The following is a 135550-nucleotide window of genomic DNA, read 5'->3' as shown; positions in this document are numbered from 1 at the left end:
AGAAAAGAATAGTATAAGGATACAAACGTTATAATTAGTGAGACTGTAAGCCCACAACATAAGTTACCTACTTGTACTGGACATTGAAGTAAGAAACGAAATGAAACAAAAAACACTCAATAAACAACTAAAATCCTTATATTAACCTTTACTTTAAAACACTCAATAAACAACTAAAATCCTTATATTTACCTTTACTTTAAAAGAAGAATAACTATATTACATTAAGGAAAAGTTTACAAATAACCATATATATCACCGGTAATCAGAAAAAAAAATTGTTTAAGAATTGCCTATTACCAAAAGAAATCAAAAGAAGGATCTTGGTTCTCGAGAAAAAAAAACAAGATTTCAGATCCCTGGTTCAATTTCCTCCTGCTCCTTCTTCTTCATCACTCCAGAAATCAGACAGTGTACTTCTTTCCATTCTTTCTCTCCTCTCATCATTATGTTTACTATGTTTCTTTTATCCAATCTGAAATCCATTAATCTTTTGAAGTCTCTCCTCTCATTTGTCCATCTCTGGCAGATAAAAATGTGGACTGAAGCGTCCGGTACCCCACAAACAGTACAGTCTGACGATGCAGATTTGCCTATTCTATTTGTGAAGGTGCCAAAACGACCATGTCTGGTCAGAAACTACATCAGGAAGTAGTCTAGTTTCCTGGACTTACATTCCTACTACGGCATCGGATCGGGAATAAGTTCCTTCTTTCACCTTGCCTTTCCGCTACCAATCGCTCATTCTCTCTGCCACTACTCTACCGTTCTTTCTCTCATTTTCATCTATATTTCCATCCATCCTCCTCGCATACACCCTCGCTCGCTCTTTGTACAACAGAACGATCGGTATCACCGTTCCAATAACATACAGAGCCTCATTTGAAACCGTCCTGTATGCGCTAGATACCCTGAGGAGCATTCGCTTTTGCGCAGTCTTCATCAGCTTGGCGTATTTCGCAGTGTTCAGTGTGCTACACCACACGGGGGCAGCGTAGGTTACCACCGACTGGAAAACTCCATTTAGGCTCCTTCTTTTGGTACTACCTAAGCCTCCAATGCTTGGCGTCAGCCGTATCAACGTCTCCAGACTTCGTTTCGTCTTCTTTACCGTCTTTTGGCCGTTTACTCCGAACCTCAGTCCTTTCGACAACCAGACTTCGAGATACTTAACCGATTTAATCCGTGCAACCTCCATACCTTCCACTATAAAGCGAAGAGAGGATTTGTCCTGGCTGTCTTTAAAAACTACCACCTCAGTTTCCTGAGGTGCTAGGTGTAGATCATTCTCTCTGACCCATCTACTAATACGACGCTGGACTGTGTTAGCCGCATTAGCTATGTCCGTTTTATGACTTGCCTTCGCAATTAGTGCGAGATCGTCGGCATAAACTACAAGAGTGCATCCCCTTGGCATCTGTAGCCTCATCACCCCGTCGTACAGGACATTCCACAGGGTGGGACCTAGTACTGAAGCCTGCGAAACAGCTGGCGACAAACTGATGCTGGTATATTTTTCCCTTGTGGAGCTCTCGGTAATGTATCTGTCAATTACGTTGACCAGGTACTCACTAACGCCCAATTCTCTCAGCCTGGACATCATTTTTTCCCATGATGCCGTGCTAAAGGCATTCTTGACGTCAAGCAGAATGAGAGCCACCCATCTCTTTGTATTCTGCATGACTAAAGAGGTAACTTCTGTGATAGCATCTATAGCGGACCTTTTAGCCCTAAAACTATATTGGTGCTCGCTCAGCGCATACTTTTGTTCCAGCTCTTGCTCAAGGCGGCCTTTCACAAGTTGCTCGTATAATTTAGCTACCGAAATGAGAAGGCAAATTGGCCAAAAGCGCACCTCTTTCTCTTCACCTCTACCTTTCGGGATAAGGACAACCTTATCGTCTTTCAACTGTGTTGGAAACTGCTGTTGTTCAAGCGGTTTGTTTAGCAATAGGAAAACCTGCGGGTATCTTAGTGCGGCGAGTCTTACTGTCTCCGGCATGACTCCGTCTAATATTAGTAGTCTATCGTTTGCCCATTTTGTTATATTTTGTTCTAATATCAATGTATGTTAAATACCACGATGTCTCGAATTTATAAGCCAAGATATTCTTCTTCGTCTTGTGGCCCTTTTTCCTAAGTATTGCAGCTTACGGCCCTTCACGATGTTGACCAAATGCGCAGTTGTGTTCATCCTCCGCAGTACTTCTTCATTGGTGCAGTAAAACATTAAGACAATAGAAAATGTTGGTACAAATATAAATATAGAACAAAAGAAGAGGACAAATCTAGTGCCCAATCAACATATCAAGTATTAACAAAACACATGTATAACTGGTGAGTATATGTAAATATCTGGAACTTAAAATCAAGAAATTAATAACGGTTAAGGAATAAAAACCCGAATAAGAAGAATGACTCTGAAGAATGAATTTAACAAAAACTAGATAAGAACAGTGTAAGACAGATTGAATTGGAGGCAAGGGAAGAACGCCTTTGGTCAGCATTATTTATTCCTAAAAGTAAAGCATGTGTATATACAAGTATTCCTGCAAATCCTTGTTGGCTATGAAAAAACTACATTTAAGACCAAAAAAATATGCTTAAGAGATGCTGATTTTGTGAAAAAGAGAAATGAAAAAAGGCAAATTTCCTAACTTAAAGCCACATATTCTGAACATCTTTAAATTACTATATCCAGCAGAGTTACTACTTCACTACAAATAAATCAGAAATACAAGAAAAGAGGATAAAATGTATATTATAGGTCACAGTGTCACTCCTACCCTTAATATATTGGCAAAATTACTTCATCACGTCAATGTAAGTATTCGTCGTTGGGATCAATACTGCTAATATTTCAGTTATTTGATTTTGCTTTTTTGTTGTTACATAACGTGAATTGTAGAAAAGTAGCAGTATTATTTTTAAATTATGTAGAACAGATTCTGTTTATATATAATAAAACAGCTAGGTCCATAAATATTTTAACATAATGAAGACCTAACTTTTTGATTACCCTGACCTTTTCCTTAATTTACGACTACCCAAGTTTACAACATTGTACGAAATTATGTGTTACTTTTAGCTATCATGCAATCTCAAAATAAAATTCTCTCACGTTTACATCCATTCAAACTTACACCAAAAAAAGTGTTTAAGGACATTTTAAAAAATAATATTCTAAATTTTCTAGTAAAAGGTAAACTCTTAACACACCTCATTATACAGTGTGTACGTAAATAAGTGCTACAAACTTCAATAGATCATTCTGAATGAAAGAATAATGACAGTTTGCTATATAAACGTATGTCCGCAAATACTTCGTTTTCCGAGATATATTAATAAGATGTTGAAATGACGATTTATTTATATCTCAGAAAATGGTTGAGATGTGGAAATGAAATTTGGTGAGTTTTAAAAGGTAGTTATGGCGCATTTTTAACATATAATTAAGAATTTTATATGTATCATTGATGGTATCAATTTTGTTAAAGGAAAATGCGACGCCACTAAGATATTTCAAATTCATTCATTAATTCATTTTTGAATTCTTCGTTTAATATGTGATAAAAAACTCTCTTACCATGTTTTCATATGAAGCGCCATTTTTATGTAAAAAATATAAAACATTTTAAAGCATATTTTTCATTGCTTTAATACATTGTCTAGTAGGCTATTGTCAACATTTATCAGTTATTTTATTTAGCTACGGTCAACATTTATCTAATGTTAAATACGAAATATCAAATTAGCGGTCATTCAATTGATTGTATTGTTGATAATTATTTAATTTTTCTTTTATCGAAAGGAATCGAAAATTTTACAAATGCGGAATTGTCAGACATGGATTTTGTCTATGGTCGAAGTAATGGAAATGGTCGACCAGCTCGACGATTGTATGTTGAGTTCTATCCAGGACATAGGGTAACCTATCACACAATATTTATATATGCAATATTATTATATGCAATTTTTATTTTGACCACCGCATCCATCGGAGACCAATCTCACGGTTTTAATGCCCTTCAAATTTGTTTCATTAAGTCATAAAATAAAGCGGAAATTACCTCATTGGATCCTTTATGAAACTCATTTTCGGTCCATGTATACATAAAAGTTTTTCTTCGGTTTGCTTATTTTTTGACGATCCTTGTACAAAGCAAGTTTTATAAATATACAACTGTCGGCTATAGTTAGCGTTTTGATCCGGGCCCTTTGGCAGTACTTGATTTTTTTGACAGTCGAAGCTTATTGTAATTTAATCGTCTTTAGTCTCTCGTTTACGTTAAACCTTAATGTCAGATTAATACGCTGCTACATATTCTCCACATTGCTGTATGGTATGGAGAGCTGGACCCTTACAGAGACTAATTACTATTTAAATGGGAATAAGCCACAATTAAAGGTTAAAATACGTTTATTGACGTTTCAATTTCCACTTCGGAAATCGTTGGAAAAAAGTGGAAATTGAAACGTCAATAAACGTATTTTAACCTTTAATTGTGGCTTATTCCCATTTAAATAGTAATTAATTTAAAATGCCACAAGAAAATAGCTTCAGAACAATATTAAGAAACCTTATAGAGACATTAATGAAAAAATTAGAGGCCTTTGAGATGTGGATTTATCGACGAGTATTGCGGATAAGTTGGGTTGATCGAATAAGAAATGAAATAGTTTTACATCTAATGAAAAAGAGCACAGAAATAACAAAAACGATAAAAATTCAAAAGTTACAATATTTCGGTTATGTAATGAGACATCCAGAGAGGTATAACCTTCTACACCTCATAATACAGGGTAAGATAGCCAGAAGGAGAGGCCCAGGCCGCCGAAGAACATCCTGGCTCCGAAATCTCCGAGAATGGTATCAAGAGACCACCGCTAATTTATTTAGAGCCGCCGTAAAGAAAGTTATTATTGCCAATATGATCGCCAACGTTCGATAATCGGACAGGGTACTGGAAGAAGAAGAAGAACTCTCTCGTAGTAATGAATAAAAAGCTTATTAATTACAGCTGTTCCACTTGAATTGATAGCACTTGAAGGCAATCTGTCGAAACAGCTTTAGTGATAAGATTTTATAATAAATTTTGTGGAAGTTTTGAAAACAAAGTTTTCAGTGTTTTATTGATATATAAAATGAATTTCCATCAAGTAACGGTGGAATCCATCACTTGAATAAAAAGCCTTTGCTCTTAGTTTATGAACGCGTTTGTTGATAAATAGGCCTTTCTTTTTATGCGGATTATTTGTTTCTTTCTTTTTATGTGCATTCTTGACTATGAGTTCTGTGTTCAAGAGCCATGACCTCACCCTAGAAACAAAAATAAGGCTCCCTAAATGTTATGTGTACTCAGTGCTTCTGTACGGAGTAAAAACGTGGACATTGAAGGCGGAAACTCTATCAAAACTTCAGGCTTTTGAGCTATGGCCATACAGAAGAATCCTGAAGATACCATGGACAGACAAAGTTACCAATGAAGAAGTACTCCGGAGGATGAACATAACTGCGGATTTGGTCAACATCGTGAAGAGCCGTAAGCTGCAGTACTTGGGACATATAATGATAAATCAAGGCAAATACGAGCTACTTTAATGCATTTTGCAAGGTAAAATTGAAGGAAAAAGGGTTCAGGACGAAGAATAATATCCTGGCCTGCTAACCTGAGAGCATGGTATAGAAAGACCTCAACACAGCTATTTCGTATAGCAACCAACAAAGTCATCATAGTCAAAATGATCGCCAACGTTCGGAACGGACAGGCACCCTAAGAAGAAGAATTTGTTTCAACTTTGATTTGCTTCTCAATTGACAAACATGTAGAACATACATCCGTTAGTGGTGTTCCAAACTCCAAATTGAAACATTTGTTAAAAATATTTCGAAAATAATAATCTTTAACTTTAAGATTGTCTGTTACCTCGTTATTATACATCCTTTTATTTTTCTTATAGTCAACTCAGATAAAAGATATCGCCTAATAGTTGTTGCGGGTCTTGTTGTAACGAGTTCGTCACTTCAATATCATTTTTAAATTCAAATCCTCTTAATGATTTTCTTAATTCTTAAATTTTAAGTTAGTATTAAACAGCGACACCCAGCGTCCATGTTTGCAACTATAGTTTAGCTAGCTCAAAACCCGTGCCCATTGCGTACTTCTGCTTCGACGTTCGTGAAAGACACTTGAGTTCAAAGGTAGGGGACAGAGGTGGCTTAAAAGGTTTTTTTTGGAATTTTAAAGTTTTTTATGAAGAAGTAGCAGAAAGTTTTAGATTGGGGATTTTTTTAAGTGTCCTGGTTGGTTTATAGCCACTCTGAGCCGCCTACCTTTGGGAGTCAAGCAGAAGTCAGGGGAAAAATTCTGTATTTTGTTTTTTTTTTGGATTTTGGTTTTAAAAAAGAAAGAAATATAAGTTTGGATTTACACAATTGTCCGTCACCCATAGCTGTTCCTTTAGAGGTCCAGACCTCTCTGAAACTATTCCCGGACAACTTCAGGGAACCAGTCGGAACGATCTCCCCCATTTAGAGTGTGGAACACTATTTATTTGTATTAAGTCTTATTCACCACTTTTAATCATTTTTTGTGTAACATTTTTTTTAGTATATTTAACTTCTACTATTTCATTTAATAATAAGAACCATCATTTTTTTTTAATAATTTACTGAATAACATTTAAGGACTAATTGTCAATTACAGGTAGAGGTTTTTAAGTCCTCCCTTTCAACTCTGTTGTACGGTTTTATGTGTACACATTTAATCAAATAGTTATTAATTGTTATTGTATTATTATATATTTAAACCTTTGGACATCTATCCGTTCAGGATAATGTCCTCATAACTTTAGCCGAATATTTAATTGAAAGCCGAAGTACAGGGTTACCTCTCTAGTAGGCCAGTAAATTACCTTTTTAGGACAAATCATTAAAATTTTCTTATATTTTATTATTTATAAATTCAGATCATCTAGGATCAGTTGTGTATAACCGGGGTATTTTTTTTTGTATATAAGTAACTAGGTTGACTGTACATAATTGGTGGTGGGTAGCTATAAAAAAAAATTATACTGTATATATTTGGATAGGTATTAAAATTTGTGGTGAAAACTAAACATTTTAATTAATACCTGTTTCCCTTTTTTTGCAGCAAATAGCTTTACAAGATACCTTGGAAGGTATATGTTAATACTTTCCTGGCGCCCAATCATATCTTAGAGCAACTTCTATAATTTACCACTTTCATTTATATTATTTTGATTGAGTGTCAAGTAGTCACTCTTCGGCACCTTCTGCTAGCCAGCTTTAGTTTATTTGTTTTGTTACATTACTCCACACACTTTTATTACATTGACATCCTAAACCTCGCAGTACTCTCATTTTTTGTTACATTGTGTAGGGAGCTTCTACACATTTGATTTTTTTAATAAAATTCATCACCGACTCTTTTCTACGTTGAAACTTAAAGCTGATTCGGCCCCCTCCTCTTTTTTTCGATGGTACTATTTAACTCTTAAGCGATAAATTTAATAAATACGTACTAATTCTTCTAATAAAATCTTAATAACACTTAAAGGCGTTGCAATTTCGTCAAAGGCTGAAGCATGTAATACGTTGTAATCGGTCAAAACGGAGATTGCCGGTGTTGCCATTCGCGGATCGATCGAGATTGCTGTTTTTGCTACTAACCCTATTTTTTGACGTTAAATGTGCACAAGATATTGAGGGTTTTGCTACACAATATTTTGTGAAGTTGTAGAGTTGAACACAAAGATATAGATGGCAGCAATAACTCAATTTGAGGAAAATATGAAGATTGCTGGTTTTGCTTCTGTACCCCTCATAAGTTTTCTGCACGGTCTTATAGAGATATTCATTCAGAACCAGCTTTTTTATGTTTTCTAGCAGGTTCTTCGGAATGACCCCAATAGTAGAGAGAATAATAGGTACTTATTGTTTTGGTACTTTCAATTCTCCATTGTTTTTTTATTTGAATTTCTAGATCTCTGTACTTGGCAATATTTTCATTTAACACGTACATTATTGTTGTTAGGTATCGGTACATTACTTAGTATTATCCAGATTTATCCATAAGGCTCACGCTTCCTCTAAGTGGAAAATTATATTATTAATTATTATAAAATTAATAATAAAAAAAATAAAAATAAAATAATTTAAGTATTTAATTTTGATTAATTATTAATTAATTTTAAAAATTCAATAATTAATTATAAAAAAATAGTATTATTATTAATATTATTATCTAGAAATTTAGCCGATCGCCCCCTTCTCTTAACTATGCTGGATCCGCCGCTGCCTCTAAGGGATCATTTTGAGCATTTATTGTAATTTTGCGCCTATTTAAAAGTTTATTAGTATTACTTCATAATTATTGTTCTGGTTTAATGGTATTGTATTAGATAGTTCTTGATAATATATTGAAGAAATGAAAAAAAAAGTAATATGTTTTATTTTTTGCATAAAAAAGACACACCATATAAAAATAATGTAAGAGATTTTTTGTCACAAATTGAACAAGGAATTTAATTATTTTTAATTTGAAATATCTTAGTAAAGTACCATGTCAATGCCTCAATGCTGAATATAAAATTCTTAATTGTATGTCAAATAACCCTCAAATTTATTTGCATCCTCTCAACCGATTTTAGAGCAATAACTAAATCGCCATTTTGTAAGAAAATTATTTAACACCCCGTATGTCGGAAAACGAATCATTTGCGGACATACGTTTATATAGCTGTCATTATTTTTTCTTGTAAAATTACCCCCGAAGTTTGTCGCTCTTATTTACTAACACTCTGTCTAATATTAGGAACAATTAATAATAATGTTATGAAAAGGATACAATTCCGTAATACTAATATATAAATCAATATATGTTTGATTGGGTATATAATAGCTATATATTTAGATATAATTAAGTCTTAGGAAACTGTATGGCCAGCTTCAATATTCGTAGTAACTGTAACAGTTTCAGTTTATTACATTATTTTAATTGCGCCTACTAAATAATAACTATGTATTAGATTTAAAATGTTCATAAGCATATTTCATGTCAACGTTATAAAAGTAATATGTTCTCATTACTCTCCGTCTCGTTCACGTAATGGAATCAGTCACACGCTGATTAAATAAATTGCATACCTGTTTTGGCGTAATTAATGATACAGGTAGAATTTTAGCAGTTCCACTTGCTAATATTTATTTAAGGTTATGAGTAATCGATGTTAATAATCGGTAAATTTAGTATAACCTCCTACCAGATGTAAACAACTTTTATGAATATTGTTGTTTACAAACGGGGAACTATATTATAATGCTGCGCTAGTCTAAAAATAATCTGAGTATGAACTGTTTTTATGATCTAAGTGCAGAGTAATTACAAGGAATGTTTAGAAAAGTAACATTTGAATTTTATAACTCAAAAACTAAATAATATGGTAAAATTAATAAAATTGCTTTATTTAATTTTTTGCTGGAAAAAAAGAAATATTTTTTTATCGGCTAAGTTTGAATGCTACCGAAATTTAGGAAAAGATATATGATCAGTTTTATTTTAAATAAATGAGATGGATATTTTATTATACTCGTAGTATGCGTGTCCAAAAGTTAGTCGGTTTATGGTGGTTATATATTTACATACACTACTCAACAATTGAAGTGGATAATTTTAAAATTCCTAAAATTAACATATAAAACTATTTTTAAAATAATTGCCTGTACTATACTCTATATGCTATCTTTATTGTTGATATTTTTTGCATGTGGTTTTTTCTACCTATTCTTATCGGCCCTTATCTCGTACAAAGAAAGACATGTTGTTCCAAACCAATATATCATTCGTATAAAAGTGCTTGTATTGACTTTACCAGTTGTCAATAAGTCAAGAAATCTATTTATCACAAAAACATTATGCCGCAAACACGTTTAGAACTAGTGCAGCTCGAGCAAATAGTTCGTTGGATCCAACAAGGCATAACTCAACAAGAGGTTGCTATGAGGCTAAATGTGTCGCAAAGTTTGATAAGTCGTACATGGAATCGGTATGTAGCAACTGGACCTGCAACATACAGGCATGGAGGAGGAAGAGAACGATCTACAACTCGTCGGCAAGACCGTTTTGTAGTTCTGACGGCAAGAAAAAACCCAACATTCACGGCTTCCATAATTAACAGTATCTTCAGACATGCTACTGGACGAGCGATTTCCAGTCAAACTATCAGAAGATGGTTACATGCATCCAATTTAAGGGCTAGACGGCGCGCTACCCATCCACGACTAACTAGGGAGCAGCGTGCATGCAGATATCGCTGGGCGATGAAACACTATCAGTGGAATTTCGAAAATTGGACGAATTGTCTCTTTACTGACGAGTCCAGATTTCGTTTGTATACGAATGATGGCTGAATATTGGTGTGGAGGGAAAGAGGACAGCTTACAATGAAAATCTGAGAGTCTCAACCACTCTTTTTGGAGGTGGATCAGTTTGCGTGTGGGGAGGCATATGTTTTGACGGTAGCACGGACTTAGTCGTCTTAATTAATGAGACAACGACTACTACACGATATCGAGAAGGAGTCATAGTACCAATAGTTGTTCCATTTTTTGGTGCAATAGGCGAACAATTTGTTCTGATTGATGATGATGCTCGCCCTCACCGTGCGAGAATTGTCAACGAGTGTATAGAAGCTCATAGCATTACAAGAATGGAGTGGCCACCGTGTTCACCTGATATGAACATGTTTAAGCTGAAATGTCTAGGCAACAAAACAGGCTCCTTCAACCGCCCCAAACCTTACATCAGTTGGCCAATACATTACGCGCGATTTGGGAACGTATACTGCAGCAGTTCATCAATAATTTAATAAGAGGTCTTCCAAATAGAGTTAGAGTATTAAGGTGACACAGAGGTGGACCCACACACTATTAATTTTTCTTTCGGGATATTAGAAATTGAGCAGCAATAGAAATTTTAGGTTGTTAATTTTACAATTTTTGTTTATTTTCTATTTTTTTTTCTTAAATAATTTCTTTCTTTCGGTTCAACTGTATGAAAATACGAATAATAAATCTTTATTTATATCACTCCATTTTTTTATTTGACCTTACGAACAAAAAATAAAATACACATTTTCATAATATCCACTTCAATTGTTGAGAAGTGTATTATACGTGCATAGACCGTTAAAACTCTTAAACCAAGAGGTGTAAAGAATAACTGATGTTTAAAGAAATAATAATTCCATTGATCTTTCCATATTTATAGCTATTTTTTTTTTAAATTGTAATGACCTCTGATTTATGTAAGGAAAATGGCAAGGAAGTATCTGTTGTAACACAAATCTTAGTTAAGATACGTTTTTGCAAAATTTCGGGCCAATGATTTTTAAATGCATCCATTTTTTTCGAATCCTGCGAAAACTAATAAGTTTTTTTTTAATTTAAACGCAGAATAAAAGATTACATTATTACCGAGTGCCGAAAGTCCCTGAAAACTTCTATAATGTTTATTTTAGTAAGTTACAGGGGTGAAAAAGAAGAGAAAATTAAGTGTGATTTTTAATTTTAAATATCTCTTTAAAACAAACTTTTTGTTTATTCTAAGGGGCTTTCAGCCCTCAGTAATAATGTAATCTTTCATTCTGCGTTTAAATTTTTCAAAAATACTTAGTTTAGTAATTAGTTTTCTTAGGATTCGAAAAAAATGAATGCATTTAAAAAGCATTGGCCTAAAATTTTGCGCTTATGCTCTTAAGTTCCTGGGAAGAGTGATTACGACCAGGGAAACTGTTTCCAACTATGTAAGTAGTGTTTTATTGTACTTCAATATTAACTTTTAATGAAAAAATAAAAACGTTTTTGTTAGATTTTCACTTAGATATTTATATACCTACTCGTATATACAAATACGCGCACGGATAATCGGGAGTATACTGTACTTCAATATCTATATAACATGTTAATTAATGGGTTTAAAGCAATTAGACTAAAATTTGAGACATGATTTATATTCTTTTGATTTACATGTACATGTTTTCAAGACCAACTAATAAGACATCTTTTTATTATAAAATTATAAGAATTTAATGTATCATTCTCCTTGCCACGGTAAAGCCCCTTCTCCCATGAAGTAATTAGTATAAGATTGTCTTATATTTTCTGCAAAAACCGCGAAGTTGTTACTTCCCAAATTATTTGTTATCTCTTGTAAACCTGATCCTGTGCTTTCTTGCCGCCACAATCCCGGGACAATTTCACCATCTTGGATATCGTGATCGATTGCATTTGATGGCATGTAGAAATTCGGTGACGTTTTCCGTAACTAATTGTGCATAGAACAAGTAGCTTTAACGACATCGTCTACTTTTTCTGAACTTAAAGCAATTGATTTTCTAAATATTCTAAAACGCATTGCCAGTTTTCCGAAAGCATTTTCGACTATTCGTCTATTCGTCGGGCTCGCGAAAGGCGGTAGTTGAAAATTTTTTGTCTGTATTGCAGTGGCCCATGCCTTGAGTAGGGCTTCATAAAATAATCTTTTAAAGGGAAAGATTCATCTCCAACTATAACTGCCACCTTCGGGAAATGTAATCCACCTTCTATGGATCTTTTTAATGTGGAGTTTCTAAAGACGATGCTGTCATTAGCACGTCCATTACTTCCAACATCGATCAAAGTAAAGCAATAGTTACCATCCACTAACGCAAACAATACGGTACTAAAATGTCCCTTATAGTTGTAAAAATCGCTGTGGGTATTATTAGGGCATTGAATGTTGATATGCTTTCGATCTAATGCGCCACAGCAATTTGGAAAATTCCAACGTTCTTTAAATCCTTTAGCTATTTACAACCACTCTTCTTCAGTTGTAGGCATCTGAAATAAAAGCAGCAAATTAATATCACTATTTATACATTTCAGAATGAGGAGAAACTTCAAGAAAGTGTACCAGATACAGATGAATTCAGCCAGTCTGAACCCATTGCTAATAATACAGCAGCAGCCACTTCATCCATTTCTCAGCCGATTAAATCAAATAATATAATAGATTATGATCCTTTATCCGATACCACTTCAACGTTAGTTAATAAAGAGCTGGTACAAACAAGTTCTGCTGGGGCTAGAAATACTACCAGTGCGGCAGAAGCTGTACAACGTTCACGAAGTACCTTAACCAATGCAAAAAAGCGCAAACGTGATGAAACACCGCGGCACATTCAGACTGCAATAGATTCCCTGAAAGAAATCAAAAGTTCTTTGGAAAATAAACATGAGGACGAATTTCATTTTTTTGCAAACAATGTAGCTAGCCAATTACGCCAACTACCTCTAGTAAGAGCCTTACGATGCCAGTCAAAAATCATTCAACTACTGACAGGAACGAATTGCAACGTTGCAGGGCAGCAGTTCAGTTAATTTCCAACCATTTTCTCCATACAGTGTGAATTCTTCTGTTTCTGGAGATATTTTATTTAGCAACACACCACAGTCGTCAGCTAGCAACACAATCATTGATGAGTATAGTGAACCTGACCCTCAGGAAAGCGACGCGAGCGTCTTAGTTAATGCCCTTAGGAACATTGGCGGTTTATAAGTACATTATGTTATATTCATTTATATTACTTGCGTTGTTATTATTAAGTTAGTATTACTGGAACGAAACTGAAATGTTCTTGGTGTTTTTTTTTGTTTTTTTAATAAATACCTACAATATAATTCGGAATGTGGACATTTAATATTTATTGTAGTCTTGTACTTACCTTTATAAATGATTTTAGTCCTTCGTAAACTGCCTTCCACACATCCGGCAAGAATTTTGAAATGGTACTCTTCGGTACCCTATACATGTGCTCTGTTTGGGAAAGTATGTACTATTTCTTTTCATATTTTTACTATTAATATTTCTGTTACGGTGCTGTAATGTTATCTAATTCAATGCTATTCTAACGACTTTGGTAAGACATATTGTTTCCGGTTATTTCTAGAGACCGACCGATTAATCGGCTAGGAATAAATTTTAACAATAGGCCAAGATGTTTCAAAGATCATCATTTGAATATTTCTCACGTAGTAAAATTCTGATAATAATAATTTTATTGTATTTGTTAAAACTCACGATTACTGGTGTTTTGACTAGATACCTAAATGGCAAAACATCGACCATCGACTATAAATGTTTCGACTTTAATGTTTTTTAATGTTATTTATTTTTATTATCGCTTCTATTACCAAATAATGTATAAATGTTTGACTTTTTTATCTCATAATTTCATATTTTTGTTTATCACATATCAGGTAATGAAAATATAATGCACATTATTTAAATTATTAACATAATATAGGTAACAGGTATATTTTTAGTCACCTTCGGCTTCGGCTTCGGCTTCGGCTTCGGCCGAAGGTATCCTACAGGCCGAACTTCGGCATCGGCTTCGGCTTCGGCCAAAAAAATCACATTCGGTCGGTCTCTAGTTATTTCGTAAAATTGCTAAACTGGTTGTCTCATGTATTGTGTTTGAAGTACGAAGAATTTGACTTCTTTTGTGTCGCCAATATAGAAACAAGTGTACGGTTCGTATTACCAGAACAATTATCGCAACACAATAGAGTGATTTATTGGTGTACCCTCTTGGTATACAGACCACACGCAACGGTTAGGAGGGTGGTTTCTGACCGTCTTAAGTCTCAACTCAAGACACTTCCTAACAAGACATCGAACGAAACAGACCAAGTTTTGTGGGCTCTCGTGCCATAGAGCCGGCGTCGGCGAGCGTCCTCCAGGAGATCTCCTTGGCTAGGAATCCATCAGTATTTCAAAGGGTAAGTTGATATTCTTTGTACAAACATCAATAATGAGTAAGACCAGTTAATTTCCTAATTTATTGACAGTTATATTTGCTATTTTTCGCTAATTGATTTACAAACAGATTATTTCATTTTTTTCGTTATTATTATTTATCGAATATCATTTAACCAGCGACCTCTTAAGTTTTATACAAAACATGCTCTAAGCTGCTAAAAGAGTCCCCGGTTGCTAAAAACCTTAATGTGATTTGGAGTTTTACCCTAGCTGGTAGGGCAGGTCTCATTATAGTATCCTGCTTTGTTATATTGGGTTCAACAGCATTTAATAATTCTTGGAACTGAGCTGCGGTAAGCCTCAGATGATTTTTAAATGTATCTGGGTCTTCTAACTCTACTTCTTTCAAAAATGTTGTCGAGGCACCCAGTACATTTCGCCGATTGACCCACTTACGTACCCATACCCTTCGTTTTCGCCGTTTTCTTGAATTTTCTTGCAGTTTTAACTCCGCAATTAACATTTCAGCAACTACCGATACACACTTTCTCACAATTTCCGCCATCTTTACTGGCTTAACAAACTCGACTACGGAAGTATCGTGTAAATAGAATAGACGAGCGAGCGCACTCGGACCGAGTTTGCTCGGCCGAGCCAACTAGCACCGTGTCAACCAGGCATAATCGATGGTCTGTCGCTGGAGCCGCTAGCGTCAATCGTTGGCGACTGGTCCGAGATCAGACACAGTCGAGTCGCTGAGTGACTATAGTGGCTTGTGTATGTTATTTTAAGAGTTTTTTATTTAAGAAATTCCTTCTGGAGACACCGAATATGGAATATAGTTTGTAGACGACTTTTTCATAACCCGTTTTACTAAACTTAACACACAATCAAACTAAGTATCCTTCTTCTTGTCTTCTTTTAAATATTGCATGTTTCTCTAATCTTGGAACACTTAACACTTCGTCCTCTATTTCTTCTGATTTCTCCCCATTTTAAAAAGATGATCATACCTAAATCCAATCAAGGTGATTATACACGGTGATTTCATTTGAGAGTAGACATTTATCCAATCGTGTTTAAAAAGTCATAAAAACTGTTGAAATTAGAAAGATTCAATATCTGGGTCATATAATGAGGGGCGAGAAGTACGTACTACTTAGATTAATTATTCAAGGGAAGATACAAGGGAAGAGAAACCCAGGACGACGCAAAATATCCTGGCTAAGAAATTTGAGAAAGTGGTTCGGTTGCGGCTCATTAGAATTATTCAGAAGCGCGGCCAATAAAATTAAGATAGCGATGATGATTTCCAACCTCGGATAGAAGAAGGAACCTGAAGAAGAAGAAGTTTAGAATTGAAGAAAGGGACTTTTGGTGTCCTATATACAGGTAAAAAACTTAATTGTATTGTGTTAAATTTAATAGTGGAACCAAAGGCTGACTAAATAACCTAGCAGATGTGTAGGAAAAGCAAGGAAATATATAGACACTGTTTTATAAATGTTGAGTTTAAATGTCCCCTAATCTTGTAAATTTCGTTCACTCTTTTCTGTTTTCTTTCATTTCTGGACTACTTACCTTCCTGATTGTTTTTCCTTTTTGCACTATTTATACTATTTGTATTATTTTCTACTTATATCCAAATATTATTTAATATTGTACACAATAATCTTAAAACAATTTTTTTCATTTTCCTTTAAATAAAAAAGACAGTTGCAGTATTCCCAATCATAAAAATAAAAACAAACAAAGGTGACCTACATATACACGTAAAGATATACCGTCCTTGCCAGGACACGTCTCAAAATCGATTCAAGGATAACGAGCAATTCCTTGTTTGAGCTTGACATTGAAATTCCTCCTACGTGGGACCATTAAAGGACCGGAAAATGTTTTACCAATTTTCTTTTTTTTTTCTTATTTATAAATACGATGATATTTGATATTTCCGGAATATCTATTAAACAAGATGAATATTTGAGGTGAAATTCTCAGAATATCACAGTGCTTCACCTGATGTTTAAATAAACAATTCCAAATTGTGCATTTGTTTTTTTCTTTATCTATGGAAAATGATAAGAATATTAGCCATATGTTTAGACTTTCTGAAAATTCTTAAAGGAGTCTTATTTCTTTGTAAGGCGTCACAATATTGCGAATTGTGCAATATAATGAATAGTCTAGTGCTAATATTGAAGATAGCGCAATGATTGAACGAAACTTATATCGCATTGTTCAGTACTTCGTTTGTTGGATGTGTTTGTTCTGGATGTGTTGTTGTCCTGTTTTAGGCTTTTGCCTCTTCAGGACGTGGATGTTTTCTTGTTTGGATTTGGCACTGGCGTGGTTTGGTGGTGTCTCTGGTGTTCGTGCGCTGTTGCACCTGGTGGTCAGAGGAGCGCCTAGGCAATCAGGGGCGACAGTCAGTGGTGAAAACGGTGGTGAGAACGAAAGTTTGAGCGAGCTTAATTTATATTGCGCCATATTTCTCCATTGCATCGAGAACATTGCGCAGTTCGTATTACTGTGCAACTTAATTGAACGTTTGGATAGAAAGCGCCATTCAATCTTATTGTACAATAAATGTATTATTATTGTAGGTCTAGGAGCCACCTTAACACTGATTTTTATATTACTTCGCAGCGCTTGCATTAAGGATAGGTTAAAAATCGGCTGCTCTGCCAACGGCTTGATGCTATGCATTACGGTCTTGTGTAAATTAATATTGCGATTGCGTTATGCTTTTCTCAATTCGTTCGTATTATTTGATAATAAATATAAATACCTAGAGAGTTCCACTCCGGAAATAGTTGTCAAGATACAAAACTTCCGAAGTGGAAATCGAAACGTCAAAATAAACTTATTTACAAGTAAAATTGTGGCTTATTGTCAATAAAAATAGTAAATTGTATTAACACCTGTTAATATTTATATATACAGTTATATATACAGTTTGTATTAATAAAAAAGCTTCAGAAAAATATTAAGGTATATACTTTGCAAACATACCTCGGTACACTTTACAAGGTACAGATAATACCGTAAAAATACTGGGGGATCTCCTTAACTTTATATATTCACATACACTTAAGGCAGTAGCGCACCTAGAATTTGCCTCTGGGGGTGGGGGTTTTGGTTGGTCACCGAAATTTTTTTTATGATCTTACCTCCATTTTGAGTCCTTAAAATGTGTGAGTAACACTGTCGGAATAGGGTCTTGGGGGGGGGGGTTTAACCCCCAAAACCTCCCTGGGTGCGCCACTGACTTAAGGGGGCGTTACCCCCTTAGGTTCGTGACCAGCCCCTTATGTTCTGCATAAGGAACCCTCTTTAGAATCTTTGGCGAACTATGAGTGTTCAATCTCACGTTAATCTTAACTTTCTAATTTCAATGTGTATAATTGTAAGAGATATCTGTAAAGTACAAAATTTGATCAATTGCTAAATTCTAGTGCAATAATTTCGTAGTTCAAATTATTCGAGTATTTGTGCAAGCGTCTGGTTTCAAATAATCTATTGCAATCACTCACTAGTTCAAATTATATTTGTTAAAGTATCTAGGTTCAGTTACAAAGTGCAATGCTATGGACTTTTTGATGAATTGGTGTTTTTATTTGTGAGCTCATAAATTGGGATTGAACTCTTTTTAATGGGTAGTCTATTTAAAATATTTAACTCATTAAGAGCCTTAAATAAGTGTTTGAAGTTGCGTCGAGTGTATACTTAGTTATTAGTTTCGAATAAATTTTTGTTCTACGACTTCCAATTTATTTACATCGTCGATCACCAAGTTAGGACATAAGGGCATTCGCAATTATATTCGAATTTATACATCGATTTTATACAATGGGCATTGCACCCTGTTATCGTGTAGGTCGAAATTTGCATTTGGTTCTTCTATTTGTTATTATTTTTGGACTATTCCCCATTTAGGAGGATGCTGTCGTTTGGTAGCTTGACTGCTTCTATGCTCTGAAAAAAAAAAAGATTTATTCATGTTTCTTCGTACTTAGCACCTGTACTATATGGATATGGAGAGGACTAATCGTGCCTTCATATTTTTGACGTTAATTTGGTGGATGTTTAGTTCTTCAATTGCCTTCTTTATTCTTTAAGGTCTTTATTTTATGCTTGCGTTGTACGTCTGACTGTTTCTATAAATGATGATGTATTCGTTTTTTTGACTGTTCATCTTAACTTGCAGTTTAGCACGTTTGTGCTAAACTGCAAGTTCGCAAGCTAAGGTTCGCTATTTTTTTCATGAATTTTGGTTGATGATTATTTCTTGGGTTTTAGCTGCAACTTCCTTATTCGCGGGTGACGTGCCTATAGAGTTTTATAGGTCAAACGCACAAGAATGGGTGGCTCTGAGGTTTGCAGTGACGTTGAGGATGCTTCAGTAAACTTATCGATGTTTGTGATGTAGCCTTCATTTAACTCCTTATGTTTTGTTTGAAGTAAGTTTATTCAGTCTTTGTTGTTGTTATCTGACTTGATGCCCTTATTCTCTTTATGTAGCGTGTCGAGTTCAGACCCCAATTTTGTGTGTTGATCTATTAGTGTAGATTTTTCTGTTAAGTTTCTTTTTACTTTATCTGCTTGCTCTAAGTATTTTATGAGGTTGCTACGAGATTCAATTTGTCGGTATTTTTTATCAAAGGACATCAGGTTATCTGTGTAAAGTTTTTAAAGATCATTAATGTTTTGAGGACAAAGAAAAGAGATGAGCGAACTAATAAAAACGAAACACATTCAGAAGGATACATGGGTATATGGATCCACCAACACCAGAGGTAGGTATATACACAGATTCCTTGTACCCGCAGTATATGATTATTCTTATACTTCATAAAAGTTTTTGTAAAACGTTACTTGTGTTGTGTTAATCACGCAGCTGCTAGGCTCTACCGATAATGTACTTGATCTATCTATTGAAATATCTTCTTGGATTATTTTGGATACTTTTCTTCTGGATACTTTTCTTCTGTCAGGGAGTTGAGATATCGACGAACTAAAATATAAACAGACTCCGTTAAAAACACTTTATCTCGCTATTTCTAACAAGAAACCTATTAAACTGTAACTTCCAATTGACCACTCACTAGAGAAGAGAATGAAAGAGCAATGCATCAATTGACTATTAAGGTCAATAAAAGTATAAATGAACCTTCGGCTGGTTTTGATCCTATCCCTCTTAAGCAAAATCTATATAAACTACGGAAAGTGTGGGAGTACAAACTTCAAGCCACATTATCGAGGCATGCTATTTGAGGTCATAACTACGAGAAGCGATTTCCTGACTGCAACGGACAAGCTTTATTGATTATGTAAATGACATATAAATGATAAATGACAGATATTTGCTTGTAATAATTTTATATTGTACCTTTGTTGTGTATAGTTATTTACATATTGTGAGGTAACCTTTGATAAAACTTGACGAAGAAAAACTTCGTATCTACATTTAGATGACTTTTCCCTTATATAAAAAAACTAATTTTATTAAATGGAAACTATCATATTTACTTTTTATTCCTGTTTATAACTTTTTTATATTAAAATATCATATGTATTAATCACCTCTTATAATAATTGGCACTATCATTCTAAAATCCATGGGGCGTGACTAACTACTAACAAAATCATTTCCATAATAAATAAAAAAATTAAGCGTAATCGCGCTTCATCTCTCTGAAATAGCTTTCAATGTCAAGGCGGTAATAGCGGCAGCGGCCGCGGCGGCAAATAGTTTCAGTTTTACAAATTTCAAGATCTATTCAAGTCCAAGAATATAGTGGAGTCAGTGCGAGTCCTACGCATCGCAGAGTTAAAGTTAATAGGCTAAAGCATTTAGTTTCTAACGCAGCGAAATCGGTGTTTTTCTATTTGGAGTACACGATACAGTCGATGAAACATCAGTGATTTTTTCAGTGGTTTTAGTTCATTTTGTGCTTCTCGTTGTTTATGCAAGATGTCCTTTTGGTCTTCGATATCAAGTAAGAGTAATTTAATATTTAATTTTTGTACATTAAATAACTAGTACAAAAAATATACTAGCAGAATATATATTTATACCTCCTCTATTGTGTCTCACTGTTAATTTTTTATTTATAAAATATATGTTACAAGTTCTAGAACACAAATATAATTATGTATTATTCATAATTATTTTATTAATTAGATACCGTTTTGTACTGTTTTACTTCTAAGAAGTTCAAATATTTCTTTGTCACAATGTCCGACAACTTAAGCTGTATCTTCCACTCCAATATTTAGTGGAATTTGTAAGAATAGATTCGTTAATTAATATTAGATATTTACTTCATATTTCTTTTTTACCACTGCATCTTACGTCCTTTCTATTATAGTTAATTCTGAGTACTTGCTTTTCCCATGTCTCTCACTTTCCGTTTCGCTATATTTTATTTATTTCTTGTAAATCATCATATAGCATATTTTCTTTTTGAATTGTATTGCTTCCATGGTCATATATTTTGTTTTGTTTCAGTTGCGTTACTCCAGAACGTAATGCAACGGCTCAATACACGTTGCCATGAATATCTCCTTAAGATCAATTTGAAGGGTACTATGTGCAAGGTTATTACTAAATCAGTAGTTGCAAACATGTAACTGGTGATTGAGAATATTGTAATTTCTTCTGAGTTCTTAGAATTAGTTCCTTCTTTTTCTATTTTCAAAATGTCGAAAATTGGTCATAACAATTTTGATGGTGACAGCTCAAAATTGATCTGCGCATATCTTATGGTATCGCTCTCGAAGAAATCGGAGCGGGAATGTTATTCTTCGGTCTTTCTGTGTTTTTTATCCTGTATAAAACTACTTCACTTCTTATTTGATTTATTCAGTTTATCAGTAATATTCTTATGCAGATCCACATATCAAGAGTTTCCAATTTTGGCATTATTGTCTCTATAAGAGTCGAGCTCTTTACCCCATACAGTTCCCACCGTAAATCCAAGTTTAGCGTTCAAATCGCCCATTAAGATTAAATCGTGGGTTTTATCTTTTTCCTTAACTCAATGTATATATTCATAGAAGTTTTGGATTTGCTCATCGCTATGGCTCGCCGTGAGTACATATACTTAAATAATTTTAATAGCGCGTCTCTCATTCAGTTTTATTATGAGATACACAGCTCTTGAACTTACACTCTCTATTTTTATAATTTTATCTCGGTGTTTCTTGTGCACGAAAAAGCCTCCACAGCCAACTGCCTTATCGTTTTCTTCAATGGAATGCACCAGATGCCCTGATTTTAAAACTAATTGGTTTTTCTCCTTTTCTTCGTAATTTAGAAAATCTCAATATAACTTCAGTTCTTCCTGTAATTCAATAAGCTTCTCTTGAGTTGCAATCGTTCTTACGTTATAAGTGGCAATATGCAATGTTTGTTGTCCATGGTAGCCGTGTCACGAGAGACCATTGGGACACCCAATTTTTTTAGTTTGTGTCATATCATTTACGGGTAAGATTAGCCAATTTACTACCACGCTGGCCTGTGCTGGTTGGTTGCTGGATATAGCGGGATATTGTAAGGATTGAAAAATGAGGGAAAAGATAGGCTGGGATCTTTACTAAAGGCTTGCACGTAGGAGAAAGTCAGTAGCTAGCGTACGGCAAGGACGCCACTCCCTGTAGCAGCCTGTCCTCTACCGAGATCGTAGAGGAGGGTTGCCCGCTACCGTACAGAGTTTTAGTTTTAATTTAACATATTTATTTAAAAGAGACTAACATAACTGATTAATAAAAGAGAGGAGAATAGGGCAAAATGTAACAATAGACCCATATTACTTTGAAAGAGTGTAGAAAAGAAAGAAATATCTCGAAGCAACAATCACCGCAGATATCACAGAAGAGATAAAAGGATTAATTTAGTAAATCTATTAAATCAAAGAACCTTAAAAATCAGGATATATAAAACAATGATTAGAACGGTGCTTATATGGGTGTGAGACATGGATGCTGACAAAAGCAATGGAAATAAAACTTTGATGTTTTGAGAGAAAATCCTCAGAAGGATCTTTGGAGCCTATCACGACCCGAATACTTACAAATACCGAATGAAAACAAATGCTGAGGTTAAACAGGCCATGTCCATAGGCTATCCAATAACCATCTAGCTAAGTTAATCTGGGAGAAGGCCACAACAGGGAGAAGGTCCTTAAGAATACGGTGGAGAGATAACATATGGTTAGATTAAAAAAAAATGGGGCTACACACTGAATCAACTATGATGGAAGACCGTGTGAGATGGAAGCAAGTTGTGCAGTCAGCCAAGACCCATCCCGGGACGTATTGCTAGGAGAAGAAAAAGAAAATATTTATTTAAGAGAATTCTCGTTATCTTATAAAAGGCGTCTATGGCTGTTTCAATACGCTTTATCATATTCCTGTTGTCATTATCACTGGTATCCAAATATGTGATGTTGACTCTTTCTAGACGTATTTAATTGAGAGAGTAGATACTTTGGAAAGTAGACCCATTAAGTGCACCAATCCAAAAAAATTAAGACATGTATTGAAGTAGTAGAAGAACTCATTGCATCGTCAAAAAAAATCAAGTCACTTACAAATTTACATATTAGGGGCATGAAGTGAAAATCACAAGAAATAATCAGAGATGTGAGTTATAAAGAAGAATATTCCTAAGCTGTGCTGTCTATGGCAAATTAAGATACATTTTTAAATCATAAATACCGAACAGCATCAAAAAAGGGCGTTCAACAGTGGGTCTTGCCAGTCTTGACATAGGAAGTCGAAACTCTTACTCTTACCAAAAAAATAGCCAGACAATTAGAAATAACCCAAAGAAAAATGAAACGTTCAATGCTTGGCCTTACAGTGAGAAACAGAGTAAGAAACGCTCTGAATGAGGCCTCTGTAAGACTGTGGACACAAACAGAGGCTATATGACGATGAAGATGATGACTGATTGAAGTAGTACGTATATCATGTGTTAAACTTATGAAATTTATATGTTGTCAGTATATGGTATATGTCCTAACATGTCTCGGTGTTCTCAACTCTTTAATATGGCATGAAAGAATGCAAAACGTCAAAGAGGTTAAAAACCTGAAATCAGGTTCGAATACAGCAATGCTCTCATTGCGATAAGCTGTCAATTATGTGACATTAAAATCTTTTAGCGAGATTATATGGAACGTGTTCAAATGACAAGTGTTTTCTATGCCATGATTCCAAGTTGTTTTCCGAATAACAGTAACTACAATTGAAAATTGGAAATTTATCAACCCAGAGATCAGACAGGAATTCAAAAAGATTCCAAAGCATGAAAACCTTATTATAGAAAAGTCGGTGAAATACAGAGGGCTTTCAAATATAAAATAACCTAATAAATAGAAAGAGAGTCAGACAGCGGCGCCCAATGTCACGTAGACTATTTAATCATTTGTTTAAAAACCAAGACTGGAATACAAAGGAAATGAAACTCGACATAGAATATTTAAACAATTTAAACAACTTATGTTTCGCTGATAATAGTCATAAAAGCTGAAGATCTAGAAATGACATGGTTTTCAGGAAGGCAGAATAGATCGTTGGTTTAAATACCAATAGAGGAATAACAAAGATCAATGACGAATTTAGTACCCAATCAAAAATAAATATAACTGATTAATGTTCTCGTATATAAATATCTCGGACATGTAATCAAGATAGGTAGAGATAATCAACCACGCGAAATAAACCGAGAAACTTTAAAAGTTAACTTCCTATAATATAGGAAGAGATATAGAAGAGAAGACATAATACATATTATGTCTGAAGAGAAAGATGATCAATGCCATTAATATGGGGGCAGAAACGCTCATCTAACAAAGGCTTCATATGTGGAATTGTGAATTAAGAGTAGCACATAGAGAGGATTGCGAGACAAAAATAGAGGTGGCCAGATACGTGGCTAGAAGTATGGAAAATCTAGGAATCAAAAGGGATATTGGTGTGGAGACAGCGTGGAGACAAGAGAAGTGCGGGATGACTTGATAAGTGCGACGTAGATCAAATTGTTTTAAAAGCAGGAATGTAGGCTTATGTTAGCCAGTAAAGGACTGGGACTGGATAATAATGATAGTACACTGACTACAAAATAATTTGATTTTTTTAATGTAGTGTAAAATTGGACGTTTAAATGTTTTTATAATGGAAAATATTTAGAGGCTTACTAAATAATGATAAATTGTTTTAAAATATCACTTTGAATTTTATAGATTTATGCTTTTCTTTAGAACACTTTCTGTTACGTTTTACGCCCACCTTGTGGGTTAATATTAACGCAGTTAAACCGAAAATTAATTTTAGGTCGTTTCCTTGCCAATTCGTAAAAAGTATTTAGAGTAATGACTACTGACCTACATAGTTTTGTTCTAACCATACTAAAATTAACTACAAAAGAATAAGTCTGTATCCAGTAAACTTTATTTGGTATTGGAAGAGAGTGATAAATCACTGTCAAAGGTCCATTCCTTAGGTGTACTAAAAAATAGGCATACATATTTATTGTAATAATTTTTGCGACTAATATGCACTATAATCTCAAAACTAAATAATAAGCTGACTATTTCAGGATAAAAGTAACGAAATAAAATATTTTCTGTAAACAAACTCTCAAAAATTCTATGAAATTTTCTACAAATACTGTACAAATATTTTACGAATAAGAGAGAGTAATAAACATTATATTATCGATAGGATCTACAGGATTCTTATCTTATCCGATTCTTATCCGCAGGATAAGAAAATTAAAACTAGTTAAACTGAAAATCGTTCTCAAAATACAAATTAAACAACTTATTTTGTTTACTTGATAATACAAAAAAAATTCTAATAATTTAATTTTCTGTCTCCTCATAAGGGCAATTCAGACATATAGTAAACTAAAGTAGATTACGTTTTTGGGACGACTCTATTTGAGAATAGTTCATTTTTACATAAAATTAACTTGAAAATACCTGTCAAAAAAATCGTATCATGTAAAAAAGGCAAGCATGTCATGTTAATTATTACCATGTTAAGAAGGCAGCCACAAAATAATCGTATTTTTAATTAAAATTGTGAATATTTTCCCTTAAAAATAGTAGATAACCTAAAAATAGTTTCAGAACCGTATCTTAAGTGTGCCAGTGATCTTGACTGTACCGTGACTGTGACTTTACCGTGCCCGTAAGTGGGAATTACCTCATTGGAAAACCACAGAAGCAGTCTTGACTGTACCGTCTCTGCCTGTAGTCTGATCATCCTGTGGCTATTGGTGTGAATTAACTTTTAAGGTGATAAGATCTCGTCAAAGCTTTTTACAATTCTGTTGGAATATATCGTAGTTTTGGTGTAAAAACTCATTACGTTTATTATAGTTTACTCGTCAGAGATTTGATCTCTAAAAACAAGACAAACAAGCTGAATTTCGCTAAGAATGTCAATTTTGGGACCCCAAAAAAGATGCAAAAAATGTTACTCACTCCTACCCCAATGCTTCCCCCTCATAGGGAGGGAAAACGGAACATCGATTTACAATCGACTTTATTTTATAGATCAACTAACGAAGCAGCGAATATATATAGTTCAGAGAGCAAAGCATAAAAAATATTTCAGCAAAAGGGCCTCCAATTAGAATATCAAAGGAAACAGCAAAAAACGCGTAAACTCTTGAAAAATGGAAGAGCCGATGGAACAGCCAATGCTTCCCCCTCATAGGGAGGGAAAACGGAACATCGATTTACAATCGACTTTATTTTATAGATCAACTAACGAAGCAGCGAATATATATAGTTCAGAGAGCAAAGCATAAAAAATATTTCAGCAAAAGGGCCTCCAATTAGAATATCAAAGGAAACAGCAAAAAACGCGTAAACTCTTGAAAAATGGAAGAGCCGATGGAACAGATATTAACGAGATACTACAATAGTGTTTCAAGTATGACTCAACAAAAGAGAAATACCATCTGAACGGAAAGACCTCTCAACTAGTCAAGGAAGGAGAAGGTGACAAATACAAGGATCAGAAAGGCCATGAAAGTTAGACACACAATAACCGATGAAATAAAAGACAAACAATTAACCTGTTGTGGCCATATACAAAGAATGTTCAATACAAAACTTCCCAAATAAATTATAACACCGAAACCAGGTGGAAGATGAAAACGTGAAAGACCCGATGAAGTTGGAAAAGAGGAGTAGACGAACATTTGAGAGATCGAAGTAAGAGAAGATGGCTGGAATGATAAAGATGGCTGGAGATATCGATTATTCCTGGCATCTTCTTCTATGTCTTGATCTTTCAAATCTTCGACTACTCCGCTTCTCTAATTTCGTCGCGATCTTCTGCTTTGCTTCCGCTAGAATAGGTAAAATAACCAACCCTGTAAGAATAAAAGACGAATAAAATTAGCACAGGCGTTTTTCAGCATACTAAGTTTTACACTCTGTAAAAAATCTGTGGAAAAATTCAGAGTGTCTCAACTAGACATAGAATGGTCGATGTTATGTCATTATAAGAACCAAAACACGAATTAAAGATGCTGTGGAAAGGATCTCACATATGAAGTGGCACTAGGCTGGACACGTGGCGAGAAAGAATGACTTTAGGTGCAGTAAACGTATAATAAAGTGGCGTTCTAGCTTTCAGACATAACTGAGAGATGCCTATATTATTTATAATGATGTGTAAATTTCTAGATTCCCTTTATTTACATTTATTTTCAGCCATATACTTTTTGCTTTTTCTTCCAATTCTAATATCATTTATCTCTCTCTCCTATAGCCCTACAGCACAAATCGAGCCTTGGCCTTGTCCAACCGGTCCCTACCGATCTTCTCCAGATTCTTACGTCTATCAAATTTTGCGCATCGGCTGCCACTTTATCCTCCCACCTTTTCCGTGGCCTTCCTTTTGGTCTTGCGCCCTGCATTTTACTATCTAGGGCTTTTTTCGGCAATCTTTCTGTCTCCATTTTTACTACATGACAGCCCATTGAAGTCTCTGAAGTTTAACGAATTCTGAGATCAGTATCTCTTTGAACAGTTGATAGAATTCATGGTTGTTCATTTGTTATATATATATATATATATATATATATATATATATATATATATATATATATATATATATATTCGTTATTGTGTACAATGATAATCATATCATTCGCCAATCATTTTATTTAGTCGTTCTCCTTTTATTTAAGTTTTTTTTCAAATGTCCAGTATTCAATTAATCAAGTCTATAAAGTATAAGCTTTACGGTACAGTGTATTCATTAGACTTTTCTAACAATACATTAATCGTCAAAAAGTGATCAACTGTAATAGCCTCTCTTCATAATCGGCGATTACAGACAAGTAAGCGCGAGCACGACTGTGAAGAGGGCATACTTGGCTATTCTTGCCCATCATTGCCTATGATCGCCTACAACCCGTGAATTGTCGGTTTTTCGGAGACGCATCAAAGGGAATCACTTGATGCTTGTGGTTCGACATACTATTACGGACGATTTTGTGGACGCTTGCAGGATGATTGTGCCGATCATAGACGATAATACTAAGAACAATAGTTCTAAACGTCTGTATTTTTTTTGAAGATATGTACCTCTATTACATTTTTCCAATTTCTCTCTTGAAGGCACAGGATATGTATTATTTTTATCATTGGATTATTATTTCTCAGTGTGATCACTAAGGATCTTCAAGAACCACATCCACGGTCGCTGTTGTTTGCCGACGACGTCTTCCTCGACAGCACCACCAGGCGTTGCAACAGCAAACTCATTAATGGAAGGCACGACTAAGTTTAGCACGGCTAAACGTCAACAGTACCGAGTACTGTGGATCTCAAACCAATGGTACAATCAGCATCGACAGTGAGGACACCACATAGCTAAAATGGCGCCAAGTGACTGGAGTATTCTGTGATCGTCGATTGTCCTCCTATCGACTCAACTAAACCGTTGTCCGCCCAGTGGCTCTATATGAAACATAATGTTGGCCAGCCACAAAAAAAGAATAAGCATTCCGAGGAAATGATTATGCCGCGATGGATGTTATGCATGTTCCGCCTTAATTACAACAAAAATGAAGATATCAGGAAAAGATTGAGAGCCAATTACGGAAAAGATGCGGGAAAATCGAATAAGATAATATGCACATCTAGGGTCTAGCGACGAGAATTCCGTGGCAAGAACGAGAAAGTCCTGAATTAGACGTGAAGACTATCAGTACCATACTCCGGATCGAACCAGGTGGAGATGACTGATAAAAGCAGCGACCGTGCAATAATGCGGGACTACCGTTAGGAAGATGATGATGGATTGTTATATCTTTACGATCCATATTGCTTATGACATTAACCTGACATGCTGATTTATAATTTTTCATTTAAGTTATAGCCTAACTTTTTTCAGCTATAGTGATTTTAGCATTTCTTCCTACTTTATGTTCACTTTTACATGATTTATACCTTGATTTCTTCTTACCGGTATATATCAATGGTAAATTTGTAGGTCATTTCTTAATAGTGTTCTTACTTTTCTTTTTTTTTGTATTTTATATTCTCGTTATTCGAACATTGTTTTTATCTTTTTTCTTAAAATTGTATACAATTTAAAAATAAAAAAAGCCAACATTGGTCTCTCGTACAAAAATGTATGTAAATAATATCCTCCAAAATAAAAATCCCGTTTAATTCTTGGATTTATGTAACGTCTAGAAGGAAAAATAGGCAGTGTCTGGATATAAATATGCTAGATAACCTACTGTATCCATCACTTTCACTCTTTTAACATTCCAGCCTAATTTATAGTTCAATGTCTAACAATGTAAACTATTACAAAATCTAAAACGTTATATAAATAAAGGAAAAGATACGTGGTTCATGATTTAGAGACACAGAAATTAGAAATCTTTTTATAACTTCTCATTAATTACATGGTAAGAAACTTTTATAGTATTTCTTTGTATATTATATCATTATCTACAGGGTTGTCCACGCAAAAAAATCCAGCCTGATATATTTGCCAACATTTATTGGATTTTGTGAAAATACTAAAGCAGGCGATTTTTATTACAAAGTGGACATCTTTTAACGATATAGATATCTCTCATTTGTCAATTACCTTCCTTCCAGTACCACAAACCTATTACAGGTAGTTCGCTGTAGAATTCAGGCATCTATGAGTTTTTTTTTACTAACTCTATTCTTGTAAAAAAGTATCAATTTATAGAAAGTGTTTTGAGTGGCCAGACTTAAATCCACTACTGATTACAACCCAGTAGTGGGTTGTGATCAAATATAGATACAAGTATTAAATTAATAGAAAAGCCCAAAGAGGTGTGGAAACAAGTCAAGGGTATATGTATTATTATAATAATAAGATTATTAATGTAATAATATTCTAACCGAATAAATTGAATCACAACTAAATGTGAAAAAAAACTAGATGACAGGGGAGATCATTCTGTAAAGAATATATTACCATTCTGTAGGGAACTTAGATTTTTTGTGGATATAAGAGCTGTTCTCCAAGAATAGTTTCAAATATTGAATAATATTTTTCCATTTAATGATAGTAATCTTTTAACCCTATAATATGCATGCTAACGACAACAAGTAACCAGTTTATTACTCTTTCTGATTTTTCTAATATTTGTACAGTATTCGCATACATTTCACATAAATTCTGACTACTTTTTATAAGGAATATTCTATTTAGACACTTGTATCCTGACATAGTTTATTATTTCGTTCTGTATGGCTTGTTTCAAATGCGGTGGCAAACACTTCCACGAAATATTTTATCGCGTCGAGAACAATATTTATTTGATTGGAAACAGCAAAGTGTTGTATTACTCAGTTAAACAATAAATATAATTTGCTGTTAAAAAGATTATTTTGTCTTTAAAATCGTAATTATATAGTCATTAGGGACATACAAGGAACTGATTAATTATTTGTGAGAATTTCTAACTGTATTTGAGACGAGTTTGTAATTCAGTGCCATTATGTTTTCCAGTCTCATAAAGAAAGGTGCGAATACGCGTATTTTAAACTATTTTATAGAGTGGAGACAGTTAAGTGTAGTAGGTACAAGTAAACAGATTAGATTGGCAAAAGTGTTTAAATGTCTACAAACACTATTTTCTGAAAATAATAAGCTATATTAAACTACGTCTGAGCGAAGCTACTGGAGTAGCTGTACGCACAGTAGGAAGGATGATGAAAGCAACTGTAACAGACTTAAATAAAGGACTACGGCAAACGATTCATTATAAATACATACAATTTACCATTTTCATGAGACTAAAGGTTAAAAAAGTTTAAGAGGCGTACGAGTGGACTAGAAGTGTGAGTTCTCTCTACAGGGTTGTAAAAGATTCGATATTTAAATGGAAGAAAAGCAAAGATAACTATCTTATATTCGCCGAGATATATTATAGATTACAATCAATGTTTATTAATTTAATGGAATTACATTTATGCTCTACGTCCTAAGTATTTAGACAGTAATTAATACTACAGAAGTAAAGGCAACCTAATTGTATATGTTGATGAAACCTCTGCACATGCAGGACACACTACGCCGAACAGCTGATCAGTTGATAGTGGTAAAGGATTATTCAAAAATATTTCAAAAATAAATAGGTTGGTTATCATACACGGCGGTGGGCAATTGGGTGTCATACCGAATGCCCTTTTGATTTTTGATTTTTATATCAGGTAACAAGTCGAGAGATTATCATGATGACATGAATGCAGAGAATTACGAAAAATGGTTAAAAAAAGAGTTAATCCCCAATTTGCTCTATACCATTAGGTACTAATTAATAGAGCACTTACCAGTACTTCTAAAAATGAGATAATAATAATAAGAATCTTTATCGTCAGAAAATAACTATACTCTTTAACAACATTACAAATCTGGTGAGATACCTACAGAATGGCTGCTATCGATCTTTGTTCCGCTACCAAGAACCCCAAACACTGTAATGACTACAGATTAATCAGCTTAATGTCACACTCATTAAAAACATTTTTAAAGATTATACATGCAAGAATATTCAGAAAGTGCGAAGCAGATATGAGTAATAGACAGTTTGGCTTTCGTAAATGCTTCGCAACAGTGGAAGCTCTGTATAGTTTCACAACTCTTGCCCAAAAATGTCGAGACCAACAAAAAGATCTTTTCGTTGCGTTTATAGACTATCAGAAAGCTTTCGACAAAGTTAAAAATAACATTCTCATGGAATGTCTAAAGAAAAAAGGACTGGACAACAACGACAATAACATAGTGAGAAATCTCTATTGGAACCAATAGGCTGTGGTAACATTAGATGGAAATAGCACGGATGCGCAACAGATAAGTAGAGGAATGGGACAGGGCTGTGTACTTTCACCATTACTATTTAATATATATTCCGAAGAGTTATTTACACAAGTACCTGAAAACTGTATAGAAGGGATCAAGATAAATGGTGAAAATATAAATATATAGTCATTATCGCTGAAAGTGAGACAGACCTGCAGACGTTACTAAACACAATTTGTGATACTGGAGAACAGTTTGGTTTAACAATAAACATAAAGAAAACAAAAACCATGGTTATTAGTAAGAGGGGCAAAGTCATTACAAGGATCCAGATAAAAATGAAGATATTAAGCAAGTGGACAAAATGAAATACTTAGGAGTCTGGATTACGGAAGATCTGAATCCGAAATCAGAAATTCGCTCAAGAATAAAGTAATCAAGAGCAGCCTTTTTGAAGATGAGGAAATTTCTGAGTAACCAAAGACTCAATCTGCAAATCCGATATCGGATGGTAAAATGTTATATCCACTCTATTCTTCTTTATGGTGTCGAAGCCTGGATTGTTAATGTTGACTTAATGAGAAAACTGGAAGCTTTTGAGATGTGGCTTTTTAGGAGAATTTTGAAGATACCATGGACCGATCATATTACGAACGAAATGGTGTTGCACAGAATGGGAAGAGACATAGAACTTTTGACCACCATTAAAAGGCGAAAGAAAGCATATTTGGGGCACATACTTAGAAATTATAAGTACAAGTTTTTGCAGCTGATTATGTAGGTTAAAATCGAAGGAAAAAGGGGTCTTGGTAGACGACAAATATGGTCCTGGCTGAAAAACATTCGCGACTGGACCGGGTTAAACACACAGACGCCCTTAAGAAAAGCAGAAGATAGAGATGAATTTGCAATGGTTATAGCCAACCTTCATTAGTGGAGACGGCACTAGAAGAAGAAATTGTCAGAAAAGAATATACCATTTGTAACAGAATGTTAAAACCGCAACTGTATGAAATCATCAAACAACACAAACAAGGTTATATTCAATATAAATTTGACAAGTTAGTGTAGTATAGTGGACATATTTCCTTAAAGCTTCTGCCAAATTCTTTAAACTTAAACCCTATATAAATAGTTTGGGCGCAAATAAAAAATGTAAATGCAAAATAAAAAGTTAATTTTATATTAAAAGCTGTAAAAGTGTTTGTGTAACAGGAAGTTGCCAAAATAACTGGAGATAAATGGAAGAAAGTGAGTGAAGAGTGAACATATTTGCCAAACATGTTTTCGAACGTCACATAGATGTAATACTGAAGGGACGACGACAGTGAATCTTATTGTGAAAGTGAATAACATAATATAACACCATGATATTATGATGTACTCATAAATGTTTCTTTGTCTATTATTCATAAATTCTTTTATAAAGAATACTATAAATAATAATGGTAATAATGGGATGATAATGGGATGATGATAAGAGATGATATGTACAAATATCTCGGAGTAAAACAAGCGCGGAAAATTGACCATAAACAAATGAAAACTGAACTAACCTCGGAGTTCGTGCGAAGAGTAAGACAACTAAATCGGTCATATCTTAATAGTAAAAATGTTTTTAAGGCATTAAATACCTACGCCTGTTCCGCGCTGAACTACTCGTTTGGTATAATAAACGGATATAGAGGGTCTTCAGCGGAAAGTAAGAACACTTCTCACAAAGGCGCAAAAACATCATCCACGCAGTGCAGTAGAGAGAACAACATTACCGCGGTATCAAGGAGGAAGAGGACTTATCGATATAGGTGAGCAGTTGGATAAACAAATTTAAGAACTTATTTTCAAATACAGGCTGAGACATCTACTTTATATCGAGCAATTTGCGCAGTAGATGATACAACGCCGCTTAAACTAAGGAAACAAGAAAATAAAAAACTAAGAAACCACCTGACTCAGCAAGAGAAAATGCGCACCTGGATGAGTAAACCTCTGCATGGGCGACATCTCAATGAGATCAGCCATGAATATGTCGACAATACAGCGTCGAACTATTGGTTGAGATCGGGAAAGATGTTTCCCGAGACTGAGGGATTCCTACTTGCCATTTAGGATCAGGTTAGTCCAACTAAAAATTACCTGAAATATATTGTTAAAGATCCTCAAGTCCAAAATGACAAATGCCGATATGGATGCCAAGCCCAAGAAACCATTCAACATCTTATCGGTGGCTGCCAGTCATTTGTCCATGGCTGCCAGTAGGAAAGATTATCCACCAAGAACTAGCTGACAAACTGGGACTTCTTCAAACCGACCATCTTCCTTATTATCAATACGTCCCTGACAGAATGCTTGAAAATGACAACTACAAGCTATACTGGAACCGCACTGTGCTTACAGACCAACCAGTGGCGCATAATAGACCGGATCTCATACTAGTTAATAAACTTACTAGGCAAATAACACTTATTGATGTGGCGATACCCAACACCAATAATTTACGTGTTAAATAAAACGAAAAGATCATTAAGTACAGAGATCTAGAAATACAAATCAGGAGACAATGGAGAATGGAAAGTACCCAGACAGTACCTATTATTCTATCTACTACTGGTGTTATTCCCAAAAACCTTCTAGAGAACATAAAACAGCTGGGTCTAAATAAACATCATTATAAGGCCATGCAGAAAGCTGTACTCCTCGCGACGTCTAGATGTGTACGAAAATTTTTGGGAGATACTCCAACATACCAAGTCACCTAGGGCTCGATAACACGGAAAGAGTCCCAACAGAGCTCAATCCTTTTGATACCGTAGGTATCTGGAATGAGTGAATTTTCCTCTTAGAGGGAGTGTGAGCCGTATGGCTAAATCTGGTAATAAAGGTTTAAGAGTATATATACAAAAATGTGGCCAAGTATAATCTAATATTATTTTTTAATACATTGTGTCTATTGCGTATCTTTGACCTATCGTAAATAATATAATATAATATTTTTTGAAACGCCACTGCTTCGTTAGCATTATTAGTCCGAGAAATATTGTTTCCATTGCAATTAAAAATAGTTGTAGTTATAAAGTAGTATATATATAAAAAATTTTAAATTTTGTAGTATACTGTACGACTAATGAAGGAGTACTTCTATTGATTGGAAACCTGTTAGTGATTTGGTACTTCATAAACCCATAAATCATGTATATATATATATATATATATATATATATATATATATATATATATATACAAAAAAGTGTGTCACCCTTGATCAAAGTACTTTGTTACTATTATTACGTCTTAATGTAATTAAGGATGGTCAACAATTACAAAAGTGACATGGTCCTTAAAATGATAACAAAACAAAGAACTTCCTTTGTCCTGTTTAACGAAGATTCCAGTAGTTGCGTAGGCAGGAAGAGTCCTCGTGAAAAAGTTTATAACCTTTTCTAGATTTTGCGTGCTCGGTTGTTATCGATTTGATAATACCGAGTATTCCGTGTAGTTTGTTTATATGTGGCGCTCCGCTTAGACTCGAAGGCACCTTAGCGCGCAATCGATACAATTAAAAATTTAAAATATCGGGGTTACTTACCAATGTCATAAGAACGTTTATATATAACTAATACAGAAATTGTTGCCCAATTAAGATCTCGGAAACTTTATTGCACTATATCACAACATGTTTGGTAAGTAGTACAACTGTTAGAAAAATTTAAAAAAATATATTTTACACGTGTATCAAAAATATAATAATAGAACTAAACTATTATTTTCACTTTATGTGAACTTTTTAATTTAATCTTTAAAAAAATACATTTAAAGATAATAAGTTTCGGAAATATTATTATTTATTTATTTTACTTATTTATTTTAAAATGTATTTCACGAAACCTGTTGATAGAAACATACAAAATCTACAATCAGAGTTTATGTGTACAATAAAACTGTTAATTATTTCTTAACCTTATTCGTTTCACGGAGGATTGTTGGCCGTTACTTTACCTATCATTTTCTGTTTCCATAATTTACCTCTTCTGCACCCTGAACATTTATAGCGGTAATCTCCTTGCGTTAATTCCTTGAATAATGGTGTTCTCTACTTTTTTATTCACTTATTATTTATTGACTATATTTATTTATCTATTTCATCTTATTTTTTGCCCATTTTCAGATCTGGCTTCCACGCGTATCATCATACTTTCTCTGTATTTGGTGTTATCTTTCTTCGCAGGTTGTTTTTTGCTTTTGCTTGATTACTAATTAACCTCCATTCCTTTCTTTTTTCTATTTTCCTTCTCCAGTTCGAAACGTTCATTCTTTTAATATCATCGCTGACCTGATATTCCCATCTGTGCTTCGGTCTTCCTCTTGGTCTCGTCTTTGTTGGTTTCTACTCCAACATTTCCTCGATTGGTTGATCATCTCCCCTTCTTAGGACGTGACCTAACCATTTCAACCTTTGTGCCTTTATATGTCGTACAATATCTTTTCCGTTCATTTGGGTTTCTATCTCGCTATTATATAAACGTCTAAATTCTCCTTCTTGTATTTTCTTTGGTCCCAGGATTCTTCTGTGTATTTTTATTTCTATAACTCTTAATTTGTCTTCATATTTGTTAGTAAGACACATTGTCTCTGCGACATAGGGTATGACCGGTCTGAACTCCAATTTGTATATGTTGATTTTAATTTTTTTACGGATTTTTCTATTTTTTAGAATATTCTGCAATTTCCTGTACGTTCTAATGCCTGCTTTTATTTTTTTTTTAATTGTCCACTAGTTCTAATTATTTAAATCTCTGCGCTTCTTGGTCTATTTTAATACCACCTATGTCCCATAATTTTTGCTTCATGGTTTAGGATCCTTAGTGTATATTCTAAGCTTGTTTGTTATTTATCGCTAGTACCAGATCATCTGCATATCGTATAATTTGTATTGAAATACTTATAATCAGCTTGTTAATCCTGCGTTCCAGACCATTCTTCCGAGCTCCAATACTCCCCAGGCTATAAAGGACGCTATGGAGACGACTAACATCAAAATGCTTGCCATATGGGTACAAGGATCCCCATATGAAATCTTCTCTTGCCCGTTTTTTAGGTTTTGTTAATATCTTTTGTGGCTTGTGGCTTTTGTTAGTATTTTTTTTTATTTTTTGGTCGCCGAGGCCGTTTTTTAGGGTTTTTATAATTTTGTCTAAAATAGAAATCATGTTATTAGAAGTACGATACCTCAAGATGAGCGTGATATCTTCTGTGATTCAATATTATCTAGACTTTATTAGATATTTGCTAACATTTCTTATTTTGATCTTCTGTGCTTTCATCTATGGAACACATCATACCCTAATATCTTTCGCGGGATACGGTTCGGGTGGTCTTAAAGTTCAGCGAATTTTATTCTGGCTTTTCTTCTATCATCTTTAGTACCCTTACTTGCTTCAGATCTCCAAACACTAATGTGTGCACCTTGTAACATTTTTTTGTTTTTTTTTGTGTTACATGTGCTTCCCTATGCAAGTGTTTCCCGATGCATATATTATTATGGGTATTATGATGCTGTGTAGCAGTCTTAATTTGGTTTTTATTGCTAATTTGCTTCTCTTATTGCGGATCTGGCCCTTGTTGTTTTTTGGTACGTATTCCGTGCACGTGTGGTCTGACCTTTAAACCTTTGTCCATTATGACTCCTAGGTATTCAACTTCATTCTGCCATTCGATGGGTGTATTTTGCACTGCTAGCTATTCTTCTATCTTTTTTCTTTTTGAACATAACCACCCGAGTCTTCTCTGGATTTATGGCTAGTTTTCATTGGATACTCCATTCTTATACTATATCCCGTGCCGTCTGTAGATTTCTTACAGCTATATTCCGGTTTCTGTCTTTTGCCACGAGCTTGAGCTTCTGGGGCTTCGTGTTCAGATAGAACTTGTCCTATCTAGACCTTGAACCTCTGGTCACCTAGGTACGAGGAGATGAGTCTCACGTCAATTATTTATGCCATACTCTGTCGAACAACTTACAGAACCTATAGAAATAGGCCGCGGAATACGATAATGGGGACTCATTAAGCCAGATCCTTACAATATACAGAATGGGAAACAAATAAATAAAAATACAAAGCAAAGAACCATTCAGATGTAAAATAGAAATTGGTGACATCAGTATTGAACAAGTAATGGAAATAAAATACCTTGGAATTACACTGTCCAGGTATGGAGACCTGGACAAAGAAGTGATAGATTAAGTACAAAAAGCAAATAGACTGGCAGGATATCTTAATAACACTATAAGGCGAAACAGATAGATTAATACTAAGATGAATTCAAGAATTTATAAAGCCAGTGTAAAACCAATAATAACATATGCCTTAGAAACAAGATCCGACACAGCCACAACACAAAGGCTACTGGAAACGGTAGAGATGAGAGTACTGAGAAGAATTACAGGAAATACGCTAAGAGATCGAAAGAGAAGCGAAGACATTAGAAGAAAATGTAACGAACATGGTATAAATGAATGATTATAAAATAAAAAAAAAAGAATGGAATAACCATATAAGCAGAATGGGGGAGACCCGTGTCGTGAAAATAACAAGACATAAGTCACCAATCGGCAGAAGAAGTATCGGACGACCACGCAAAAGATGGAGTGAAAACCTTCCATGTAGGTATTAATCCGCCAATAAACAAACAGAATTCCTTATAAAGAGGAAGAAGAAGAAGGCACTCTGTTGAAGGCTTTGTTTATATCCAGGAAACATAAATCCAGGATATATATTGCTTGTCGTTGAACCCAGCTGTTTTGTACTCTTTAAGTCTGAGTACTTGTCATTCACTGAAATGTTGAGTTCTTAATTAGAATTGTGCTTCTGGGTTTAATCCTAGCCTATCTGTCTCTGATTGGAGTCTGGTTTGTATGACTCGCTCTACTATCTTGCTGACTGATGGAAGTAAGCTAATCGGCCTGTAGTTTTGCGGGAATATGTTATCATTTCCTGTATCTTACTGGAGAAGAGACTGTATCTTAATATTTCCTTTGTTTAAGTCTTGGTAATAATTTTGCTGGTATCTCAATGTTTTTCATTTATACTAATACCTAATGTCTATTTATAGATTCAAAGACTGGTTATAAATCTATAACTAGCAGGTGCAAGTCTACGTCGTATTCGTAGCACTTTTCAATCGCTTGGGAATATGTGTATGGCATCTATCGTTGATTTTCCTTGTCTAAATCCTTGTTCATATTCTCTTCTTGTGTTTTCCTTCTATTTTTATATTATGTTTCTCAAAATGTTCATTAATATTTTGTATGTATTATTCAGAAGCATTATCCCTCTATAATTTTTAGTGTTTGTTGAGTCTCCTTTTTTATAAATGGTTGTAATATGTCTATTTCTTCAATACATGGGCATGTTTTATTTCTCCCAAATATTTTCATGAGCTTATCAATCCGTCGCATAAGTTCTTCTCTTCCATTTTTAATTAGTTTATTATTAATTTTATCTTTATCTCTTTATTTCAAACGTTCTGCTACATCAGCAAATTCAAAATATGCTTCACTGTTACTGGTATAATAAATGTATTGCAGCTTGTACAATTCCTCCCAAGTCATCAAGGAAATCTGTAAGTTAATCGAGTATTACTTATTCTCACTCTACGGATAACTATTTTTTGTCCTGTTCATGACTAGACTTGTTTAGAATTAGTAACATAAGGTAAAAATAACAACATAAGATTATACATTTTAATAATTTAGCTAATTACGAAAAAAAACCTTTAATGGGTATATTAACATGAAAAAGAAGATGTACCTTTTTTTAATTTGAAATGGCAAGGTCAGAGCTGCGTTATTACCCGAAATAAGAAGAAATATTAAAAAATTAAAATTGTAAAAATGTCCTACATCTTCTCCACAAATTATTACATATTTGTCAAATTATCCTACAGTCAAACCGCCATGACATCATTGCGTTCACAAGAAATAAGGCCAAATGGATATGGGAATAAGGACAACTCAACAAACTAAACGAGGATAACCTAGATACCCTATTATGGATTCCAAGCCGACGGAAAAGAATGACATAAAGTCGGAGAAAACTGTGATAAAAACAATTATTTAATGATCTTGGAAGTTAGTTATTAATATTTATGATATAAAGCGGCTTTCAAAATAAATTTCCAACTTTATTCACATTCCAAAAATAAATCATAATTGATCATGTGCGATCGCTAAGCAATAGCTGATTCGATTGCATACCCCTTCTTAATTGTCTCTTAAGGACGTTTTAAGGAACAAAGATGTTTCTTTTCTTAAACATGTACATACTTTCAAATATTTATGTATACGTGTGTATACAGTGAGCGCAAAAAAATCTTAACATTGCCAAATAAATAACTAAATTCGAAGAAAAATTACATACGTTCTGTCTGCGTTTCTTTAGCATTTGAGGGGATAGGTGATAACGTACTTGCGACAGCGGCTGTCTGTAGTTTACTGACTGCTTAGTTTTTTTAGTTTATTCTGTGTGTTTGTACTAAACACAGCTGGCTTTGTGCGAGTAGTCAGTGTTAAACTCATTTTTATTTACTTAGTAAAGTTTGGGATCGGTAAATTCTAAATTGAAGTGAAAAATATGGGTCGAAAGAAACTCACACAACAGGAGAAAGTTCGTGCTTTAACCTTGCTTAAAAAAGGAGACTCTGTAATTACCGTAGCACGTGATATTGGCGTTTTAAGAGAGGCAATTTATCAATTAAAACGGTCGGCTGCGTCGTTTCCTTCACGGACTGTTCCGGAAAGAAAACCTGGTCCTAGAGTTCCTAAAAAAACATCATCTAAGACTGACAGATCATCAGGCGTAAAGTGATGTTAAATCCTTTCCATAACTGCCACAGAACTCAAAAATAAACATGCTGATCTCCCTCAGAACGTTTTAACAAGAACGAATCGTCACCGGCTTCAGAAATATCTAGCAGTACCAAGTCGATGTGCTGCAAAGAAGCCATTTCTTACAAAAGCAATGAAGAAAAAAGATTAGATTTTTGTAAAAGGTATCAGTATTGGACACCTGAACAATGGAAAAAAGTCAGTGACGAAAATACGTTCAGGTTAGTAAGAGGAAGAAGCTCCAAATTTGTTCGTCGTCCACACACCGCGTCATGGTACGATCCAAAGTTAATAGTTAAAACCGTCAAAAATCCTGAAATTGTAATTGTATGGGGTGCGTTTAGTGGAAATAAAGGAAGGGCAGGGTTGTATTTCTTGCCAAAGAATGTTACAATGAGGGCAAGCAACTATGTGATTGTTATAGGACAACATTTATTGAACTTGTGGGAAATTCACGAATGACTTTTTTATGCATGATGGTACCCTTGCTCACAAAGCCAAGACAGTGTCAAAGTTCTTGAATGATCACAATATCAACGTATTCAGAAAAAAAATATAGATATATATATATATATATATATATATATATATATATATATATATATATATATATATATATATATATATATATATATATATATATATTGTTATGTTTCTTCTTTCCCAACCAAAGAAAAATAAATAAAAAGATCCATCGAAATAAAATTTTAAGATATCAATATAAACAAATTGTATATAGTAATTTAAGATAAGATTTAGTGTAGATAAGAATAGAAATTTGTTTGGCAAACGACATTTTTCCGTTTCAAACAAAATTATCAAAAAACCTTTGTTTAGAATTAGAAGACATTTTACCTGTAAGTTAATCTTTTCATTGTTTGTATAATCGAGTATTAAATGACCATATTCTAATCTTTTGAAATATGTATAAATTGTGTATTGACAAAACCAATTTTAAAGTAAGCTATTTAGTTTTTCTCTGAAACCGAAATTAGGCTTTTCCAAAATCATGGTAAACACAATTTGAGCTTTTGATTGGACGGTCGTTTTTAAATGGGAATTTGTGAGCCGATCATGAGAACCGGAGAAGTCAGTTATAATTTGGTCATCGAAGGAAACAGTCGTTTGTCTCAAGATAGGGTGTGGTTCGTGAGTTGGATACCGGCATTGTGAAAAGAATTGAATAGTTTTTGCAGAAGGAGATAGCAAGTAGATTGAAAGAGGTCCTAGTATCTACCGTTGGCATTTTGTGAAGATTTGTGAAAGTAGTTTTACGGCATCAAGTTGACAAAAGGAGGTCCTTGTGTCATTAATAAGTAGTTGAGTTTTTGGAGAAGTGCATCAGGTGTTTTTGGTTAGTGCAGCAGGTTTCCAGAGACGTCAGGAAGGAGCCTAGATGCCAAAAAGGAGAGATCACATCGTTGAGGAGACTGGATTTTTCTGGGTATGTTCCAACATACAACTCAATAAGAAAATAAGCTGTGAGTGTTTTGTACAATTGAATTTTATATCTGTGAAGGATCGGTTTGACATCATGGTCATTAGCATTCAAATTTAAGAACTGAGGTTTTGTTAGGCTAATCAAAAGTTTAAAGTTTTGTTGTTTTTTGTTTCAAGTAAAGAAAAATTTAAGTAAAATTGGTTTTCACTTAATATAAATGTATGTAGATTTAAAATCTTATTGAATTTCATAATAGTTTTATTCGTTCATATAAAATAAAGAAACGTAAATTTTTGTAATATAATATATTTTTTATTCTTATCCTTCTTCTCTATCCCGATAAAAGACAACTAGAAAATCTTTGAATCCATCGAACACAGGTAATATAAGGAGTTTATTTTACTTTTGATAACAAATAAGTTATAATATTTTATTGGCTCAATAAACTAAGATTAAAGTCAAAATAAACAATCATAACAATATATATATATATATATATATATATATATATATATATATATATATATATATATATATATATATATATATATATATATATAAGGTGGAAGGCAACCGTAAATACGTATTTCTGACTTATTCTTCTTCATTTATAAGGTGCATGCAAGTTAGCTAAGCTAAAATATAAATTTTTGGATTTAACAAGGGAGGAAAGTAAGCTTTTGGATAGATTAAGTTGTCTCCTCTTCGGTCCGAAGGACTTTATCTCTTTCAATATGATTTTATCCACCCCAGATCATTTAAGTTTCCCTGAAATCTAAGAAACTTAAGAAACGGTTGACAACGTCGCGTTAGTTGGTAAAGACTAGCGTGAAACCTGTGATTATTTAGTTGAAGTAAGTATATTTTTTAATGAAAAAAAGTTTGTTTTAATTATGGTTATATTTTTGATACGTTTCTTTAGCTTCCTAATTTTCCGGTGCCTGAGAAAAACTACAAAAAAATGTGCGATTTTAACTAATTATCTTAACAGTTACGTGTTCTCTGTCAACAGATGTAAACAAGCTATTTTTCAGGGTATCATAAGTTACGCGGGAAATTTAAAAATTCACAATGGAGCTAATTTGATCAGGTCTGTGAGGCGAAATTGATATCAACCGGGGGCGAATTTGATAACATTCTTTCTGAAGAAATCTTAAATTAGTGCTTTTTTCAGAAAAAATGGTTCGAATTTATATAAGAAAACTTGGTACTCGTCCATATAAGGACTATGACCAGGTAAGGGTGCAAATGCCCTCCAGAAAGTTCTTGAGGAAGGACGGTACTTACGTCGAGATGTCGAAGCATATAAAATTCCCTATGGAATCCTTAATATCCGCTATAATGGCCAACATGGAAGAAAAAATGGTGGACAGACTGTATTTTCCGCGAACGAAGAAAAAAAGATTATTCAGCGTGAGGCAATATGCGGCGAGTGGGGATTTCCCCTTGACGTGCGAGATATAAAATATTTAGCCAAAAGTGTTTTGGATGCCCAGGGTCGATAAGTGATTCTTTTCAAAAACAACTTCTTCTTCTTATGGTGCCCCATCCAATTAGTGGATGTTGGATACAATTGTGGCATACTCCTCTCGGTCTTGTGTGGCTCTAAAGATTGCATGGGCATCGACGTTTGTCCAATCCCTTATGTTTTTAAGCCATGAGTATTTCTTTCTTCCGATACCCCATTTTCCTTCTATCTTCTCTTCCATAATAAGCTTTAAGAACTGGTACTTGGACTTTTGAAATATATGACCCAGATAAGCAGTTTTTCTTCTTTTTATTATTGGCAGCAATTCTCTTTCTCTGCCCATTCGGTTTAATACCTCGACATTTGTTGTGTGATCTGTCCAGGAAATTTTGGAACCAAAATGGAATTTTCCAGGGAACTGACTGGGTATATTCATTACTGAGATGGTATAAAGGAGAAATTACCCAAAAAGTGGCAACCGATATTAAAAGACCTAGTGCTAATATTTAAAAAGAAGCTTTAATTGCCTTCTTCGAAAATCTAATTAATCTAATTAATAATCTAATTAATTAATACAGAATTAGAAAATAATCCATCTAATAACATATTCAATGCTAAGCTTTCCTCACAGTTTACCGATGAGGTGACAGCGCTATAAAACGAATTAGTGTTTCCTCCTTTGCTGCCACGGGAATTTACCCTTTCTCCCCCTAGAAAGTTTTAAATAAGTTACCTAGAGAAGATGAAGAAATAGAGGACCAAATCGACAACCTTTTGCTACATTATCTAAAGAAGAAAAGATATTCAGCTGCACCATCCAGGCAAAATATTAAGCGAACCAAACATATAACCTAACCTAACCTAACCTAACCAAACTAAATGTCGAGCCAGGAAAAAGTGTAGCTCAGCAACCTGATAAAACTGAAAGCGGCAGTGAAGAAGTGCCACCAAGTGATAACGAAACAGAAAGTGAAACGTCTAACTTGGATGAGTCTGACAATAATGATGAGTTGAATATTTTGCTCATGACAAGGATGAAATCAAAGAAGGAGTTTTTCTATTAGTAAAGGTATTGGGAGGAAGAATGAAGAAGCAATACTGGCGCTATGTTAATAAAATTCAAAAAGCCAATGAAAAGGACCTCCAAACTGCTCGAACATGATAAATTTTCGGTTGAAGTGAGGGATATTATTGCCATTTATCCCTATCCTTAATTTCTTAATTCAACAGAAATAGCTTGTATATTTAAAAAACGGGTTGATGCAATGGAGATGTAGAACATCACTTTAAACTTAATATACTGTTGTGATCTGCTTTATGATGTTTTATTATTAATTAACACTAATTTAATTAATCCAATTATTTAATTAATTAATTCACTAATTTATGCAGAGTCATACAAATCAATTACTATTAAAAATTCTCAGGGTGCCTTTTTAATTTTACTTTAATCAGTTTACTTTATATATCTCTTCTAGTGGGTTCAGTATCTCCTAGTTGCTCATAATCGGGATAGAACAGGAAACGGAACTAACATTAAAACAACATAAATATGCACACAAATTATTATTTATTTTCAATAAGCAATACGATGAATATTAATAAATAACTTTTGTGGGCAATTATCTTTCCCAACAAACTCCTATACTCTAAATTTAATTTTAATTACAAAATATCTATTGATCTGTTTTATAATAATATCTACTAAAAAAAATGACCATATAAAAATATAATTTATTCACAAAAAAAAATAACTGTTTGAAACTTGGAATCTTAGTTCGTATGCTTATATTTGATTTTATCTTTAGAACATCTTAAAATTTTCTTTCATTCAAATTATTTGACTGGCCTTTATTTTTTTACACCAATGATGTCTCCTCTCGATCAAACCAACGTTCCTTCCTTGATTGATTATGTCCGGCTACCATCAAATCTTTCCCGTTCTCAGCATCGATCCAAACCGCATACCAGCAAACTACTCCTCCGAAAACACAAGCCCAAGCCTCTTTTGACCGGTACTCTTATTCACAAATTCTCCTTTCTTTCTCAATTATATCTCGTGGACTATGCAGACTCAAAAGAGGTATTAATCTTCTCGATTTTGATCTGCTCTCAGCTTCCACCTTTTTCACTAACAAACGAAAACACTGGTACTCAGATTGACTACACGAAAACACGTCTTCTCTTCTGGTCTGCCGGTAACATAATAATTCTTTCAATCTCTCCCAGACAACCTTCTCAACTCTCTCATTCTCACCTATCCTTTTTAACCAATCATAAGCATTCATCTTTCCCACTTATTTTCGATTTAGAAAATTTCCAACATGATATTTAAAACAAATAAACTACTTTCACTCAAATTACTTTTCAGAAACCATTAACAATTTTGCCTTTTTCAACAGAAATAAGTTTCCAAATTCTTGTTATCTCATATCTAAATCTAATTCTTATTTACTTTCGAAAAATGCCCACCGCAAAATACAATTACAAGTTTATTCCTAAATCTATAATTATACGGGTTCCATTGTCCTTTCACTATTCACTCAGTCTTTCACGGAAAAACTCGTCAGGGTCCCGTCACGGAACAATGTTTTCCCTTATTCTAACTATTACAAATAAGTACAGGGTTGTATTTTAACTTATATGCCCGCGGTATATTAAAATAATAAAAAAACTCTTTATTCTATTTCTGATCGATAAACTATCCATAACAATACATATGTTCAAAGATGTTTAAAATTACGTTTTTTGTGTTCTACATTGCAGTACTAGCCCAACTTCGTCATTCTTTGGTTTAAGTATATTAAAGTTTACTTTTCATGACCTATTTCATACGATTACAATTTTTAGAAAATATTAGTTTTTAATGAATATGGCTCTTTGGTTCAGTTTTTTTATATCATTCTAAGTTTTTAATAAAATAATAACTTTTATTTGTGAAACCTAATTTAGGGCGTATTAGACTATTTTTGTTTTTTGTGTGAATAAAATAAATCTGTAGAAAAGCAAATTGTGGTTTAAATTGCAATGATCAATTTTGCCACAGTATACATTTTTCAGAATACATACATTTTTTGAAAAATATTTATAACGTTGGTTGAACGTGATCGGCCGGCATTTTTATTCACTTAAAAAGGGGTTTTCATTTATCCAGTTGTTTGCATTTTTTAGTCAAAATCAAAAAAATATTTTTTATGGAGAAATATTTAATATAGATCTTTGAATGAATAATTTTAGAGTGATCAATTTCACCCCATTTTATACGGTACTTAACATTACTAAATTATTAAACTTTTTTCCAAGAAGAAATTGAAGAAAATTATAAATAGTGGATCTGCTCAAATCTCTGTTGATAGCAAAACTGTTAGAGATATACCCCTCAATAATAACTTTGCTCTTTTTTTCATTTAATAAGAATAAAACTGAATGTGTAGAATTTGGAATTTAATCAAGGATTTTATTGTGCTTGTTTAGGAGGCATAGTGTAAATTATTCTATTCGTGAATAACTATCTTATTTAGCTTCTAGAATATTGATCTTTTGAGAGGCTCTATATAGGATTCATAGCGTATACGAAGTCCTCTATATCTATATCTATGTATAATCCAGCAAACAAACTAGAAATATTGTAAGCTTGATAAATTCTTGAAAAGACTGTACAAACTATCAAAATAACATATTTTTCTTTTCCTAGAGCTTGTATTATTCCTTATTTTTTACTGCACTAATCTCGGTTTTCAAATATTACGACGCAACAACCATACGACTACTGTCTGTGTAATTTTTAATGAGTATTAAAGTTGACTAAACAATGTCAACAATATCACCACATGTCACGATTTAATAATGGAAACTATTAGTGCTCAACAAAACAAATTACGTGATAGTATAATATAAGATCAATAACGGTTTACAAGCTTTGTTTCATTCAATACGCAGTGAAACTTCTCGATAACAATGAATTAATAAAATGTCAAACAATTTTGTTAAAATTAAATCATTTTCTATAATTTTAAGTTTTTCTGATAATCCTTCTACAAATGGTATTGTAATTTTCACCGAATCGTTTCCTGTAAATATTTTAGGATCCAATTCAATGTTCTCTTCAATTTTCTCTACTATTCTGTAAAATTCTTATTTATGAACGAAAAACGAACTAAAATAGGTGTTACTCCCAAAATAGGTGTTCAATGTTTCTCGTCCGAAAAAGTATTTTCGTTAGAAGTAATCTTGGCCCTTTCATATAATGACTGAATGATCTCGTTTTAATACTTATGAAACAAAAATGTATCAGCTATAATGAAATGTTATTAACATTATGTACTGACAATACTTATTTTCGGTCAAATAATATTTTCTATAAACAAAATTGGTGTCAAAATAATTGTGAAAGTTAAATTACACATTTAAGTTCACCGTGAAATTTTGTGGTTTAAGAAGTCCTAAACACAGTTTTGAGAGGTCAACTAGTGAACACTTGGCTTCTTTTATTGGTAAGTTAATTCACTTTTGAACCAATATTTGGCCAGTTGTTTCTGGCCATATTTATTTAATATGCATCCAAAATATTAAATTTCAAATTTTGGTATCAACAACACAAACAGCTCAACCTTCATGTCCCATCATGTCTCAGTAGAACTCAGACCGTTGTTATGAACGCTCTCCCAGACGTAGTGCTATTTAATTATGACAAATAGCACTTATATCAAATAACCTATGCTTCACATATTTCCAACGTATATGTATCTATCTTTCTTCCGTGTCCCTAGTAGATAATCTTCTGAAAAATTCCGCAACTATTTCTATTAGAAATCAAAGAATATCTATTCGCAAACTTATTACACCTGCAAAGAGGCTACTACTATCTAACACTCATAGAGCAATCATTTAAAAATGACCTTGTATTGCAACTTGCTTCCTTTATCCTTTTTATCCGATGTAGTTCACGATTATACCCAATTTTTTAGTTTTCAACGCTCTATCTACGTAATACCAGATAAAGAAAACTTTGAGTTAAATACTTCAATTCTAATATCACATGAAAATACAAATTATAGAATCTTTATTACTTCAGACAAATTTAAATGCTTTTTGTGTAAACAATCTGACCACACAGTAAACTCCTGTCCAAACCCTCTAGAAATATCTAGCAATACCTCTCGAAATACAACTTCTAGCCAAATCCCATGTGATTCTTCTTCTAGTATTTCTCCTCCTCCCTCCTCTACAAAAGAAGAAATCTATACAAATAACACACCTACTGACTTAACAATCTCAAAAGAACAATCTCTAACATCAGTATCTTTCCCTTCTAACTCTGGCATCCAAAGAACTCATTCCACTGATACAAGTCTTGAATCATCTACTTTATCGGTTACTGCTAGCTCCCCAAACTTAACCTCTAAAAGTGTACTACCTACCACAGCCTTCACAACTCACAACTAAATCAACTCCCAAAAAAAACAAAACTGATGAGTAGAGAAGATATGGAAATTTCAGATCAAAGATGGCGGACAGCTGGATGATTAGGTATGTGGCATTGGTGCCGTAGATGTAGCCTCTGGGGATGTAGAGGGTGATGTACAAGAAGTATAAGTGTAGAAGAAAGCCTCCCCTGTAATCAGAGGGGTCTTTTAGGGGCGAAAATGGCGAGAAATAGAAAAATACGTGTTCGTTAAAATGAATAAAGAATTTGCAATCACTTTGATGGCAGATTTGGATGACTAGGTGGCGTTGTGGCCTCTGTAGATGTACAAGAAAGCCTCCCCTAACGTCAAAGGGGTGAGAGTATTCGTTAAAACGGAAAAGATGAGTAAAAAGCTACCAATAGGGCATTATGTAGACACAGTAACAACATATGATAAATGGAGAAATTAGACAATGTAGATACGTCGTACATATTGGTTATTAGCCAGACAAAAAGACCCCTTTGACGAAAGGGAGGCTTTCTTCTACACTTATACTTCTTGTACATCACTTCCTACAAGCCCAGAGGCTACTTCTACGGCCCCAACGCCACATACCTAACCATCCAGCTTTCCGCCATCTTGGATTTGAAATTCCCATATCTTCTCTACTCTGATGACAAAATAATTGGTAAAATTAGTCCACTCAATTATATGCTCTGCGCAAAGTATTGAAAAATTAATTTGTGCTAATCCAGAAAAATGTTCGTTAACAGCATTCCAACTAATTGCCTTTCTGTAAAATTCCTTTGGTAGTAGTGACCCCTTTAAAAGAAGCTCATAACTTCACCAACAACATGAAGTATCTTTTTGAAGACCTTACACAAATATACCAAACTGTATCTGATACATCGCTCAAAAATTACATTAAAAGAATAATAAAAAAGCTAAAACTCACATTAAATCCCATAGACTCTGACGAACTTGACAGCCTTACGTCCAGTCCAATACGACTCTAACTGCAATAATATCGATCTCTTTTAATGAAGCTCTTCCAGAATTATGTATATATTCTATATATAGAATATATATATATATATATATATATATCTATAATAATATATATATATATATATATATATATATATATATATATATATATATCTATATATATTATCTATATATCTATGTTCTATCCAGGACACGCGTAGAATTCTTCTATATACGCACATTTCGAAGGCTTCGATCTTCAGAAAAACGATGGATATGCAATGCACATGACATATCAGTGGAGCAGTTTGGAGGAAGTGTAGAAGTTAATAGATTTAGAAAGGTAGCCTTTTGGCCTATTTCAGTGCGACCTTTTCAGATCTATTGTGGTCCATTTGCAGAAGTGGATGAATATGGGTTGAAATAAAAGAAGATTCGAAAACTTTTTATTTGAGATATGTCCAATCATTGCAGTTTTCTATCATATATTTAAGTACACTTTTGAGCACAGTTGTCTATTATTTGACGTTTAACCCTTATACTTGTTAATTAATCATCTTGTTACCATTATTCATCATTTTTTACACGAATTGACAACTGATAATTTCCTAAAATCAAGTTAATGATAAAAAGAACAGTTAATAAAACATCAAATAGTGTAAAATATACATAATAACATACCAAAAAGCCTAAACAAAGCCTCGGAACTTTAGATGGGTTTTCAAGGAAACGACCAAAGCTAAGAAAACGGATTATGAATATTGGTACATGGAATATACAGGGGATAAAACAAAAGATTGATATCATTATGCCTGATCTAGAACAAATGAAAATGGATATTATAGCACTAACTGAAACAAAAAAAAGGAACTGGCACTGATATGGTAGGAAATTATATACATATATTCACTGGAGTCCCGAAAGATAAAAGAGCCGCTAGGGGAGTATCAATACTAATAAAGAAAAAACTTAAGAATAATATCACAGACTGGGAAACAATTGATGAGAATATCCTAAGAGTAAATATAGACATATATGGGCACCAGATTACCATGATAGCCGCTTATGCCCTCTATGATGATGCAACAATCAACGTGAAAGAAGATTTCTTTCAAAAAATCGAGGATATACTTAACAACATAGGAAAAAACAGAGAAATAATTATGCTTGGGGACTTCAATAGTAGAACGGGATATCAGAAAAACAGTAGAGTAGTAGGACCTTTTGGAGAAATGGCAACTAATGATAATGGCGGTAGACTTATACACTTATGTGAGAGCTATGAGTTAAAAATTAGCAATGGATTCTACAAACATAAGGACATACATAGATATACCTGGATTGAACAAACACGCAATCTAAAATCAGTCATCGATTATATTATTAGTAAACAAAAATCTGTATTGCAGTGGAATGATGTAAGAGTTCTCCGAGGAATAACATGTGGATCCGATCACTACTTAGTAAGAGCGAAAATTTTGTTCCCACTTAAGATAATACACGGAGACCAAAACCTAGAAGACAAGCAAGACTTGCAGACAGTAGATACTCCGAAGTACAACTTCAATAGTTTTATAAATGATAGTACTAAACAGCTATACCAACGACGACTGGATGAAAAACTACGAGAAATAGAGAGACAAACATTTTCAGAGATTTACGAGAATATTATTGCTAGTTTACACCAGGCCTCTAAGGAGACACTCGGGACACAGCAAAACAAAATTAGTAACAAAATATGGTGGAACGAAGAAATTGAATATATGGTAAAACAGAAAAAAGAACAGCATCTAAAATGGCTAAATACAAAAAATACTGAAGACCATCAAGCTTACAAAGAAGCCGATAGACAACTACGAAAAATGATAAAACAAGAAAAGAATAAAACATGGGATCAGAAATGTCAAGAAATCAATACATACATCGGAGGGAAGCAATGTACAGAGGTATGGAATTTTATACAATCAGTAAAAAATACAGGAAAAGACAAAGCACACATACACACCATAAAACCAAGACAATGGAAAGATCACTATGAAAGCTTGCTGACAGAGACAAGACAAGAATACCTAGCGAACTCCCCAACACAGTCAGTACATATACAAGGAGAGGAAGCGAGGGTAGACATCGAAACAGTAAGGAAGGCTGTAATGACCCTAAAGAATGGTAAATCCGCTGGACCTGAGGGAATCTATGCTGAAATGCTTAAGAATGGTACTCATAAACTATTTGAAATATTAACTTATGTGATCAATCAGTGTCTAAATGGACACCCAGTACCAGAACAATGGAGAACGGCATACATGTTCTCAATACACAAAAAGGGGGACAAAAGGAATTGTAATAATTATAGAGGCATATCGGTAACCAGCACCCTGAGCAGACTGTATGGACGAATTTTGAGAAATATGATCGAGGAAGAATATAAGCACAATGAAGAGGAAGAACAAAGCGGGTTCCGTGCAGGAAGATCGCACACCGATAACGTATTTTGTCTTAAACAAATAATAGAAAAAAGATCGGCTAAGAATCTAGAAACTCATATTACTTTTGTAGACCTGCAAAAAGCATATGACAACATCCCCTTAACAAAACTGTGGACAACGTTGAAAAGATCTAACATCAACCACACATTGATAAATGCTGTACAAGAACTATATAGAGACTCTAAGGCACAGATAAAAACAGGAAAATATCTAGCGGAAGAATTCCTGGTTACAAAAGGCTTGCGACAGGGATGCTGTATCTCACCAACCTTATTCAAGATATATGTTGCAGCGGCATTGGAAAGATGGAAAAGAAAGGTACATAGGATGGGTATAGAGCTTAACAATGAATGTATATATACACTCCAGTTTGCTGATGACCAGGTAGTGCTAGCGACCGACAGGGAAGACATGCAGTACATGCTAAGAAAACTGATAGAAGAATATAACGACTGGGGAATGAATGTCAATACAACAAAAACCAAATATCTTTGTATTGGAAACGAGTCAGATAACATAGACCTCGAAAACGGACAACATATTTCCTGCTGTCAGAGCTATGACTACTTGGGTGTTGCCTTTGACAATACAGGAACTGATACACGGGAAATAGAAAAACGAATCACTCAAGCAAAGAAAGTCTTAGGATGTCTCAATAGTATACTGTGGAGTAAAGAGATAACGAAAGGAAGGAAATTTAATATATATGAGACCATGATTAAAACTACTCTTCTTTATGGCGCTGAAACATGGAGAATTAGTGAAAATAACAAAAAGCGAATAGAAGCAGTAGAGATGGATGCAATGAGAAGATCTTTAGGTATTTCCAGACGAGACCGAATCAGAAATGATGTAATAAAACAACGTATGGGAATAGAAGGATATATAACTCAAGATATAGAGAAGAAACAATTAAGGTGGTATGGGCATGTTCAACGGATGCCAGCATCAAGACTCCCCAAAAAAGTAATAGAATGGCAACCGATAGGTCGACGGAAAAGAGGAAGACCCAGATTAGAATGGCAACACGGCGTAAACAAGTCCATGAGCGAAAGAAATTTAACAACAAACGACTGCGAAGATAGGAAGAGATGGTGTTTAGGTATCGGACAACGTCGAAAGACGTTCTAAACCGATGTATATATATATATATATATATATATATATATATATATATATATATATATATATATATATATATATATATATATATATATATATATATATATATATATAACTAAACTTGGAACACTCGGTATATCGTTTTTTAAAAAAGATTTATTAAAACAATTTTTACAAGACAAGTTTCATTGCAGAGAACAGATTCTAAACTAAATTATAAAATTAATATTTACATGCATAACAACACAGAATGATAAAAAATGTAATTCTAGCTAACCGGAGATATGTTGAAACAGTAGACGCGGCTTGGGCAATGTCCTACAACTATTTGCATACACTGCTGGTTATTCACTATAACTCCTTTCCCCTTAAAATGAAGCTCCTTCAGGAAGTTGAATTTTGTTTTCTTTTTGTTTTGATGTTCCTGTTGCTTTCCTCTGTTGTTTTCTTTTGTAAATAAAATATAATAAAGATAGGATAATACCAATATACAGTAGAATAGTCCATACGCTTGGAATGTGGAATTTTGTATATATCGTCGGAATAGGAAATGGTCCATTGGTATGCACTTCTTTAAGTTCCAGTGATTTAAGGTTAATTTTCATTGGTACAATTTTTGTGGGATTAAATTGAATTTTTGGTTTGTTTATTATAAGTGGTTGTCCATATGTTTTTTCTAAAAAGACCAATTCTTGATTTCTAAATGTTATTTTGCAATTCAAATTTTCTATAAGATATATTCCGGTTAATGTTTTAATCTCTGTTCCTTGTGGACAATTTATAGTTAATTTTTCTGGCGAAGGAAATATAGCTAAAAATTGGTTTACTTCTGGGATGATTTCTATATGATTTTTTGAAATTTCAACTTTGATATATTGGCATTCAGAAGAATTTCCATTGGTTATTATTTGTTCTTCGCATTTAAAATTATTATTGTTTTGAAGGTGACCAGGGCATTGGAATATTTTACCTTTAGTACATATGTCGTTTCGAGGTTTTATTATATTTTTAGATTTCAGCAAAAATTTTGTGTTTGGTATTATTGTTAAAAATTCTGATTCATGTTCTGTTGGAGTAGGTAGTAAATAAAAAAGTTCAAATTCTAATTCAAAATCAATGGGTATAGAAAGAAAATAAGTTATTTTATTTTTGTCTATTTTACAGTTAACTTCTAATAGGGATTCAAGATTTAATATATTTTCATATTTGACTTCAAAAGGAAGTTGGGATTGGTAATGGGAAGATATTTTTCTTATTTCTAATAGTAAGTCTCGGGATTTTATAATACTTGGGTGTAAGGTTTTAAGTTTACAGAATGTGAGGGAGTTTTCGATGTTTTCTAAAACATTTAGTATTGAATTAAAAATAATTAGCATTTCATTGAACAAATCTTTTAAATAGACGACATTTTCAAGATTTCCTTGAAAGTTAATAATATCTTTGATTTCTAGTATTTTAGACTTAAGATTTAATTCGTTATTTTGAATGTCGACTATAGTTTGATTAAAATTTTTAATTATTTCGTGGCTTACGGAGTATTGCATTTGAAGTTGATTTTGTAAATTAATTTGGTTTTCCTTTAAATGTTCTAACATTGAATTTATACGTTCCCCGTCCTGTGAATCTAAGTTACCAGTAATAGCTTTAGCTATCGATCCAAGACCATTTATCAATCCTCTTTTGTTTCTTATACTAGTAGAATGAATATTAAAATTATCTAACTTATCATTTATACTATTCTTAACATACTGAATTAAATTAATAAAATTTTCGGTTTCTGATCTAAAAAAGGTATCGTTCGAAATATTAGTTTTAAGATGGCTGTACTGAATATTTAGATTATTGTATTCGTCTAATAATGGATTAAGATCATAAAAATGGATAAAAGTATGACTTGCTTTTTGTAATTTGGCAGGTCCAAGATTAATGGGTAGAATGCCCATATTGTTGCTAATATCCTTTATGTTGATCGCTGCATGTCCGACTGCGATGCACCTGCAATAAAATTATAAGGTTTTCGTTTAGGACGTTTAATATTAGATAGGTGTATGTCTTCAGTTGTATTTTTATGTCGAGTAATGATTTTGGCTGTTTTTCTTTCGCGATTGATATTTTTTATTTCTTCCTTTTGATATTTATTTTTTGTTTTTCCTTTAATTTGTTTGTTACGTACAAATATCTCGGGGGGAATTGTTTCAGGTAATTCTTCACGATTTAAGTTTGCTTTTCCAATTATTTTTTCTTTATTTTCTTGTATAGTTTTATTTATTTCTGAGTAAAGTAACTTCATTTTTTCTTTATGGTTTATTATATAATTATTATTAAGTTGCTTTTCAAGATCTAAGTCGAATATAGAAGTATTTTCTAAATGTCCATTTATTATTTCGTAAGGTTTTAATTTAGTCACTGAATGTATACTACTATTATAAGCCAATAAGGCGTAATTAACTTTTTGTTCTATTGGTTCATCCTTAAATTCGTCGCGGTTATTAAATAATCTAATATGTTCGATAATTGTGCTATGAAATCTTTCGGCAATTCCATTAGATTCTGGGTGTTGTGAAGATATAAAATGGATCTTGATTTTATGAATAGAAAGAAGTTCTTGGACAAGAGAATTTTTAAGTTCGGTACCATTGTCCGAGATTATTTGGTCGGGTGTATTATGATGAGAGAAGTACTTTATTAGGGCGTTTACAACTTCTATTCCTTGGGCGGAGTTTAATTTGTAGAGTTGGCCATATTTGGAAAATGAATCGATTAACGTTAGAAATTTAGTATTTTCTAATGTAATTGTATCGAGATGTAATATTTGGAAGGGTTTGATTGCTGTGGGTGTAACATTATAAAATGGTTTGATTGGTTTTCTGTCGTATTTAGTTAGTTGACAGATTTCGCACTCATTTATATAGGTTTGAATCGAAGCCCTTTGATTGGGCCAATAATATATATTTTTTATACGTGACTCAGTCTCATCCAATCCTCTATGGTTTTGTTTTCCTTCATGGTAGTTTTTAATTATTTCTTTTATTTCATCGAGGGAAACATCGATAAGTTTTTTTAAACAGTTAATGAAGGATATTTGGGAATTTTTAAAGAATTTTTGGAGAACTACGCTAAACTTTTCGTATATAGGATTTTCAAAATATAAATGATATTTTGTTCTTGGAACAATATATTCTTTGATGAATTTTATGACATCTTTTTCGAAATTGTTTTTCGAAAATTGCACTAGAATCCTTAACTTATTATTAAATAATTTAATAATACTGGGTGTTGCTGGTTCGAAGTTTACTTCGGAAATTATTAATTGGTTTTTTCCTACATTTACGGCATATTCTGCGATAGGGATGCCGATAGTTGGATTTTCTTGATTGGTGTGTATTGTGTTATTCTCGTCATCTGGGTCTTCATTTCTTTCGTCGCATTCAACTATGAGTGATTCGTTTTCTACATCATTTTTTGGAGTATTAAGAAGTTCTTCGTCAAAATTTATTATGTAATCAATTTCTTCTTCGGTATTCAGTTGTGCATCATTTGTTTCATTTACGTTTAATTCTATCCTGGATAGAAAATCACTATTAGTGTTTAATGCACCCTTTTTGTATATGATATTGTAATCATATTCCTCCAATTTAAGGCGCCATCTAACTAACTTTGAGTTAGGGTCCTTTAAGGAAAATAGCCATTGTAATGGCTTGTGGTCAGTTACAATTGTAAACTTACGACCAAAAAGATAAGGGCGAAAGTATTTTACTGCCCAAACAATTGCAAGAAGTTCCTTCTCAATTGTTGAGTAGTTGGTTTCGCTTTTATTTAGAGTTCGACTAGCAAACGCTATAGGTAAATCAGATCCGATTTTTCCTTGGCTCAATACAGCTCCTAAAGCAAAGTTGCTTGCATCTGTGGTTAAGTTAAATGGTTTAGAAAAATCAGGGTACTGCAATATTGGGTCATTAATAAGAAGATTTTTACACATTTCGAAGCACTGAGAATAATCTGAATCGTTTACATTTATGATTGCATCTTTTTTGAGACGAGAAGTTAACGGCTTAGTTAATTTTGAAAAATCTTTTATAAACTTTCTATAGTATCCCAATAATCCTAAGAAACCTTTTAGTTGTTTAGTATTTTTTGGAATAGGAAAGTTTACTATAGCTTTAATTTTATCGGGATTGGGTTTTACGCCATCTGGTGTAACGATGTGTCCCAGATATGCAACCTCTTTTCTTAAAAATTCGGATTTATCAATCTGAATTTTAAAATTTGACTCTCTTAATCGCTTAAAAACTTCTTTTAGATTTGTAAGGTGTTCTTGGAGACTAGTACTAAACACTATAATATCGTCCAAGTACACAAGACACTTTTCATTTTGAATTCCTCGAAGTATATTGTCCATTACTCTTTGGAAGGTCGCCGGGGCGTTACGCAATCCAAAGGGCATTCTAAGGAATTCGTAGTGACCGTTTTCGGTGTTAAAAGCTGTTTTAGGTATATCTTCTTCGGCCATTTCTATTTGATGAAATCCCGAAGCAAGATCCAAAGTTGTGAAATACTGACAACGACCTAGTTTGTCAAGTAGATCGGAAATATTAGGTAGGGGATATCGATCTCCTAAAGTAATTTCGTTTAATTTCCTATAGTCGACTACAATCCTATATTTAGGTACTTGGGAGTTGTCCAACTTTTTTGGAACTACCCAAATTGGGGATGACCATGGTGAGTCTGAGGGACGAATAATATTTTGGTCCAGCATACTTTGAATCTGGTTCTGTACCTCTTTTCTATAGATTTCAGGATATCTATAGGACTTCGAGTAAATAGGTATATCGTTAACTGTTTTAATATTATGTTTTACTTTACTAGTAAAGGATAGCATATTGCCTGTTACATGAAATATATCTGAAAATTCTTTGATTAGCTTTAATATTTTTTCCCGTTCCTCGATATTCATGTGTTCGGTACGAACTTTGGAAATATCGAATTTAAATTTGTCTGCATATATATTATTTAAATTAGGGTAAACTGTGCTATAGTTTTCTGAGAATCTTTCAGCTTCGATAGGTGAAGTGAAAGTAATTTTACAGGCATTCTCAGAAGAGTTCAAAATACTGCAAATGGCTTTATTATTTTGAACTTTTGTTAAACATTGTGGGATTTCTAAATTCCCAATTTTGGTATATGGAATTATTACATCACCATTATTGACATTTTTTATGTCTACCAAAATAATTTGTTCGGTTCTAGGAGGCACTACTATGCAATTCATGCTTTCCTTGTTAATATTATGATAAAGAATTTTAATTTGACTATTCTTTGTAATTAAGACATTATTTGTAAGGTCTATTTTGGCATTAAGTTTCTTAAGATTGTCTAATCCTAATAAACAATCAAAGTAGTCATGAAATTTAAATATACAGTAATTTAATTTCATAGGATTTTTGGTTTCAAATATTTTAGAAGTAGGAATTACAGTACAAAAATTTTGTTGGGTCATGCCTAGTGCTGTTGAAACTTGAAAAGGTTTCCGAAAAATGGAATTTTTGAAATATTTTTCCGCTACATTTGGAACAACAAAAGATTTAGTACTACCGGTATCAATTAAAACTTTCAGATTATTTTCAGGAAAAATTATATACGGTAGTTCACTTTCTTTATTTGTTAAATTTAATAATTCTATTCTATTTGGTCCGAGGCAAGTTGCTCTAAAAAATGGTCATTATCTTCAGAAATATTTATTTCGTCTATATTATGTAGTTCTTCTGGAATTATATTTTGTGGTTGGTTTGAAAAATAGGTTTGATTACGAGGTTTATATCGGTTTTGATAATTTTGGTTCGGTCTGGAAGTATTAGTTGTTGAAATAGTCATCGGAGTTGGGTTTGGAAGATTTCGGTTTTGATTTGGTCTAAAAACGTTATTATCTCTGCTACTGCCAGGTTGGTTTTGATTATTGTTATTAAAAGTTCGGGTTTGTATGTTTTGATAGTGACTTTTTGGGGATTGAGAATAATTATGATTTCTTTGGTAATTAGGTTGGAAGTTAAATTTATTTGGTGGAACATAATTAGATGAGTTTGATTTGTTTTTATGCGAAAAATTACTTGATGATGAGGGGTTTTGATTTTTAGTGGAATTACTTTGTCCCATATAAATTTGAAAATCATTTGTTAAAACGTTTAAAGCTGTGTTCATATCAATAGGGTTTTTGGTACGCATAAAAGTACCCAAGGGTTCCTTAAGACCACGTAGCAATACTCTTAAAGCTAAGTTTCTGAAATAACTACCAAGTATCTCTTGTTCGTTAATATTAGAACGAGTTTGCAACAAAGATATTTGGAGATTTAAGAGATGCTGTATTTTTTGGAAAAATTCAAATGGCGATTCATTGCCTTGTTTAAGGTGTGTGATTTCTATACTAAGTGTATATACGTCTCTCTTATCTGCATAAGTGTTTAATAGAGCATCTTTTAAATTTTCCCAAGTTCTTATACTACATGAGGAAATATTTATGGCGGCATCACCTTTAATTTTTGCTAAAATGCTAGAAGTCAAATATTCATTTTGAAAATCGGTTGGGTCGGTTATATTATAGAATTTATTGACTAATTTTTCGCAAATATCTATGAAGCGTGGAAGTAACGCAACATCTCCATGGAATTCTGGGATCATGTCCAGATATTCTTTTTTTAGTTGAGGTAAAGCCATAGTTAATTTGGATTTTGATAAAATAATTTTAGGAAAAATATTAGAAGTATTTGGTTTAGTTTTAAATGATAATGTATTGTTGTTTGAGTCAGAATCTGAGTCAGAATTACTTGAACTATCTGAATTAATGAAAAATTGTTGCTCTCTATACGACATAAATAAAGGTACTTACATTAAGAATAGTTTCCAGCCCATCTATGCTCTGAGTCCACGTTGACACGGCAGGAACAGGACCTTCACAGGAACTTCAATATTCACTCGAATTTTCCTTTACACTATTCTTCAAGTCAGGCTACTCAATTCACCCAACTAAGAGTCTTTATTCGCGGTTCCAGTTATTTATTAGTTCGATAGATTATTAAATCGTTAATACGAACCGGGATTTATATTCACTAAAGCCCGTTTTATCTATCCTACTGACTGCGCCACTAAACTTGGAACACTCGGTATATCGTTTTTTAAAAAAGATTTATTAAAACAATTTTTACAAGACAAGTTTCATTGCAGAGAACAGATTCTAAACTAAATTATAAAATTAATATTTACATGCATAACAACACAGAATGATAAAAAATGTAATTCTAGCTAACCGGAGATATGTTGAAACAGTAGACGCGGCTTGGGCAATGTCCTACAACTATTTGCATACACTGCTGGTTATTCACTATAACTTATATATATATATATATATATATATATATATATATATATATATATATATATATATATATATATATATATATATATATATATATATATATATATATATATATAGTGTAATATATACTTTATTATGGCGCTCACACCTTCAAAAATGTATAGAAATATCATTAAATTCGTAATTTAATATAAACGGATTGTAGCAATAATATTACAAACATCTAGTGTTATTAAAACAGAGGATGTGTGTCATTAATTTAAAAATAGCGCATACCTATTATATAAAAATAGATTTTACATGGTCGTTGTAAACTTAGAAATGCTTTCCACAAAATGTTTAATGGCACTCTTGTTCCAACTTTGATATTCCTTTTTTGAATCTTATAAATAAGTTTGTTTCTAGTGGATATACGAGGTTACATTTAGATATGAGCGTAGAAATGACAGAGTTTTAGCGTGCCAAAAAATTTGCATTGTGACTAATTTTTTGTTGACTTAATATATATATATATATATATATATATATATATATATATATATATATATATATATATATATATATATATATATATATATATATATATATTATATATATATATATATATATATATATATATATATATATATATATATATATATATATATATAGGTGTATATATATATATATATATATATATATATATATATACACACAATGTGAGTGAGATTAAAATCTCACTGTAAATGAGGACATCGGTCAAGGAAAAAAAATTAAAAAACTATTTCAATCTTTTAATAGAAAACGTTTCGTGCAGTATTTCTGTACTTCTTCAGTTCTAATGATTGTAAAGTCATATAAGATGTCAAACAATGTCAAGTGCATAGTTTTTAGATGTTAGAACATACATTTAATAACTACAATAAAATTACAGTAAAAAACACATTCAGAGTTTTTTTAATTTTATACAAACTTTAAAAAGTCACAAAAATGTCACAGTATGTTAACAAGAAAACAATATAATATAATACAATACTTCTATTCTATCGCTGATATACAATATACAGTGAGATTTTTCTTACACACAGTTTTTCACATTAGACTCGTCCACTCCAGTCAAGAAAAAAAATCTGAAAAAATCTTATACAGGATTCTAAAAGGTTCTAAAACATATACAGATCACGACAATGTTTTATTGACCATACAACACAATGGCAATCGCTGTGACATTTTACACGTTTTCACATCTTTATTCATTTCACAGTAAACGAAGTTCTGAAAGAATAAACAAATAATTAATAAAATACTTTCAGGGTCATTCGATACGCGAAGTAATTGATTTATTTATAGTTGCCTTCGAAAATTGACCCTCACCAAGTGTTACAACAGTTAAAAATACCATTAAACATTTTCAAACTTCGGGATGTGTAAACAGTTGTAAAAAGGGTCATGAAGGTAATGAACCATGTGTTAGACCTGACGATGAGAACCGTCAAAACAGGGATATTGATATTTGTGCTTTTGTGGAAGCTAGTGAACCCTGCAATAGTGTACAAATTGCTAGGGAAGTTAACGTGAATGCTCGAACTGTCCAGCGAGTTCTCAAAAGGAATGGGTATCACCGTTTTAAGATACAACCAACACAAGAACTGTTTCCAGAAGATAACTTTAGGCGGATGGAGTTTTGTGAATTTATGTTACATAAACAGAATGAAAATGTACACTTTTTAAAAAATATTTTATTTTCTGACGAATCTTCATTTTCATTACATAAAAAACACAATCCATCCGTTACTAGGTATTATTCTAGGAAAAATAAGCACCTCAGTATTGCAGTGCGAACGCAGCATCCGCAAAAGTTAAATGTTTGGACTGGGATGTTAGGCGACCATATTGTCGGTCCATTTTTTATCGATGGAAACCTAAACGGGCCCAAATATTTAAAACTTTTACAGAATGAGATCATTCCTGCAGTTCGACACCTTCCCGTTAATTTTCAGGAGGTTTATTTCCAACAGGATGGGTGTTCGGCTCACAACTCTAGAGCAACTATTGACTTCCTCAATCAAACGTTTCCTGGTCGACTGATAAGTACACGTGGTACAATTAAATGGCCCGCTAGATCCTCTGACTTAGCGCCTAACGATTTCTTTTTTTGGGGTTTTCTAAAAAGAAAACATTTAAAGGCATCAGTTTGAAAGGGCCACAAACCTAGTCGAATTAAGGGCAAAAATACTTCATTTCTCTGCAAGAATTATACCAACCCTACTCCAAAATATGAGGAGAAATCTGTATGATAGATTTGGTTACTGTTTAGCACAAAGAGGTGGAATATTTGAGCCCTTAATTCATCTGCTTTCCTAATTTTTATTTTTTGTTAGGTACATTTTACGAAGTTTGTAGGTTCTTAATTACGTAGTATTTTTTATGTTTAAGTTTGGATGAATTTTATTGTTTTTTTTTTTTATTTAAAAGTACAAACGGTTCTTATTCTGATTTTTTTCTTCTTTCTTGTCTTATTGTTATAAGCGTTGTCCATAAAATGTGTACAATTTTCAGTGACAATAAAGCATATTACTTATTTACTTACTTATTTATCTGTATTGCTATTAAGGCTAAAAAATAACCAAAAAATTAGTTTTAGAGTATTATAATAAATATACTCTAGAGATGGAATTGCAATAAATCTTAATTCCTATGGTCAACAATACAATGTCGTTATCTGTATAAGAGGTAGCTGATGACAATTATGTGCAGACGTACTACTAATTTTGCTTTTTTGTTTATTTATTAAACAATCGTCCGAGAAAAAAATAGTTTTTGCGTAAAAGACGTTTCTTATACATTTTAGAATAAAATGATTCAAATAAAAGTTATAAGTCATAAAGAGTTTCAAAATTAAAATACATAAAGAATTGACCAAGGTAATTTCAAAAAACCCTTATTTTGCAGTAATTTAAAAATGTTAATAACTTTGTTCTTTGCATAATAACATGTAATATAACTATTGAAAATTGTGGCATTTAATGAGCTATTAAAGTGTGCTAACTTTCAAACTGATAGCTTATAAGTTATTCCATTTGTTTATCTAAGAGAACGATAAAAACCAGAATCTTCTATGGCCAATAGGAAACCAGATAGCATTTTGTTCTCAAAATCATATTCCCATTGTTTATTAATATTAAGAGCTGAAACTTGAACAAATTCTAAAAGAAGATCTAAATTTGATGATCCAACTGATAGATGGCATACATAGTGAAGAAGTAAAAAGTTATAACCCGTTAAAATGATGGTACTCGTAAAATACCGCCACAGAAATGTAAGGGGAAGAACTCTCCGGTGCAATATTTCAGCTTCTTTTCTTGTTATTGGTCATAGAAGGTTCTGCTTTTTTTGAAAAGTGTACTTTGTTACCATCTTTTTATTGAGCCTACTTACAACCAGGTGACATAAAAAAATGTCAAAGTTATTATAAATGTTTAGCTGTTTGAACATAAACCGCTGTTTATGTTCAAACAGCGGTTTTTTTAAATACAAATTTAATACAATATTGAAGTTTTTTTTTAACAAACCTTATAAACGAAGCCTTAAAGAATCGATTGCGTTAAATTACCTCTGCAGTGACTGTTTGGACAAGCACAGTTGTTTAAATAATCGCTCTCCGGGATAAACAAATTGAATAACTTATAAACTATTTGGTCGATCTGTTTGAAATTTGGGATGCTTTAATAATTCATTAACTGTCACAATTTTAAGTAGTTATACGTGTTTATGCAAAAAACAAAGATATTAACTTTATAAATACTACAAAAATAAGTGTTTTTTATAATTATCTCGGTCAATTTTTTATGTGTTTTATTTTGGATACTCTCAAAATAAAGAATTTTTTATAATCTACAACTTGTATTAAAAATATTTTTCTTTATAATGTATAATAAACTTTTTATAGTCAAAAATCTATACTTTTTAAGATTTAAAAAAAAAACAAAACAAAATACGTATACAAAGTACGTCTTTACGGATTTTTCATCAGCTACCCCTAATATAGAGCAAAGATAGAGCAATGAAACAAGAGACAGAGCTATTATAGTCACTGAGTGGTTATGGTATACTTTCTTAATACAAATTTCTAAATTTTCTAATTTTAAGATTTTTCTTATAACAATAAATATAATATATCTTTGATTAAATATTGATTAAAATGCTAATACTTTGTATATTGTCCGGTTTATTAAAAAGCTACGTTAGTTCTAATTTAACAAACGTACGCAGTACTAAAATTTTAAACAACAAAATTATTTTTATACTATGATAAAAATAAATGTCTGTTTAATTTAACATCGATCAATCGGAGGCAACAGTCAAAAATAGCATTATTAAAGGATAAATAAAATACTCAAGCGAATTTAAGTTGTTGCTGACCTATAAGTTGTAGATGTTTTTCAGTTAACATTTTTTTTTCACTTTCTTTCACACCCTTCGGTGTATTTTTGCTTTTGTTACTATTTTTCTCCACGTGTTTCTGTCTTACCTTCTTTTCTATGTTTCGTAACTCCGTTTTTCAAATCCTCTTTTAACAACTGTTCCATCTCACCTAACTTAACCTTATATGAGATGGAGAAAGAGCTACTCCCGCTTTTCTTCTACATCTTTAAAGATTCTCACTTCTTCAAAACTAGTTCAAAACTGAGAGTTGTTTTTTAATATTGTTCTGAAACTATTTTCTTGTGGCATCTTAAAGTAATTACTATTTTAATAGGAATAGAAATAGAAATTTAAGTTTCAATTTCCACTTCGGGAATCGTTTTCAAAATACAAACATTTAAAACTTATTTTTAACTTCAATTATGGCTTATTTCCATTAAAATAGTAGGTACTTTGAGAGTTGTGTTTTCCCTTGTCAACTGAGAAGCTTTTTTAATGTTCTTTTCTCATGAGCTACTATAGTTATGTCATCTGCATACCCTTTTTCATATCTTTTTGACAATTTTATCAAGTGCTAATAAACAATAACGTTGAAAGGGAGTCACTTTGTCTCACTCAATTTTCCATTTGCTTTTTTGCCGTTATGTCTTTTTTGTTGACTTTCTCATGGTCATTTCATTTATTCTTATCAGTTTGTTCGGTATGCTCATATCTTGTTAATATTCAATCATTACTACTTGTCAAAACATTCCATGGATATGTTCCAACCACCTCTTTCTAGGCCTACCACTTCTACTTCTTCTTCCTTGTCTTTTGCTTTCATCACTTTTCTTTACTAATCTATTCTCGTCTATTTCAGTTAAGTGTCAGAGCTAGTTCACTTTTCTTTTCACCGTTTTTTTCTCTATTGATTCTTGTTTTAACTAATTTTCGAATCGTGCTCTTTGTTAGAGATATAAGTTTGAAATTAGTATTATATTTTTACCATCGATTCCTGATGTTTTTAGGATATCGATTAGTTTCTCATGTAGTACTTTGTCAAATGCCTTCTCGAAATCAATTAAACATGCACAAATATCGCAGCTGACATCCCTGTCTCTCTGTATTAAAATTTGGAAACTGACAAGTGCTTCCCTCGTTCCGAGACATGAACTCCGAAAGAAGTACTTTAAGTACATGGCTCATCAAACTAATTAATCTATGTTCTTCACGTTTCCTAGCGTTGGCTTTTTTTTGGTAAGTGGAACGAATATTGATAATAGCCTGTCTTTTGGTAAGTGTCTCATGGTAAGTCTCATATATGTTGTTGAATAACTTCGTAAGAGTTGTGCTTTGGGTGCCTCTAATAGCTTTAACATTTCACCACGCACTTCATCAGGTCCTGGTAATTTCCCATCTCTAATTCGCTTAATGGCCGTAGATACTTCTTCGTTTGCTATTTCTGGGCCGGGGGATTGTCTATTATATTCGGTCTTCTTGCTATATCTTCGAATAATTCTTGCATGTATTCTTTACATCTTCTTAATTTATTTTCAATTTTAGACAAAATCTAGCCTTCGATATCTAAAACTATGCCTGTATTATGTTATTTAATGGTATTCTATCATTTATCCCTTCTTGCTGTTGAATAATCCTTGAAATCCTTCTAGTTAAATGTTATGTTTCATTAACTTAACTTATGCACACCCAAATCCGATTAAGACATGGCCTAAATTTTCGGTTTTTGTCCTCTATGAAAAAAGTAGCTACCATCGGTTCTACTTTGATACTTCTAAACACAATCCCTATATTCATTTCAACGAGAACTTCAGCAATTTTCACACATTGCATCCGATGTAAAATCTTTTCCAAAAGGAACCTCATGGTAAGTTAAATAAATTCATATCACAATTCATTTCATTAACATTCACTAATTCTAGGTTCCCCAACACAATTTCGTGGGCAATGGTCATCGGTACCTTATATTTCCAACCTTCCTTTTAATCACATTTATATAAAAAATTTGACTTTTCTATTCTGTCCCGCTTAAACGAGTATTTTTGTTATCTAGTTGATTTTTCGTACAAAGTCTGATTTCAATAGATAGAAAGCTATAATATCTTTTGTTTTTCTCTTCGTAATAGTTGAGCCCTTTTTGTCAAAAATAGTTGCTTTTTTAATTGCTTTGGTGTCTCAAACAATAAAGTTAACTTTCCATGCCTTTTTTTATAAATTTATTTTTTAATTGTTTACTAAGCTCTAATTAAAACAAGTTACTTTTTCTCCTGGCTTCATGTTTCGATATATTGTACATCAGCGATAGAATAGAAGTACTGTATTATATTATATTGTTTTCCTGTTAACATACTGTGACATTTTTGTGACTTTTTAAAGTTTGTATAAAATTAAAATCACGGATATCGAAATGAAACCAAAGACCTCTTCCGGAAAGTGAAAATTCTTGCGAGAGAATTTAAACCCAAGAACTATGCAATAGAGGACAAACATGGTATTATCATAAGTGATATCGACAGAGTGTTGGAAACATGGAAAAACTATTGTTCAGAGCTCTACAGGGAAGAACACGTAAATCTAGGCCACACTTCAGCCCTCGAAAACATCGCATACAACCCTGAACCTGAAATTCTGCTGTCCGAGATTGAAGAAGCTGTAACTCACCTCAAGAAGAATAAATCCCCTGGCTGCGATGATATCACGGGAGAGCTCCTTTAGAACATAAGAGACAAAGGATGTTACATAATGTGGAAACTTTGTAATAAAATTTGGAGATGCGGAAAGTGGCCCAGAGAATGGCGCACATCATTGTGCATACCAATCCATAAAAAAGGAACAACTACAAAGTGTAGTAATTATCGTACCATCTCACTGATTTCCCATCCAAGCAAAATATTACTAAGAATCATTAAACGCCGTTTGCAACAATACTTAGACAAACAAATTCCCCAAGAACAAGCAGGCTTTGTCAAAGGGAAGGGTACGAGAGAGCAAATCCTTAATATGCGGCAGCTCATAGAAAAGGCCCGCGAATTTAAAATTCCAATAATAATCTGTTTTCTAGACTACCAAAAGGCATTTGATTGTGTGAAGTGGGAAGTTCTCTGGACAGTTCTTCATGAGATGGGAGTTCCAGATCATTTGGCAATATTAATTAAAAACTTATACGAAGATAACTCAGTTAAAATAAGAATTGAAAACCAGCAATCTGATACCTTTAAAACCAGCAGAGGTGTACGACAAGGGTGCATACTATCTCCAGACCTGTTCAATTTATATGGAGAATACATAATGAGGAACGCACTCGATGGATGGAGAGGCGGCATCTCCATTGCAGGAAAAAAGATCTCAAACTTAAGATTCGCAGACGATACAACACTGATAGCAACATCTGAAGAGGAGATGTCGAGACTGATAAAGAGAGTAGAAACCGAAAGCAACAAGTGTGGGCTCAAGATTAATAATCAGAAAACAAAAATCATGATTGTGGACCACGCGAATATCCTCCAAACAACAGGCGCCCTAAATCAATTCGAGAAAGTAGACGAGTTCACGTATCTAGGATCTTCCTTAAGCAATGCAGCCTCCTCCCATACGGAAATTCGCAGAAGAATAGGGATGGCCAAGAACGCGATGAGTCGACTGTCAAAAATATGGAAGGACCGCTCTTTATCCAAAAAACTCAAAATGAGACTGGTACGGACACTCATTTTTTCAATCTTCAGTTACGGTGCCGAAACATGGACAATAAAATCAGAGGATAGGAAAAGGATTGACGCATTCGAAATGTGGTGCTGGAGACGAATGCTACGCGTGTTGTGGACGGAGCACAGATCCAATCAGTCATTGGCTAGGTTAGATATATATGTGTGTTTCATAATAGATATAATAAAGATAATTTAAAAAAGTACTTACAAACTAATTCTTTGAGAACCGCGATAAAAACCCTATATATTATATTATTAAAAATACTCATTGCTCATCAGTCACAAACAATACATCATAACAATATATATATATATATATATATATATATATATATATATATATATATATATAAAGCTTGACAAAGAGAGGTAGAACAGAAAAATTTACGATTAGTAAGACCAAAACTATTTATCAAAAACTTGTAGTTGCCTTGGAACACAAAATCGCAAGTTAAACTTCAAGGGGAAAAGTTCAAACCAATGGTTGCATTATTGCAATAGTTGATTATTACATAGCACAGAAAAAATCCCTTTAACTGTCGTTCCCCTTCCGAGACAGTAAGGCTGCGTGAATTGTAGCCATTGATCTAAATCAAAGGAACGACTTCGCCACGGTGACGGCAACCTCAACTGTTACAAGACGTCCAAGAAAATAATTCTTATTTGAAAGTTGTTAAAGTGTTAAGTGTTAAAGTGTTACTTACAATTAAAGAAAGAAAGCTACAGTATCTCGGACATGTGATGCAGGGCGAGAAGTATGGCATCCTGCGACTCATAATGCAAGGAAAGATAGATGGCAGAAGAAGCATCGGAAGAAGACGAATTTCATGGCTTAAGAACCTGAGAGAATAGTTTGGATGCAGCTCAAAACAACTATTTAGAGCTACTGCCTCAAAAATTAAAATAGCTGTGATGATTGCCAACCTCCGTAGCGGAGATGGCACCTGAAGAAGAAGAAAGTGTTAAGGCAAAAGACCATCCTGTCACATAATCCAAAAGGTAAATTCTATTGGGGCCATTAGAATCGATTGGTACTGGACAATGATCTTTTTTTACATAACTGTTTAATATCACGAGGATGTGAAATCTGTAAAATGTGAGAAATATTGGGCCAATCGCGTATATTTACAAATAAATCAATTTTCAACTGCCTCATATATAGATGGGATGCAGCAACCCCTGAAGGTTCAGGCGTGCCAAATCGTTAGTTAAATATCTTCCTTATCGAAATTTTCGGCAACAAATTCCGTATGAAAATAACTATAGTCATATAATGTCTATTTATTGATAACCTTACCAAAAACGGATTAAGATCACCCATATTATTTTTGGGAGAATTTTCGATCATGAATGAATATGATTTTCTACCTCATTAGCAATGTTTAGAAAATAACCAAAAGCAAATATTTTTGTAATATACGTCACCAGTACACCAGTACTTAAACAAACAAAAAAACAAATTTAACCATGGCGACGAAATTACCGATAATCTGATCAAATATTCCATTAAAAAATCTTTAAAACAATTATATTTATTCCTAACTTAACATCTAACATGGAACTAGTTAAAGGAAACACTGAACAGAAGAAAAATCTAAACTCAAACAACCAATTCAATAAAAATCTGTCTCGTTTAATTGAAATCCTTCATTTCGAGTTATTGTTGACTAACATCTATAATAAAAATTGTTAAAGGATTATGTCATCCGACGTGTTTAACCGTGCGGTGATGTGATGCACACAATAGTCAAGGACTGTTTCGCGTGAACGTATTTGTGTAGGATATTGTCACATTAAATAATTTATGTTTTATCCTTTTATTGCTTATTTTTAGCCACGAGTTTTTATACCATTGTACATATTATATGGTTACATTATGTTGATTTATATAGTTTTCGTTTTAATAATTTAAAATAAAATAATATTCAGTATTGTGGTAGCATTCCTATGTACGAAAAGTTTCTTTGTAAAAAATTTTGTTCTTCTTTTAAAGTAGGTATCCGTTGGGTACATCAATAGAAATGGTCATAAAATAAGACAGAAACCTGATTATTGCAAATGTTTTTAATGTATGTTTGGGGGTAAGTAAAGTCGACTTTACACTACATGATTTATATGTGATTTGGTCATAAAGTCAAAGTTCCACGTTTACACTGTGTGATTTGTCGTCATATGATTTTGTCATAAGCACTGTCATGCGGTTCGTCATAGCTTGTCAAAGGAGAATAGGTCGGTACCTATTCCGCATGATAAAATCGTATGATTTTCGGTCATAAAGTAGACTTTACACTACATGATTTTATCATATGACAATATCATATGAGATTTGTTATGATTCCTCGTTTCTATGATGTTTTAAAAAATCCTGTTTACATTGTATGATAAGTTATGACTTATGATATGAGTGACAATGAGTGAGGTTTTATTGATTTTTTTTTGTTTATGGTCATAGAGATATTAGACACAGTATAGGTAACAACTATTAGATTTTGAAACCATTATAATGGAAAATAAATCTTTGATTGCATTGGCTTCCTGACTTTTAATAATAATAATAACTGCGCACAGCGTACAGCTGCAAGAAGAAAAAGATCAGACGCCTTTGGGCTTGCAAGTGGCTCTTACAAAGAAATCGTGGACAGGGTATATCAAATTTAGTGTTGAAATAAATTAAATTAAAAAATTAAAAATAATTAATAAAGAAACTAAACTAAAATTATGACTAAGAAGACTATCAAACACTAAACTAAGAATAAAATAAACTAAATAAATAATAAAGGAAAAATACGACACAATAGCATACATTGGATAACAGGTTCAATATCAATGCAACAAACAAAAAATAAATAAATAATGTTGTCTCTGGGTAAGGGAATGTTACTGAATTGACATAAGAATAAGGCGCGATATTTAAATATGTTGGTGTTACCTGTATTATTACCGAAAATCATATGATTTTATCATGCGGAATAGGCACCTACTACACATTACATGTGTAGTAGGGAGTACGGACTCTCGCTCAATACGAACTTTATGAAAATTTGTAAAAACAACCATAATACTAATGAAATCTTGACAGTAGAAGGCCAGCAGATCGAAAGAGTAAAAAAGTATACTTACCTAGGAACACTTATAACAGAAAATAATGACTACATTGCAGAAATCAAAGTCAGAATCGAAAAAGCACGTTCTAATTTTATAAAAATGAAAAAGGTCCTATGTGGCAAAGATTTAACATTAGCTCTTAAAGTACGCCTAACAAAATGTTACGTATACAGTGTACGATACTATGGAGTGGAATCATGGACGTTAAATCTAGACACAATGAGACGACTTAACGCCTTTGAAATGTGGACCTATAGAAGAATTATGAGGGTTTCCTGGGTAGATAGAGTTACGAATAATGAAGTACTGAGAAGAATAGGTAAAGAGAAGGAAGTTGAACTTACAATTAAAGAAAGAAAGCTACAGTATCTCGGACATGTGATGCGGGACGAGAAGTATGGCATCCTGCGACTCATAATGCAAGGAAAGATAGAGAACCTGAGAATGGTTTGGATGCAGCTCAAAACAACTTTTTAGAGCTACTGCCTCAAAAATTAAAATAGCTATGATGATTGCCAACCTCCGTAGCGGAAATGGTACCTGAAGAAGAAGAATAGGCACCGTCCTATTCTCCTGTCACAAGCTATGACAAGCCGCATGACAGTGCTTATGACAAAATCATATGACAAATCACACAGTGTAAACATGTAAATTTCACTTATGACCAAATCATATGACAAATCACATGATAAATCATGTAGTGTAAAGTGTGTATAATACCGGTAACACCAACATATTCAAATATCGCACCTTATTCTTATCTCAATTCAGCGACATTCCCTAACCGAGAGACAACATCCTTTATTTATTTATTTTTTGTTTGTTGCATTGATATTGAGCCTATTGTCTAATCTGTGTTATTGTGTCGTATTTTTCTTTTATTATTTATTTAGTTTATTTTATTCTTAGTTTACTGTTTTATAGTCATCTTAGTCATAATTTTAGTTTAGTTTCTTTATTAAGTATTTTTAATTTGGTATAATATCAACACTAAATTTGATATACCCCGTCCACTATTTCTTCGTAAGAGCCACCTGCGAGACCAAAGGCATCTGATCTTTTCTTCTTACTACTAGATGTACGCAGTTGTTGCCAGCGTATTATTATTAAAATTCCGCAAGCCAATGCAAGTAAAGATTTAGTTTCCATTATAATAGTTTAAAAATCTAATAGTTTTTACCTACACTGTGTCTCATATCTCTATATAAACAAAAAGAAAAATCAATAAAACCCTATTGTCACTCATATCATAAGTCATAACATAACTTATCATTCAGTGTAAACACCATTTTTAAAACATCATAGAAACGAGGAATCATCACAAACCTCATATTATGATATTGTCATATGATAAAATCATGTATTGTAAAGCCGACTTAAATCACAAACTTAAAAAAACGGGACACACCCAAGGGGGCCTTACTGGGGGCGATACTCTCCAGCTAAAGGGTAGTCAAGAGGCTCCATCGATACGTAATCATTGAAACAAGCTCTTTTCAGCTAGTTTGAGACCTATAAAAAATTTTCAATTTTTCTGTACATATGTAATTACGAGTACAATAAATAAAAACAACAATTTTACAGTGAATACTTATTTAATAATACATACTTCAAAACATAAATAAGATAACTAAAATTATTAGTCAAGTTATGTTAAAAATCCTTAAAAATTTATCTATCATCAACCCAACGTAAATACGGGACATTTAAGCGTGCCGGGAGATTTTTTCGGGACTCCGGGTAAAATTGTTAAAAAACGAGACAATCCCGTTTTTATGGAACGTTTGGTCACTCTAGTGTATGTCCAAACTCAAATGTTTCTAATAGCCGCTTTACACCAATAATAAATTCACAAATTGATGAAATAGAACATGTCCTATTTTTCTCATCTATTGGACGTAAATTCAGTGTCACCAACCTGTGTAGATTTGGCGGGAAGTATGCATACGGATAAAAATTATTTTAATTATTAAACTTTGCATCTTTCTTCAAGTCATGTGTCAAGTAAGAGTTTTTAACTAGTTTTTTTATTTGAGAAATAAAAAAATTAGTTACGGAAAATACGTAAGTTTATTATGCTATAATAAAAGCCAGAAAATAAGATTATGTATTTTAGGAAAAACGTACAATTTCGAGACAGGAAACTCTAGTTTTATTAAAAAATTGTTTACTTTTCCCTTTCTTATTCAAATATTATTTATTGAATGTTTTGAGAATAAATATTTTTTGTTAATAAAAGATTATAAAGGTCTTCTACCTTTTTCTTCACTCCTATCTTTTAGTCTAGTCATTAGATTTAAGTAAATGTTTTTATCATCTTGAAAGTTTAAAACTGGGATTAATCAACGTTTTCCAATAGATATGGGTGCTATTGATTAAAAAAGATTTCTGAAACAGTAATGAGAAGTATGGAGTGGTATGGATATAGTACCTAGGTTGTCAGATTCCGCTCATAATTCTCAAAAACAGCAACTTGAAAAAAAAGACAAAGTTATAAATCATTAAGTATCCAAATCATATCAAGGGTAATGAAATTCTCTAAATTTACAATAAATGCTTTAAATACATCAAATATTGATTTTAAATTCTGATAATTTTGTGAGACTCCCTAGATATGTTTTAAATACTTAGTAATATTTTTTTTTAACAACCAGGTAGGGATAATTCTATATTATCGATAGAATTTTTAAATTCACTTCAGATCAAGTCCACTCGTCCATTTTTTTTTTTTTTTAACCAGGTATGGATAATTCACTCACCAAGTCCAATATGGATAAAATAGTAAAAGCACAAAGAGCGATGGAAAGATCAATGCTCGGGTGAGACTTATAGACAAAAAAACAAACAAATGCATTAGAAGCAAAACCAAAGTAAAAGACGCAGGAGAACATGCTGAGAAGGATAAGAGATGGAACCACGAAATACTACAGTGGAGGCCATGGTTAGGGAAAGAGAAGAAGAGGAAGACCACAAATGAGATGGACTGGTGACATTAAGAAGATCGGAGGATACAATTGGAAGCAAGTGGCGCAAAATAGAAGACACTAGATTGATTTGGGGGAGGCGTATGTCCAAAGTTGGATTACTTAAGGCTGAAGAAGAAGAAGAAGAATGGATAATTCTATATTATTGATAAGATTTTAAATTCACATTCAGATCAAGTCCACAAAACAATTCATTACGACATGAAAATTTGTATAATGAATTCCAGATACGGAATGTGTAACAGAATGTGTATGGAAGAGAAATTTTCCCATTTTAACCAATGGAAGTGGCTGTACAGTTGAAATAATTCAATTGAAAAATTAAAGTGGAGACAATTTTGAAAATGAATTGCTAAATAAAGACATTATTGAACTTCCTTAAGTTGAAGATGTTTGAGAGCCCTATAAAATATTTTTTTGTTATGGAAAAACCTCAGAAGGATCATTAATATACATATAATTTTTTTTACTTTTTATCAACCACCACATGGTCGATTTGGTTTACTGTATTCCCATCTGGACTTCTCCACGTTCCCTTATGTATATCTTTGTGCCTGAAGCATGTGCTGGCAATCACCATGTTCATTGAGGGGGCTAAGTGTATTAGTCGAGTTCCGTTGTTGATTAACTCTTCATGTAAACTGTGAATTCCATTGGTTGGCATGTATTCTCTCTCCTTACCTATCTTTGTATTAAAATCTCCTATTAAGACCTCTACGTCATTTCTACGACAATGTTGTATGATATTTTCCAGATGTTCATAAAATTGTTCTTTTTCTTTAGCCGGCTTCTCCTCAGTTGGTGCATGGGTATTTATTATTGAATATTTAAAGAATCTATCTCTGATCCTTAGTGTCCATAATCTTTCGTTGAGAGGTTGGAAGTCTATCGATTTTTACAAAAAAACAGCTATCGACATGGAAAGATCAATGGAATCTTTACTGCTTTACAAACCAAACAAGATACACCACTTTACAACCAGTTATTCCACAAACTACTTGGTTTAAGAATTTTAAATCTCCACGTAAATATATAACCACCATAAATAGACTACGCTTTGGACATACGTGTTATCCAAGTCATTTATATAAAATAAATGTGATTGAAGATGATAATTGCAAACATTGCGGAAAACTGGGTGATCTTGATCACATCTTTTTTGAATGTCCTAAGTTTCAACGGCATTCAAACTCTCTCTACAAAAAATTAATTGAATTTAATATGTATGCACCATTCAATATCCAGTCGCTACTGGCTACAGGCTCACAACAAATATATAATTATAATTATAATTATAATTAATCATTATAGATTTCTTGTCAGACACATGCACAGTTCTATAGAATTTGTACGCGAGAATGGAATTTTTCATGATCGTGTGAAAATTTAGATTTGTATCCTTTGTTTACCCTAAATGTTATAACACCTTATCCGTGGTCCAGTTTTGTTTGTCTACTAAGAATGTCTTGATGGGCCCCTAGACGAGAAGCAAGTGACCCTGTAAGTTTCCTTGTCGTATATTCTTCTATTAATTATACGTTATTTTTCTATTAGGGATAGGGTTGTGTATTTGGGGCAGGTATAAACTATTGTAGTATGTAAAATAAAAATAACAACTGATTATATGAATTGGTTTTCTTAAAAGAAGAAAAATTCCTGAACGCCTACAATTTGCCCAAGGTACAATACGTATTATACCTTGGGCCACCAAAGGTTGTACCTTGGGCCACTGGTAAACATAGTTACCAAAACTTTTATTTTAATAATTAACAGACACATTTCAAGTTACATAGGAACAAAATCCTATTTATTATTATTTATTTTATTTAGAATATGGACCATTTTAAGTAAAATGAGTTACCAATAATATAAATCAATGATTTATTATTATTAAACATAAAAACAAACAATTTAAATAACGTAAACTTTACTCAACCAAATACTTTTCAAAATCCAAGTTAAAAGTGTATATCCTGTTGACGTTTTGAGAATCCGTCTTTCTTGGGAATTTCCACGACGCTTTCAATGATGTCTTCCTTTTCGATTTCATATGCCTTTATATCAATCAGGCAGAAGTTTTCAGATAAGTGGATTCTCTTCAGGTAATTAACCATTATTGTTGGAGTTAAAGATACTATTTTAGCAACATAAAATCGTACGATCCTCTTTCCAATAAGCTTTGTTAGGTAGAATCTACTAGTTTCCAGTGTAAACTCTGTTCGTGTGTCTGGTTTGTTATTTTTAGACATATGTCCTTTCCAATCTATGTCTGACTCATGCTCAGAAGACGGATCCGAACTATCATCGTAAGGGATGCTTTCGACGTCGTCGTTGTCAGAAGATGATGATTTGTTGAGATCCTTCGATTAGGTAAATACTGGTTTAGTCTTTTTAATTTTATTGCCTGTTAAATGATGCTTTCTCGGTTGGGTGTCCATAACTTTCCTTTTCACAGCTGTTTTCTTCATATTATTGTTCATTCTTTCCTCGTGCTCGTTTTCTATTTCATTTTTCTCAGGTGTATCAGTTAAGACTCGACACTTGCCCCTTTTACGACCATTTTGTATGTTTGTTCTTGGAGGTGCCTTAGGTAAAGGGCGGACTACCTCTGGTGACTTGTATAGTAGCTCAGGTTCTTGTGTCTCAGCAGTTATTTTATGATTATTAATAGGGGGTCTGAAATAAATGTCTTCACTGGTATTAGCAGGATTATCTCTATTAGTGACCGAAGAACTATAGAACTCGTGTTCTTGAAATACATTTTCATTTGCTGGCCCTAAAACTCTGGATCTAGATTCAATATTTGTGCGATTAAATGCTAGTTTATATGCCTCACCAGAAATTTCAGCGACATCGTAAATAGATATTGGTTTTCCTGGGTTTCTTATCATCCATTCGGTGCACGCGTTGTTATAATAAGTTTTATATGAGCCAAAAACACTGCGATCGAGGGGTTGGAGCTTATGGCTCGTATGAGGTGGAATAGACAATATTACGATCCCATGTTCTTAAGCTAAGTTGATGATTTCGGGGGTAATATGACTTTCATGATTGTCTAATATTACTAATATTTTATCATCGACGGAAGGCTTTGTGATATGTATAAAATGCCTTAAATATTCTAAGAATATGACTCTATTGGACCAACCACTAGGATGAGCCGTTCCCACCGAATCAGCAGGTGCACCTTTCAGCATATAGGGCTTAAAACTCACTCTGGGAAATATGTACATAGTGGGGACAGCATTCCCTGAAGCACTTACAGCAGCGATAAATGTTACATTAGTACCCCTTTCTCCACTTGTAGCAGAACCAACTTGTTTAATACCCTTGCAAGCTACAATTTTTCCATAACGTGAACATTAGCGTTACCACTCTCATCAATATTGTATGTTTTATTGGGTGTGAAAGTATGCTTATTCATGACTTCTTTTAATTTTGAAAAAAATAATAAGACATTGTGTTTGTTGAAGCTGGTTCCGCCAGATAGGCTAGTAGCTTGTGGCTTTCTTAAACTAAGTTGCTTATGGCGACTCATAAAGTCAAGGAACCACTGTTTTCCGGCACGATAATTATTATTCCAGGACGGTGGGTCTGGCTTATTGTTGGCTTTAGCGTATTCAAATGCTAAAGTTTGCAAAGAGCGACGTGAAAGTCCATAATGCATATGACTCGCTTGAGTTAAATACTGACATAAGTCGTTCTCCTCATCAGTGGAAAATACTTTTCGGACTGCGCCAGCACCATAAGAGAGGAAATTGTTGGGACCACGGACCAAAAATCTTTTAAGTGTCGTCCGTGACACATGGAATTCCTTTGCAACTAATCGGACCGATATTTGCTTTTCTTGAATGGCATTGTATGCTTTTAATAGGTTTTTATGATCTGCCGAGCTCTTTTTATGTCTGTTTTGCTTCTAGGCATCTGTAAAGAAAAAAAGAATTGTTTTTACTTTTTTTTATTTATCCACCTACAAGAGATTGTACCTTGGGCCGCGGCTCAACGTACAAGACGTGATAGTGGTCCAAGGTACAAGACTCGGCCGAAACGAAAACGAATATGAATTTAACCTAAAAAACTGTTTTATTATATTTCTCACTATGTTGTTGAAGTACCTGTTAGAATAAACATACACACCCTGTGATTTAATTTACCATAATCTGTTAACACAAAAATTAAAAAAGAAAATTATCTATCCTATAAATACTTACTTTTCACAAAATACTTCACTATATTTTTAAGACAGCCGCAAATGATTTCTGGTGACATTTAACAACTAACCACAAAATGACGACTTTTGTAGAAGAGCTTGACATAAGAAACAGAGAGAGTTCGGGCTCCAAATTAAAAAAAAAATGGAGTGGCTCATGGTACAAGCTGGTCCAAGGTACAAGCCTCTCCCCTATACCGATGATTCCAACAAACGTACCATTTGTTTTTAAAATTATACAATTTCACAAACAAATCACAAAGCTAACTGTTAGAATTTGCTGAATTAACTAATAGTTTCTATTTTGCGCGCATGGACAATTATTCGCGTGTCGGAAATAAAAGATTGTATATCAGAAAGCTTTAAATTAATTCAACATTTTTTATGCATAATATTGTTTGACTGTTTGTTTTTTTTTTTTGCTTTATTTTCTGTAAATTTTTTAGACGCATTATTTAATTCTAAGGCGGTAACGTTCACCGGGTCAGCTAGTTATTTATAAAGAACAAAAAAATAACTTTTATTAAAGTAACTTATTCTTAAGTCTTATGATGACTCACTCGATAACTTGTGAAACAAAATAAAAGATATCTATTTTTAAATGAGCATACTTCCCGTTATAAATTTTATCTAAATATATCTAAAACTACATTCTTCAGTGTTTACTTGAAAACTTATTTATCTAAATTAATTTGGGTTTGTATTTCAGATATGTATATCACATCCACAATTACATTTTTTAGATAAATAACCTTTTAAAAGACGATTACCTCTTAATCACGTAGCTTAAACCATCTAAGCAATATCGGAGCTTTGTAACAACAATAACTAAAGCAACTTTTTGGCCTTTGATACTTATAAACTAATTAAAAACGAATGTTATTAAAGAATGTCCAATGACTCTAATTCGTGAGGTCATATGGTCAATAAGCAAGTAAAATATTTCTAATCACGTTTGTGGTTGATTTTAAAACATATTTTACTTATTTTGTTTAATACTATTCTATTTTGTATTATTACTATTATTATATATTATTATTAGTATATTATTACTATTATTTGCAAAAGTCATTTTAACAATTACAAATATTTTTAGCCGGCTTAAGAAACTTTGGAAGTCGAATTGGAGAGTTCTTTGGTAGAAAGAAAAAAGAGGTGGACAAGGAGGCGGAGTCGATAGAAAACGCCACAGAAGTAAAAGCTCAGAAAGTTGTAGACAGAGCGGAAGATGTAGCACAAGACGTCAAAAATACGGCCCATAATGTTGGTAAGTTACCCTTTGTAATGTTTTCGAATATGATTTATTTTTGTCTATCCAAGTATATATGTCTCCTTAAGTAATTTGTGTCACTTAGCTATTTAAAAGACACCTAAGCTACAAAATAATGAATAACTAAAGCTTTTATTTTTTAGTTGAAGATGCCAAAAATACAAAAAATGCCTTAAATGAAGAACTTAACGACCTTGGAAGACAAACTCAAGAAGCTGCTAAAGCTGCGAAACGAGAAGCTGAAGCAAACATCCATAAAGCGGTCGACGACAAACTTAAACAAGCTGACAATGTAGTAAAAAGTACAGTCCAAAGTGCAGAACAAAAATGGAAAGAAACTGAAGCACAAGTTGCCCAACGAGTAAAGGAAACAGAAGAATTTGCTGAGGCAAAAAGGCGAGAATTGGCAGAAACTTTGAGAAGAACTGGACAGAATATCGATAATAATCTCAGCAATGCTGCAATTACAGCAGAGGCTCATAAAAATGCGTTAGCGGGAAATCTTCATCAATTTGGAAGAAACGTGGATGATCATCTACACCATACGGGAGACCTTATTCATAAAGATGGTCAGAATATTGCTTCCGGCTTCCACAACATTGGGCATCATATTGATAATAAACTTCATGAAGGTGCTGTTGCTGCAGAATCTGGACGACAACATTTGGGAAATCAATTGCATCATACAGGAATAGCACTGCAACAGGGTGGTCACAACTTCTCGCTCGGTGTGCAAAATATCGGTCAAAATATTAATCAAAGCCTAAATAAAACTGCAGAAAGTGCCCAAAATGCAGCCCATAAAACAGCAGAAGGTGCTCAAAATATCGCAAAAGATATTGATAATAAATTGAAACAGACGACAGAAGGAGCCCAAAATGCTGCAAACAAAACAGTAGATGGAGCTAAAAATTTAGCGCAGAACGCAGCTCACGGAATTGACAATGCTTTACATAAAACGGCAGAAGGTGCACAAACTGCAGCCCATAAAACAGTCGAAGGAGCTCAAAATGTGGCAAAAGATATTGATAATAAATTGAAACAAACGGCAGAAGGAGCTCAAAATGCTGCTAACAAAACAGTAGATGGAGCTAAAAATTTAGCGCAAAACGCAGCTCACGGAATTGACAATGTTTTACACAAAACTGCAGAAGGTGCACAAAATGCAGCCCATAAAACAGTCGAAGGAGCTCAAAATGTGGCAAAAGATATTGATAATAAATTGAAACAAACGGCAGAAGGAGCTCAAAATGCTGCTAACAAAACAGTAGATGGAGCTAAAAATTTAGCGCAAAACGCAGCTCACGGAATTGACAATGCTTTACACAAAACTGCAGAAGGTGCACAAAATGCAGCCCATAAAACAGCCGAAGGAGCTCAAAATGTAGCAAAAGATATTGATAATAAATTGAAACAAACGGCAGAAGGAGCTCAAAATGCTGCAAACAAAACAGTAGATGGTGCTAAAAATTTAGCACAGAATGCAGCCCACGGAATCGACAGTGCTTTTCATAAAACGGCAGAAGGTGCACAAAATGCAGCCAATAAAACAGTCGAAGGAGCTCAAAATGTAGCAAAAGATATTGATAATAAATTGAAACAAACGGCAGAAGGAGCTCAAAATGCTGCAAACAAAACAGTAGATGGTGCTAAAAATTTAGCACAGAATGCAGCCCACGGAATCGACAATGTTTTTCACAAAACGGCAGAAGGTGCACAAAACGCAGCCCATAAAACAGTCGAAGGAGCTCAAAATGTAGCAAAAGATATTGATAATAAATTGAAACAAACGGCAGAAGGAGCCCAAAATGCAGCAAATAAAACAGTAGATGGAGCTAAAAATTTAGCGCAAAATGCAGCCCACGGAATCGACAATGTTTTTCACAAAACGGCAGAAGGTGCACAAAATGCAGCCCATAAAACAGTCGAAGGAGCTCAAAATGTGGCAAAAGATATTGATAATAAATTGAAACAAACGGCAGAAGGAGCTCAAAATGCTGCAAACAAAACAGTAGATGGAGCTAAAAATTTAGCACAGAATGCAGCCCACGGAATCGACAATGTTTTTCACAAAACGGCAGAAGGTGCACAAAACGCAGCCCATAAAACAGTCGAAGGAGCTCAAAATGTAGCAAAAGATATTGATAATAAATTTAAACAAACGGCAGAAGAAGCCCAAAATGCAGCAAATAAAACAGTAGATGGAGCTAAAAATTTAGCGCAGAATGCAGCCCACGGAATCGACAATGTTTTTCACAAAACGGCAGAAGGTGCACAAAATGCAGCCCATAAAACAGCCGAAGGAGCTCAAAATGTGGCAAAAGATATTGATAATAAATTGAAACAAACGGCAGAAGGAGCTCAAAATGCTGCTAAAAAAACAGTAGATGGAGCTAAAAATTTAGCGCAAAACGCAGCTCACGGAATTGACAATGCTTTACACAAAACTGCAGAAGGTGCACAAAATGTAGCCCATAAAACAGCCGAAGGAGCTCAAAATGTAGCAAAAGATATTGATAATAAATTGAAACAAACGGCAGAAGGAGCTCAAAATTCTGCAAACAAAACAGTAGATGGAGCTAAAAATTTAGCACTGAATGCGGCCCACGGAATCGACAATGTTTTTCATAAAACGGCAGAAGGTGCACAAAATGCAGCCCATAAAACAGTCGAAGGAGCTCAAAATGTGACAAAAGATATTGATAATAAATTAAAACAAACGGCAGAAGGAGCTCAAAATGCTGCTAACAAAACAGTAGATGGAGCTAAAAATTTAGCGCAAAACGCAGCTCACGGAATTGACAATGTTTTTCACAAAACGGCGGAAGGTGCACAAAATGCAGCCCATAAAACAGCCGAAGGAGCTCAAAATGTAGCAAAAGATATTGATAATAAATTGAAACAAACGGCAGAAGGAGCTCAAAATGCTGCACAGAGGGCAAAGGAAGGTGCACAAAATGTAGCTAAAAATATTGATAACAAATTAAAAGATGCGGTTGAAGGAACACAGGAAGCAACTCGTAAAACTGTGGACGGTGCTCACGATCTTGCAAATAGTGCAGCAATGGGAGCGAAGAATGCTGCTCAAAAGACAGCCGAAGGTATCCAGAACGTGGCTCACGAAACAGTAGAGGGTACCCAAAATTTAGCAAAAAATATTGATAATAAACTAAAAGAATCTGCCCAGAAGACTGCTGAAGGAGCCCAGAATGTTGCAAAAAATGTCGACAATAAAATGCATGAGGCTGCAGAAGGTGTGAAAAATTTAGGACATTCTATTCAAGGTAATTAATTTTTTATTTAATAGAATGTACTTTACTTTTTATTGCTTCTATTTGTAGATAAATCTAGTTCTGCACTTCACGAAGCAGATTCTAAACTTAAAGATGCAGGACAGAATATTCAAGGCGCATTTGTGAATACTACGAAAAGTGCAAACGACTTTGCTAACCAAAAAAAGCAAGAAATTCAGGTTAGTTTTATTATTAGTTTATATTTTTTTTTTTTTTTTTTTTTTTTTTTTTTTATTTCAAAATACATGTCTCGGCTGCTGTGGCCATTGACACGAGGAACTGTATTACAGAAAACAATAAATTAAGTTACATTGATATCTAAAAAAAAAAGAAAATACAAAACTAGCAGATGAATACAAAATTAAAATATAGATAGGTGATACAATTACAACAGGTGATATAATTTACAGTTTTTAAGGAACTTTATCACATTAGACATATTGTTTTTGGAATTTAAAATATCACATAAACTTCCGTGGATACCATGTTTGATCCGTGCTGCTGCGTACTGGTTACATTCCACAAGTATATGGTGTACACTTAGACGGGAGTTGCAATATTGGCAGTTTGGAGGTTCTTCTGGAACCATCAGATATCCGTGGGTTAGCCGGGTGTGCCCAATTCTAAGCCTTCTAATGATGGTCTTCGATTTTCTTTCCGTAGAAAAAATTCTAGGTCCTAAAATGTTTGGTTGGATGGACTTTAGTTGGGTAGTGCACCTGTTCCATTGATTTTGCCACATTGAGGTAGATAACTTTTTAATTTCAATTATTATATCTTGAAACAATTGGCATTTTTCATCTGTAAGGTCAGAGCAACGTGCTTCATTTGCTGCGTGGTCAGCATTCTCATTTCCTTTAATACCAACATGTGAAGGATTCCATATCATCGAAACCGAAGTGTTGGATTTAGCAAGTGCTGTACATCTTTCGTGGATCTCATTAACTAACGGATTTGATGTGTAGATTTTTCTAATGGAATTTATGGATGATAATGAATCTGTACAGATTGCTAAGTTTTTGGTACCCTGCATTGGAACCTCCAGAGCTTTAAGTATGGCGTAGAGTTCTGCTGTGAATATACTGGTAATCTTGGGTAGTCTATACATTGCTAGTCTGTTATTTGTGGAAGTAACAGCACATCCGACACTTTCTTCGTCTTTAGATGCATCTGTGAATATTATGTTATCAAACTTGCCTCTATTAATTATGTCATTAAAAGTTTGTTTCATGAGTATCGTGGAGGTTTCCATTTTCTTATATCTGCACAAATTTACGTTAAAGTCAGGTAATATTTTTAGCCAAGGTGGAGTATTGGGCTGATTAATGGGGGTGGTAAGATTTAGGTCAAAATTTTCTAAGAGTGGGGATAGAAACTGTAGTGATGAATTGGCAGTAGCTCTACTGTGTGCTCCTGTTAATTGAAAATTTTTAATAAGTTGGAATGATATATTATTTGGGTTTGCAGAGACCTTAGCAAAATAGGAGTTTAGTAGTCGTTGTCTTCTAATATTTAGAGGGGGTTCACACGATTCGACATATATGCTTTCTGTAGGGCTAGATCTGAAGGCTCCAAGGCATATTCTTAATGAAGTGTTTTGAATTGTATCTAGTGATTTTAAATAAGTTTTAGGGGCAGACATATATAATATCGATCCATAGTCTAACTTAGATCTTATTAGTGCTCTGTATAAACTTAATAGAACTTCTTCTTCGGCTCCCCATTGTCGATTGGCTAGTGATTTTAAGAGATTTATATTTTTTGAGGCACTGGCTTTAGTTTTTTCTATATGTCTCTTCCATGTTAATTTTTTATCGAAAATTACCCCTAAAAATTTGTGATTTTCAACTACTTGTAGTGAATGCTCTTTTAATTTTATGAGTGGAAGAGTTTGTTTATATTTTTTGCTAAAGTTAATCACTTTAGACTTTGTAGGCGAGAAGCTAAAACCAATGTTGTTAGACCAGTGAGAAATGTTATCAATAGTATTTTGCAAAAGAGTGCTAGTGGAGCTTGTTACTTTACCCGAGCAGTAAATAACTAGATCATCCGCATAGATATTATGTTTGACAGGGGGTTGTACTAAGGAACTAAGGTCGTTAAGAAGCAGTAAAAATAAGGTTGTGCTGAGGACTGATCCTTGAGGTACTCCTGTCTCCAGGATATATGAGGGAGACATTTTACCATTTGCAGAAACTTTGAAACTTCTGTTAGTTAAAAAATTCTCAACAAATAGATATATGTTTCCAGATAAATTAGACTCTTTAAGTTTTTCTAGAATTGCCGGCCTTGATGCTGTGTCAAAAGCACTTTCTATATCGAGTGAGACAGTTATAAGGTCGTTTCTATTAGAGAATGCTTCTATGATATCGGATTGAAGAGTGATAAGATTATCGATCGTGCAACGATTTGGACGAAATCCTGATTGAGCGGTATTGATAATATTATGTTTTTCAAGATACCAAAGTAAGCGTTTGTTGACAATTTTTTCCAGGAGTTTGCAAAGTGTGCACGTTAATGAGATGGGTCTAAATGACATAGTTGTATTGGCAGAAGTATCATTTTTCTTGAGTGGAATTGTTTTAGCTTGTCGCCAAAGTGTTGGAAATTGGTTACCTAGCCATATGTTGTTGTAGAATTCTAGTAACTTTATTAGGGTATCTTCATGTAGATTTTTTAGGAATATCGATGGAATGCCATCCGGCCCTGCAGCACTGATCTTTAGGGAGTTAACAGCTTCGACTAATTCGTCGATTGTTAGTGGGAGATTGACAGGATGATCATTGGAATTTGGACGTACAACACCTTTATTTTTTATGTTTGTTGGTCCAGTACAGTTGTTATCAAGTTTAGATTTATTTAAATAGTATTTGGCAAGTGTGTTTACAATCTGCTGGTCATCAGTTATGACATTGTTATTTTCTATAATGGCTGGAATTTTGTATGTTGTATATCTACCTTTCATCTGTTTTATTTTAGTCCATATTTGACTAGAAGGTGTGTCGGAAGTTATGCTACTGATGTATTTGTTCCATGAGTTCTTTTTGCTTTCTTTAACAATTCGCTTAGATTTAGCTCTTAGTTTTCTAAGATTTATTAGGTCCGCTTGGTTTCTAGTTTTACGATATCGGTTTAATGCTTTTTTACAATCTTTTATAGCTAGTTTACATGATTCATTCCACCACGGAACATATTTTTTGGAGGGATCAAAGTAGTATTTACCGATGCATTTTTCAGCAGAAGTTATAATACAATTAATCAACATGTTAAGATCTTCATCAGCAGAATTCGTAAAGGAGATTTCATTTGTTTGTTCCTTGACAATTAAGTTAAATAGATCCCAGTCAGCGTGAGCAATTTTCCACTTAATTTGGCTTTGTCTTTGTGAGTTATCATTGTTAGAAATTAAAATGGGAAAATGGTTACTGCCGTAGAGACTTTCCAGTGTTTTCCATGTAAGATGAGTAGATAATTCTGGATTACATATGCTTAAATCAATGGAAGAGAGAGTACCTGTTTGAATATGAAAGTATGTGCTGATTCCAGTGTTTAGAAAATTAAGGTTGGAATTGATTATGATATTTTCAATCATTTTGCCTCTACCGAAAGTATTACTGGAGCCCCACATAGTGCTATGTGCATTAAAATCTCCAACTAAGATAAATGGTTCAGGAAGTTGGTTAGTTAGATTTGTAATTTCGAGAGCTGTTAGGGTATAATAGGGAGGAATATATACGTTGCAAATTACGATTTTATTTGGACACCAAACAGTAACGGCAACGGCTTCTAGAGTTGTTGTTAAGGGAAATTCTTGATGGAACATATCTGTAGAAATAAATATGGAGCTTCCACCACTAGCTCGTGCGTGTGATGTTCGTATAAAGTGGTAGCCAACGTAATTTTTAAGGTATGGATTATGGTTTTTAGAGAAATTGGTTTCTTGCAAACAAATGAAATCGGGTGAAGTATCAGCAACAAGCAGTTGGAGATTTTCTAGATGGGGGTAAAACCCATCACAATTCCACTGGATTAAATTGAATGAGAAGAATATTAGAAGGGGGGATTTTTCAGTGCTGCGACCTTTGGGATCGATCGGAAAGGCACTCATCGTCAGTTAGATCGCTTGATGAAATTGGGTCTGATAAACTTGTGGCTTCAGAGGATTCTAGTTGTAGTTGTTTCTTGATCTTTTTACTTAGACGGGTAAATCGGTTTTTTAAGGATCTATCTGAAAGATTTGGATATATAGTATGCAGGTTTAAAAGTAGACTTTTTACATCATCCGTGAGCTTTTTCGCTTCCGAATAAGGATCAGAATGTCCAAAACTATTTTCAAGGAAGAAAAAGAAATTGTCTATGGGTATTTTAAAGGTTTGTGGGTTCTTTTTGTATGCTTCTTGGATTGTTCTCTTGGTGGTTTCGGTTAATACTAATTCTGTTGGAGTATCAGGTTTGTGCTTTTTTTTCTTAGCTTTGAGACCTTTTTTGGGGGAAGCTGATAGAGGAGGAAGCATATCTAACAATGGTTGAGCTTCTTTCTCAGGAATTTCAGGGCTTGTTAGTTCACTAGGAGTTTCTATTTCAGAGTGTCCTCGTTTTTGAGATATTTGTGTTATGTCGATTTGGTCTGATTGTGTTTCAGTGTTGGATTGAGTTTCAGTGTTGGAGTCTTTATTTTCGATTTGTGGCTCTTTGGCATTATGTGTAGAGGGAGATGAAATTTTTACGGATGAGTTGGGGCTTGTTGGTATATATTCGGTTGGGAGTGTATTGTCTGTTGGAGGATTTGGACAGTTGGAGGCTATATGTCCTGTTTGTTTACAGATAAAACAATGTACTTTATCTGTAGAAAGGAAGATTCTGTGTTCATTTCCTTCAAAGGAAATAAGTACTGATGTTTGTAATTCAAAATCTTCGGAGGGAGGGTATACGTAAACTTGGCGTCTGAAACTTAATACGTGTGAATATTCGTCCCCAGGAATGCCTGCTCTTAAATAGGATATAGGAGATGCGATGCGAAGTCCAAGATTTTTAATGCTATTTTCAACTATGTCATGTGGTAAGAACGGAGATACATTAGATATAATTATTCTTTTAGCAGAGGAAATAAGTCTTCGGATATTTAAAGAAACATCTCCTATCTGTATTATAGGATGTGAATCTATGAGCTGGTCAACAAGATTAGTATTAGAAAGATAGATACAAATGCGATTGTTTGATATCCTAGATGCAAAGGAGACTTGTTTAGGGCCTATTATATCACCTATAGCTTTAACGTAATCGTACAATTTCAGATTTTCTTCGGCATGCATCACAATGGCTTGATGTTTGCTTGGGAAAGTTGGCCGTGGAATTGTTTTCGCTACTGATACATAGGATAAAACTTGGTTTTGTGTTTGAGACATATTTACTGTTTTGGTATTTGGTACGCCACTGCTCATGTAGTCAAAAGCAATTGCGTTTTTAGTTGAAATTATAATTTAGCTTCTATGTGTTATGGTAAAGTTTCAGCTTTTTATTCATTTTAAAATAAAAATAGATTGCCGGTTCTAAGGCAATCCTGTTTAAATTTTTTCTTTTGTGATTTTAATCAGTTGAAACAAAAACAAACCTCAACTAGTAATGAGTGAATTATACATACATTTATTTGTAGTTGAAGGTACACTTATGTTCACTGTTTTTGCACTATGTTTTAGTAAGCACGACAAAATATAAAACGATGTTACTCGTTCGACACCTCGTAGTGGAATCCCAGCGGAAATTTAAAATGTTAATAAACGAAGAAAAATAATCAGACTCAGTTTATATTTAATTTTTAGATTTTAGTGTTTAAGGACTTAAAATCAGCTGTAGACTTAACGCTAATAACTTCTTGCTTTGCCAATGAGCACTAGCTCATTGGCAAACATTGGATAGAACTCTTGGATCTGATCATTATATTATTTCCATCAAGTTGAATATTGATGTACCGTCTTCTGTTGTCTATCCAACAAGGAAATGGAAATTAGAGAAGGCCAACTGGTAATTGTTTCAGAGCACTCTTGAAATGGAACTAAAGAATGTTGTATACTCTGAAAACTGTAATGAAATGGCATTTAATCTGAATAGAGCAATTAATACAAGCAGCGAAGCTTCTATCCCCAAAAACGTACCCCTCAGTCCTAAACATAGACAAAAATCAATTTGGTGAGATGGTGAATGTAATACACCGCTACAGCTTAAGAAGAATGCTCTTAAAAAATACAAAACCGCATCTACACTGAATAATTTTCTTGAATATAAAAAGATAGAAGCTACAACTAAAAAAATGTTTAAACACAAAGCCAAAACAACATGGATTAAATTTTGCTCCAGCCTTAACTCTAGTGGCCCAGCAACTCAAATATGGAAGATGGCTAACAAATTAAACAACAAAAACACAAACATCAGACATGCTCCTTCCGAGGTTGCAGAAGATATTCTTCAGAAGTTATGTTCACCATTTGTTGACAAACATATACCTCAAATGTATTTACATTAAGAAGAACATTATTTATTAAAAGAAATAACATCATCCAAACTGGAATATGCTATCAAGATATCCAAAAACACAGCTCCAGGTCCAGATCAGATTTCTTATATTATGTTAGAAAAAATGGGTGTAATGACCAAAAGACTACTACTATATATTTATAACTGTATTTTGCAAACTGGAATACCTCCTTACAATTAATGATTGCTTTGTTATATTAATTCTAAAACCGGGAAAAGACAAACATAATCCGGAATCATATAGACCAATAACATTATTGTCATGCATTTTTAAAACATTTGAAAGAATTCTAAAATTGAGAATGGAAATTTGGTTAAGGCGGCATAATATTCTACCAGCAACACAATATGGATATAAACAAGGCTATGGAACCATGGATGCAGTAGTTCGTCTGACTACAGATGTTCAAATTGGTTTTTCCAATTCCATGACAACAGGTGCATTGTTTATTGACATAAAAAGTGCATATGACAATATTGATTTAAATATACTCATTGATAAACTTGTGTTTCTTGGCATTCCAAAATCGATAGCACATTTACTATCAAATATATACAAAGACAGAAGTGTATCGATAAGAGTAGGTCACAATATTATTAGACCCAAGATTTATCAAAAGGTATTCCATAGGGAGCTGTTTTAAGTGTACTTCTTTTTAATTTGTACACATACGATTTGCACAAATTATGGTCTCTCAATATTGTTTGTTTACAATATGCTGATAATATTGTCATCTACTGACATAAGAAAACGTACAGTGAAAGCACTACTGAACTCAAACATATTATGTATAATACAACTTGGATAATTGGACTTGGTTAAATGGATTCAATATTTCGTACCAAAAATGTGCCGTAGTATTTTTTTCAAGAAAACACCCTATTAAAGATCACGCTGTAACCTTACATGGCAATTATATTCCAATTATTGTTTCGGAATTTAGATATCTTGGTGTCGTACTTGACAGAAAATTGCTTTAGACTCAACATATTAATTAAACAATTATCGCTGCGAAAAAGGTATTAATTTTCTTAAAATGGTGTGTAAGAGATCGTGGGGTGCAGATCAAAACATTGTATTGAATTTTTATCGAGCCTATATAAGATCTATTACTGTTGTTTGGTATATGGGTCAGCTAGCATAACCAATTTACGTAAACTTGATAGAATCCAATTTAAAGCTCTAAGAATTGTGTTAGGATTGATGAAAACCACTCCAAATGAAGCCACCCTAGTTCTAGCATCTGAAAACCCACTCTTATTGAGCAGAGAATATCTGGCAAGCAACTATTTCCTAACTAAACCAACATTATCGTGGCACTTATAATGCAAAAATAATTAATGAATTAAATACAGCTGATTTAACATCCGCATACTTCATTAAAAAAAAAACTCTCCGCCACTTGCAAGAGCAATTATAACTTGCAACGAACTCAAGTTAATAAATTCCCCTTGTAATCTTATCTGGGAATCGTTGGATATACCACATCTAACAAGTGTTCTAGCTACAAATATTAAAATATTAAAATATTAAAATATTAAATACCAAAACGAATTTTGTTACACTACTCACAAAGAAATCTTAAGAGGCTATTCAGACCATATTGTAATATATACAGACGGGTCAAAATCACCAACATGTACAACCAGTGCTAACTTTGTATCAAAAATGAAGATTAAAAAATCATTTATTTTAAATAATCAATCTAGCATCTTTTCTGTTGAAGCATGTGCTATATATAAAGCCCTTGAATTGTGCTGTGAAAACCAGTGGAACAAAATTGTCATATGCAGTGATTCACTGTCAGTATTACACTCCTTACAAAACTTTAAATTCACAATCAATAGCAATATACCTATTCATATTAGAAATTTTTCAACAGTTACTAAAACTATCAGATCCATATGGTGTTAAATTTGTATGGGTTAAGGGACGCTCAGATATTTTTGGCAATACTATTGCTGATTCTATAGCTAAAAATCCATACAGCACCCACATATGGTGAGAGAAGATTTCAACACATGTAATCTACTTGCCTATATCAAACAACATATTAAATTTAAATGGGACAGACGATGGATTCAGTTTGGTGAAAGCACAGGCACTAATTTATACAAATTACAACCAACAGTAGCTGTAAAACAATTTTTGTTTTTTGTAAAACAATGTTTAAAAAAGATGTTACACTAAGCAGAAACACAGTGTCAACTGTCTTAAGATTAAAAGTAGATCATGGATGTTTTCCGAAACATCTACACAAAATAGGAGTTCTCCCAACAGACCGTTGTGAGTGTGGAACTAGTATAGCTGATTTAAATCACATATTTTTCAACTGCCCACTACATCGCAATATAAGCATGTGGCTGCTAAAAGAATTGATAAAAGAGGGTTTAAGTACACCATTAAACGTAAATATTCTATTAAGTGAAGACAATATAAAAAATTTTAAAATCATTATGATATTTCTTGTAAAAATTAAATTAAAGGTATGAGTGTAAAATTGATCGTATGCATGAACATTTTCTTTGCATGTTTACCATATATGTTGCCCACCTACCTAACCGTGGTTTATGTCTTGTTTGTTAAAATAAATCTGCTCTGATGAATCCCTGAGCCTGAAAAGTGTCCTCCTTGTACAATCCTGTATGAATGAATACTAATATTCATATATGTAATTACCTGGCTAAAGGTTCCAAGCCAAAGCCAATAAGCAAAAAAAAAGTTTAAGGACTTTGTAATTGACTTATGGAATCAAAAAAACGGAACATAAATCTTACAAAGAATATTTTGTCCACACAAGAAGTAAACTTTACCTAAAAATCAGCATAATATTTATTTCTGGACTGACGTAAATCCTAATAGAAAAGAATTGAGTCACATATTGGTCATTATCATATATAAAGCTCCCATTGGAGCAAAGATCTAGAAGATCTTCTTATGTTAGAATTGCAAAAACTTTCGAAAACCAGACATCCCGCAGTGAGTTAAAAAAATTTTACGCATTACCTATTTTCCTTTGTATGTAATCTTCTTGGCCGCCAATTATATTTACTAAGCATCAACTTTTTTAACTACTATTTTTTTTTCGTCTAAATATCTGTATCTATTTTCTTTTCATTTGTATTTTTGTTTTTAATCGTCTATTTTTACTCCGGTTGTTTTTCTTCTTCTTCTTCTTCTTCTTAGCCTTCTTTCGTCCATGTTTGGGCATATGCCTCTCCCAACTCCTTCCATCGGTCTCTATCCTGAGCAACATATTTCCAATTTGTTCCGGCTATTCTTTTAATGTCATCAACCCATCTCATCTGTGGTCTTCCTCTTGGTCATTTACTTTCGTAAGGTCTCCAATGCTGTATTGTAGTATTCCAACGTTGGTCTTTTTGTCTACCAGTGTGGCCCGCGAAGCTCCATTTAAGTTTGGCAATTTTTGTTGCTATGTCCTCGACTTTTGTTTTGGATCTTACCCAGTCGTTCTTTACCCGGTTGTTTTTAATATGTCTAATATAAACAGTATTAGTGGAGCGCAGTCTATATACTTTACTGCAAACCAAATTTCCATTTGTCCGTACCAATTTGTCCGTTTTTTACATAATTAAGTACGGACATGTGAACGATTCCATGTATAAGGTACACACCACCTTGTATTCGGTAGGATCGAATATTGTAAAAGAAGATACATTACTTTGGCATGTATTCGAGGCATAACCCCTATGTCGACGGTCTTACGAAAATCGATTTAAGCTATTGTAATGAACCTAATTTGTACCAATAAACAAATACTTACAACCATTTAGTCTATATAAAAACTAAATTATTCTTTTGCAGGGTGGACTCCAACAATTTGGTCACAGCATAGACAACAAATTAGCAGAGACGGGGAAATTATTCCAGAATAAGATGCAGGACACAGCTAATTTCTTAGATAATACACGACACGATTTGAAACAAGAAGCTGAAGAAAGTAATAAAAGAATGCACGCAGATTTGGACGATGCAGCAGATGCTGCTAAAAATATATTTGGAAAAGGATTATTCTCTAAAAAATAAAGGTAATACATATTAAACAAATGTTTACAATATAAAAAGTATCTCGTATTAGTAAAACAAGGATAAATATCGAAGCCGATTTGTTCAATCACAAATTAAAGCCTTAATTTGTAATCCCACATTAATGTTAACGTACCATATACCTACATAATAGTTTACATATTTAATGGTAATATACATATATATATATATATATATATATATATATATATATATATATATATATATATATATATATATATATATATATATATATACTTATATTAGGAGGATATTTACCTTCCGGTAGAATTAAATCACCTGCTAAATTCTATCGAAATAATTTCATAGTTCGAATTATATTTGTGTAAGCACTCGGCTCGATGAACAAGTTACAAGGTATGAGGCAATGGCCTTTTTGATGAATTGTAATTTTATTTGTGAGCTTATAAATTGGGGTTGAACACTTTTTAGTATAATGTCTATTAGAATATTTACTTCAATGAAGATCGTTAAGTCATTGTTTGAAGTTACGTCGAGTGTATTTATTTTGAAGCTACCAATCAATCATTTACTCTACGACTTCGAATTATTTCACATCGTCGACCGAGAAATTCGGACATAGGGCATTCGCAATTATATTCGAATTTATATATTGATCCTTCGAACCGGATATTTATAGATTATTCGATTTATTGTTAAACATATCTTTCCTTTGGATCAGTTATGTCCTCACTACACTATTTATGATATATATATATATATATATATATATATATATATATATATATATATATACTTCTGCCCGCTTTTTTACAATACCGTTTACTCGTTTCATCTTTAACCACTTAAGCTTTTCGGTTTAAGGGGTTATACCATATATAACAAAAACTTTTATATCGCCATTATCATATTTACGTGATGCATAACTCAGTTTCCATCTCCTTCAAAAAATTCATCAGACTGATCAAAGTACCTTTGATGAAAATTCCTACTCACATCACCCTATTAGTTTTTTTCGTTTTATATAACCGCGTTTTCGCTCATTTATTTTACAACAATAATTAACAGGTTAGGTTAACAAACTGAATTTTGCTGATAATGTTAATTTTAGGACCCCAAAAAGATGCAAAAAAGTTTGTCACTCCTACCCCCGGGCTTCCCCCTAAAACCTCCCTCGTAGGGGGAAAACATAAAACACGGATTTACGAACAATTTGTACGTCGTAGAAAAAAATGTTTCAAATAAAAAATATACCTAAGATAATTTTGAACAAAAATGTTTATTACCACGTTTTCTGTAAATTAAACCGTTCTCTCAGAAACAACGCTTAAAGCGTCCGGCGATTTTGAACGGCAGAACATTATAGTAAAATTGTCGCTTATTCCCAACAAAAATAGTCAATGGCATTGAAATGACACAAGAAAATAGATTCAGAACAATATTAAAAGTAAAATACAACAATTTTAATAAGTTATAAAATAATAAATGAATTTTGTTTAAAAAATGCCCCTGTGTATGTACCTATCCATAATGTATAAAAATATACATTTTTCTGTTAAATATTTATTATCAAGGAGGAATTCACATCAAGAACTTATCAAGACTTATTATGGAAAATGTCATAATTATTAAAAGACATGTAAATTTTTGTGAGATAAAACATAAAACAGAATCTCTGATCGAAGCATTTCGATCACTAAGGGCGTCTGCACTTAGAATGGGATTAAAAATAAACGCACAGAAAACCAAGTATATGTACTGTACTAGATCAGGCAACCAGATACCTAGACTATTAATTGATGATCTGGAACTGGAAGGTGTGGACACCTTCGTCTACCTGGGCTCGCTGCTGACTAAAGACAACAATGTCAGCGAAGAAATTAAAAGAAGAATAGTGCTTGCCAATAAGTGCTATTATGGCTTGAGGAAACATATGACCCCAATATGACCCAGAAAAATTAAAGTTACCATATATAAAACACTAATAAGGCCAGTGTTAACATTCGGGTCTGAAACGTGGTCACTTACACAGAACGACCAAGAATTGCTTAAACGTTTCGAGAGAAAAATTCTAAGGAAAATATATGAAGGAATCCAAGAACAGGGTTTGTGCCGTAGGCGCTACAACTTTGAGTTGTATAGAAGTTTTGGGGAACCTGACGTTGTAAAATGTATTAAATTAGCACGCCTTTGATGGATAGGACATGTAATTAGGCGAGATGAAGATGCAACGATCAGAAAAATTTTCGACCGAAGAGGACCAGTGGGAAGACGAGCCAGAGGAAGACCAAAACTTAGGTATCAAGATAACATAGAGGATGATCTAAAATCCATCGGAGTTAAAGCATGGAGAAGAGTTGCCAGAGACAGGGGCGAATGGAAGATTGTTCTGAAGAAGGCTTTGGCTCATAACGAGCTGTAATGCCACTGATGATGATGAAAACATAAAATTTAATAATGGGTGCAATGGGTGAGCCAAATAATGATAATAGTAAAAAATTAAAAAATATATATTTTTTGAGCTACCCCAGATTAAAAAAAATATCTAAATTGGTTCATTTTTCACCGAGATATTACAAATGTTTCTGCGTTCCGCCGATTTGAAGTACTAAATTCAATTTTCTTGCACGTCATATCGACCAAAGAGAGATTTCTAACACAACTATAAACACGTCGTTCCTTTGCAGGTCAACTTTATTATTCATTTTGCATGAAAAAAGCGTGTTTTTTAAACGTTATAAACATTTCTTAAAAGCATAGTAAAAGCTGTAAGTCCAAAAATTGACCTTTTTCACTCACAGCTTGGGTTATATGTGACATTTTTCACTCACACCATTGTAATATCTGTTGGAACCCTTACTTAAATTTTGTTTTCTGTTTTAGATATTCTTCAGAGAAAATCAAGTGAGAGATGTGTTATGGTCAATTAAAAATAGGTCCAAGATGTTATATTTGTTGTTAATTTTATAAGATGTTTGTGTTAGTAAACGCTACATTATTTATTTTTTACACAGCTTACAATTTGTTTCCCGATTAAACAAAACATGTTGCAAGCAAAATGGCCTTTGTGAATCAGGTAATCAATCGATGATGCCCCTAAAATGGATATATCTAGTACTGTTAAGATGTAAGAAAAAATCCAGAAATGTTTATAAATAGTTTTCATATAATATTAATTACTTATGGGGATATAGCACTAATTTTATAATCCAAGTTTAATTTGTATAAATGGCAACTTCCAGCTTTATTGCGGTCTTATTAATATTAACAAACTGCTATCCAGCATATCCAATAGAGAAAGTTATTGCTATATTTACATAACAGCTTTTAAAGAAAAGAAATGCACAGATCTATATGTACCTAAGATATTTATATAATTGATAGAAGAAAGCTAGGCAGCATAAACAATACAAAAAAACGTATATGTCTACATGTAATTTTACTTGATGTTTATGAACACAGCTTATATATTTTTTATAAAAACCTTAATATCACAATAGTGTCAATGTCTATATCAAACAGTCTGAATATTGGTAGGATGTCACCTACGGTATCAACCAAGTCTAAACTGCCTTTACTTGCATAGTACATACCTAAATAGACCGCCTGCCTAGCGCAGTGGGTAGAGTTTGTATTGAATAAAAAAAAATTATCATGTCCGTCGGATCGGTATTCATAAGACGTGCTGCAGTCGTTCCTTCAAGAAACTCGAAGTGTACCTAAGTATACAAGATTGATGCATCTTTACTGATTTTATATTAAAGGACTACGATAATAACAGGATTGCCGTATTTAATTCAAAACTAATTGAATCTGAACATAAAAAAATCAGTTTTTGAACAGAGATATCGACGGCATACATTACATTCACTGTATCATATTTAATCGTTTACAGCATGCTCTACCTGTCATTTTATAACTTCTCTATAAATACTTTATAATCAATCTCGGTAGAGCCAACATCATGATGTCTTCTTGGAAAGTATGCAGGCAATAAATATTAGAGCAGCATTAAAGCATAACAATATTCAAAATTTATTTAGAATAAACTCTAGTAATATGGAGAAAAAACGATAAATATATATATATATATATATATATATATATATATATATATATATATATATATATATATATACCATATTCAGCGAACAAAAGCCATATACCATATACAAGCAAGATATAAAATACCATATTCCCTTCATAAATCCTGCAGTATTTCTCATCTAAAAGATCTAAAATTTCAACAGAAACATTTCATGTAGCACTTAACATTGTAGATTGTAGTTAAAGGGATCGTTTCGCCTTGTAGACCTTTCCACACTGCGACAACATCTTTTGTATATAGCCTACACCTCTGCGCTTGATGTCCAGTTAAAGAAAGACCTCGAGCTCTGAGTGGAGGACTTGCTTTAACAGATAACAGTTCCCTCGCTGCGCTAATCATCTTCGCTCGCTGCAAATTTTTCGGTCCATACTGATTTTTAATAGTTTCTCTTTATCTTCGGAAGTATAACCTGTAACGAAATCCAGTTCCAAAGTTTCCTGATGACTGAGTCTGCTTTGTTTACTTGTTCCTATTTGTCCATTCTTATCCGGAGAGAAGCTAGAGAGTGGATTATTACTCCCAGTAGAGGCCCGACTGCCAGGAGAATTCTAATAAAACTAGAATGTCATGTCATATAAGAAGGTGGGTCACTTGGTCATGCTCACCTCACAGAATTATCGACTACGATCAATCATGAAAGACGTCTCCTCCCTACCACGACAAGGTCTCACGGTTCTCGAAAGAGACTCTAAAAAGATTCTGATTAATAGTATAAAGCCAAGCTCATTTATAAGGGCTTTTATCTTAAAGCTTAATTTTATATTTTATTCAATAGCTCAAACATTAGAATCGGTTAGAGGATTTTAGTTATGTTCCTTACTCTTACATTGTTCAATAATAACAATAATAAAAAGCTATTGATTGGGTAGATCAAAAAGTTATTACATAATTCTTTTGTGCATTGTATCTTGATTTTTCATTAAGTAACTTAGTTTTTAAATAAAATGGAATTTATGAACAATTTCGATCAGCAAAGTAACAAATAAGGAGCTGGAAGAAAAAATATTAAATATGCTTATATCACCACCAAAGACGAATTACAAAACTGAAAACTTTTGTATCAGCTATAAGCGTTAAATTTTATTGATCTAGGCTAAATAGCTAAATGTATTAATCAATGCCTTATATGATATAAAAAAAGAAGAGTTGTATGTTTCAACAAGGTATATGAATGGTTGATAAACCGTTGGTGATACCTACGAATTAAGTATTACTGGTTTCTGGTCGGTGCTACGAATAAGTCTGATTCATACTAGCAGCTTTAGCTTTATAGAAAAAATTTGAATGTAAAATTAACGAAAGCTAGCGATTATGTGAGATTTGGTAGGTCAGACATCAAATAGAACAACTAATAATAGAAACAGATCTATTTTAAAAGTTTCCAGCAGTTGTCGTTGCGAAACATACCTATTATTGTATTACAGTTAATTCTTCTTATTATTGTGCTGTCTCCTTTCGAAATTAGCGATCCAAATGGCAATTGTAGCTAACTGCTGCCCGAAAGATTTCTGCGGATAAGCGGTCAAACTATCTCCTCAGGTCCTTCAGCCACGAACTCTGGCGTCTTTCTACCAATCTTGTACCTACCCTGTACTTTACCTTCCAATATGGTTCGGAGTAATTCATATCTTTTACCTCTTAACACATGACGCAAGTATTGTATTTTTCTTTTTTATACTCATGGGGCCGAAGTACCTCATCTTTGGTAATTTTGTGTACCCATGGAATTCTCAGCATCCATCTCAGATATCCGTCTGTATATATACATCTCAAAGGCATCGATTTTTTTTTTTGTTTCAGAGTCCATTGTCACAGCCATACAGCAAGACAGTGAAAACGTAACATCTGATCATTCGGATTCTGAGCTCTAGGCAAAGTCTGATCTTGTAAAAAATGTTTGCATGTTCATGAGTGTTTTCCTCTCTTGTTCGACTCTTGGTAGAATTTCTTTATTTGGGTTACACTGGCTGTTGATATTTGCTCCCTAATATTTTATGGAAGTTGTCTCTTGGCGTACAAATATACGTTCTTTAGAAATGAAATTTTCCAGAACATGAACGGAAAATTGGAATTTAATTATATGAGGCAATACCCACACTTTCTGTATATAGGTCTTACAAAAATCTGTATAGAAAATATTGAAAGCAAAATAAGTATGTATTGACGGTTAATGCCACTGTCACTGCATGATTGTTATAGAATACCTACCTTCTCCAGATAACAGCTAGCTCTCAAGCATGAAATAGTAGGAGGATTTCATTATACAGTCTTCCTAGATAAAGAACTAAATAAAAAATGTAGATTGTACATAACATTTTCAAATGCGCATTGTAACACGTTCGTGTTGATACCCTCCTACCTATTTAATAAACGAATTGTTTTAAGTATTTTTATATGTGATTAGGATTATGCAAAATTGCTATTTTGCTACGCATAATTTTTAATGTACCTTTAAAATGTTTTGTAATATTTTATATATATTGTAATTATGTTATAAAAATGTACCAATTGCTTGCAAAATATAAACTATGTGTAAACTTTATTTGAGTATTTATTTTGATGAAATTTAACATTAGTAAAAAATATAAAGATAAACGCAAAGACAAAGATAAATGCAGAAACATCGAAATATGACAAACCAAACACAATATATTTGGTGTTTATAAGAAGGTCAAGAAAATAACAGGAAAATTCCAGAAGAAATCAATAAAAAAATCAAAAATGACCTTTTTCTAAAAGTGCTAATCTTCTAGTGATGTTGGAGACCACATTGATCCATCTTATTCTATTCACAGCAGCTCGAAATAAATCAGTCGACGTTAGACCATTACATTTTCCAAAACTGGACAGCCAGGATATACATCTACGTCCAGGGCATCTCTTGTCCTCAATATTACCTTTTAGAATTAACTGTAGAAGTCGGTATTTATTATTACGCATGATGTGGCCAAAGTAAGCCTATTTTCTGTTATTTTGCTGTTAATAATTTTTTTGTTTCTTAGCCTCTAGGGAATAGTTATTTTAGTGGTGTGGTTAATATATGCGACCTTTAACATACGTCGGTAGCACAACATTACAAATGCTTCGACTTGTTTATTGGCTTTTTCTGTAATACTCCAGCTTTCTACTCCGTAGAAGAGGACACTAAAGATGTAACATCCAAGAATTCTTATACGTATATTTATACCTAAAGATGCAGGGAATCTTAACCCTACAGCAGGCGCGCCGACTACCGTTTCATAACCGGGCGCGCTGTGTATTTTGTACACAAAACACATTTTAGTTGATTTTACCAAATTTAGTGCGTTTTAACAAAATGACAACCACGATTTACAAAAATAGTTTATTGTTACATAAAATAATAAACATAAAACATGTACCTACGGGTAACTTCACTCGATTACGAGTGAAGTGTACTACGGGTAACTGTTGTGCTGGAATTTTTTGAGCCTGGACATATTGCACAACGTCCACGTTTTCTAGAGCTTTGCACTTCGGTTCTAGTAGGTTCTTCACATGATTTATATTTCATTACAAAACCTTGAATATCCTGAGGAAGATATCGCATTGTCGCTCTTTCTGACAGATGTACTTTCATTAAACTCAAGCTTAAATTCTTTAGAAAAATTCGGTGACATATTTTGGGATTTGTTTTATTGGCACAAAACAACACCTGCGCGTTGATACCTGCCATATCCATTAGAGAAAAAAATATAATTTGTGGCCATCTTCTGGTTATTCTTTTTACAGAATGTGATGCACACATTTGGTCAATAGTATCCACACCGCCTTTTGTGGCATTATAATCTAGAATAATTTCTGGTTTTTTAGTTTCGACGTCTACGGTGGCAGTGTCATGCATCGTGGATAAAAGTATAACCGACTTACTTTTTTTTTGGAACAAATAAAACCAAAGTGACATTTTTCTGGAATCCAAAGAGTGACGTTCCCACTTCTTTTTGTTTTTGGGGTAAAAATTCAATAGGTATTTCCCTTTTGTTTTTTCTCAAAGTGCCAATTGTAGTTATTTTATTTTCCAAAAGGAAATAGCTAAAGGATAACTGGTATACCAATTATCGGTTGTCAAATTGCGATTTGAACCTTTTATATAATCAATAAGCCTATCTACAATATTACTGGGAGAGTTTGATACAGCATAAGGCCCCTCAGGTTGCCGTCCACAATAAACCTCTAAATTTCCAACAAAGTAAGTTTGTGCATCGTCCAAAATGAACAGCTTGATACCGTATTTTGCTGGTTTATTTGGTAAATACTGGATGAAACTACAACGTCCTCTGAATCCCTCTAGTTTTTCGTCTATTGTAACAAATTCACCAGGAATTTTTACAGTTACTAACAAATGCGTCCAATATTTTTCTAATTGGTGCAAGTTTGTCATATATTTTTTGTTCATGTCTTGTGGTTTTGTCATCAAAGCGCATTGAACGTAACAAAAATAAAAATCTTTTGTAACTCATTACAGCTCTAAGAATTTCTATAATTGTTCCATCAGATGTCCAAAGTTCAAGTGCGTTAGTATGGTTAGCCTTTTTAGTGCCTAGGAGGTAAAGCACTCCCAGTAACGCCATTATTTCACTTTTTGAAGTATGTTTCATATCTCGTTCTCTTTTATATTGAACAGATTCTTTTTTACTATCAATGTACAAATTAGTAAATTGTACGATGTTCTCTAATATATCAGAATCTATAATTTTTTCAAAAGCTGAAAGTTCTGAGGTCACTTTTGAAGCCACTGCCTTTGGTCCTGGAAGTATTTTGATAATATTTTTCTTTTTAATTTTTGATTGCGACGACAGCGGAGTCTTACGCCATGCAGTTTTTTATCTTTACCTTGAAAATATTCGAAAGCAGTCGTACTTACTGCAGTATTATCCTCGAAGTTACTGGCTCTGTCGTGGTCATTCTGTTCTTGTTCAGATTCAGAATTGTGGTCATCATGGTGTATTATTTCTTCATCTGTCTCAGATTCATCGGAATATTCTATTTCACTAGTTTCTGTTTCTGGGTATTCATTAAGAATTTTATATAACTCAGCCCCAGTTAAAAACTTCTTTCTAGCCCTGCAAAAATAAAAAAAAGTAACACACAAATAATATAACAATGCAACTAAATTATTACATGATATTCTCTCAGCGTAGCCGTTATATTCCTTCTCAATTATGTTACAATATCCTGTTCAACCTAAAATAAAGTAAAACTAAAGTTAATTTTACTTTAATTTCGAATTACAAATTTTTATAAAGTAAAATAATTAATGGATAAAATACTTACACTAGAAGGCGCGCCGTGTATTATGTACACAAAACCGTCACACTCTCGTATTTCTAAGAATTCTCACAAAACTCAGCTGCAACAAAAAATATTACTCAGCTATTCGAACGACAGATCTCTACTGGACGAATAGACGCGACGATATCGCCAGATTGACGACACTTCTATTTTTAGATGACTTTTTCTATTGGACGTGTACAAAATACACGGGCGCGCCCGCTCGAGGGTTAATATTTACAGGACCATTTACAGTAATACCATCTTTTGATTCGTTCAAGGCTTCTCTAAAGATGTTTTCAGGGCATATGTTAAATAATGCTGGTGATAGTATGCAACCCTGTCGCACTCCTTTTCTGACTGTGAAGATCTCGGACAGTTCATTTTCGAATCGCACTGTTGCTTCTTGCTGGAGACATAAGTTTGAGATTACTCTTATATTCTTACCATCGGGTCCTGATGATTGTAAGATATCGATCAGTTTTCCATGTGGTACTTTGTCAAATGCCTTCTAGAAATCGATAAAACAAGCATACACATCGCAGTTGGCATCCCTGGCTCTCTATATTAGAACTTGCAAACTGAAAAGGGCTTCCCTGGTTCTGAGTCCTGCTCTGAATCCAAATTGAACTTCACTTCTTGTAATTTGTTCTTCTAATTTGGTGTATATGCGCGAGTGAATAGCGTTGGCTTTTTTGGGAAGTGAAATGAATATTGATAGTAGCCAGTCTTTTGGTAAGTGACCAGTCTTATAGGTAATGTTAAATAGCTTCGTAAGAGCTGTGATTTGATGTGCCCCTAATAGCTTTAAAATTTCACTATGCACTTCTCAGGTTCTGGTGATTTCCCATCTTTGATTCGCTTAATGGCCATAGTTACTTCTTCGCTTGTTATTTCTGGGCCGTAGGAATTGTTTATGTCAGTTAGTCTTCTTGCTGTATCTTCGAATAATTATTGCATGTATTCTTTCCATCTTCTTAATTTAACTTCAATTGTAGTCAAAATATGGCCTTCAAATGTCTACAACTATGCCTGCATTACGTTGTTTTCTGGTATTCTGTACCTCTTTAATCTTTTTGTGTATATGGAAATTGTTATATTTGCGTTGTAGCTTTTTAATTTCCGTACATTTCTCTGTCGACCATGCTTATTTTGTCTTTTTTTATTTCCCGTAGTATATTCTTATTCAACTTCTTGTATTCGTTGATGTTTCTATCTTTTAATTTCCTTCGTTCTTCCATCATCTGCAACATTTTATCTGTCACCCATCCCTGCTTCTTTTCTTCTTTTGCTTTAAAATTCTTATTAAACTCTGTGTTTACTTTTCCTGGATATTTTTCTCTTTCAGTAGTTTGAGATCTATTTTGTGCCTCATTTTTTTATGAATTTTTTTGAGTCGTATTTTGATATTTACATACAACTAATAGATTATGATATGAGACGACATCTGCGCCTAGATATGTTTTTACTGAGGTGATAGAATTTCGAAATCTTTTGTTTATGTGTATACAATCAATTTGGTTTCGTATAATTTTCCGGGGTATCACCGGGTGCTTTCCGGACGTATCCGTCTCTTGGAAGAATTGGATTAGCTTTTCTCCTCTTTCGTTTCTTGTGCCAATATGTCCCCACAACATTCTGGACTATACCTTACCCTCTTTTGGTGTTAAAATCGCTCATAACAATAAATACTTTATGTTTTTTTTTTCTTCTAGAGTCTGATAGAAATGTTCTATTTTTTCTTCAGTAAATTCAGATGTCAGTGCGGAGACCTGAATAATGTTTATATTAGAGAGACTGCAATTAATCTTCAATAACGAAACTCTGTCTGATATGGGCGTAAATCCTCTCACTGCTTTAGCTATTTCCCTTTTTACTATTAACGCTACACCATTTATGATTCTTGTTGTATCATCTCCCGAATAATAGATATGGTGTTCATCTATAATTACTCCAGAATTTGGCCATTGAATTTCACTGTATCCTAAAATATCTATGTTCAGGCGTGTCGTTTCTTAAATAATATTTACTGCCTTGTCTGCTAGGTATATGCTTTAAATGTTGCAGACCCGGGCTGCCACCTCCGCCGAATTCGCCGTTTCGAATGTTCTTCTCATCCACCTTCATTGCCGATGTGGTCTTCATCTGTAACCTAGACATTGGTTCCCTTACAGGAGGGTTCTATCAGCCGGGATAGCTGAACCCTAGTTTTTTATAGCGCTCCACCCCACCCCACAACCAACACATCATCATCATCATCATCCAGCCCCGTTTTCACATCCATTGTTGGATATAGGCCTCCTCCAAACGTCTCCAGTTCTCTCTATCTCTAGCTGCTGCAATCCAGTTTGTTTCTATTCTCCTTAGGTCGTCGGTCCATCGGGTGGGTGGTCTGCCTCGACTTCGCTTGTCGGCTCTTGGTCTCCACTCCAATAATCTCTTCGTCCATCTTCCGTCTTCCATTCTAGCAACATGTCCAGCCCACCTCCACTTTTGTTTATTGATTCGCAGTATAATATCGTCAACGCCAGTTCGTCGGCGTATCTCCTCATTTCTCACGCGATCTTTCAAGGTCAGACCCAGCATTGATCTCTCCATTCGCCTTTGTGTTACCCTCAGTTTTTCGGCAGTAGCTTTCGTTAAAGTTAGGGTCTCTGCTCCGTAGGTCAAGACTGGTAGGATGCATTGGTTAAATGCCTTCCTTTTCAGGTGAATTGGAGTATTTGTTTTAAAAATGTCTCTCATCCTTCCATATGCCGCCCATCCCAACGTGATTCGTCTATTTAGCTCGCAGGTTTGGTTGTCTCTGGTTATTCTGATTTCATGACCCAAGTATGTGTATTTATCGACAACCAACACAGGCAGAGCAAAAATGACCAATGAGGTATAATTGTAGATATCGAACAAATCAAATTAACATGAAAAAATTACATAACATACTTTTTCTCAGATCTAAGAGCAGAACAATAAAAAACTAACACCATAGACACCGGACATACTTTTAGATGAAGTGGAAGCAGTGATAATATCCCTTAAAGGTGAAAAAGCCCATGGTTATACGAAGTTCAGTCAGAGATCATTAAACTATTCGATGAGAACTTCAAGAAATAATTAGTTATTAAAAGGTTCGACAAATATGTATATTGGCACCTCTCATGTTCAACATGTACTCCGCGGCAATTTTCCTAGAATATACGAAATATACGGATGATATCGTCATTTTTTCCGAAACTGCTCAATAATTACAGCTAAATAAAGTAGCTGAAATTAGTGAGAAATATGACCTCGAAGAACACCAACAAAACGAAAGTCATAATAATTAGCAAAGAAAGAGTTGAAGAAGTACAATTTACCTTCTTTATGATGACTGAAGACCAGTATGTTATCTATAGAAGCGGGGGAAGGGAAATTCGGGAAGATTTTGTGCTGTGTAGAAAAAGTCGGCTAAAAGATGTTACGAACTGTAAAGTGATAAAGAGTGGGTGTGTAACTAGTCAACACCAACCGGTGATAGTAGATACGGAGATAAAGATGAGACGGAAAAGAAAGCAAGTAGGACACCAAACAGTAAAGTGGTGTAAACAAGACAATAAAGTATAAGGATTTGGCATTAGTCTTTAAATGTACAGTGCTGGAAGAACTTGAGGAAAAAGAAAAGGTAAATTACTGGTGAGAAGCCAACAGCAAAGTTCTAGTGCAAATCGGAGAGGAAGTGCTAAAAAACCATCTGGCAAAGGGCCTCCTAGAGACAAAGAAATTTGGTACGTGCAGATTAAGAGTGCCGATGGAAAAGTGTTAAAAACCAATGTTGAATTAAAGCAAAGATGGTATGAGTACTCTAGTAAGTTGCTAAATGAAGAACACCAGAGGAGAGACAAAGAATGCGGGATCCCAAATAAGAATGTAATACCGGGAATAGCGAGAAATGAAGTTGAGGCGTTAAATAAATAGGACGAATAGCGGTAAGGAAGTAGGACCTGTTGAAATACATGTAGAGGTTTGGAAGGCTCACTCTGATCAAAAGATATCGAATTTTTATCTAAGAGTTGATACAAATTTTAGTTAAAATTTAGCGTTTTCGAATGAACGTTTTCGTTTATTCTACAAAAAAGTGCTAATAAACATTTTTTTAAAAACAGTTTTCTACGGTATACATATTCTTGGTGAATCGATTCCCACTCCCCTACGAAGGGGAAGACAGGGTAAATGTTATTGCATGTAAACTGCGGTAAATCCAGCTTGTTCATATGATTTTTAGAGGTCAAATCTGTGACGACTGGACTATTAGTATAATTTTCTGATCACAGTCAAGATCAAAGCCAGTTATTACCAGATTATTCTTTTGCCGTATCTCTCTTGTGATTGTGAACTAGTGCAGATGGAAATTTTCTTTTAAATATTATGCATAGGTAAGGAGAAAATAAAACATTTTAATATTTACCACACATTTATTGTTATATTTGATTTAAAAATATAAAAATCTACCATGTACAAAGCACTGCTACAAGCAAAATACAAACGTGGATACACGATTAGCCACTCAAAACAGTTCACCTTGATATTTGGCAATATTTATTGGATTTTGTAAAAATACTGAATCATCTTTTCACGATAAAGACATCTGTCATTTGTAACCTCCTCCCTTCCAGTACCAAAAACTATTAATTTTAAATAGAGAATAGACCATGTGTGGCGCATCATTAGACAGTTATTTCGCTGAAGAATTCAGGCATCCATGATTTTTCTCTTCATATTAACTCTGTTCTTGTGAAAAAGTATCAGTTTATTAAAAGTGTTTCTTGAAAACCAAACGTAACACCTATGTTTTGCTAGTGTTAATAACGAGTTAATAGTAAAACGAGTTTACTTATTTGAATTTTTAAATTCGCTCCAAATTGTCTATTCTGTCACAGAACGCTTTGAAATTATTTCCATATTTTTGAAAATGGAAAATGTGCAAGGACAACATTGAAATTATTTTTGGTCAACTTCTTCAAAATAAGCAACTACATCATTCATACGTCTTAAAACTAGTTAAAAAATGTCATAAAACGAGATCAGTAGCTGATAAGAAAGGAAGTGTGTTAATTTGGAACTTACTTTGCTAGTACTAAAAAATAGCTCAAGAATCTGGTTCTTCGCCGACTACTGTCCGCAGAGTACTGAAACATTATAAAGTTCATCCCTACAAAATACACTTTGTACAGGAAATGAATGAAGATGATCCGGACAGGCGACTACTGTTTTGTGAGATTATGGCCGAGAAAATAAGTAGTAATCCAAACATTACACTTAAAATTTGTTTTTCGGAATGTTCTTTTTTTGTTGATGAATATTGTTTTGTTGGTTGATGAAAATCCTTGGGTTTTTCACGAAACACATACCCAACAGCCATTAAAATTAAATGTATGGGCAGGAATTTATGGGAAGCCATAAATTCCTGCCAGTTGGGCCACTCTTTTTGCTACAAAATTTGAGCGAAGAAGCATATCTGGAATTATTAGAGGACACAGATCCCGTTTTGACAGGTATAATTGAAAATTATATTTATTTAAGCGATATATTAAAGAACGATTTCTTAAACAGGCCATTCACGTTCCGATTTTTAGTCCGACTAGTGGTCCAACTTCCGCAGTTGGATCTGAAATCGGACCGTGAGTGGGCTGGTTGGATTGGCTGGCGACGAAGTGGGAGCGTGAATGGTGAAGTTGGAAGTCGGATCACAGGTCGGATCGAAAATTTCCTGTCAGTTGACCTTCGGCACCTGTTACGTATGAGAGTTCTATGAATTACTTTACGCAAAGATCCCTAGTTCGCAAATATTTAATAGAAAATAAACTTTCAATTGCACGAAAATTATCCCTATTAAAATACACGATTCTTCATCATTATCTACTTTTTGTTAGGGTAAATCTTTTTCCTTTCTCTAGATCTATTTCGGACACTCCCACACAGGTACAATTTCCGACACTCCGGATTTGCTACAGAAGAATTATCAACACACAACGAACATTAAACCATAGTTGTACTGAAATTAGAAGTAACTGTTTCCTTATATTGTTCTGAAGTTATTTTCTTGTGGCATCTTATGCAAATTTACTATTTTAATTGGAAAAAGCCTGAATATTAGTTAGAAATTAAATTTATTTTACGTTTCGACTTCAACTTCGGAATATTTTGATAACGATTTCCGAAGTGGAAGTCCAAACGTCAAAGATTACTTTGTAACTGATATTTCCTCCCTGTATACAATTTGCTTACATCAGCTCCAAAAAAAATCTCAATTGGTGCTGTCTGTCCGACATCGCTGAACAAGGAACCCTAGTTCGCAAATAAATAATAGAAAATAACTTTCAATTGCACCAAAAAATTATTATAGCCCTACAAGTTTCTGGTATCACCTTTCCCAATAGTTGTGGAGATATTTTACAGCTGAACTTCAGATTCTCAAATGACCTTCCAGTGGCCAGAAAGAGTAAAGTAGCTACAAGATGTTGTTCAATACTGACACATTCACGCATGACGGTATCTTTTTTGGAAATAAGTAGACCAACTTTTTAAACCAACAGCGAAAAAGTGAAGTTGTCCATTCTGAGGTAGTTTTTGTAATCATCCTCATCAATGACATTAAGCAATTTCGTGTCACAATAGTTCACACGATCAACAAATAATTTCTTCATCCAACATTTTTTCTTATTTTTTTCAAATGATAAGGAAACAAGCACAATGCTGCCATTTTCCTTCCCCTAATTATATTTTGCGTAGTGTTTATTATTTTAGATACATTTTTTGGTTAAGCGATGTACACCGTCGTGAAAACAAACTAGAACTGAAGTTGGACTGCTAGTTGGATAGCAAGTCGGAGCGTGAGTGGAGACGAATATCCAACTAGTAGTCCTAGTAGGTGGGACCGCAAGTCGGAACGTGAATGCCCAGCTTTAGTTTATTGACTGGACGAAGATATTTTATTGAATAGTCAGCAATATCCTCCTATTTAACTCCCCTGGACTTCTGCCTCGGGGATTATTCAAAAGCAAGATTTATAATACCACTACTGCTTCATTTCAAGAACTAAGATGACGAATAGTGCATGAATATAGTCTAGTAATTCTAGAATTATTACCAAATATCAGGGTATACTCTTTCGAGTTGCCAACCCAAGTAGGAATACATTGTTATATACCTAGTTAATATATCACAAATTGAGATACAAAAAAATTAAATTTAAAATAAATTAATCAGTCATTGCGCCTATTGGCAAAATAAATTATTTCACAATAATACCATTGCTAATATCTCTTAATATTTACCGTCTATTCGGTTGGTTGATTGTTTTGAAGTGTTCTTAACTGTTTTGTTAATGATACTATTATTTGCAAATGAGCCTGATCTCGAAGAAAGTCTTATAATACAAACAAATCTCATATTTTGGTGCATATTAGGTGGTATTTTTTTGGTATGAATATTAAAAAATTAACAAATTAATTAAATCGATTTAGAGATCATCAGAGCTCTGGGAATCAAACACACACATACATTTGTTTCCATGCTCTGTTTTACCAGTCACCAGTGTACCAGTTTTACAAGTCAATGCATCTACAAGAGGCAGAAAGAAAGTACGAAGAGATCGAGCAGCACCTTATAGAAAAATAGCAAGGCTTAACAAGGAATTAGAAGATGCAAAGAAACTAATTAACTGATACAAGACTAAAGTTACACAGTACTGATTCGAGAAGACATGATCCGTCAACAGTGTGGGCCCATCTGATGCCAATTTTATTAGAACTCAGAACAGAAAATATTGATGTTGTTCATTTCTTTAGTGATGGGCCAACCTCGCAATATAAAAACAAAGATATTTTTTTTCTTTAATACTCTGTTTCATAAATTTGGATTCAGGTTTGGTACTTGAAATTTTTCAGAAGCTGTCCATGGAAAAGGAGCGCCAGATGGAATCGGTGCTGCTGTAAAAAGGACTGCAGATAATCTTGTTGCTAGGGGATACGATGTGGGGATGCTAAGGCTTTGTTTCAACTGATACAAGACTAAACTAAAGCCATAAAAATGTTTTTAGAACATGAAAAATCTCTCAATCAAATAATGAAAATTCCAGGAATAATGAAAATCCATCAAGTTTTGTCAGTTGGCCATAAACAAAATGTCTACATTCGAGAATACTCATGTTTTTGAAAAAAATTGCCGGTTTTGGATTTAATGTGTTTTAACTGCAAAGAAGTTAAAGTTTTTGAGTCGAATACGCTACCAATAGAAAATGAAGAGGAAGCAACTGTTGGAGAAGTAAATCATATTCCGCTACACGAAAAAAATACAGTTCAGCTTTTTGACTGGGAAGATGATATTCCACTATCATCAATAAGAGACCTAACCAAGTGCCTGACCGTCGTTAAATTTGTTGTTTGCAGATTCACTTATGATGAAGGAACAAAACATGAAACCAAAAACATTTCGTTGGTGTTATTCTCGAGGTCAATGATGACACTTCATATTTTATAAGCTGTTTAAGGAAAAATGGAAATGAATTTGTTTTTCCTAATATTGAAGACAAGAATGTTGTTACATTTGAAAATATTATTTGTGTTTTACCACAAGCTCATATTAGGTGGGGACATTACAGTTTTGGGGAAACACTTCCGGAAAACATACAGCTTTTTTAATGTTTTCACAAAATTTGTCATTTATGTTACTTTAGCTCACTTATGTTACCACTTTTCAAAATCAGTATTTTTCATTGATTTATAAGTTCATTTTGAATTGGGAACGTATTATTTGTTTTTAGAGATAAATAAACCATATATTTTTAGTAGTTTTATGTTTATTTAGTGTGCGTTTATACTTCCTTATTTAATCAGTAACATATGTGACTGTCATTTATGTTACGATTGTAATAATAAAAAAAAACAAACAAAAATTATTATAAAACCTCACTGCTAATACTATATTTGTGGTCTCCTATTAAATTACTTTTGTCTATCGCCAAATTTAACAAGAAAGAAAAAACAATTTCTTTTTTTTCAACAATTTTTTCTGGTTCAACATTTCAAGTTATCTTGGAATTACCCATATATTACAGTTGTTTTTAAAGCAACGGTCCATGTTTGAATATTTTTTGACCCTCATCTACTTTCATCTAGGTAGAACCTCTTTGATTGGAAATACTAAATTTCTCTTAAAATTAGAATATAGGGTTCCTTTATTATTAATCTTCGAGATCAGGCTAAATAAATCTAATCGTAACACATAAACATAGACACTTATCGGCTATCCTATCATAATAAATAAAGAATTGGCATTATACACTATGGCACATTTAGATTGAAAAGACCACTGTAAAATTGAAGTTATTACCAGATTTTAATCATTTTTAAATGCCCAGTAATAGAAGATATAATTCGTTAAAAAATACTACGCCATTGGATTCAAAGTGCCTCCAAATAGCTATGATCAAAAAAAAAATTTCATACAAATATAATTATTAGTAACGAAGTTAGAACATCTTTATACTCGAAAAGATAAACAAAATATCAAATATTAAAAAAGAAATAATACACAGTAGATCATTAATATAATCTGGACTCTATTCCTCAAGACGGATCCCGATTTTATTGCATTAATACATTATATCTAATTTTAATCTAGAATAGGAGTTCAAAACGTCTCACTTGTATGATAAACGAAATAGACTATAAAAGCTATAAAAAAAGAGACGAAAAAAAAATAGATATAGAAAAACAATTATGGAAAGGAGGGGACCTACGTATATCTAGAAATATACCTAGCTGGGACAAGATTTTCTCAATCTTGGAAAGTACAGAGAGGGCTCAGACAAAAAACGTAAAAGAAAAATTAAACTATGAAATTTTCAAGATAACGAATGAGACATTTTTCAACGACAAAGACAGGACACTTAAAAAAACGGGCATACAAAGGCAAAAAGCAATCCCCAGAAACAAGAAATACAAATAAGAGAAAAAAATCGTAAAAGCTATAAAGAAGATAATAGACCAAGGCAGATCTGTGAAAAAATGTAACGTGAGAAGTGGAATTTTTGCAGAAAAAGTTATGTGATAACTTCAATAATAATAATCGACTTATCCTCCCTCTCAAATACGTAAGGAATATTAATAAAAAAAAATTAAAATATTTAAAAATCATTAAAAACATTATTTTCCTTGCTTATAACTTTAAAACGATTTATTTTGGAGCAAATTCAAGAATGGGACTATCTTCCTTAGAGTGTGATCAAATGTGATCAAAAGTATGTCTGTCTCCTAAAAATTTCTTTTGCTTCCAAGAAACGCATATCAAAGTAAAACATTTTCAATACACTTATCATCTAGTAAACTATGTTACAATACAAAAAATCAGAAAAAAAATATAATTTTTAGGGTGAACCTAATTTAAGATAAGCGTCCACAGGTTCGAATCGTACGCATCGGATTTTAGTTTGCCTTGTATAAAAATTTATGCCACTGCATCCACTGATCCGGGGGCAACTTTTGCGATGAGTGCCAATGACGTCATATGGAATTTCAATTAGTGCCGATCAGTGGACGCACTCCGCGCGCTTTTGTTCGCAATTTAGCATGGTCGCAGGGTCTAGTGGGAGCTAATCTACGGCTATTTGCATTTGACGATCGTCTTGTCAACAACTGTTTTTGCATCATGGACGCATCACTATTAATTACAGTTGTGCAAGAATATAAGAGAGGTATATAACTTAGCGAACAATGGGAAACACTAAAAAACTGCCTCCTCGCTCCATGCAAAGAGATATTAAAAGAACCCACACGAAAGAAAGACAATTGGATGACCGACGAGATACTCGGCATGATGGAACAACGAAGACAAGCCAAGAACAAAGACAGTCACAATTACAAAATCATTAACAACGAAATCAGAAAAAAGATAAGAGAGACAAAACAAACTTACTATGAGGAAAAATGTAAAGAGATAGAGGATCTTCAGAACAAATACGACCTATTCAACATACATAAAAAGGTTAAAGAAATGGCAGGACTGCAAAAAAGAAACCACAATACAACTCTTTTAGATAAAAATGGAAATACTATGATAACGACTGACGAAAAACTAAAACGATGGGAAGAGTATATGGAAGAGTTCTTCGACGACGAAAGAGGAAACCCACAAGACTTGTCTTTTGAGGACAGAGAAACAAGTGCAGAAATTACAAAGGAAGAAATAATGTATGCACTAAAAAACACCAGAAACGGAAAAAGCCCAGGGCCAGATCAACTGCCTATTGATATCCTTAAAATAATAGAAAATGAGTACATTGATGTCCTCTTAAATCTTTTTAATAAAATTTATCAATCGGGTGACATACCCAACGAATGGTTGACCTCAACATTCATTTGTCTCCCAAAAAAGAAAAATGCTAGAGAATGCACCGACCACCGTACCATAAGCCTGATGTCTCACACACTTAAATTGTTTTTAAAAATCATTCATAAACGCATTTACAAAACACTTGATATGGATATTGAAGAAACTCAATTTGGATTCCGTAATGGCGTAGGTACCCGTGAAGCTCTATTTGCATTCAACGTACTAATCCAGAGATGCTTGGATATGAACCAAGATATGTACGTCTGTTTCATAGACTACAACAAAGCTTTCGACAAAGTCCGCCACAAAGAGCTAATGGACATCCTCAAAGCAAAACAAATACAACACAATGACCTTCGAATTATAACAAATCTATATTATAAACAGCAGGCACACGTACGCATTAATGAACACACATCAGAAGAGTTCGAAGTTAAAAGAGGAGTGCAACAGGAGTGTGTATTGTCACCACTACTATTCAATGCATACTCTGAAGAAATTATGAAAAGAGCTCTTGAGGGAGAAACAGCAGGAATCAAGGTCAATGGATCACCAATTAACAACATTAGATATGCAGACGATACTATCATAATAACAGACAACCTCCGAGACCTCCAAAAGCTAATGAACAAGATAGTTGAGTATGGAGAGGAATATGGATTATCAATAAACACCAGGGAAACCAAATTTATGAGGATATCAAAAACCCAAAATAATGGTGAAAGCCTGACAATTAACGGTAGTGCTTTAGAACAAGTTGAAAACTACCACTATCTTGGCACAATAATTAATCACACAAACGATTACTCCAAAGAAATCAAAGTTCGAATAGAGAAAGCACGTACAAACTTCAATAAAATGAGAAAGGTACTTTGTGCAAGAGAACTAAAATTGGACTTGAGAGTTAGGCTGGCAAGGTGCTATATTTTCTCGACTCTGCTTTATGGGATAGAAGCATGGACACTTAACGCGTCGACTGCTAAAAAGTTGGAAGCATTTGAAATGTGGGTGTATAGAAGAATCCTGAAGATATCATGGACCGAGCATGTAACAAACAACGAAGTCATGAGAAGAATCAACAAAAGAATGGAAGTATTGGAAACCATCAAGACACGAAAGCTGCAATACCTGGGGCATGTTATGCGTAATGAGAGATACAACCTACTTCAATTGATTATACAAGGGAAAATCCAGGGCAAGAGAAGTGTAGGAAGAAGAAGAATCTCATGGTTGCGTAACTTGAGGGAATGGTACGGATGCACATCGATAGAACTATTCAGAGCAGCAGCATCTAAGATCAGAATAGCCATGATGATTGCCAACCTCCGTCGCGGAGATGGCACGTGAAGAAGAAGATATACCTTAGCACACCCTAACTATGTGAATCAACAAAGATTTGATATTTTTAATTATTTTTAATGAATAACTTTTTGTACGTAATCAAACAAGTAAACTCATTTCTAACTTTTATTTTATATATAGGTATATTCAGAAAAAAATATTACACGCCATGATAAGTTGATTATGGGGATTCTTCAAGTGCCATCTCCGCGGCGGAGGTCGGCAATCATCATAGCTATTTGGACTTTTGAGACGGCTGCTCTGAGAAGTTCATTTGATGTACATCCGTACCACTCTCTCAGGTTGCGCAGCCATGACACTCTACACCTCCCTATGCTTCTCTTTCCTTGGATCTTTCCCTACATAATCAGTTAATATGTCCAAGATATTCCAATTTGTCTTGTTTCAATTGTATTTAAAATTTCTATTTCTTTATTCATCCTTCTCAGAATCTCTTTGTTTGTGACGTCTTCTGTCCACGATACTTTCAGAATTCTTCTATACACCCACAGCTCGAATGATTTCAGTTTTTTCATTGATGTCGAATTCTAAGTCCAAGATTCCATTCCATAAAATAAAGTCAAAAAAACATAGCACCTCGCCAACCTAACTCTTAGTTCCAATTTTAAATCCCTTGTACATAGCGCTCTTCTCATTTTGTTGAAATTTGCTCTAGCCGTTTTTATTCTGATTTTGATCTCCTGATTGTAATCATTTGTGGATTTAATCATTGTTTCCAGATATGCATATTTGTCCACTTGTTCGACGTTGGTTCCGTTTATTAGAAGATTCTCGTTATTTCTTTGAGTTTTCGATATTCTCATAAATTTCGTCTTCTTGACATTCATTGTTAGACCATACTCTTTTCCATACTCCGCTATTCTGGTCACCAGTCTCTTGAAGATCTTCAATATTTTCGGCTAAGATCACAGTGTCGTCCGCATATCTAATGTTGTTAATGGGAACTCCATTTACCTTTATTCCAGCTGTTTCACCCTCAAGATTTTTTCAGGATCTCTTCGGAGTAGGCATTAAAAAGAATTGGGGACAATACGCATCCCTGTCTCACTCCACATCTAATTTCAATTTCTTCTGACAGCTGTTTGTTAACACGTACTTTTGCTTGCTGTTTATGGAGATTAAAATATCGTTTTTTCTAATTACACCTATTAGAGTTGTTAATGATGTTACTGAGAGAAGTGTAAAATTGAATATTTACAAAGTGAATAAAACGCATAAATTATAAAAATTATTATTTTAATTTTGTGGACGCAGTATGAAAAATTAATCCGATGCGTATGATGCGTACGATGCATCCGATGCGGACCTATGGACGCTTAGCTTTAATGCTCAGTACTGTGTATAGAAGACAAAATATTAAAGTGATATGTTAAGAAAAACCAATTCCAGCAGATGCATAAGAAAAATAACAGAATGCATTCACGTAAGCAACAGGAAAAAATGTCGACCTGGAGAAATGAGATAGATGAAACCACGATAAAAGTTTATAAGGAATGTACCAACAGGACATAGATGAAAAAAAGACAGAGCTGTGGACGTAGTGAAATGTCTAATATTCTAAATAAATAAATGAGGACGATTTTCACATTTAGTCCCATTGAAGATAGCTACAAAGGAGCTGTGAATTAAATTCACAAAACAAATTTTTGACGTTTGACTGTGTTGTCATGTCTTTATAATGTATATGTTGTACGCTTCAATTACAAATAGAGAAGCTTTCAAAAATACATTTTTATTATATTATTATATGAATTACGCAATTTTTTATTTTTGTATATACAACACGAACGAATAAATACTCGTTTCTTCTCATATTAATTGCAGTTAATTATTACAACATTTTTTTGGCATTTGCCTTTGATAATAAGCTAATAGATTTGGCAATCCTCAAACCACCAGTTGCCAGATTGTTACAGATGGTCACCAGATGTCTGTGGAAAGTACCTGAATACTATTCTTATTATTCTTTGAAAGAATTTCTTTTTTACTGTTAGTTTGTTAACGTTCTATTGGATTTTTATTAATTATAAATCACATGCTATTTCCCGATTTATTAAAAAAACATGGCAACACAGTCAAGCGCCAACATTTCGTTCTATGAACTTGATTGACAGCTCAATTATAGCTATCTTCAATGGGACCAAATGTGAAAATCGTCCAATAAATGAATTAATTAATATACATAATATATAGGGTGAGTCATCACTAACGGTACGGAAGATTACAGCGAAAAGATTTTAAAAGATTTAAAAATTGTTTCGCTTAAACAGTTTGTAAGTTAATAAAAGCTGCGTATTAAAAGTATTTTGAAATATACAGGATGTTCCAATAAATTGCGGCGTATCAAAGTTATATTTTTTCTAATGGGACACCCTGTATTTTATTGCATTTTCTAATTATCCGCAAAAAATAAGGTATAGTTTCATAAGAATTCCCCTTACTTAAGTACAGAGTTTTCTGAGTTATGTCGACTTTTCTTAAAATGTAAAGTTTTAAAAGGAAAGTCATTCTCAACTCTTTAAGAAAATTGTAAATAACGCAAAAACTGTGACACCTAGGTAGTACAACCTTATACTATTTAAAAGAGAAAAATTAGTTTAATATAATAATTTATTAATATGCATCGTGTTCCATTTAAAATAAGCCACATATTACACATTAAATATTTCAATAATGAATCTGTAAATTTTGAGCACCCTGTAAAAAAATGTTTAATGCTCAATCATGGGATACATTAAACAAATGTCCAACTATTTAGACATACGATAAAATTTGGTATAATTGCTTAAATAAGTTAATAATAACTCTTCTTTTAAAACTTTACATTTTAAGAAAAGTCGACATAACTCAGAATACTCTGTACTTAAGTAAGGGGAATTCTTATGAAACTATACCTTATTTTTGCAGACAATTAGAAAATGCAATAACATATAGGGTGTCCCATAAGAAAAAATATAACTTTGATATGCCGCAATTTATTGGGATACTCTGTATATTTCAAAATAATTTTAAAATGTATCTTTTATCAACTTACAAACTATTTATGTGAAAAGAATTTTAAATATTTTACCCTTTCGCTATAATCTTCCCTCCCGTTAGTGATAACCCAGTCTGTATGTGTATATACAGGGTGTCCAGAAACTCTCCTGACAAACGAAGACCGGAGGTTACTCAGATAGTTTTAAGACAATTTAACACAATTCACATAGTCGGAAAATGCTTCCTAAAGGAGCTAGAGCTCTTTGAAGATGGCGCCTTGTAATTAGTTTTTTTTTTAATACCTCCAGAAGCTTCTAGGTAGAAAAACGAAAACTGGTACGATTATGTATCATCAATCGAGTTGAATCGATTTTTTGTCTTTTATTTTTAATCATTCGTGATAATAGATTATTAAATTTTTAGGTATTCTAGTACTAAAAGGTATTCTTACCTTAAGTCGGTAGGATACACAGTTTTCTAGAAAAATCGATTTGAATATTTTTCGTTTTTTCTTCATGAAAGTTAAATTAATAGGTACCTTAATTAATTTTATAAATTATATTTTGTTTCAATGAATGCGGCATACAATTCATAAAAAAAGTTTTGAGAAAAGAAGCAAAAAATCAAATTGAAACAAAATTTTATTTAAAGGGTTTTAAAAACAAACCATTTATTATGATGGAACGAAACTAAGACAAAAGAACAATTATCAAATGTAGATAGTTACAAAAGATGCTCGATGTGATGAGCATTAGTCTCTATGCATAAATTTGTCCTTTTTGCTTAGAGAACGCCGAATTCTTGTACAAATTCCAAAATTATTTCTAAATTCGTTGCAAGCATCTTGCATCCTTAGCTAGAGTTGTGCACGATTTTTTATCGGAATGGAATAAACAAATGCTTTTATGTATCCCCAAACACAATAATCGCAAGGATTAAAATCCGACGACCTTGCTGGCCAAGCAACTGGACCGCCTTTTCCAATCCAGTGGTCTTTGTAGTTATTATCAAGAAAGTCTCGTACATTCCTGCTAAAGTAGGCCAGACAGCCATCATGTAAAAACCATAAGTTTTGTCGAGTATTTAAAGGCACATCATCTAATGAATCACGTAAAACATTTTGCAGAAAATATAAGTAATCAGCACCATTTAAACGAGTAGACAATTCCACAGGCCCAAGTAGATAATCGTTTACTACTCATATCCAGACGTTTATGCTAAACCTATGCTGATGCTTAAATTCTTGATCAACTTGGGGAATGTCACCAACGCCAACGTACGAATAACATTGTGCATTATACACATTAAAAATTCCATTTTTTGTGAATGTAGCTTTGTCGCAAAACAAAATGTATCTGAAAAAATCTTCATTTTGATGTTTCTGATTTTGTAACCATCTAGCGAATTCTTCACGAGCAGGAAAATCTCCTTGTAGCAGTGCTTGAACTGTCATCAAATGCCCTAGTCTGTTGACCAATAGCACGCACTTAATGCACATTACCCCGCCTACCTCGACTCGGAGATTGTGTATAAATAATCGCACAATCTAGGAACAATGGTTACTAGAGAACACGGTTTTAGTTGCTGTCAAGTCAGACTCGCACACATTCACACTAAATACAAATTCACACAACACATTCTCACACAAATCCAACAGTGAAAGGGGTCCTCTTTCTGCTACCGAAATATCCTCATCACTGTGACCCCCGACCGCCTGCAGCCTCCGTTACTTTCAGTAGCGTCCGTCACTGTTGGACTTATACACACACATTCACACTGAGCGAAATGCGGCAGGTTGAAAGCCGAGGCGCCTCCACTCACGAGCACACCCGGTCACAAAATTACAGTGCAATACACTGGTTTTGGGGCCGAGTTAAGCTCGAGACTGCACAGGATCAATGGTCACAATGGATCTAATGGATCAAATCCAGTCAAATCTTTCACCCCTGGCTCGCTGGCTCGATAGTGACTCTAACACAACCTCCAGGGGAAGACGAAGAAACGCTAACACACCAACGGTTTTTTGGGTCTGTTTGCTCTTATACACCATCATTCACAACATTCAACTCTAGCCTGAAGAGGGTCAACCGACCCTAATAAAATATCCCTACCTATCCTACGATAAAAGTACGCAAGACTGCATACCTTGGACACATACTAAGAAATAATAAATATAGTCTTCTGCAGGTCATCATGCAGGGTAGAGTCGATGGCAAAAAGGTAATAGGTAGAAAGAGGAAGTCATGGCTGCGAAATATTCGAGACTGGACAAACATGACTGTAGACGAATTATTCCACGTTGCAAAAGACAGAGAAGCTTTTAAAAATGTGGTCGCCAACCTCCGTTAATGGGGACGGCATAGGAAGAAGAAGACCTATCCTATCGAGAACGGACATTGAAACAACATCGAGTGATGATTAGTCTATAGACCACGGCCTGACGTAGAGCATAGTACGCTCTAGGGGGTCGCCGGTCGGGGCTCTGCTCCGTGCTACCGCAATTCTAGACTCTGTAGCTAGCCTTCTTTACCTCTACGAGTTGTTTTATTTCAATATACAAACGAGGGTCCTCGATATTATGCGATATCACGTATTACACACAGTCTTTATCAAGACTTGTAAAATAAATACCAACATCCAGAAGTTAAATTGGATAAATGATTAGGGGTACTTCGTACGTTATACCTACATGAAGCCTCTAGGCAGAGCGTACAGCAGAGTGGATAATTGCATAAGTCCACTCTTGCTGCGATGACAGTACCTTTGTAAAATAAAAATTTTCGTTGTGTAAGATATTTCCTACGGAAGATTTTGAAATTGTGGGATACATGGCAGATAGTCTTTGAACGCTTATTTCTGGATTTTTTTCAGCTTCCATTAAAATAACATCTTCATGTGCTGCTGTTACATCATCACGTCCTCTCTTTCATTATTTTTTGGGACCACTGAACATGCAAAAAATATTAATTTAACTTTCATGGTGAAAAAACTTAAAATTTTCAAATCCATTTTTCTAGAAAACGGTGTATCTTATCGACTTAGAGTAAGAGTACCTTTTGGAACTAGAATAACCGAAAATTTAATAATCTAGTATCACAAATGCTTAAAAGGTAAAGATAAAAAAGTTATATGTTAAAATAACTCCTACCCAAAACGGACGCCTGTGATCGTTGCTAGATATTCACAATAGATAAAATCGATTCAGCTCTGGAGGATAAATAATCGTACCAGTTTTCGTTATTCTAAACAGAAACGTTTGAAGATATTTAAAAAAAAAACTAATTACAAGGCGCCATCTTCAAAGAGCTCTAGCTCCCTTAAGAAGCATTTAGCATTTTCAGACTAAGTGAATTGGGTTATATAAGTTCCTATATTGTTTTATTGCATTAAATACATTTTAAGTCTTGTTGTCTTGTCATTAAATACATCTTGTTACTTACTCACTCAAAAAATTGTTCCTAATAGAACCCAGAACTATATGGGAATCTAAAATTTTCTTTGATGAAAAACTTAATTTACATAGTTTGCATTTAAATTGTTTGACTGTGTGACAATTAGACTTCTGATGCCTATTCAAATTTTGTTTAGAGTCGAAACTATGACAACATTTATTACAATTAAATAAGAAATGAGTCTTATAATGTCCAATGTGTTTATCGAAAGCCGTTTTGTGTAAAAAAACTGAAAAGCATCTATGGCATTTGTAAGTTTTCAAATAACAACTGTGTTTTTCCAAACCCCTAACATGTGCAAATGCTTTGCAACAAATGTGACACCTATAAGGTCTAATGACACCATGAACTTTTTGATGAAATTGCATTTGCAACCTACTAACAAACTTCTTATTACAGATATTACATTCAAATATTTCTTTTCCATCTTCTTCAGAAATTGACTCATCAATAATTTTACTAATAATAGCATGTGCTTCACTGATTTTATTATATTTTTTCTTTCTCTTTTTAATAATATGTGAAGAATCATCAGAATCACTGATTTTATTAAATTTTGTCTTTTTATTTTTTATAATTTGTGAAGAATCATTTACTAAATATTTAGGACGTTTGGAAGATCTCAAAATACAACTGTGTTTTTTCAATCTCTTAAAATGTACAAATGTTCTGCAACAAAAGTTACACTGAAAAGGCCTACTGACGTCATGATTTTTAATCAAATCTTGATGACATTTAAATATTTCTTTTCCATCCTTTTCAGGATTTAATTCATCAATAGTTTCAGCAGTAATAAAGTCTTTACCACCATTAGCTACTGGTACTACTGCATTTTTAGCTACTGGTTTCTTCTTGACAATATGTAAAGAATAATGCATTGAATATTCATCTTTCGAAATGTATGTTTTACTACAAAATCTACAAATGATGATTTTATTAATAAAATGTTTATCTAAATGTTCATTTCTCTCCTTCGTCGTGTGAAAAGCTACAAAAAAACATAAGTAAAAGTATAGATATCGAATATCAAAATGGAGAATTAGAGTAATCAAGTTAGGAAAAATAAACCTTTTTTCGTCATAACTGATTCATCGATTTTCTAGTGGAACTATTTTTAAATAAAAAATCAAAACGTCAGACTTATTATTTTGTTCATAACTTAAAAACTTGTCTATTTAGAGATTTAATGTCAACAGACAACTTAAAAAACAACAGACAAAAAAACAGCAAAATCGCTGTTTTTGAATATTATTAATAGCTTTTTTATTATTTATTAAAAGGACCCCGCAACTATCCTTATGGAAAACCGGCCCTGGTCAAATTAAACAAAAGTTCAGCCAATGATAGTTCTCAGTGCATAGATTAAAAAAGTCAATGAGACCTAGGTCTGAAAAACTATTATTCTGAAGCTACAGCCTTCTGAAGTTATTGGATTTAGGTGATCATTGTATGTCAAGCGCACATATTCACAGTTAATTGAACGAAAATACTGATTTATGAAAGAACAGAGAAATATTTTCTTGGTGCATATTTGCATGCTGAATGTGAATGAGTGGTCAAAAATAGATGCATTGTATTTTAGTCTTGAGAAGCTGCCGAAAAGTTTTTGAAAAACAAGAACAGCAATACACAGCAAAATGTGCTGCTAGAGAGACATAAGAATTTTTAATATATTCACAAATGCTGCTCACTTACTTAATACCAGAATAGCCTCAGTTGAGCTTTATCTTTAGAAAACTACTAAAACGCCTTCAGAAAACTGAGGAACAACAACACTGACAAGTGCTGCTACAGCGGCACACTCACACTTTTACGCATGCAAAATACAATGCATCTATTTTTGACCACTGAATTATATTCACTGTGCAAATATGTATCAAGAAAGTTGTAGAAATTTTGCATCATTATATGATATTGCATCAAATGAACACTTTGGCACAACAATATACTTTCCAAAAGAAATGAATGCATAATAGATACAGCTCACAAAGCAGTTTATAGGCCTGATATATACATATACCTAGAGCTATTAGACAAATTTTGAAAAGTAGTGAAGACAAAGTGAAAAATTGGTGTTGATTATATAAGTAAAGCTCTGCTCTGACCAGAAAAAAATTTAACATAACAGAAAAAAGAACAGCAAGACAGTTAAAATATTTATTTAAATAGGAAATGTAGAATAGGCCCTGGTATAACATAAGGTACAGAGTTGTGTGCTCTCAAGCACACCTTGTGAGACTAACTAAAATTAATTGTAGTGAATTTTAGAACACACCCATAAATAAAAAAAAAATAATGTTTCAAACAAATATTAAAAAGTTTGCATTAATTAAAAAAATTATAGAATGAACTGAACTTACATTTATTGCAGACTAGACAAATTGCTTTCTTCCTTTTCTTTTTAATCAGTTTTCTTTTTGTATTTAATACGTTTTGTTCATTCGAATTTTGAATTTGAGTATTAGAAAATTCCTGTTCATTGTTTGATGTAACTTTGATTTGTAATCCAGAAAGAAACTCTTCTTCTATTAGTGGTCCAATACTTCGAAACTCAACATAAAACTTTTGAGCCTCTATTCCACTTATTTCAACATATTCATCTTTCATGTCTGATTTTAAATTAGAAATTTTATTGCTTTTCTCAATCAATTCAACATTCCCTTCGTATAAAGTTGTGTCTGTATTAAAAGGAACTTTAAGCACACTTTAAGAGTTATGATTTATTAACATTCATCTTCGTATAAAGGATTAATTGCCCCATGGTCCAACTTCATTTTAAATAAAATTGTTTATTTTTATTTTTAAACCTGTACTAAAAAATTGTTTGTATTGGCTTTATTACAAGGGACTTCGTTTTATTGGGTTGGTAGTCTTACACTGTAGTGGCGTGGGCAGACGTTGCCATTTATGGTTAGTTCACAGGGTTTCATGGGCGGAGGTACCTATTAATAAAACTTTGATTCAATTATTTTAAATTTACTAAATTATTAATCCCCAAAAAATTGAAAATACAGTTCTGTCGTAGCTTGTCACAAATTTCTCAATTCGAATCTACGTTTCCGTTTAAAATATGGCGATCGTGTGCTGACTTGCTCGATGGCTGACACACTTCAAAGGCGGCATCTGAGAGTGGGCATTCTGATTGTTATTTATTCTGTGGTACGTGGTACTTATACCACCTTCCATCATGAAATGAATTCAATCCATGCTAACTACGTGGAACATAATTATAAACCTGGGTAATCAGTCGGCTATTATAAGAAGTGGACCAATGTAGACAAGGCTATATTTAAATTGTGTAGTTAGAATCAATAAATTGAAGCAAATGAATAAAAATGAAATTGAAAAAAAAATGAAAATGAAAAATGAAATGAAATAAAAAAGTTCTATTTCAAAAATTAATTTATCAAATGCTATCGCTACAAGGGGATAACCAACGGTGATTGCAAATTATTTCTTACCATAGTATGTTTACTTTTGTAAAGATACTGTTATAATAAAAATTCCCGAATAAAGTCCGAGTATCCCAAATAAAATAGTGCTTCTAATGACGATGATTGTGAAAAGTATTATAAGTATTATAGTATTATTTTATGTATCTAGGATCGGTATTACAGAATAGTGGAGATAGATGAAGATGCATATAGTAGAATTAGGATTGAATGGGTGAAATGGTAGGAAACGAATACCAATGATCAATAAAGCTAAAAAGAAAAATTTCAATGAAGCTGAAGGAAAAATTTTATAAAACTGCAATAAGACCAGCTATGATGTAGGGAACTGAATGTTGGGCAGTTAAAAAAAAGGGGAACAACGAATGCATATGGCAGAAATAAGAATGCATATATGGATGAGTGGAGTGACAAAAAAAGAAAAGATTAAGAATGAGTACCTATATTAGAGGAAGTCTAGGAATAGCACCAATTGATGCCAAAATGGGAAAGCATAGGTTAAAATGGTTTGGGCATGTTCAACGTTGAGACGTTAATCTGTTCCTGAGAGTCGTAGAGGGAGAAGACCAAAGAACATTTGGGGGAGACGCTTAGACATAACATGTTTGGTAAAGGGGATTTTGGTATGACCTAAGATAGAAACTTATGGAGAAATGTAATTAGTGAAACAGACCCACATAGAGATAAAGGCAAAAAGAATGATGACTGTTATAATAAAAATTATTTTAGGTTGACCGATTGACTTTATAATACATATATCAATATGTATCGATTTTGACTCTAATATGCAAACTTCACCGACACGATACTTTAACAAAGTCCTCATTATCTTTGGACTTTTTGTTTACAAACATTTGTATAGTAAGTTTATAGTCAATATAAACAAAATATAGTTAATTTAAGCCTTTAATCTAAGAAGCCCCCGCCTCTGGAAAAAACTATGTTAGAAAATAAAGATTGGCTCTCCTGCCAAGTAAGGAAAATAAAAAATAACCACATTTTGTTTTGCTTGATCTGTCAAAGTAATCTGTCAAAGTCTAACGTCTATTTTATACAAATTTAATAAAATACAAATACAAAAATCTATATATAAAAAAACAATTTTATTATAAAAGTGCATTTAGATTTAGTTATAAGGCCGTTTTTCAAGAAAATAGATTGATTAATAATACAGAATGACCAAAAAACGTAGGCTCTCTGGATCATCACCCATCAAAATTGAAGTAAAAGAGGAAAATGTTGGAAATGATTACCTTATGGCTAAAGGAAGACTTAAGGGGGTGCTCAAACAACTCACTGAACAATCGTCAGATGATGAAAGTGGTTCTTCGGATGACAATAAAAGAATTCACAGGTAATATAATTTAAAACTCCTAATTATTTAGTTTCATTAATACTGACAATGAAATAAGAGTAAGGTCCGCATATTGACCCAAATGGTAACTACATACATATTTTTGCTCCTAAGGACTTTGGTTCGTGTTACAATTCTGCTGTGCACGTCTCCAAGTATTTCTGTTTTTCTTTAAAAGTCTTTATATTGTATTTTTCTTTGAGCTACCTTGCACCTACCTTTGATACTACTTTTAATGAATGTTAAGCTACCTTGCATAAAATCTAAATTCATATTTATATTTTTACACATATCTTTACATATCGATGGCTTAACTTGCAAATCGTCTCACTCCATTTTTTTTACCAAAATACAGGTTTTGCTGTTGTCGACTGTGTCTAGTTGTCCCTCACATTATATTCAATAAAATATCTCAGTAGCCTTTAAAATTACGGCTAAAAAATGTGCCATGTTTTAAGTGTTCAGTCTTTTTTAGAAAGCTGTGAATTAACAGATAAAATAAAGCTGATTTGATAAGGATACAGTGTATGAGAGTGGCGGTAAGTAGTTTTAATGAAATAATATAACTTTTTGTGAGAAATATCCTAGTTATAACATATAAAAATGTGATGATGGAGTTGTCCATTTTTAATGTAACTATTTACTATGTGAATTGAGGAGTTACCCAATATACCAATTCTGTGATTTTACAGTTCCATAGTCTATAAATTAAAGTTGTTCATTTTTTTACAATTTAAAATGTGAAAAGAAGTCCAGTGCATAGATAAAAGTAAGATCTATACTTTTCTACTTACTTTTTAAAAATTCTACATATTTTGTCTAATAAAAAATAATAAAAAAGTTATTTAAAAATATGATATTCTGTAAAGAATTTTTTTAGAAAAAAGTAGGTACAATTTTAAAAATTTAAGAAGAAAGCATACAATATATGTGACATGTATACACTGAATTTTTTCCACATTTGAATTTCCAAAAACAGTGCCCAAATTTGTAGATTACGATTACGACTGAATGCAAAAAATATAGTTGTTAAGGTAAATATTCCCCTTGAGAATTGCTATATTATTGCTCTGCAAATTGTTATAGATGTGAATGTGCTCATAAGTTATAGTGTAAAAAGTATATAAAATAAACGGTTTAGATGTTAATAAGATTATTGTTACAGATAAAGAGGATGTCGAGGGCAAAAAAACTTGTTGGAGCTGCACTGAAGGAAAACAATGAAAATTACTTAATTCTCACAGAAGAATCTATTGAAGATATGCCTATTATACTTTTTGCTGATAGTACTTCAACATCTGATACTTTAACAGGAAATATCATGGACATTGAGTCACTTGCCAGTGGTACATCTGAGGCTGCCACAGAGATGTTCATCAATACTGAGCCACTAGATATCATTGGGCCTATATCTGAGGCTCATACACAAGAGATTATGACTGTTGCGTGTCTGGATAATGATTCATCTGTTTTCTTGAAATCTGCTACTGAAGAATGCTTAGCTACAATTACAATGTACCATTGTACAGCACAGGAAGACAACAATACTAGCTTGATTGATGAATATTTAAGTGATGATAGCAACTGCATGAATGCACAACTTGTACCTTATTCTGAGCACTCTGTCCTCTGATTCTAACAGTGAAGAAGAACCAAGGAGAATTAAGAGAAGAAAGAGGTGTCAGGTAAATAAAGCTACATGGAAAGATCAAATGAACAAGCTTCACAGGGAAAATGGGCAACAGTATACTAGACTTAAAAAAATTGAAGGGAAATGGGAAAATGAGTTCTAAAACTTCGATGCAAATGTACGACAGCTGATAAAAGTGCTTTAAAATGTAGCGAAATTTCAGAAGAAAAAAGGAAAACTATATTTGAGATGTTTTGGAGGATGACCTGGGGGGAAAAAGGGTTTTCGTGAATGGTCTTGTTCAAGAGATACCCACAAAACGTCCAAGAGACTGAAAAGACCCATTATTAACAAGAAGAAAAAGCACAATGGTATTTAACTTAAACTTGACTAACGAATGCTGTGTGAGAGTTTGTAAAATGATGTTTCAAAACACTTTGTGTCTTACCAAAATGACTGTCTGGAACTGGAAAAAAGACAAAGAGAATATTTCTCTAAAACAAATCAACACGCAACAAAAAATCCCTACGAAGTAGAAGTGAAATCACTTAAAGAGTTTTTGAACAATATTCCAAAAATGGAACCTTTACATACATGTAACAATAATGCCCAGAGAATAGGAAACAAACAATAAAACCGACTAGATAAGACCCAGATGACGGGCAAACACTATTAGGTATCAGTTATTACCTAGAAACAATATAAAAAGACTCCTTAAAAAACCATTTAAAGTGTTCTGAGTGAAAAACATAATTATATATTCAAATTTCAGAGTTGCGAAAAAAATTAAGTTTTAATTTTAATGTTAAAAGAGCATGTATTAGTGAGATTATCCCACACACTTCCACAAATGATGAATCAGAAGACTCGTTTAAATGCAGTCGGGGCTGGTTTGACAACTTTAGAAAAAGGATCGACATTCACTCCGTTGTCAGGCATGGTGAGGCATTAAGTTTTTAATGTGAAAGCAGCTGAGATTTATATCAAAACGTTTTCCGAACTGATAGAAGCCAAAGGATACATCCCCCAGCAAGTCTTCAACAGTGACGAGACAGGGCTTTTCTGGAAAAAGATGCCTAATAGGACTTACATAACGACATAGGAGAAGACGATGCCAGGTCACAAACCTATGAAAGATAGATTAACTCTACTACTTTGCGCCAATGCGAGTGGCGACTGTAAAATCAAACCTCTTCTAGTGTACCGTTCAGAAAATCACAGAGCGTTTAAGTTACATAAGATTTTAAAAGAAGAACTGCCAGTTTAAACTGCAATTTACCCATGAAAATCCTTCTTGTTCTCGATAATGCCTCTTCTCACCCACCAAATCTCGAAGATGATTTACTCCAAGAGTTCAAGTTTATAAAGATTCTCTACCTACCAGCCAACACCACTCCTATCTGGCAGCCCATGAATCATCAAGTGATTTCTAATTTTAAAAAGTTGTATACCAAGCACATTTTTCGGCGCTACTTTGAGGTGACGGAGAACACAAACATTACCATTCGAGAGTTCTGGAAGGACCACTTTAACATAGTAATCTGCCTAAGAATTATTTAGCAGGTCTGGCTAGGTGTTACAACAAGGACCTTAACCTCTGCATGGAGATGTGAACGAACTTGTCGAGGAACAGTTTCAGGAGCTGACAACTGAAGTTTCAATGAAAATTAGTTTTGGAGAGGAACTAGAGTTGTCTCTACAAGAGATATAAAGGAGATCCTGGGAACCTGGAAGAAAGTTGCAGAGTTCGTGGATAAAAATCGTTGTTCAACGAAACTTGCCCTAACACATTTCCTCAATATTCTGAAAGGAAGGAAGAAACAAACCTTCTTGGATAGTTTTTTAAACGATCTAGAGATGAAAATAAGCAAAGTGTGACGAAAAAAGCGAAGACAACTGACGAAAATTAAGTGCTTCCGTAAGCACTTCACTTTTTCTTATGTTTTTACAGAATATGTATGTATTTTTTGTTACTTATAAATAAATGTTTCTTCTTTTAAATACATTTTTCTTATTTAAAAACACTTGACAAAAAGAACTAACGTGTTTTTTTGGGGACTGAAATGGATTAATGACATTCAGTTAATTTCAATGGGGAAAATTACACTAGTATTTCGAGGTACCACTGTAATTAAGCGTTAAATTTTCATCATACATACAATATTCACTCGTGTGATTTAAATTTTAGAGAAAGTAGAAAGCGAAAAGTTGAAAATATGCCTACTCCATACCATCATACATATGTAATGAAATTATTTGATAGAAGCGTTGATTTGGCTCGATTTGAAGAAGATACTCCGCTTTATCCAATCTGCCGTGCTTGGATGCAGAATCAACCTAGAAATCCACAGCCCATTATTAAGTAAGTATATTTGGCATAACTTTATTTGTTGACAATTTGAAAAGTAACTTTTTAGCGTAAATTAGTGTCATAATGGAAATTATTTAGCCTAAAACTTAAGCTAGTATCCGTAATTGTCTTTATTTTTGAATCAAACTGATGGAAATCTAATATATAGAAGTAAAACCATGAATGCGGCATTTGTATTGGTATATTGTAGCACACAATAAACGTCGGTGATGTTTGAGGCACACAAATGGAACGAGGCCTCGTTCTTCAGAATCGAAAGAGATGTTAGCGTGGTTCTTTGGATCATTCTGACTAGCTTAGAAAGAAAAGAAAAATTGAAAAGAAGAAAAAATATGGAGATAATAGATACTAAAGCTAAACCAGAAATATGTGATAAACAATACAAAAAAAACAATTTATCAAAAATTTGCCAAAAAGGGCAGAAAATAAGTGTCGTTTTTTTGTGAGGAACAAAGAAACCTCAAAAACAAAATACATATATAAACAATATACATATATAGACAATTAAAAGTATTTACCACTCTTACCTCGTATGTTAGCTTAGCAAACATGTTATCAAATATTTATTCGTGGTCTAAGAGAAAAGAAGATTGTTAGAGAAATTAAAAATAATACAAAATTATTGTACAAGCCATATTTATTATCAATCAAAAACAAATAAAAACGGACATATTAATTTAAGTCTTTCAAACAGCAATGTCCATCATAAATTAATAGCTTTGTACATCGTTATAGAAAGTTTATTATAAATTTCTCTCAATTATCTGATAAACGAGGCAATAATGTAAGTGTATTTACAGTTCATTGAAGATTACATGAATTTGGTTTGTAAAGTTGCAGACCAGCACCTGCGCCCAAATTACTTCCACGGCACAGAGTGGCTAGACTACCATTTTCCAGGGAATATTTACATTGGAATTTAGAACAATGGAGTAATGTTCTTTTTACGGATGAGTCGAGATACTGTCTTCACTCATCAGATGGAAGAGAACGAGTATGGCGTCGAACTGGAGAGAGATTTGCGGAGTGCGCTTTCAGTCCCCGCGTTAGCCATGGAGGGGGTTCGGTGGTGGTATGGGCAGGAATATCCCGAGAGGAGCACACTGAATTAGTATTTATTGAGGGTTCGTTGACTGCACACTGCTATATTGGGGAAATTTTAGCGAATCACGTAATACCCTTTTCTCAATATATCGCCGATGATTTTCTATCAATGCAAGATAATGCACGACCCCACTCTGCAATGTGTGTCACACAATATTTAGAGCAAGTTGGTATTAATAAAATCAACTGGCCAACGTGTTCGCCAGATCTGAACTCAATAGAGCATGTTTGGGACATGCTTGGTAGAAATATTAGAGGTCGAGAAGTCGCACCAGCGATTTAATTCACGAACTTCGCTTGGCTCTAGAAGAGGAATGGCAAAACATGCAGCAAGATGATATTCGCAACCTCATAGACAGCATGAGCCGATGTGTACAGGCAGTTATAGAAGTTAGGGGAGGCAATACAAAGTATTAAGTTATTTTTTAGTAGTTTTTCTTTGTTATTTGCGTACTTAGCTTAAGTTACAATTTAAGTTGTTTTTTTTTTGTTTTGTTATTGTTATTTCATTGTTGTTCATTAAAACCAAGATCATGTCGTTGCTTTTAATCATAATTTAAATACAGTGCTTCTGGGATGTCGATATGACATTCCTTCGATATCAGTCACCAAAGTCTCCATCGTCGTATTACAAATTAATACAAAATATAATGGTAATAATAGGAAAAGTCGTAAATTGTGAGTGGCAAAGTCATTTCGCTCCTATAAATGAACCAATCCATATTTTCACACGAAACAAAAAACATAATACTTAGAAGACATTATTGCAACTGAAAAACAAGGTTTTTACGAAAATCCGCTAACGGAATTATTCCACAGGATGTTTCAAAGATAGGATAAAAACCACCTTTCGATTAACCCCGTATAATAAGTCAAATACAAAATTTTATTAACACTCTCGCCGCCAAGTGTAACATTAATGTGCACTCTGTATTGACAAATGTGTAACATTAATGTACACTTACAGCGTTTCACGTTAACAAAATAATATAGTTTTGGCGCACGACGAAAAAATTTAAAATATCATTGGCGGCGAGAGTGTTAAAAAACTCACTATATTAAATTAAAATTTATACATTTTTACACAGTGTGCTAAAAAAATCATCAAAATAGGGCTAAAAACAAAAAAACTAAAATACTTTGAATTTGACCAAAATTTTCTCCGTTCTGAGTGTACATACAAAAATTTATTGTTGCATACAAAAACAAAAAAACAATCAAAAAATATAAAAAGAAAACGGGATATACCCCTTTAAAAAGCACTAACACTGCACAACACTGAGTACATAAAATGTTGAAGAAAAATATAAATGATAAAAGGCGTTTTACGTTTGTATATATCACCAACTTTGAAATATTCATCATACTTATTTAATCTGTATTTGCAGGACAAAAAATTATAAAATCTTACTGCTACTTCTTAAAATCTTATAACTCAACTTACTGCGAATTCTTTGTTTTACTTAACTTAACTTCACCGTAGACTTGCTGGTTCTTTAAATAGAATAAGAACTTTTTCCCCAATAATAACCAAATCATGTCAGGTCCCTCAGCAATCAAAAATTAAAAAAAAAACGAAGGTATGCTCTATCATACTTTGACAAGCAAACGAAGAAAAAAATTTCACTGAACTGTTACACATTAAACTCAAAAATTGTTGATTCTAAGAGTTCAAAGCCCCCAGAACGGGTGGAAGAACAGCAGGACTACCGGCCTATTTGGATGATTGGTCGGTAGTAAATCTCAATTCCCACACAACACAATCAGTCGCAAACATTTACCCACGCGGTAAAACCTCTTAAATTCCAATCTTTGATCGACCGCTAATTACTCAGATTCACACACAGATCTTAATGGAAAACTACGATATAGGCCGTTTGTGATAAGTAAAATTAACATTTTTAAATTTTGTTTATTAATTTCAACAGACACTCAAAGTATAAAACTATTTTTCCAGTTTGAAATTTTAAAACGCAATATGTTTTAAGTGCATATTAGGAACTGTATAAATTATTAAGATATAGAGGGTCACATAAAAGTTATTGCTTTCTGATTTAAATCAAATTAATGGATTTTGAAACACGGGAATTAAACAATATAGATTTTTTGAACCGTTACAGTATTAGACCAGGCCGATAATTTTTGAGACAAAAAAAACCGTAACAGGATGAAACTTCCCGATCTCAGATCGCCCGTAAATTCTTTTTCCTTTAATTTTTCTTACATTTTCTTCCTT

General features: G+C 33.4%; 3 protein-coding genes and 1 long non-coding RNA gene across 5 annotated transcripts in view; 2 read left to right on the top strand and 2 right to left on the bottom strand.

Annotated features, from left to right (window-relative positions):
• Window positions 1-20545: 20545 nt before the first annotated feature.
• On the top strand, window positions 20546-101496 carry LOC140440030 (uncharacterized). 2 transcript variants are annotated; one of them, XM_072530270.1, is made up of 6 exons: window positions 20546-20824; window positions 80819-80989; window positions 81136-84276; window positions 84334-84464; window positions 94643-94866; window positions 97730-101496. In XM_072530270.1, the coding sequence occupies exons 1-5, from the start codon at window positions 20800-20802 to the stop codon at window positions 94862-94864; spliced, it is 3690 nt and encodes a 1229-aa protein (XP_072386371.1). In that variant the 5' UTR covers window positions 20546-20799; the 3' UTR covers window positions 94865-94866; window positions 97730-101496. The 2 variants fall into 2 exon arrangements, with proteins under 2 accessions (XP_072386371.1, XP_072386372.1); XM_072530271.1 differs by lacking the exon at window positions 20546-20824 and adding an exon at window positions 35689-35836.
• Window positions 101497-104014: 2518 nt separating this feature from the next.
• On the bottom strand, window positions 104015-104397 carry LOC140438401 (uncharacterized). Its single transcript, XR_011950522.1, has 3 exons — window positions 104247-104397; window positions 104094-104156; window positions 104015-104035 (listed from the first exon to the last, which is right to left on the bottom strand). It is a non-coding gene; the product is annotated as an uncharacterized lncRNA (long non-coding RNA).
• Window positions 104398-119911: 15514 nt separating this feature from the next.
• LOC140440032 (uncharacterized) lies at window positions 119912-126263 on the bottom strand. The gene is made up of 2 exons (XM_072530273.1): window positions 125764-126263; window positions 119912-124391 (listed from the first exon to the last, which is right to left on the bottom strand). Exons 1-2 carry the CDS (start codon window positions 126008-126010, stop codon window positions 123388-123390), a joined length of 1251 nt encoding a protein of 416 aa, XP_072386374.1. The 5' UTR covers window positions 126011-126263; the 3' UTR covers window positions 119912-123387.
• A 1606-nt stretch (window positions 126264-127869) lies between these two features.
• The window catches only part of mip40 (Myb-interacting protein 40), an 11571-nt gene continuing 3890 nt past the window's right edge, over window positions 127870-135550 (top strand). Inside the window, exons 1-2 of the mRNA XM_072530267.1 lie at window positions 127870-128209; window positions 132028-132201. Coding sequence (XP_072386368.1) covers window positions 128031-128209; window positions 132028-132201 — 353 coding nt within the window. The 5' untranslated portion in view covers window positions 127870-128030. The remainder of the gene's footprint in view (window positions 128210-132027; window positions 132202-135550) is intronic.

The sequence above is a fragment of the Diabrotica undecimpunctata genome, chromosome 4 (assembly GCF_040954645.1).
Source record: "Diabrotica undecimpunctata isolate CICGRU chromosome 4, icDiaUnde3, whole genome shotgun sequence".
Classification (NCBI taxonomy): domain Eukaryota; kingdom Metazoa; phylum Arthropoda; class Insecta; order Coleoptera; family Chrysomelidae; genus Diabrotica; species Diabrotica undecimpunctata.
Note: the sequence above shows the minus strand (reverse complement) of the source record. Positions and strands in the feature narration are given on the sequence as shown.

What these genes read in the sequence shown, in the direction of transcription:
- LOC140440030 (XM_072530270.1), top strand. Translation starts at nt 20,800, where the DNA reads ATGTCCTTTTGGTCTTCGATATCAA. An exon ending in CTTTTGGTCTTCGATATCAA is followed by an intron (nt 20,825 to 80,818) that starts GTAAGAGTAATT and finishes AAATATTTTTAG; the next exon opens with CCGGCTTAAGAAACTTTGGA. An exon ending in AAATACGGCCCATAATGTTG is followed by an intron (nt 80,990 to 81,135) that starts GTAAGTTACCCT and finishes TTTATTTTTTAG; the next exon opens with TTGAAGATGCCAAAAATACA.
- LOC140440032 (XM_072530273.1), bottom strand. Translation starts at nt 126,010, where the DNA reads ATGAAAGATGAATATGTTGAAATAAGTGGAATAGAGGCTCAAAAGTTT. An exon ending in TTGTCTAGTCTGCAATAAAT is followed by an intron (nt 124,392 to 125,763) that starts GTAAGTTCAGTT and finishes GTTTTTTTGTAG; the next exon opens with CTTTTCACACGACGAAGGAG.